This window comes from Callorhinchus milii, unplaced genomic scaffold (assembly GCF_018977255.1).
Source record: "Callorhinchus milii isolate IMCB2004 unplaced genomic scaffold, IMCB_Cmil_1.0 Scaffold4, whole genome shotgun sequence".
Lineage (NCBI taxonomy): Eukaryota > Metazoa > Chordata > Chondrichthyes > Chimaeriformes > Callorhinchidae > Callorhinchus > Callorhinchus milii.
Genome location: NW_024704745.1, coordinates 23,113,925 through 23,238,702, shown reverse-complemented (window position 1 = coordinate 23,238,702; position 124,778 = coordinate 23,113,925). Strand labels below are relative to the sequence as shown.

Genomic DNA, 124,778 nt, shown 5'->3' with positions numbered 1-124,778 from the left:
TGAATTTCTTAAATATTTTTGAATAGCTATTCTCCTGGATTAGAATTCCTGTTAATGTTAGGATTAAATAAAGTTAATATTAACAGATAGATCTGATATGGATACTGCTTAGGAGACTTTAGTCACTCAATAAAGTGATATCTCTAACTATAAAATTATCCTCCTACAAATTAAATAAGAAGTGGCAAAACAAATAAATATAGTTTACTGTTTTGCAATCTATAAGTGGATTGAATTCAAAATTCTCATTCTTACTTACAAGCCTTACCTGACCCTATCTCTGCAACCTCCTACAACCCTACTGACCCAATCACTTCATTCAGGGAACTCGAGTCCTCTTTGTGTCTCCTACCCCATCCACCCCACCATATAAAGGGTTTCAGACATTCTGCTCCAATTCTCTGGAACTGCATCCCAGAGTCCCTCCAATTTACCCCTACCCTTGCCCTGCTCAAAGCCTGCCTCAAAACTCATCTTTTTGACTGCATATTCGGTCATTTTCCCCTTCCCTACCCTCCAACTCCTACACCTCAGCTCAGGTCCCCAATATTAAGCATTTTCACTCACAACGTGAAACAAATGTAAATTGTACTGCATAACTTCATTTATCCAAGAAGCTCCCAGAAAAATAGAGTTCAGGCAATTGAAGATAAGTTATCAAGTCTTATCTTTTTTTCAACAATATAAGTTGGAATATCACCTGTACTTTGGTAAAGGAAATCAGTAATAGTGAGTGAAGGCACACAGCTATAGCATGTTGACATGGGCTGGGCAGATTTGCTCCTGTAATTGTTTATGCTATAAAAAACGGAAGCTGCCATTTCTTTTCTGGAGCTATTTATAATGAGAAATGTGGCCACTAGGCGGGGCTGACAGCTCTGGATCAGGTACCAATGGCTTGGCATCTGGTAGCTTTATAGCTTTCCTTGGAGGACATGTTGTTTTCCAATTAGTTTCTCAGTGAATTTCTTTTTAAAAAAACTGATTGAGAGAGTGCATTCATGCATCAAATGATTTATGTCATCGACCTCTAGTTGGATATAGGGGGTAATGTATCAAAGTTTGCAGTTGCCAGGAAGTATTGTGATTAGTGATGAGACTGGCAAGCGGATTCGAATAAATTAGCGCAATGGGCTGAACAGTAGCAGATGGGGTCAATTGTAGTATCCCATTGCCCCATTCTTTTGCCCCAGCTCTGATCAGCTAATTTAGCACAGCCGGGTTTGAATCTGCAACCTTGTAGGTGTGTATGGCTCAATTCCACAAAAAAATATTTGTTTTAAAATATGGTCATGTTTGATTTTGGTCCACAATTGTTCCGAAACATATATTTTTTTTAGATGTTAGATATTTCCGAATCACCTTTGTGCAGTCATGCAAAACAATCTATAAAACTTCAACTGAAAAAGATCCTGAAGACTGAAAATTCATATGTTCCAAATATTTACACAGCAAATATGGGAGATACAGCGCAACCTGGTGATGAATGTTTGAACTACATGTTTCCAATGCTTAGAATGTCACAAAGAACTCAGGGGTTGTTGTAGGCCTCATTGCCGACTGCCGTTCGTTTACTCTATACATTCCAACATCTTAGACTATTTTAAGACCAATGTTGATTTATATGTTGGTATATGTTAGTGCAAGCATGCATCAGACTGCTTTAGAAGGAATCCACCATGATAGATTGCACAGCAGGTATGCCGAGAACAAGTTCCTTCAAGTAAAGCATTCTTTATTGTCAGTGATTTCTGCTTTCACTCAAAAATATCTCAACCCGAAAAAATGTCAAACAAAAGATGCCGACATTGCTTTCTGACTTAAATTAACAGATTAACTGATCTAAAGACCAATATGGTGATAGTGATCGTTGGAAACTGACCATTTTAAAATTCCTAAAGTGTTTGTGCTCATTTTATTTATGTTTATAATGTTTATATATCTGTACTTTTATTTACCGAGTACCCACTGGGGTATGCTTCACACTGACACAGACATGTAGCTTTATTTACTCTTTAATAACAACAACAACTTGCAATTATATAGCACCTTTCATGCGGTGTAGTGTCCCAGAGCGCTTGACAGTGGCGGAGTCTGACACTGAGCCAGAGGGAGTGAGGAGGTGACCGTAAGCACAATAAAAAGGAAGATCTTTTGTCGGGATTTGAAAGTGGAGTGGAAGGGGCAACTATTTACTATCTGCAATAATCTGTCATTTAATGCCCTCCTTAAGAAGAGGCTTCCATGCATTATATTTATAATTATAATTCTTGGTGCCTTTCATATCAAGAGAGTGTCTCCATATATTTCACAGGATTTACAGTAAAGAGGGTGTATTTTGAAGGTGAACACAACAGCTAATTTGCATATGACAATGTCCCACAATGGGTACTATCTATCTGCTAATGATTAACTTTCTGTTTTTTCACTAATGGTGAAAACATTTTGTCTTTAAGATACTTTATCGCTACATGTAATAAAGGTTTATTGGCCCTATGAAATGTGTGTACATTTTTAAAAATATATTACTATTCAAGCTACTATGTGGGAGATTGACAGGACTGGTAGGGCTTTGTTGTTGCAAGATGTGACATTAAGGACACATTGTCAGAAAGAATGACTTCTGAGGCAACAGTGCATGCCTCAATTAAAAAAGCCACCTACCAAGTAGGGTGAATCATTCTGTGCTCTCGTCTAGGATTCCTACCCCCCCCCCCCCCCACCCCCCTTGTGTAATAACGACAAAGTGAATTGACTGTATATTTTGTGGACAACAGTGTCCCACAAGCAGATATGGATTGAATGACCAATTTATTGTTATACTTTTTTTTAAGGAATTATTACCCCCGGAAAAGCGATCCGCCAATCGACTAACAACTGAGTTCCTACTTACTGCTAGGTAAACAGGCATGTGGAGAAAGGAAACTTGCACAACATTTAATCCTGGCGGGAAGTAAACCCAAGTCTCTCACTTGCCAGACGAGTGCACTAACCACTGAGCTACAGGACTCCACAAGTAGTTTCTAGTGATGTAATCTTCTGGAGCTCCCTAGCTAGACTGTCATAGGATCCTTTGCCTGTCAAGTTTGATTGGATGTGCTACTTTCTAATTTCTTGACAGTTCCAAGGATGGTGCATATATATCTTGCCTGGAATATCTGAACAAAACTTTTACCTTTACAAAAAAACCTCGCAAACTCGCATTACTATTTCAACATTTGTTTAATGGAATTTCAACATCTCTATCTCCAGATGTTGTAGGAAGATGCTGTCATATGAACTTTCTCTGAAAATAAATAGCAACCCAAAAAAAAGTTTAAAAGAATATATTCAGGGAAAACAACTACTGTATTCTCAATATAACCCTCTACCTTTGTCTGTCCTCAGTGATGAGAAATACTGAATCTGAATTATGTTTTCCGGTCTCAGTACAGCATCAGATTCTTGATTCTGTTGTGTTTATATAGCAGTATATCCAGAGGCTGAAAACTAGTGTCCAAGATTGACAGTCCAAATATATCACTTCCTATATGCAGAGGTTGAGTTGAAATGGCTCCAAGTTTACAAGGTGCGGACTCCAGCAACAATTCAAAGAGAACACCCTGCAGTAAAACAATATTGTACTGTTAAGTTTTACACTGATTTTAATCAAGGATAAGTGAAGAAGATTTACAATCCCAAGTGATGTGATTGGCAGCAAACATAAATCCAACTAGCCTGGCAGTCATATTGCTCAATTGACAACTTCAATTGTCTGTGATGTGCATCAGAACCAACTTGGAAATCTTAATATACAATGTAGCTGTAAATCACACAACAGTCTCAGCAAGCAAAACATGTTTTGATAATTTATTCAAAATATATATCCTCTGCAATTGTAATACCTCTGTCTTGATATTTAGATACATTTTTAGATACTAAGTGCAGTTTGTTGAGAGTGACTGCTACAAATGTCACTCCAAAGTTGTTTTGAAAGTCAGATATGCTGATATTTGACATCAGTGTTGTTTCTGACGCTCATTGCACAGTCAGATCATGGACAAAGTTTTTTGCTTTCAAGCTGTTTCGGGAAAATAATCTGAATTTTATTTCATGTGATATTGTTTCTCCCAATATAATCCTCTTTGTATCCTCACGAAGTATGCAGACACCTGAGTTCGTGAGAATTCAACTGCCGAATGGTCAGTTGATATCTGAAAAAAGATGATCAAATGTGACCTTCAGTGCAATACTAGCTGATTTCTGCTCTTGTTCTTGGCTCAGCAGTTTGCTTTCACTTGGAGCTCTGCTGATGACTCAGTTAAGATTGGCAACTTGCCATCTAGGGGGTAAATGCCAGCTAACAAAAGTGGCATTGAAATTACCTAGACCATGGTTGCCACTGAATAAAGACGGGGGCTAAACTGAATAGTTGACCTATTAATATATTAGTCTTGATAAAATGTGATTAATGATAAAAGTACACCAGAAAAAGTTTCCTTCCTGTATGCTTATTTAGTGAACACAGTGACTGTTCTTTGGTGCACAGTTTCAGGGGTGCTGGCAGACCTCCAGAGAACTGAAGTTGTTCTTCATGAGTGAGCCCGGATAGTGTGTGTTGGCAGTCCAAGCGACTATGCAGAGCATAAGAGCTGAGCTCAATTCTGCTTTCACCTGTTGTACATTGTCATTAGTAGGACATTGCTGGCAAAGATTGGTTGCTGAGTTTGCCTACATTTCAATATTCTTTATTAAGTACAGGTTTATTGTACTTATTGATTGTTCATTTTATTATATATTTCCAGACCATCATTCATTTTTGTGTCATTTGATTAGGTTCTGCCTCCTCCCCTTGTGTCAAAGAAACAAGGAGTTTTTCTCGTAGATATCCTGACATATTCCCAATTCATCTAAACTTTATTTTCAAATTCAAATAATTTTGGCTACTCATTCTGGTTTATGGGACATTGCAGCCACAGATTCTCTGTTTCCTATGTAACAACACTCACTTCATTTGTAATCAATCTTATTTTGTGCATTGCTTCAAGACATTCATTTCATGTGAAAGGTTGTTTTTGCAAGTTGTTTTTGCCCTTGGGTTCCTTCTGTTAACCTGACTAACATCAGCTATCTCAGTACAGACCACAATTAAAACTACAGTGTTAACTTGTAAGGTATTTTTCAAATACAAATAAGATGTGTGGAGCTTTGGGCGATAAAGAGCACAGGCTGCAGAGTTGTGAATGAGATGAAGTTAAGTTTTGAACCTGAGCAATTCAGTAATGAAATCATGCAAGCTGGTATTTTTTAAGCATTTATTACTTGGAAGTACTTTGTATCAAAATACTCCCAGTGATATTCACCTTCATTCTAAAAACAGAAGTTTCTTTCACAAACATTAAACTAAAGTCTGTTAATATCAGTCTGTTCAGAGTATCTTTCTTGATAGCCACAAAAAAAAAATTCCCTATGTTTTGAAGGAGCTAAATAAAATAATAATTATTTTGATATGGCAAGTTCTTGTCAGCATGAATCATTTAAAGGTCCAAAACTTCATCCACTCTACTTACGATTTGAAGGACTACTGTGCTTTTGTCAAGAGGTTAGTGATTTGCCCTTCAATAATGAACATTATGTTTGTGGTTAAAGGACCAATTGTTATCTCACAAAAAGTACAGAACAGAACACAATTCAGAAAATCAAAATGTAACAATGGAACTTTTAAGACAAGAACTTCAATGTTGGAAAAAAGTTTAATACTTTATATGTGCTTGCTCTATTTTACAACCTATTTAAAATGAAATACTTTATTAATAGTCACACTGAATGTACAATTCAGATTTTCGTTATCCAAGTTAAACTCCAAGCCATTCGCCAACAGCTCAACCTCTTCCCAACCTATTTTAGTACCGTTGGATTATGTTCACAAGTTTTAATTTAAAAATAATACTCATGATTTTTATAAAATATTGATAATAATAATAATCCTTGCATTTGATATAGCACCTTATCACATCTTCGGGACGTCTCAAAGCACTTCACAGAATATACTGTGAAGTGAATTGACTGTATATTTTGTGGGCAAAGCGCGGCAGCCAATTGTGCATAATAATAATAATAATAATAGTACTGCATAGCAGTGTCCTACAAACAGTCGTGGATTGAGTGACCAAATTATTATTATTTGTTTTCTTTTTTTTTAAAAGGGATTATTACCCCCGGAAAAGCGATCTGCCAATCGACTAACAACCGGGTTCTCTTTACTGCTAGGTGAATAGAAGAGTGTGGAGTAAGGAAACTTGCCCAACGTTTCGCCCTGGCAGGAATCAAACCCAGGTCCTCTTGTTTGCGAGGTGAGTGCTCTAACCACTAAGCTACAGGACTGATGTGAGTTGTGTAAACCATGTGTAAACACTTCATTGATTTTTACTTACATTATATCTATTATAATTTTAAGGTGCCCATGTAATTCTTTTACATAGTATAACGATTTGTGTCACTTATTGCTAAGTGGCCTCTGTCACAATATTTCCCTGTCACAGCAGGCAATAACAACAATTTGCATCATACACTAGATTTTCTAGGCAACGGAATTTATTTCTAGATATGCTTGCTTGTATTGTATAGTGAGAGTGAAGTCAAGCAAAAACAACAGTGGGAAAATTATTAAGAACAAGTAGAACAACAAAAAGATTATAATAATAATAATAATAATCCTTGCATTTGATATAGCGCCTTTTACGTCGGGAGGACGTCCCAAGGCACTGGACAGTACAGCATTTCAGACGTGAGCTGGGGTCAGGGAGGAGAAAGGAGCGGAGGGGAAGAGGGGTGACCGATGGCATGGTCAAAGAGGAGGGTTTTGAAGGAGCTTTGAAGGAGCTATGAAGTTAACTGAGTGGGAAAGGAGCCTGAACTGATGTACAAGAGACATATAGGGAAGAGGACAGACTCGCTACAAACCTCTACAGTATATTAGTGAATAAAAACTAAAAATGTTTTTATTTATTGTGCATGTTGGAGCTTGAAAACCTAATACATCAGCTGGTTTGTAAATCCTAATGGAGTTATTGCCTTTTGGGGATGTCATTCACAAACATGGGGTACACTTCCACATGATTGCGGATGACACCCAACTCTATTTTTCCACCTCACTTTGCGACCCCCCCAGTCCTCTCATGTTCTGTCAGCCTGCCTGTCAGACATCAGGAGCTGGATGAGCGCAAATTATCTTCAGCTGAACATAAACAAGATGGAAGCCATACTCTTTGGCTCTCGTCAACGTCTAAAATCTCACGGTTCTCACCTCCTCCACCTACGCGACTTCCCCCTAAAACTCTCCGAACCCATAAGCAATCTAGGCGTCAGGTTCGACCCCCAATTATCCTTCCTCCCCCACATCCGGTCCCTCACCAGCACCGCATTCTTCCACCTCTGACGCATTGCCCGTCTCTGCCAATACCTCTCTCTGAAAGCCGCTGAAATCCTGGTCCATCCCTTTGTCACCTCTCAGCTGGACTACTCTAACGCCCTCCTCGCCGGCCTCCCCTCCACTACCATCCATAAAATCCAGATTATTCAAAACTGCCGTCCACATTCTCACCCGCACCAAACTCCGCTCCCCGATTACCCCATTCCTTGCCAGACTCACTCTTGTCTTCAAATCCCTCTACTCCTCTGCACCCCCTATCTCTCTGACCTCCTCTCTCCTCAAAACAGTGCTCGTTGCCTTCGCTCCTCCGGGTCTGGCCTCCTCCTCGTCCCCCGAGTCCTCAGCTCCACCCTCAGCAGCCGTGCCTTCAGCCACTATGCCTCGAAGCTCTGCAACTCCCTTCCTCACTCGCTTCACCTCGGCCCCTCTCTTCCTATTTTCAGGTCTCTGCTGAAGACCTTTCTTTTCGACTGCGCTTTGGTCACCTTCCTCCCCCTCCCCCTGGCTCGGCCCCGGGATCCGTTACTGCTCTGAGATACCATCCGCCGTGGAGGGCGCGATATAAATCCAAGTTGTTGTTGTTGTTTGGGCACCAAACACTTAATATAATCTCTTGTGCTTCTCATTTGGCTGATACTCCAGCGCAGTGCTGGGGGAGTGCCTCATCGTCAGAGATGTCACCTTTCAGATGAGACATTAAACCAAGATTCTGTCTGCATGTTCAGATGAATCTCAAATAACCCATGGCACCATGACACTATTCCTGGTGTTCTGGTCAACAATTCCCCAGATAAGATTGATCATTCATTTCATGGCTGTTGTGGGCCACTGATGTGTGTAAATTGGCTGTTGTATTTACCTACAAATGAACAGTCAGTCCACTTCACAGTAAAATCAACAAAAACAACTTGGATTTATATAGCGTCCTCCACGCCGGACGTCGTCTCAGAGTGCTTCACAGTAACGGATCCCGGAGCATTGTAGGTTAGAATATATATTATATTGCAGGGACAGACGTGCAGCTGTTTTTTTACACACACACACACAAATCCAGTGAAACACTTTGAGATGTTTTGATGATGTGATAAAGCATTATATCAAATGCAAGGATTATTCACCAAATGACTATTAAGTTCCCTCTTGCCATACAATTAGAACAGCTTGTTTATCCTTATATTCAAATGGCTTGCCAAAGTTTAATTAGCTTTGCAAATAAAATTTGGAATCGACTGGAATTCTTTATCGCACTGGATTCCGTTTGGGTCAGTATTTAAGTACTTTACTCCCTCATCAGTCTCTGCTTTCAGGAGCGGTGGATAAGTGAAGAAATTTGGAAGAAAGAAAAAATAATATCAAGCTATAAAACGCGTCACCTTGGGTTTATTATCCCACTGGAGGGCGCAAGTAATGCAGTTTCCAACCGTGAAGAGGAAGCGTCTGATTTTTTTAGGGGCGTTTAGAAAAAAAAACAGTCCATGCGTTAGATTGCATTTGTGTGAATTATTTCACTTTTCGTTAAAAAAAAACCCAAAGATATTTTGTGATCCGCAGAATCCACTCGTAACAGAGACGAAACAGGAGGTTCTGCAGGTTTTACTGTACAGGAAATCATCCATTTGTCCCAACGATGATGTCATGGTTTGGCTGCTTTTAACTATTGCAAATAAAATCGAAATATAGGATCGGATGGGACGTGTGCATTGTAGGTTAGAAGATATATTACATTGCAGCGACAGACGTGCAGCTGCTGGTTTTTTTGTTAGACACAGACACACACACACACACACTTGATGCAAAGTAACAAAGCCCTGGGATTGGGTCAGTTTTGCAGCCACTGTAACTGGTTTGTGCTGTGTGTGTATGTATGTGTGTGTGTGTGTGTGTGTGTTGGTGGTGGTGGTGGTGATCCTGGTAAGTGATGTCATCTGCCGGAAGATGAAGGCCAACAAGCAGTGCAGGTTGTGAGTTGTTACAGAGAAGCAATTTGGCATCGTGCCACACACACACACACACACAGAGAGAGAAGGAAAAACTAGACCTGCAGGATTACCAACCCCCCTCGTCATCGTTTTGCATGGGAAAAGGATCGACCGCAGCCACGACAGCCTCAACCCAAATGTGACACCCTCTCACTCACAGATCCAGGGGACTGATCCCCCGATGCTGGAACCAGTTTCTCCTCTGCTGGTTTGCATCGGCTAAATGTTGGGATCCCTGCAGCCATGACTTCAGCCGAACAGACCGTTACATGGCTCATAACTCTGGGTGTGTTGGAATCGCCTAAAAAGACCATCTCAGACCCTGAAGGATTTTTACAGTCTTCCCTCAAAGATGGGGTCGTTCTCTGCAAGCTCCTGGACCGCTTGCTTCCTGGTTCCATAGAGAAAGTGAGTCAGATTTCCTTCTCCCCACCCCCCCCCCCACACACACACACCTCTTTATTCTTCATGTCTCTCCCATCTGTAATGCTCAGCACCATAGAGAAACCACAGGTTTGAACAGGCGATCGGCTGTTGTGAGTGTGAGTGTGTGAGTGAGTGAGTGAGTGTGTGCATTCAAAAACAACAACCCACTGATACGGGAGCAGACCCCGTGTTTGGTTTTCAGGGGTTATGAGATCCCCGAGTGATCGCCATTACCCAGGGTTTGTGCTCAGTGTGATAGGCACAGGCTGCTCGCTGGGGCTTTGCTCATCACAGCAAACAGGGGAGGGAGGGGGAGTGTGGGCATCATCGTGCGTTGGCCATTTGCTTGGGAAGCAACACAGCCGGAGCAGCCCTTTCTATTTCCAGAACCCCCTCTGATCTTTTTACTGATCGCTTTTGTGCACAAGGGGTTTGAATTCATGACAACCAGTGCTGAGGGTCGCGCAGTGCCACTGTGTTGAAACGCTCTTCACAGAGAGAGACAGACAGAGACAGAGGCGATAGCTCTGTTGTGACCGTACCCAGTGCCCATGCCATGAAATCCCAGTGAAGCCCGTGTGCTGGAGCAGTCCAGGGCGCCAGGAATAGGAAAATAACAGCGCATATCAAGTGTCCAAGGAGGCGATCCTTTTTAAACAGGGATTATGTTTATTCCTGGTGGATAGTGAGGTTGTGGCAGAGAGCGCTGAGCAACATCCCTCCCGCTTTGTATTGATCAGCAGTGCTGGTGAATGTTGCTGTGTTAGATCATTATTTGGGGAGGACACGTTTTGGGGAGGGCTATGGGGAGAGAGCAGGGGGTGGGGGGGGGGGGGGGGGTGGGGAGTGGGGTTGAATTGCACAGCTCTTTACAAAGAGCAGGCACAGACATGATGGGACGAATGGCCTCCTTCTGTGCTGCATAATTCTATGATCAACAGCAATGCAAGATCTTAAATAGCCTTGAAGCAAACCCCCACTCACCAAGTGGCTTTCAGTCTCCACATGTTGAACCAATACCCTGATGTTTTGTGTTGCCAACTGATCAGCCATGAAGTATTATGCATGCGACGATTTTATATGTAATATTTTGCTGACAATTATTTTGCCAATCTTGTCCTGGGGATTCCATTTTATGTTTCCACGGTGGGTGAGGTTCCTCATCATACAGGTATCAGCTCAGCTCTTTTTGGGAGATGGACGCTACAAGGAACAAACACATCAGATAAACTTAAACAAATTAAGATGTTACAAATAATTAGGATTGAAGATCCTTTTGATGTCTTCTGCCCATTTCAGTAGTTTTTTTCTGAATAATTGTTTCTACTGCTATGATTCGCCCACAAAATGTACAGTCATTCCACTTTATAGTATATTCTGTGAAGCGCTTTGAGACGTATCGAAGATGTGATAAGGTGCTATATCAAATGCAAGGATTATTATTATTTAGAAGCTTTTGGTTTGTAAGGATAACTGAGCCAGACAGAATGGGTATACTAATTAATACTGTGCTGCTAAATCATCTTGTGATTCATGAATATTCCTCAACTGATAACTATTAGGGCCCCTTTGAATATTTACATTGATATAAATAATTATGATCCAACATCTATTTGTTCCATTTATTTCTGGGTTTTTTTAAGGATTTGTTTTGCAAACACGTGCTGCTGATTGCATATTTGGGAGTTGACCTTAGCAGCATTGCAGAGCTAAACAGGGCGAAGATAGATTTAGGAATTCTTTCAAGTCAGTGTGTCAGCTTGGTTCAGTGATAACACGCTCACCTCTGAGTCAGAAGATTGTGGGTTCAAACCCCACATTGGGACTTGTAATCTTGTAGTCTAAGATGACACTCCAATTGATCACTCACTCAATGACTGTGTGTAGGATTGCTGTGGGCAACCTAGCTGCCATATTTTGGTCACAAAATACATATTTTTATACTGAGCAATATGTGACATAAATCCTGTTGACATTGCTTCAAATCTCTACAGTGGTGTGCTGGTGGTGTCCATAGTACCCGTTGCTATGTTCCTCTATCGGTGTAATCATTCTCAATGTAATGTGGGCAGTTTGCTGGTCAAATGTATAACTTCCTTTTTTCTGTGTATGTTGTCTAAACAGGGCGAAACCTTGGGCAAGTTTCCTTACTCCACACGACTAATAATAATCCCTCCAAAACAAAAAACAATAATAAATTGGTCATTTTCAATCCATGACTGTTTGTGTGACACTGCTGTGCGCAATTGGCTGCTGTGTTTCGCCCACAAATATACGGTCAATTCACTTTACAGTATATTCTGTGAAGCACTTTGAGATGTCTAGAAGACCTGAAAAGCGCTATATCAAATGCAAGGATTATTATTATTATTAGTCACCCCATTTTACAGTATATCCTGTGAAGTGCATTGAGATGTCTCGATGACATGATAAAGTGCTGGATCAAATCCAAAGATTATCATTGTTATAACAATAACAACGACTTGCATTTATATAGCACCCTTCACATGGGGTAGTGTCCTGGAGCTCTTGAGCCCTATAAACAAAATATACTTAAAACATTGATAGAAATTTGCAAAGAGAAGTTTACGCTTATGTTTAATCTTTAACAGGAGTTCTGGTGGTGGTTTTGTTTACACAGAATGCATTATATTGAAATAAAAAATGTAATAATATTTGATAGTTATGACATTTAATTGGTTCATGTTTAATATGTTTTGTAAGAAATTGTATCTGAGTTTTAATTATTCCTTTTTTGCTTGAGCAATTGAATACAATCTGTCTCATTGAGGGCTACCAATAAAAGTATTAGCTTGTCTCTCAGAGCAGGTTTAATGTTGACTGAGTTAACAGCACATGAAAAGGAAGGCACAAAGGGAAATTACTTCTTGATTTCTCCCAATTTATACCATTTATCCACAATATAAGGTTAATGAAAATTTTCATTAATGGAACTGATAATAACATGTGCAACTACTGATGTTAAATCAACTTTCACCCTGATGGTTAACACTACTGCTAGTTGTTTGAATACTGTTCCAACATTTTACTAAATATGCAAAAGATAACATTTGAATGTTAAAATTCAAAGTGCTCAGCAATCTGATAATACTCTGTTCTCTTCCTTAGATTAGATTCTCTCTTTTTAAGACACACAGTATTCTCCACTCTCCTATTCTTGAGCCACCACGTTCCTTATTTGGCAACTCATGGGGTTTTTCTTAATACTGCTCAGAAGTTGGAAAGTATGTGAACTCCATTTAGCTATCCTGAAGTGGCAAAGCTGAGATGGACAACTTAATGTACAGAGCATTGTGATTGTTACAATGTGGCACAGCTCTGTGGCTACAATAACTTGACTCAGTTGGTCTAATTCTCGCTACTGAAGAAAGTTATCCGTTGAACACTACTACAGGATTTTGAGCTAATAGCAAAGGCTGACATTCCAGTGTAGTTCTGGAGATGTGATGCATTGTCAAAACTGCCGTCCTTCAGATATAATAATCCTTGCATTTGAGGTATTAAATTTGCAGATGAGGTATTAAATCAAGGTCTTATTTGCCTCTTCAGGTAAACCGACTGCAAGATTCCTTGACATTATTTGAAAAAAAGAAGGGAGGTTCTCTTGGTGCCCTGGCTAACAATTCCCCAGATAAAAAAAAGTCATTAATTTCATGACTGAGTATGGTTCATTGCTGTGTGCAAATCGGCTGTCACGATTGCCTACAAATATAGTCCCTACACTTTGCAGAAAATCTCTATGAAGCTCTTTGAGATGTTTTGATGCGATAAGGTGCTATATTAAATGCAAAGAGTATTATTTTTTTCAAACAAACATTGAGAAGGGTTTGTTATAGACATAAGATTTCATACAGTGCTATTTCCTAGCTGCAGCAATTAAAATATAAGAAAAACAAAGGTGTAGCTTCCTTAATAGAAAATAAAGTAAAAGCTTCAGGCCGAGATAGTAAAGGGAATTTAATATTTCATCCCATTAAGAGGGTTTTAAAGATTGCAGGCTTGATAGCACATCCAAATGTCTTATAATCTTTATTAAATTTAAGTAATAAAATAAAACATATTTATATATTAGCCTTAATACAATAACAACAACAATATTAAACTAAAGGAGGAGAGGTACTTATCAATGCCAGCCCAGCCCTGTGAAAGAGCTCTTGCCTCTGAGTCAGTTTGTGAATTTAAGCTCCATATCAAAACTTGGAATCACATTGTCTAAGCTCACACTCCAATGAAGTCCTGGAGGTGTGTTTCTTTGTCGGAGGTGCTATCCTTTGGATGAGACGTTAAACTGAAATTCTGTCTGCATGTTCAGCTGGACATTAAAGATCCTATGGCACTATTCCAAATAGAGGAGCCAACAAATCTGGCCAACAATTTCCCCAAATAAAATTGATCATTAACTCCACGGCTCTTTGCAGGACATTACTTTACATAAATTGCCTGTCTTACTTCAACAAAAAAATACAGTCAAGCCACAGTATATTCTGTGAAGGGCTTTGAGACATCTCAACAGAGTGATCAAGCGCTACCTAAAATGCAAGGATTATTACTGTTATTAGTATTATTATTATATCGTTACACCAGATATGTGGCACTTTCCTGTCTGCTTAACCACACGTGAGCTATGATCCTGAAAGCAAAGTCTGCAAAGTTTTGCACGGTTAATATTTAAAAGGGCTAGCTATTATTGTAGGGGAGATCTGGGAGAGTGAAAGGTTGAACTGCATGGTATTATAGTGACAGTGGAAGAAGTTTTTGGTCAACATCTTATTTCATGTGATTTGATACCTGCACTATTTTCTTACCCACAATTAAACTGATCCCAATTAGTGGACAAGTTCCAATTAGGATCTTTCTGTACTCCAGGTGGGTCAGCAAAAGATGATTCAATATATATCTGCAGATTACAATTTATTTGAGTATTAATTTGTCACATATGGAGATTTGTCACTTCTGGAAATAAAAATGACATCTTGTGCTTTTTTAGAACATAATCTACATGGCATTTTAGGGAATAGTAGACCAACAGTCCATCCATTGTACAATGGGTACAATGGTACCCATTGTACCAAAATGCATAACATGAAAGGATAAAATATAGTTTCAATATTTTCCATTCAGTGACAATAGCAAGTAATATTATCAAAGGAAACATGTAGATGAGAAAGAGAGGACCAAGGTTACAACTCTGAGGAATGCCAGAAGCAACTGTGGGGAGAAGCTGTATGGTGAGACATAGTGAACACATTGGGGCAGGTGGGAGTCAAATCAGGAAGGTGGAGTCACACAGAAAGTGGAAATGAGAGAAAATAAGTGAAGATACTTGGTGCAGATTAAAAGAATACAGCAGTTCTGGATTTCCTCTCCCATTTATTTCAATTTGGATCTCAATTCCAGAATGACCAGTTACACTTAATAGCAAGCATTCCTTCCATTTCAACAGACATATTCCGGTTGTCAAAACGTAGCATGATCTAATTGAGAACTCCAGATACTCTCCGCTGTGTTGTAGTTTTTAGAAGTTACAATGTCTTGCTCTGTAAGTCACATAGAAACCCACAGGTAGTAACAATTTCAGTTAGTAGACCATCTGTCGACCTAGTTTACCAGCCTGATTTTCCAAAAGATTCCTTAAATTCCTTATCCAAAAGATTCCTTATCACTAAATCCAATACCCTTTAATCGTGTTTTATTTGACAAGAACTTGTCCAGTTTTCAAACACTGTGTACTTTATTTCCACAACAGTGCAAATGGTGTAGGCAAATGTGGCAGACAATTTGTACACAGCAATGTCCCACAAATAGCTAGGTTATCTGAAGGAATATTTGCCAGGACACCTTCTCTAAAATGCAACATGGTCTTGCTCCACATGTATCCAATAAGAATAATGATACTAAGCTGACAGCATAGTTTTTGAGTGACATTAGTGGGCTCAGAGTGGGCATAACAAAGCATTATCGATTTTTATACTTGTTTTAGTTCAGGAGTTATAATGAACCAAATAATGAAAAGATGGCCACAGGGTGAAAGTTCTAATTATTAATATTCCATCTTTTGGTTCAATAAAAGACTTCACAATAATAATTTATTACTACTTTCAACTTTAGTTTTGAATGTAATTTTCATACTATGAAGATAAACTAATGACCCACAAATTACAAACATAATTGCAAGTATGTTGCTGATATTGGGCGTTATTGGGCAATACACTGCCTCATAGTCTGAAAACAGCAAACCAATATTTGTTTCTTACTTTGTTGGATATAAATATGATTTAAAAGTTAGATAATATTTCACCCATTTTAGGAAGATCCAGAAACGTCATCAAAGGGCAAATAGATAGATCGCTTTGAGAAGTCTTAGTTGAAAACAGTTGCAGTGAAACAGAAACATTGTTGCATCACAAACCCAGTTTATGCTGAAAATGGAGATGTTTGCTGAAACTTTAAGGCGTTCACCAAAAGACACCAAGTTAAACCGGTTATAGATTTTTCTAATTTTTGCTGTTATCTTGCTACCAGCAACTTTGATGCTGTGTGCTTCATATCAGGAATTTTCTATTATTAATTCACCTTGTCAAAGCCCCTATGGTTATTAGCAAGAGAATTTCTCTTCACAGTATCTCTTCAGTGAAACAGGTTACTTGATTGGAGAAACTGAATGCTCAGACTATCATTCAAGGGGCCATAGGTAAAGTGGAGAATTAGTATAATAAACATAATAGAAAATAAATGTTTTCAAATATGCTGTTGGTGGTTGTTGAGACAGAATCCATGTTGTTATCACTTCACTTCAACACTTGTGGTTTTACTGTACTTAAGTGCCTAACTATATGTATGTATGTATGTGTGTGTGTGTGCATGTGTGTATGTATGTATGTAACAAGAAGTAATGTAACAGTTTGGAGCACATTTACAGACATTGCTGACACGTTGGGGGGGGGGGGGGGGAGGCGGAGAGGATCATAAACATGGTTGAAGAGGTAGTTTTTTAGGCAACGTTTGCTGATGGATGAGGGGGTGAAATGGTTTATCTAAAACTTAAGCAGGCTCTCTTGTGGTTAGCAGCAAGAAGACATTGTAGGAGTGGTTAAGATAAGAAATGTCTTTGGAGTGGATGATTGGGGAGAAAATGAAAAAAAACAGTCCCAATTGCATTTATTTACACAAAAAACATTCCTTGACGACTAAAATTAATTAAGTGCATTTTATTTCCTCTGAATCTCTGTGACATATTTGGATATATACATCAAATAGTGTGTGTGTGTGTATTTTAATTCAAAAGTTGTGTAACTTAAGTCTGCTATCATCTTTCTACAGAGTAAAAACTGATATGTTAATAACTAGTCCACCTAGTGCAGTGACACTGGAAGGTATAGTGACCTACTTCAATGGAAAAATCAAGAGTAAAGCCAATACGTTTCTAATTGGCATTTTAGTGTGTGAGCTGACTTCAGGCTACTCAGTGTGACAGAGTTGGGAAGACAAACCCGTGGGCCAGTTAATTATCCGATAATTAATACTCACTCACGCTGACCATACTGACATGGCTGCTCCCTTCGTTCAATGGGCACCAACATGCCCCACCATTGGAGTTGGGCTTTCAGCCTATCTGCCTCCACTCTCTGGAACTCCATCCTGGAGTCCCTCCAACTTGTTTCCTCCCTCACCTTCTCCCTGATCCATTTCAAGACCTACCTCCTTGACTGTGTGTTGGCACCTTTCGCCTCCTCACCCCTTCGGCTGCTACCTCCAGCTTGCCTGTTAAGCGTTTTGGGATGTTAATAATAATAATCCTTGCATTTGATATAGCGCTTTTCACGTCTTCTCGACGTCTCAAAGCGCTTCACAGAATAGACTGTAAAGTGAGTTGACCGTATATTTGTGGGCGAAACGTGGCAGCCAAATGCGCACAGCAGTGTCCTCCGAACAGTCGTGGATTGAAAATGACCGATTTATTATTGTTTTGGAGGAATTATTCACGTTATCCTAACATGAAAAGCGCAATATAAATGGAAATGTGTGCTATATTGTACATGTGCATGTGTTTTTGTGCTGCCTGGTCTGAACTGAAGTGTGGTCATAATCTTGTTTTTATGTTCATTGCTCTCAATGTGCGTTTAAGTATAGGCATCCGCTCTGAGCCGAGTCATGTGTATGAAACCTTCGCTCCTACAATATGGGCAATCTGAGCATCTTGTTCCTTTTGAAATAATAATAATAAATGTACAGAATCACAGGATTTACAGCGTTGGAGCAGGCCATTCCGCCAGCGCACCAAGCCTCTGCTGGTGCTCACTCACCCACTCTAGCTAACTGCGCCTCTCCCGTCCTTGCAGATCCCCCCCCCCCCACCAATCTCCCTGCTGGCAACCCTCTCCCTCCTGGCACCCCCCACCGCCCTTTCCCTCCTGGCACCCCCCCGCCCTCTCCCTCCTGGCACCCCCACCGCCCTCTCCCTCACCCCCCTCCTGGCACCCCCCACCGCCCTCTCCCTCCTGGCACCCCCCACCGCCCTCTCCCTCCTGGCACCCCCACCGCCCTCTCCCTACTGGCACCCCCCACCGCCCTCTCCCTCCTGGCACCCCCCACCGCCCTCTCCTCCTGGCACCCCCCACCGCCCTCTCCCTCCTGGCACCCCCACCGCCCTCTCCCTCCTGGCACCCCCCACCGCCCTCTCCCTCCTGGCACCCCCACCGCCCTCTCCCTCCTGGCACCCCCCACCGCCCTCTCCCTCCTGGCACCCCCCACCGCCCTCTCCCTCCTGGCACCCCCCACCGCCCTCTCCCTCCTGGCACCCCCACCGCCCTCTCCCTACTGGCACCCCCCACCGCCCTCTCCCTCCTGGCACCCCCACCGCCCTCTCCCCCTGGCACCCCCCACCGCCCTCTCCCTCCTGGCAACCCCCTGCCCTCCCCCTCCTGGCACCCCCCACCGCCCTCTCCCTCCTGGCACCCCCCGCCCTCTCCCTCCTGGCACCCCCCACCGCCCTCTCCCTCCTGGCAACCCCCTGCCCTCCCCCTGGTTCCCCCCATCCTTGCTGGTTTCCCCCCTGCCCTCTCCCTGCTGGCCGCCCCCACCTCCCTGCTGGTTACCCTCTGGTTCCTCCCCCCTGCTGCCCCCCCCCTGCTGCCCCCCTCCCTGCTGCCCCTCCCCCTGCTGCCGCCCCCGCTGCCCCCCCCGCCGGTCTTTGCTGACTCCCTGGTCAGCCCTGGGTCAGGCTGATGTAATTTCCGGCGGCGGCTCCTCCCGGTGCGAGTCGCCTTTTACCCGATCCGCATCCCGGGACTGGACTCGCGGCTGTGCCGCCGCCGCCGCCGCTGTGGCTGCGTTTGCGGGACCGGCAGTAAAAGTTTGTGAATGTCGGTGTGTCTCTCCGCAGATCTACCAGGAGCCCAAGTGCGAGGCTGAGTGTCTGAGCAACATCAGGGAGTTTGTGAGGGGCTGCGGGAGCCTGAGGGTGGAGGTGAGTGGCTGCACTCCTTCACACACACACACACACACACACAGCGAAGTGACTGCGGGTCCCCCCCTCCCTCCCTCCCTCCCTCCGCTGTCGGGGTGCGATCTCTGTGCATTCACGCAAACCCGAGTGTGTTCACCAGCAACGAGGGAGAGGGAGAGGGAGGGTTGAGCTGCTGGAGGATACAGTGTAGCAGCTCAGGCCTGGAGAAGGACACCCCCCCACCCCCCCCCCACTCCCACCCTCCTCTCCCACCCTCACCCTCCTCTCCCACCCTCACCCTCCTCCCCCCCCCCCCACTCCCACCCTCCTCCACCTCTCTCCAGCGCCGCTCTCGAGCTGTGAAATGCTTCTTCCCACTACTCCTGAGATCCGACTGTCAGGAGGGCTCTGCGCCCCCGTGTTCGTGTTTAACAGCCGCGGGGAAGTCCACTGGTTTCCTTCGTGTTCGCTATGTGGTTGGCATCTCCAGCGTCCCATCTCTTGCACGTCTGTCAGGTCCTCTCCGAGATGCCGCTTCAAAAGACTTACTATGAATCCTAACTTGTCCAGTCCTTCTATTCATAGCTCACCCCTCTGCACACTGGGCATGAACCCCGTTGCTCCTCTCCTGTGCAGTGTTTCTCAGGTTGGGGTGGGTGCTGGTGCTGGTGCTTCTTCCTGACTTGGAAAGCTCGATGTAAATTTGTTTTGTGCAGTATTTTCAGGGGTAGCAGAACCAACGAATTGTGCAGTTTCGGCCTGACTTCTAGGGGTTCTGAACTTAACTGATTTGGTAATGTGTTCCGGCATCCTATTTGTATTTGTTTATTGCCGCCTCGCACTGTTTGGATACGGTGAATGTTGAATTAACAAACACGATTAGCTCTTAAGAGTGTCAGTATAGCTCAATTGGCGGGACTCTCGCCTCCCTGAGTTCAGAAGTCCCCATGAGGTTGAAGTCCCCATCTATGCTGACGCTCGAGTGTTGTGCTGGGGGCCTGATGCAGTCCAGGTGAATGTTTTAAAGATCCCAAAGCACTGTTGGAAAAGAGAAGGGAGTTTTCCCCGGTATCCTGGCCAGCAATCCCCCAAATAAAATTGGTTATTCACTCCTTGGCTGTCTGTGAGACATTACTGGAGTCCTGTAGCTCAGTGGTTAGAGCACTCGCTTTGCAAGCGAGAGACCTGAGTTCAATTCCAGGCAGAGGGCGAAACCTTGGGCAAGTTTCCTTACACCACACACCTAATAATAATCCCTCCAAAACCAAAAACAATAATAAATTGGTCATTTTCAATCTACGACTGTTTGTGGGACATTGCTGTGCGCAATTGGCTGCCGCGTTCGTCCACAAATATACAGTCAATTCACTTTACAGTGTGTTCTGTGAAGCGCTTTGGGACGTCCTCCCGACGTGAAAAGCGCTATATCAAATGCAAGGATTATTATTATTATTATTACTGTGTGCAAACTGGCAGCCACATTTGCCCTTAAAATGCGCTCAGTCACATGACTTTACAGTTTCGACAACATGATAAAGTGCTGTATCAAATGCAAGTATTATTACTATTTAAAATTGCAAGTTTTCCTTAGTCTAGACAATACAATATTGTATTTGTACAGTGCTTTTCATGTTGGGAGTACGTCCCAAGGTGCTGATACTAATCAAGGAATACACATACTTTCTATTATGCATCCTATTTTTACTTGCTACATTCAGTGTCTTGCGTTGAAATGTATTGAAGTTTATTTTCTCATGTTCAGCCTAGGTGCACACCCTATCTAGTTATCCTTATAAGAAACAAAAACAGAAGTCGCTGGGAACACTCAGCAAGTCAGGCAGAATCTATTGAGAAAGGAAAGTGAGTCAACGTTTTAATTCCACGTTAGAACAGGTCTTCCGATTTCCAGCATTTGCAGTATTTTGCGTTTTATCCTTGTAAGATCTTGGCTGCAAGCCCTGATTTTACAATTTCTGCAAGCTTGGTGTTCTTTGGAAATTTAATGACCTGATAATTCCAGGTAATTTATGCCTATTAGGAACAGGAGGAATCCCAGCATGAACCCCTCCTAGATCATCCGGAATTGGAGGTGTGACTAAATTTGATCTTGCCTATGAACTGCGAGCTTGATCTATTCTGGCCATTTGGTTGAATATTAACTACATTTCATCCTGAAACATGTAGTTTGTACTAAGATCAGCTCAGCATTCTTCACACTTAAGAAATGTATACTAGTGCCAGGGAGTCCTGTAGCTCAGTGGTTAGAGCACTTGCAAGTGAGAGACCTGGGTGCGATTCCCGGCAGTGCGAAACCTTGGGCAAGTTTCCTTACTCCACACCTGATAATAATCCCTCAAGAAAAATATATAAATAAAATTGGTCACTTTAATCAACGACTGTTTGTGAGACACTGCTGTGCGCAATTGGCTGCCGCGTTTCGCCCACAAATATACAGTCAATTCACTTTACAGAATATTCTGTAAAAGCACTTTGAGACGTCTAGAAGATATGAAAAGTGCTATATCAAGTGCAAGGATTATTATTATTATATTGGCCTGGGCAACAATGTAGCAACAATTTGTTTGTTGCTGTAATTCAATTTGTTGTGGTAGTTTTTGTTTGTTATTGTTGGTTTTGGTAGTTTATTGTTGTAGTAGCAGTTCTTTCTAGAAGATATTGTAAGGTGCGATACCAAATATAAGGATTGTTATTATTTACAAATGGAAGTTTTTCAGGTTGGGAAGAAATTACAAGCATGGGGCTAATGTTGGTCTTGATACTTTGAATAAATATAAATGACCTGAAGGGTAGAATAGAAAGGAGAATTCTCAAGTTTGCTGAAGGCAAAATAGATAAAATGCAGTCAGATTTACTTCTGAAAGACAGGTGATATATTAAGCAATGTGGAGTGTTGTACAATACCCCAATCAGGAAAAGTATGGTGGATAAATCAATGAAACAGTGAGTCCAATGTTTTCCAGGTTATAATTGATGTTACATAGGTATTGATCAGATTGAATACTGAAGTTTATCTTGGTATTTCTCATTGGAAATTCTACGAATCCTGTTGCAAGAGTTAGAACAAGGGTATCCAAGCATTTTCTCTTAGTGGGCCACTTAGTTGCTTTCTTAAAGGAGTCCCATGAGTCAATATATATACAATTGTAATACAAAACACTGAATGTGGATTCCAAGCTCATTCTTTGTCTGGCTCAAGTTTGAACCATTTGAATTATTTTACTGAGATACATCTGAAAAATAACATCACTTCAATGATTGAACCTAGCTGTGAGCCCTTTCATGTTTAAAATAACGCTGAATATCCAGCAGCAAAAGTGCGGCAATATCAATTTAGTAATTTAAAGTAACGGTTTATAAAATGAGATTCTATATTAACAAATCGATGCTTTTGAATTTATCAGATTTAATCCGCCTTAGTAAGCGCTTTTCAAAAAAGTGTTTATTTTGGGCAGGATTGTATTACACTTTCAAAATCTTATTTAAATAAAGTGCTCACTCTGTGTTCAATTCACTTGCCTTCCATTGTTTATAAGACATACAGTAACAATGATTAAAAAGATATCAGGTTCCATCAAAACTGAGCACAGCGTGAGTGAAAAAGAAAGCTCTTCCCATTGATGAATTATGCAAATGAAACGATTGAACATATATTTAATCCTTCGATCATTGGCAGATCCTGGGAAATTAAGGCTTCCCTTGGCTGGCCGTTTGGAAATGTCAATTTAAAAGATAATAAAATGCACCAATGTTATAGCATTAAAGTGATTGATATCAGGAGCAGCTTTATTGACTTTATGAAGTAAAGCAATTCTAAGTTTTTAACCTTATTTTTCTCAGTGTTCCCTCCCCTTCCCCCAATTTATTTTTTCCAGTAATAATTCTTGCTTTTGTTAATGTGCCTTGGTACATCAAAAGTTTCTTCAGAGTGTATTTTTTCTTTAAAGTTTAGTAACTTGCCCGCTAACAGTTCTGAAATGAATGACCAATTTTTCATCTGGAAATTGTTGGCCATGTCACTGGGAGAAACACCCTTCTCTTTTTGAATTGTGTGATGGGATCTTTAATGTCCAACAAATACACAGTCAATTCACTTTACAGTACATTCTGTGAAGCGCTTTGAGATGTCTGGAAGACGTGATAAGACGCTATATCAAATGCAAGGATTATTATTATTATCTAAAGAGGCAAACGGATCTCAGTTTAACATCTCACCTGAAGATGAGTTTTGAAAGCACCTTCACCATGCTTCCCCTGTGTTTAATTGGATTATTAGACAAGTCAATGATATCCAAGGCTATTTGGGGCTTGAGCCCACAACTTACTGGCTTGGAGGCAAGTGTATTACCAATGGAGCCAGGCTAATGCCAAAACTATTTTTTCTCTCTTTCTAATTTTATTACTACTTTACTTTTTCTCATAGAGGAAGTGATTATATTGAATTTCAGTGCCTCCAGATCCCGCTGAATTGCTGTTTTAAAAGAAAGTTTGCCAACTGGAATTGAATGGTTTGTTAATTCAGAATGGGTTTGGACCTGTATTTCTAGCAGCATTCCTATATACGTAAGGAGAACCATGAGGTTGAGGCCCAAGATATTGGCTGAGATTCAAGAATGCGTAGAATCAGGAGAATAAACATTTTCACCATCAAATTTATTCTCTTCACATATGCTCTATTCCATTTGTCATTTCTTGAAGGAACTTTTGAATAAAATCTCCTTGAAACCTGTGGATAGTGTATCTTTTGAATATTTAATAATTCCTACTGTACTTTGAACTTTAGCCTGCTGCCTTCCTCAGGTGACATTCCCTCACAGCCTCAGGAGTATTGGCACCATTATTTGCCAATTCTAGTCAGTACCTGTTCCTGAACTATGTTTATTGTCCAGATCAGAGCTGCTTCACTGTTTTCAACCAAGTTAAATACTTGCTAATCCAGTGATTGATTGATGAAAGAGAATTTATTTTGTCTTGGGCAAAATATCTTGAATATAACAATATAATCTTACATTTGAATAATTGAAGGTATTTGGAATATCTTGGGACACGTGCAAATTTCCATTGTTTTCTTTAAAAAAGCTGAAATGCACAAGCATGATGACGTGTGGCTACCTTGGTTGTAAGGGAGAATTGCAATAGGATGAGCCTTCACTTGTTTGTATGATAATTTTTTTAAAACCATTCACTATGCACTAACCATGTCATCAGAATGATATAGGCACTCTGGGAGTCTGTCTCATCACTAGACTTAATGTTTGCAACCTGCACCTCCTACTGTAGAAGCTAAATAGTACTCTTCATGTCAATTTGAGCTGTTCTCCAAAGTCCAACTGCAGTGAGAGCCTGTGATGGGAGGATTAAAAATAACTCACTTTGTAGTATATAGATGCAGACATCCCTGTTCGTTAAATGTGTCAACAATACCTGCTGCTAACATAAAGCAAGAAATTGTATGCCATTGTGAGGTCCTGTAGCTTCGTGCTTAGAGCACTCACCTCACAAGCGAAAGGACCTGGATTTGATTCCTGGGCAGGGTAAAACTTTGGGCAACTTTCCTTACTCCACACACCTCTGTTTACCAGCAGTAAGTAAGAACCTGGCTGATAGTCGATCGATTTTCTGGGGGTAACAATCCCTTTAAAAAAAATGTTAAAAAAATAATTTGGTCACTCAATCCACAACTGTTTGTGGACACTGACTGCTGTGCGTAATTGGCTGCTGAGTTTCGCCCACAAAATATAAAGTCATTTCACTTTAGAGTAATATTCTGTGAAGTGCTTTGATATCTTGAAGACGTGATAAGATGCTATTTTCAAATTCAAGGATTATTATTATTATTGATGTGCTATTAAATTATTTAATTATTCTAACCGCCAGATGTTATTCCCAGCATGAGCCTTGAATCAGCTGACAGTTTTACATATTACTCAAATGACTTGGCACCATGTCTTATCTAATCCAATTCTATCCCAGTTTGCATGTCTGTTTCATTTTAGAAACGTTCAGTAAATATCAACATTTTACATGTTATAAGTGACCCTTTTTTCTCAGTAGCTCACGTTTTGATAAAATTCCAAATCCCCGGTGATTTCCCCACAAAGCCTAAATAAAAGATCAAGCACAAATTTGAACATTGATACAAAAGGTTTGTCCATGTAATCATTTTGGAACCTGTTTTTTTTATTGGAAGAAGTAGTGAGTACCGGGAAAATATAGCGAGGTAACATGAAGTAGATATCGGTAAGAATGATTCTCACGATCACACTCTTTTATAAAAACTGAGATGAAATAACTCATTCGCTATCTCTGTTATACTTTCGTTTTCCATGAGTATATTTCCATTTTTGACTCACATTGTCCCTACCTTTTCTTTTAACTGTTTTTTTACATCTTTCAGTTTTTGTGTTCCAATTCTGTGAGTCTTCACTTTTCTCCCCTATTGCCCACTTAGGTGTCAGACTGGCTCAGTTGGTAACATTCCAGTCTCTATGAGTGAGATGATTGTGGGTTCAAGCTGTCACTCCAGTATAGTACTGGGGATCACTGCATTGCCAACCAGAGTGCTGCCTTAAAATGAGAGTTAAACTGAGGTCCCGTCTGACCGTTCAGGTAGATGTTAAACAACCACTGCTCAAAAAGGAGGTTTGTCCTGGTGTCCTGGCCAATAATCCCCCAAAATAAAATTCACTTCATAGCTGTTTGTGGGATATTGCTGTGCACAAGTTGGCTGCTCCATTCAACTACAAAATACACAATCACTGTATAATAAATCATCTGAAGTGCATTGTGATGTCCTCCTGACATGAAAGGTGCTATTATACATACAAGGATTATTATTGTACTTTAACTACATTTATAGATCCTCTTAAAATTGCCTTGCTTGTGTCTCTGTGAGGTGTCTACATTTGTATATGTTTATAAAAACTTTTAGCATTTTTCTTTGTTACCTGCCAGCCTTTTCTCATAATCCCTTTCATCCTTTCATCTTTCCAACTTGGCATCTTTCCTGTTTCTTTCCTTGCTGTAACTGACAATGCTCTCCATCCTGTATGGGTCCTGTGGATTCATGTCCTGTTCCTCTTCCTGCCTGTAGTCCTGCACATTATTTCCAGTCATGTTTCTTCCGTGAGCCAGGCATGTTGCAACTCTTGCAGAAATGGCAACTGAAAACTGATTACTTCCAGTCACCTGGAAAAACAAACTTACTGCTCTGAAATGTGTCTCTCCTCGCCGGACTTCCCGGCACCTCCCTCCACAAGCTGCAGGTCATTCAGAACTCTGCAGCTCGTGTACTGTCCCGCACCAGGCTCCGGGACCACATCACTCCCACCCTCGCTCGCCTCCACTGGCTCCCCATCCCCCAGAGGATCGAATTCAAGATCCTCACCCTCACCTACAAGGCCATTCATGGCCTTGCTCCCTCCTACCTCTCCGACCTACTATCCCCCTACTTACCTGCCCATACCCTCCATTCCTCTAGCTCTGGTCTGCTCCACATCCCCCGCCCCAATGGCCCTACCATCGGTGGCCGGTCCTTCAGCCTCTCGGCCCCTAGGCTCTGGAACTCCATCCCCCAGTGCCTTCGCCTTGCTTCCTCCCTTTCCTCCTTCAAGGCCGGTCTCAAGACCTTTCTCTTCAACTGTGCCTTCAGCTCCCCTCTCGACTCTCTACCCCCTCCTCGCTCCCTCCCTTCCCTCCCCTCACCCTGACCATTTCCCCTCAGCTCGGGTCCCGACCCAACTGTCCAGCGCCTTGGGACGTCCTCCCGACGTGAAAGGTGCTCTATAAATGAAATGTTGTTGGTGTTATCTCTTTTTTTTTCCCCATTTGTGGCACAGTTTACTTGGTCTTTATGTTTCTCCTGGGGTAATAATAATCCTTGCATTTAATATAGCACCTTATCACAACTTCAAGATGTCTCAAAGTGCTTACAGAATATACTGTAAAGTCAATTTACTGTATATTTTGTGGACGTAATGCTGCAGCTAATTGTGCACAGCAGTGTCCCACAAACAATCGTGAATTGAGTGACCAAATTATTATTGTCTTTTTTGAAGGAATTATTATCCCTGGAAAAGCGATCCGCTAATCAACTAACAATCTGGTTCCTATTTACTGCTAGGTGAACAGAGGCATGTGGAGTATGGAAACCTGCCCAACATTTCGCCATGACCGGGGATTGAACCCAGGTCCTTTCGCTTGCGAGGCGAGTGCTCTAACCACTAAGCTACAAGTCCATTATGCTGGCCGTGATCTTTGGGCCAATGCTTGTTTCCGATAGCGTGGTATAAAATTAATTTGTGTTCTCATAAAAAAATAAAAGTACATTTACTTTAAAAAAAAATCCCTCCTGCATTTGTTTAGCCCCTTTGTCTATTGTCGAAGCAAAAAAAAAAAAATCATTTTCATTTACCATCTCTTTTATGAACAGGAGAACAATTTCCATCTTGTTTGTCGTGGTCCAGTTTTATGGTGTTTTTCTATATTTGGGGAATATATTATTGAAACATTTTTAGTTAAAAAATTGTTTGGTTCTTCACCCTGCATTACTTTTTAGTTTCAAGGAATACAGCTTTGTCTGCATCCCAGCCTTAGGTATTTATTGTGTTTTTATTGGTTCATGTACATATACTTGCTTATTAAACAATGCTTAATGAATTCAACAACCAGAATATAAGGAAAGGACATTCATGTCCAGCTGTCTTGCATTACACATAGTTAAGATTGTACAGTATTTGATTTTAGAGTTCCAGTAGGTGTGGTTTTATTTTATAAAATATACAGGGTGACCGAAAAGTTATGATGTTATTTATATCAATAAAAAATACTAATAATTATCGTAATTTCTTTAAGGCTTATTGGACATTGTAATGCTATCACAACTTTCTCGTCACTGTATAATCAAAAGTATTAGATTTACACGTTTTCTGTGGAGCCCCACACTAAAGCCTGGATTGTTGAGTGTATTGTCAGTTTGAAATTGAGAAACTGCTCACAAATGAATGCTTGTGGAGGTTATAATGTGACTGCCTATGAAGTGGAGCAGTGGACATTGCTTCTTGTTTCCTCTTTTTAGAAAAGAGACGATTAGGACTGTGGAGAGATTTTCTCTCATCACTGCACTGTTATTTGAAGTACTAGATTATCCTTCATATCTTGGTCATTTTCTCAGTGAAATGGTGTTCCTGGAGTGTAAACTCAAGGTAAATTGGAGGGAGGAGAGAGAAGAAAATTTTCCATTTTTACAAAAAAATACTTTTGGTGCACAAATCTGTTGAGCTTTTGAGTGCTGGCTTTCAGGAATAAATGGCTGATCAATCTGGGAAGCACATTGCAGCTTTAAATAGCTCATTTTCTATCAATGGCATATACTGTTGATATATCCTGGCGTGTTAAGCTTTACTGCAAAATCCTGCTTATATATTTCTAGTTATAGGTTTTGTTTGTGCAGAATAATGTATCTATGTATTTCCATATTAGATCATTTATATTAATAATTAATATAAGTATTATTAATTAAAAGTGTTCAGGTTCCATGTCAAAATGAATAAATGATGCTTTCCAGCCTAAATCATGTCCATTGACAAAATACTGTTAAGTAAATCCTATAAAGTCTTTTGAGAGTTCTTGACAATTTACATTCATACAGTGCCTTTCACATTGGGAGGACGTCGGAAAACATAATTGGAAAGATCGGCCTTTAGGTGGATTTTAACAGTTTGTTAAATCACATAATATCAACTGTAGATTTTTAATGCCCCTAGGGTTATTTAAGTGTGCATCCTGTTGGCCAAGAGTGTGAATTATTGAGCTGTGCTGACTCACTATCTTTTCCATTGCACTTCAGATCGCACACCACTTTTATTCAATGCATGATTCACAAGTAACAGGTGCATATATCTCTCCTAAATATGTGGGTCTTTATTCAACGTAACCCTAGTTTCTAGTGTAACAAAGAAAATTGAGAAGCAGAAATTAATATTTCCCTGGAGCAGTGAAAGTTGACCCTGAAGTGAAAGTCACTGTGAGAGGTTAACAACTGAATGTTCCTGAAAAGTAACATATCTATACAGATCTAATCACTGTTTATAGCTTCCAAAGACTTAGGTAATATCTGGTGTCCTAACTAAATAAATTCCCTTGTGAGAAATCCAGTTGCATTGTCCTTTGTGAAATGCGACAGGGCAGATTTCCAGGGAGCAGCATTGTTTGTGAAATGACTATAGACTGCATTTTCTTGTTGAAGTAAGTTGACTATTTTTCAATAAAGTGACTTTGTCACCCTTCGATTTCTTTTTTTTTTTTTTTTGCTGCTCCGGTACTGTTTGGAAAAATCTGATTTGTCTGTTGGTGATCTCCAGGTAGCAATAATTTCAATCCTCAGCTTCTTCTGTAGGATTCACTTCAAGGCTGTTTGCAGGATATTGCTGTGTGTAAATTGGCTGCAGTCTTTGCCTACAAATTCAGTAAAATCCTGTGAAGCACTTGGAGACATCTCAACAACATGCATCAAATGTAAGGATTATCATTATATTGGTTGCATGTCGTTTTTTTGCAGTGGGTTTAAGCACTGGAGTGGTGGAGTTCTATAATAATAATAATAATAATCCTTGCATTTGATATAGCGCTTTTCACGTCAGGAGGACGTCCCAAAGCGCTTCACAGAACACACTGTAAAGTGAATTGACTGTATATTTGTGGGCGAACGCGGCAGCCAATTGCGCACAGCAATGTCCCACAAACAGTCATGGATTGAAAATGACCAATTTATTATTGTTTTTGGTTTTGGAGGGATTATTATTAGGCGTGTGGAGTAAGGAAACTTGCCCAAGGTTTCGCCCTGCCTGAAATTGAACTCAGGTCTCTAGCTTGCAAAGCGAGTGCTCAACCACTGAGCTACAGGACTCCACTTCTAATTAGCTCAATGTGATTTATTCTCACAACAATCTGTGTGATTAACTAGGCACTAATTCCATCAATAGATAGTTTCATTCCAATGAGCATGTGAATTTTTAATTTTACAATGTTCATTAAAAATACATCCTTAGGAAACATACAGTACCAGGATTGGGTGGGCCAGTTAATTGGAGCACTGAATTCAAATGAGCCGCAAAATTAATGATCTTAACTCGGGACCTGCGACTTAAAATACAATATGGAACTCATTTAGAATTAAATATTATCTGCCCAGCCTACTTTACTTGAGAGCTTCTCAATAGCAAAAAGGTTTCCTTGTATATAATAAACTCCCAGCTATCTGGACGCCTTGTATTCTGGATTAGCCGGACTGTGTCCGAGAAACAAATTCTGTGATTCCGTGCACTAAAAATAGATTCTGTCGACTAAACTCCTAGCACTTGACGCCCACACTTAACCCTGATTGGTTTAGCTGAGGGCAGCAATGGACCTGCTTTGCAACAGTGGTGAGCACAACTATTGTTAATTTTTTATATACTATTTTATGTATTTAAAATTAATTTTTATTCATTTTAAATGTTAGGGAGAACATTTATTTTTACTTATTTCGAATAGCCTCCCTTTGTTGTGAAACGTTTGAATTCTAATTGTAGTCAGAAACCGCACAGAGCTCCTGGGTATAAACTTAATTGCATTTGGATAGGATTGATACAAACGGTTCAAAAATACATGAAAAGGATACACTGGTTGATCTATTACGTTTTGGCTTAAGATGCTGGTAAAAAGATACTGGGGTTCTCTGCTTCCCATTGTTTGTCACAAAACTGCGTCACCTTCGGATTATTCTAATCCTTCTGTTGGTATCCAGTGCTAGAATAAAAAAGTGATCAAAGAAGGATCTCAGTTTTGTCTCTACCAAGAGAACCACATATTTTTAATTATAAAATGTATCCAGTGGTTATGCAGTTACACTGATACGAATGGATCGATGAATGCCTGTAGTGTACCCAGAGTCCTGGATTAGGTGACAGAGATTTTTAAGATTATGAAAGGTTTTAAAAGACAAAGTAGAAAATAATTACTTCCACTGGTTGACAGTAAGTAAAATGAGGTTACAGATTTAATATTAATTAGGAAAATAATTAAAAGGAAGGCTAGAAGAAAATTCTTGATCCAGGATAGTTGGAATGTGGCATTCTCTCAACATTGAAGCAGAGTGCATTCATTTATTTAAAACTAGCTGTACCCGTTGCAGCTTCGCTTGCAGCCAAAGGATCCAGTATGGAATCTAGATTGACACACAGACAGACATTTCATCTTTATCTATACTGTGGGAGGACTCCTGTGGGAGGACTCGACGCTTTAAAAATGTAATTATGTTGCTGTTGCCACATTTTAGCTTCGTCTGTATTCTTTATTTTGTTCCCGCTGCTTGGCTACGTGCATGCTCAGTGATGCAGGATGCCACAGTGCCAAAGTCAGCTGGCGCGGCCACCAGGTGTAACAGCAGTGCATGCGTACATACATAGGTGCTCTGTGACGCACAATGCCACTTTGACTTGGTGGCCACCGGGTGTAACTGCAGTAAAAAATGCAAAATTGAAAATAACCCATGAGCGAGAGGAGGTACCTGAAAACAAATATGCCCATGTCACTCCCATATGTAAGACCTTTCTGATGAGGTATAAATCATGTCTCTACATCAATTGGTTATTGAGATCCTTCTTGAAGCGCAGACAGACATTGTTGTTTTATTTGTATACATTAGATACTTCAAAAAGGTTAATATGAAAGGTTTTGAGGTATTAGCGGGAGAGTGGGGTTAATAGGGAGTGGATGTTGAATATGGATTAAAAACAGCAGGACTTGGTGAGTCAAATGGCATTTCTGTACTGTAAAGTTATATGACTGTAATGTAGAGACATTTAATTGCAGGTGTCTGGTGCATATTTTGTAATTTACATGTTCCTTGTACTTGACTCTTCAATTGGTGTTCACCTCTGAGCTATTACCTGATGTCTGAATACCAGGATCGCCTTTTACCTTTGGTAATGCAGCAGAATACTATATATGGCTCCCATGAAGTCAGCAGTCTTCTGAGCACTCTCCCAACAAATGTAATGATTCACAACCACTCCCCCACTCGCAATTTACTTGCCTATTCCCATAGCGCGCAATCTGTGAGGTAAAAGAGTACATTTGAAGAATCTAAAATTAATTGTTTTTCAACTTATTTTATAACTTGCTCCCTACATTTTAACGTATATTTTTCATCTGTAAAAAAAATCCTGTATTTTAATGACGTTTTTCTCCTTTTTTTGCACCTACTTAGTTTGGCATATAATTTAGAAACCAATTTAGATTTACTTGCTATTCACTCTAATTTGTATATTCATTTTTCTGCATGAGATTTGTAATGTTCTGACAGGATTTCATAATCGGGATAGTTTTATTTAACAAGTATGAACAAATGTATTATACTGTAAAAATTTATTCTGGACAAAGACTATGATAACAACTGAAAATTATTGAGTATGTTTTAGATACACATCTGTGTTCTATCAGTAAAGTAACTGTAAGCATTTCTGGTCAAACTTAATATACATTAATCCATGACACGCACGAGCAGTAATATTTAGCCAAATCCTTGTCCTCCTCGACCTCTCTGCTGCCTTTGACACTGTCGACCATTCTATTGTACTACACCGCCTCTCCGCTTAGCTTAATCTTCGTGGACCTGTCCTTGCCTGGTTCGAATCCTACCTCCACTTTGTCGCCACTAATGGCTTCTCCTCCAGCCCCCGTACCATCATGTGTGGCTTCCCTCAGGGCTCTGTCCTTGGCCCTCTCCTTTTTGAATATCTACATGCTCCCCCTTGGTGACATCATCCGCAGACATGAAGTCGTCTTCCACATGTATGCGGATGACGCCCAAGTCTGCCTCCACCCTCGATTACAGGACCACTGCTGTCCTCACAGATTGCCTGTTGGACCTCAAATCCCGAATGAGAGCTAACTTTGCACAGTTGAACGTCAGCAAGATTGAGGCCCTCCTGATTGACTTGCGCCAGCGCCTCCCCACATCAGATATTGGCAGCATCAACATCCACGGAGGCACACTCCACCTCACCAAGCCAGTCAGGAACCTAGGCATCTTGTTCAACCCTCAATTGTCCTCTCTCCCCCACTTCAATGCCATGACCTGCTCTACCTTCCCCCACCTCTGCAATATCGCCCGACTCCTCCACTGCCTCACCCATCAAGCCACCAAAACCCTCATAAATGCTTTCATTACATTCAGGCTCGAATATGCCAACACGCTGCTTGTCGGCCTCCTTCCATAGGCTACAGATCATCCAGAACTCTGCAACCCATGTCCTCTCCCGCACCAGGCACCGCGACCCTATCATCCCCATCCTCACCCGACTCCACTGGCTTCCCATCACACAGAGGATACAATTCAAGATCCTGGTCCTCACTTTCAAAGCCCTCCATGGCCTTGCTTCCCCCTACCACTGTGACCTCCTGATCTCCTACCAATCTGCCCGCTCCCTCCACTCAGCGGGCTCCAGCCTGCTTCTTGTCCCCCGCTTCGCCAGTCTCACTGTTGACTGGCGGGCACTCTGCCCCCACCCACAGGATCTCTATCCCCCAGTCCCTTCATCTCGCCCGCTCCCTTGCCTCCTTTAAGACCTGTCTCAAGGCCCTCCTTTTTGACCATGCCTTCTGCCACCCTCCTTCTCCCCCCCACTCCACCCTCCCCGATCCCCAACTCAGGTCTGAAACACTGATTGTTCAGCGCCTTGGGATGTCCTCCTGATGTGAAAGGCACTATACAAATGTAATTTTGTTGTCTCCTGGGAAAACCAAATTGTTTCCTTGTTCTTTCATTAAACAGGATTGAAAGGAATGTTCTTTAATTATAATAGCCCTTGTATTTGATATAGCGCCTTATCACGTCTTTGAGATGTCTAAGTGCTTCACAGAATATATTGTAAAGTGAATTGACTGTATTTTTTTATGGGCGACTAATCCAGCGCCTTGGCACGTCCTCCCAACATGAAAGGCGCTATACAAATGTAATTTGTTGTTGTTTGAAGGTGCCATCACAGACACAATAGGGCGAATGACCATAAATTTTTAAACTGTGCTATAAGTTTCTCTCAGACCGAAACGTAAGATGTTCTATCATTCCGTTCACTACAGTACATAAAATGCGCTTGGAATACTCAATTCACATTGGGTCTGTGAAAGTACAGTTCTATATTTAGGAAGGGTGCATAGCAATGCAAATAAGACACAGTAATCCTTAGGAAAAACATTGGGAAATTTGGGATATAAAATATATTCAGGAGTTGATTTACTGATGACTGTGTTCATCTGTTAAACTGATGCAGAGTTATTTACAATCTATTGAAGGGGCGGAGCCACAAATCCAAGTTCAACTATGATGAGTTATCTGTCAGATAACAACAAGTCCTTTAAAATTGACCAGATGGAATCGGGCGTGTGAAAGAACATTTCAATCAATTCCATCTGATTCTCATCCAATGAAGTGAATTTTATTATTTGGGGATTGTTACAGTTTCAAAGTAGAAATGTGGTGGTGGAGGGTAACTCTTCATAAAGAATTTCATTAGGCACAAGGGAGGTGGGTGTTTGGAAGACAAAGGTGTTTTAGCCTCTCATTTTCCCATTACATCATTGAGCTGTTCTTAAATGAGTCCAATGCTGTGGCCTCAGCCACTCGTCCTGGTAACCTGTCCCAAGCTATTAATTACTTGTCCGAATAACTATTTCCTATCGATGCTAACTTGCCTTTCACAATCCCGAACTTGTCCTGTCTTGTCCTGCTGCTTTGATATTGAAACTACTATTCCAGGTTTACTTTATGTACCCAGTTAAGCAACTTGCACAGCACGCTTAGGTAAAAGCATTGAATGTAGAGATTGTGGGATTTATAGATGGGAGCAAAGATTGTTCACTGTCCTTTAGTTTAGTCTTGCTCAACTCTTTTTGTAGCTTTTGCTTCTCAGAGTTGGGTTTCCTTCGCTGCTCTTAGTATCTAAATTCTTAACGTTTATCTTCACGTACTACGTATTTAATGCCATTGTTTCAGTTGCTCATCACAATCACTTGACTACAATCTAGAATTTATTTTTCTAATAATAATAAGCTCCTGCATTTGATATAGCACCTTATCACATCTTTGAGATATCTCAAAGTGTATTACAGAATATATTGTAAAGCAAACTGACTGTATATTTTGTGGGCGAAACAAATTATTGTTTGAAAACAAAATCGGATTGTTTTAGATGAAGTAGAAGAATTTGGAGAATGAATAAAAGTCATATTTGGATGGAAACTTCCATGCAACTATTCAATGTAATTTATTCTTTTGTGCTTCTAATTAATAGGAAACGTGCTTTGTGAAGGAAAATTTGTTCTTTTTACAAGACTGGACTGGAAATGAATCAAAACCTGCTTGGCTAAATTGCAGGCAGGCATGTGCAAACAAGTTACAGCAGTTTAAATACTAAGGTTTAAATTCCGAATTCTTGGTTTAGAAAACTGAACATTTGTTTTTACACAACAGAATGAAAATAGACTATTAGTAACACATTAAAATTAGGGTATGGGTTCTGTTTCAGTTTGGATACTAAAATTCAAATCTGGTGACAGAAGCTTTTTTTTGTTAAACTTTGTTCCCTATCTAGGACGCTATTTCAGAATATTCGGCACTTGATCTATTTTTAAATAGCATTTTGCAGATTATTTTGTATTTTTGATTGCTGGTTATCATGATCACCTCTGGTGTGTACTTATATTGGTGACCTGATGTGTGTAGAATACCATTATTACACTGGATAGAAATGAGCAGAATAATATTATTTAAATGGACATACAGATCTAATATTTTGAGGCAATTTTCAGAACTGTGGTGCATTATAAGGAGCAAATTCGCAATTGTGGTGTTGAAAAGCAGTCCATAGACTTTATTTTAAAATGACTGGCAATTGAAGTTACAAAAGATGCACCGTTTTTGTTAAAAACTTGCCACAATTTCAGATTTTATAAATCTTTGTGGCTGAAGGTGTCCCTTTCACTTTTTAAAGTTGGTAGATTTGACAATTGTTTTTATTTTCTCCATCCCTGCAAACCTGCCTGTTGTAACTGCTCAACATGATTTATATTGGTCTACAAGCCAACACTTATATTGTAAGTGGAACTGAGATTGTGAAAAGCTATTTTTGTAGTGATCTGCTTGTTTACTTATTAAACGTTTTTGTAAAGCAGTGCATCTTTGTTCCCCTAGTTTCCCGTCAGATGATTAAAGAGTGTGTGATTAAGAAAGAACTATTTCAGTTGATTGCATTTGTGTAATCAAAAAGATAATTTTGATTTTCTTTCACAATTTCTCACCCACATGTTAAATGAAATAAATAAGCAAGCTAGATGTTTTTTGGTCATTTAGGTGTCTGACACATCTGGAAACTTGTTCCCATGCCAAAGGGGGTATGGTATTCAAACCAGAGTTACATATCTGAAGGATAGCACCTACAAAATTATAGCACCCCTGTCTCAGACTGTCAACCTCGACTGTAAGTTCAGAGTCCTGGCCTGGGGTTTTGAACCCACAGCCTTCTGACTGGAAGAATGTCAGCATATAGGCCAGGCTGTCACAAAAGCAATGTCAATGTTACTATCAATGTTCATTTGGCTTAAAACTCCTTGTATTAATGGCAATCATTTTGTTCTTCAAACCCGATGTATGTGACTCTTATATTTCAACCTTAAGTAAGTTGCACTCCTCTCCTTCTAGATGTATAATGAGGTTGTGATTTTTGAACTCTTCCATCAGATCTACCATCATTTTTCAATATTGAGATGTTTTAGAATTAATGTGATGATCCCATGACAACAATTTAAAACTCCCAAAGCAAGCATTTCCTTAGTAATTTTTGAGATGGAAAGAAATTGTGGAAATGAACAGTAGATGATCAGCATCTGAAAGAGGAAGATAATGTTAGAAAGCACTAATGAGAAAAGACTATTCAGCCTGTCAAATCAGCTTCACGCACAGACCATGTGCAGTCTGCTATGCCCTACTTTATTTAATCCCTGAGGATTAGTTGTGACCTCTTCCAATCTCTCCCTCAAAGATATTCAAATAAAATAACTGCCAGTTGTCTTTTTACAGATAACATTATCGCAGAGCTCACAATGCAGGAACTTTTCTGTTCCACGGGACTTCAGAATTTGGGTTACTTCCATCGGTAGCTATTTCAGTGATCTTCAGTGCTATTTGTAACAAGATACTTATCCAGCTGTGTGTGTTTCCTCTGATGTTAATCTGCGGAATGTTGGAGGCAGCCTAAGAGCGTACACTTTGTATTGGACTGTCCTTATTACATCAAGCTATTCAAGTTCATCGCTGTGAATGTTGCCCACAATCTCTGATGAAAGGGGTGTTTGTGTAAGGGTGAGCCCCACACAAAATGTCTGCTGCCAGACTACCTGTAATCTTTTTGAACTATGGACATTTTAATGAAGAAACTGAGAGCTGTCAACATTGACGAGCATACATGTGGGTTTGTAGAAAAATGCAGATGATGTGTAGGTTAAACTACATTTAGTGTTGACAATGGGTAACATTATCTTTTTCTAGTATTTTATCCCTTTTTTATCTATTTACTTGTGTATCTGTTTTCTAACAATAGTTTTCCCCCAAATTGGAAACTTATCTTTTGTAAGTGAATGGGCAAGTGCTTACAGAATAGTTCCTTGGGTCATATCTTGTGAAAAATAACATAATGAGCTAGCACATGTTTAGCTGGATATTCCTGTCTGGAGAGCTGCCTTATTAATTTTTTATGTCTGTTTATTTCCACTTTGTTTTCAAGTTTTGCCTTTTTGTTGTAGCTCATGTCTCAGAGGACAAACCTAATGAATTAATCATTTTTGAAATACTTATCCTATGTACCTTAATGGCTGTATTAGTCTATCAACATGATTTCCGCCCTCTCTGAAGCAATGTGTCTGGAGTATGATTGGTGTTCAACCAGATTTGTAGTTGATTGATTAAAACAATTATTTTGACTTTGATTTGCATTTATATGTAATTGCATATTAGTACAGTTTTAAGGCTTCTACAGCTGATTGAAATTGTCTCGCTAAAGCCATTGAAAGCTAAAACAGATGATTCAAAATGTTTTTTTTCATAATAATTCTTGCATTTAATATAATTGCTTATCATGTTTTCTAGAAGTCTCAAAGAAGTCTCAAATCAAAGGTTATACTGTAAAGTGAATTGACTGTATATTTTGTGGGCGAAAAGTGGCAGCCAATTGCGTACAGCAGTGGCCCACAAATTATTATTTATTATTATTATATGAGATCTCTTGGAAATGTGCAGAAGATTACTTTACAATTGTGGGTTTTCATAGGAATATAGGAGTCAAAAACAACAGCAAATGACTTGCATGTATATAGTGCCCTTTTGCTGGTAGTGTCTTGGTGTGTTTAATGGTGCCGGAGTAAGCTGGGGAGTTTGGTGGGGATGGTGGGTGATCTTAGGCTGGGTCAAATAGAAAGATCTGCAGATGCAATCTGAAGACGGACATGGAGGGGGCAAAGTGGAGGGATTTCTAGAGCACAGAGTTCTAGATTTGGGGGTGAAGTGACTAGAAGCATAGCCGCTAATAGTGAAGCGACAGGGATGAGGGACATGTTGAAAGCTGGAGCCAGCTAAGTGAAGGGGATGCTCATTCTGCTCGTGTATTACATCATGGCAGATATTTTACTTTCGTATTTTCTGCTTTTTTCCACACCTCTTAATATCCTTACTTACCAATCTCTACCTTTTGAAGGTCTCAACTGATTTTACTTCAACAGCCTTCAAGAAATGTGCACCCCGCATTTCCACAACCTACTGTGTGAAGAAATTGTTTCCGATTTCACTTATAGCTGTCTTATCTCTAAGAGTAAGAGAACATTTTAAGAGTATGTCCACTTGTTTTGGGTCCTTCTGTCAAAGGAAAGAGGCATCCAATATCTAAAATGATAAATTTGTCTTTTGACAGTGGGATCTAATTTGCAGTTTTTTTTAAGAAATCAAAGTTGTGGAATGGAACTCATCAGTAACTGAGTCCCATCGATCCCCAGAATCTTTGCTCCAACCCAAGTTTCAATGGCCTTTAGAAGCACCATAAATTAAACCACAGTGTTCTGATCCTGTTTTGACTACCTAACAATCTTGTAAGAGAACAATTTAGTTCCTTTTTAATTTTGTTTCCTTATGTTGTTTCTCATCAGTTGAAATTTTAATTGGCACATTCTTATTGAGAGGAGTACCAAATTGATCTAATCCTGTTCTCACTTTGGGAATGTTTATGTGCATTTTCTCAGTGCAATATTTTAAAGTAATTCACATGATTAAATGTAGGTCTGAATTTATGAGGCATTAACTGCTCCCAGATGCAGAATAAATGCTAAGGTCACAAGGTCATTTCTACATTGGATCATTTTATTAAAAATGCTTTCTGAGATTGAGGCTCACGGTTTAGAGATTATTAATGAATTGCATTTGATTTTTGTATTTGGAATGAATTGCTGAGGCTTGATATTTGGTGTGATGCACAGTCATTTGCTGATTAATCTGTAATATCATGATGTACTTTGTATCAAAATGTGTTTAATTTTAAAATGTGATTTTCAGATTGCTTAATTCTGATTTTGTTTTCTGCTGCTTAACAACTGCACCTCGTGGTATAGAGAGTTTATTGCACCAACAGTGGTGCTTTATTGCTTTTATTTGATTACATTGTGGTTGTAATGTGGATCCCATTCATTGATCATGTACACAGCCAGCCTGCTTACTTCCTATGTGCCGGTTAACTCTCGCACTAAATTGATTGACTTCCAGATCTCGCTTTGCAAGCGAGAGGCCTGAGTTCAATTCCAGGCAGGGCGAAACCTTGGGCAAGTTCCCTTACTCCACACGCCTAATAATAATCCCTCCAAAAACCAAAAACAATAATAATAAATTGGTCATTTTCAATCCACGACTGTTTGTGGGACATTGCTGTGCGCAATTGGCTGCCGCGTTCGCCCACAAATATACAGTCAATTCGCTTTACAGTGTGTTCTGTGAAGCGCTTTGGGACGTCCTCCCGACGTGAAAAGCGCTATATCAAATGCAAGGATTATTATTATTATTATTATTATCATCATGTGGAGTCCTGTAGCTCAGTGGTTAGAGCACTCGCTTTGCAAGGAGAGACCTGAGTTCAATTCCAGGCAGGGCGAAACCTTGGGCAAGTTTCTGTACTCCACACGCCTAATAATAATCCCTCCAAAACAAAAAAAAACAATAATAAATTGGTCATTTTCAATCTACGACTGTTTGTGGGACATTGCTGTGCGCAATTGGCTGCCGTGTTCGCCCACAAATATACAGTCAATTCACTTTACAGTGTGTTCTGTGAAGCGCTTTGGGATGCCCTCCTGACGTGAAAAGCGCTATATCAAATGCAAGGATTATTATTATTATTATCAGGTTGATGCCGCGGTCACTTCTTGCTTTGTGCATATATACAGCACATAAGTGATGGCAGTGGCAACCTGACGACTCCAAAATAAGCCTTTTTTAAGCTGAAGAAATGGTTAGGAAGTGAGCTGTCTGTCTGCATACGTCGCAGTGAAACCAGTTGCAGTGGCCTTCTTATATCACGATTGGGATTTTATGGACCCTAATCACTGTATTTTAATGGGTTAGTTCCGCTGTATTATAGTAGTTTCCACTGTAGCATAGTAATTTCTTGTATTTCCAAGTCAATTTGTGTTCTTAAATGTTCAGTCTGATTTGAAAATTTTAAGCTTCAGCAGCTATGCTTTATGTTCTGTTTAGTGAAATGCTGTGGGAAACCATGCCTTGGGAAGTGAAAGACACCATACAAATGTAATCTTGTTGTTGTAGTGTTGATGGAGCAAGGCTATAAACCGGTACAAGTTTCCATATGAAAACTGTGAAACCTCAGCTCTTGTATCTAGTTTTTAGGATCCTGTTACAGATTAGACTAGTTTCATGTGCTGTGAGGGATTGTGTAACTGGGTTAATTAAATCTTTTGCAATAAAAAACAGGAAATCTATCTTTGATGATATCCTGGGTGTGCTTGTGTAAAATAGTGTGGAAGACCTCTGACTGGGAATGTAAGGCACAAGGAAACCTGATCTGCACAGATTTATATTCATGTTCATTCAATAATATATGTTTATAATCTTAAAACTGGTGAACTAAAAATTTAAGCATTTCTGGATTCCTCATTTTGCTTTGTAATAATGTACTTTACCATGTTATTGAAGTTATTTTTCTTTTCTGAAAACTCCTGTTTTTGAAGCATTTCTAGAAAAGTACATTAATAATAAGGACATTATGGGATGCTGTTTTCCTGATGAGTTTGTGCTTTCTTTTATTTACAGACATTTGATGCAAATGACCTCTTTCAAGGTCAAAACTTCAACAAGGTTCTAAGTTCTCTGGTGGCGCTAAACAAAGTAACTGCAGGTAAGGGAAATAGCTGTGTCAAAGTCGGGGTTCAGTATTGCAGTTGTACATTTTAAGAAAATGTATGTCTAAACATGATTGAAAGTTTATCTGTCAAGACAAAAAACTTTAAATAAGCACATACTTACTTCACAACACAATGGGTGCTGAATCCATTATCTTTTTGAACACACATTGTGTGATTCATAGGAGTTAGTATCCCAAATACTTGGCTTTGACGTTCAGATAATATTCGGAGCTTGTGCTGTTCAGCCACTCCCCAAAAGGTTTTCAATTTTACACACGGTAAGGTGTAATGAGGAGTAAGTATATCAGTTTCTGGGCTTTAATTCCATGAACTGTCTATTGGAGATGCACAAGAACAAAGAGAGTGACCTAACTCTTTATTCAATATTAGTTTTTGTTTTTCCTTCTGTTGTGAGAAGACCTGTTGAACTGTTTTGCAGCTTGTGTTTGTAATCTGAAAAGTTCTGGTGATCTTTTGGTAATTGCTCCTGGAACATGAGTTTATTCATGTGGAGTCCTGTAGCTCAGTAGTTAAGAGCACTCGTCTTACAAGCGAGAAACCTGGGTTTAATTCCCGATAGGGCGAAATGTTGGGCATGTTTCCTTACTCCACACGCCTCTGTTTACCTAGCAGTAAGTAGGAAACCAATTGTTAGTCGATTGGCAGATCGCCTATATAAAAAAAATTGGTCACACGATTCACGACTGTTTATGGGTCACTGTTGTGCACAATTGGCTGTTGTGTTTTGTCTACAAAATATACAGTCAATTCACTTTACAGCATATTCTGTGAAGGGCTTTGAGACATCTCGAAGACGTGATATGGCTCTATATCAAATGCAAGGATTATTATTGGTAGATATTAAAATACAATGACACATTGCGTATCACTTAAACATTTTGTGTCTCATAAGTGAGAGATAAAAATTGTAGCTAATTAAACCACCCAGTGATCCCAGAAGCCAGAACTATCTAAAATTGGGAGAGTAGCCTCCCCTAGCTAATCACAATAGGCTGCAAACAACAACAAGATTACAGTTGTATAGCGCCTTTCACGTCGGGAGGACGTCCCTAGATGCTGGACAATGTACAGCATTTCAGACCCGAGCTGGGGTCAGGGAGGGAGGAGGGAGGGGAGGGGAAGGGGGGTGACCGATGGAATGGTCGAAGAGGAGAGTTTTGAGGCGGGAATTGAAGGAGGCTAAGGAGGGGGCGAGGTGGAGTGATTGGGGGATGGAATTCCAGAGGCTGGGGCAGAGTGGCTGAAGGCTCTCCCGCCAATGGTGGGGCGGGTGGGTCGGGGAACGTGGAGCAGGCTGGAGCCGGCTGAGCGGAGGGAGTGGGCGGGTTGGTGGGGGCGTTAGGAGGTCGCAGAGGTAGGGTGGGGCGAGGCCATGGAGGGCTTTGTAGGTGAGGACCAGGATCTTGAACTGGATCCTCTGAAGGATAGGGAGCCAATGGAGTCGGGGGAGATGGGGTCACGGAGTTTGGTGCGGGAGAGGACATGGGCTGCAGAGTTCTGGATTATCTGCAGCCTGTGGAGGGAGGAATTGGGAAGGCCGACAAGCAGGGCATTTTCATAGTTGAGCCTGGAGGTGATAAAGGCATGAACAAGAGTTTCAGTGGCCTGAGCGGTGAGGTAGTGGCGGAGTCGGGCGATGTTACGGAGGTGAGGGAAGGCAGAGCGGGCCATGGCTTGGATGTGGGGAAGAAAAGACAGTTGAGGGTCGAACAAGACACCTAGGTTCCTGGTGAGCTGAAGTGTGCAACCATGGAGGTTGATGCTGCCAGAGCCTGAGGTGCTGAGGCGCTGGTGCGAGCCAATCAGGAGGGCCTCAGTCTTGTTCACATTCAACTGTAGGAAATTTGCCCTCATCCAGGACTTGATGTCCGACAGACATTCTGTCAGTGGTCCTGGAGTTGAGGTGGAGGCAGAAAGATAGAGTTGGGTGTTATCCGTATACATGTGGAAGTTGACCCCATGTCTGCATATGATGTCACCAAGGGGAGCATGTAGATATTAAAGAGGAGAGAGCCAAGGACAGAGCCTGGGGGATGCCAGACATGACAGTGCGGGGGCTGGAGGAGAAACCGTTAAGAGACAACAAGTGGAGATGGTGAGAGAGGTAGGATTCGATCCAGGAAAGGGCAGGTCCGTGAAGATTGAATAAAGTGGAGAGGCGGTGTATGAGGATGGAGTGGTCAACAGAATCGAAGTTGGCAGAGAGGTCGAGGAGGACAAGGAAGCCGAGGGAGCCCTGATCACAGATGTTCAGAATGTCATTGGTAGCCAACCTCATTTTATATAACAAACTTATTTTAAAAATGTATGTGCTACTAAAAGTGTGACAAAGGAATTGAAGGTTATGAGATGTGTGAACACATGATCTGATACAGCACCCAGGGTTTCATGTATTGTTTGGAAGATGTAATATGTGTTCAGGACTGAATGAAGTATCTATAGTTTATCTTTGGGAATAAAGGAGGTATTTCAGTCATTTGGTGATAAAGTTTCTAAAGTTATTCAGGTCTGCCCCAGGTAGGTTGCAGTTCATAATAATTAGATATCATTCCTGACTTTCATTTAGTGTTACTTTTCCTTTTCTCATCGACAACAGCATGTCAGAAATATTTACTTTGCTGATTTGAATAACAACAACAACGAAATTACATTTATAGTGCGCCTTTCACGTTGGGAGGACGTCCCAAAGCGCTGAACAGTCAGGTGTTGGGGCCCGAGCATGGGGGAGAGATGGTGTAGGGGTGAGGGAAGGCGGAGAGGTGGGAGGGAGACCAAAGGCACGGTCGAGGAGAAGGGTCTTGAGACCAGCCTTGAAGGAGGCAAGGGAGGAAGTGAGGCGAAGGGACAAGGGAAGGATTTCCAGAGTGTGGGGGCAGAGAGGTGAAAGTATGAATAAAGAGGTGAAAGTATTGATATTATGGGAGAAACATTCAGGCAGTTCAGCTTTTGTCTATGTATTAAAATTGGAACCACTTTACCATCACCTCAGACTGCGATAGTTCAACTTAATTAACCTATTTATGGTTGAAGACTTCCAAACAATTATTTAAAAGTTCTGCCTTTCTCACCTGCTGCTATCTGCAGTCTGTAACAGCCTGTTTTGTTTTTAAAGGGGCTCCTCCGATGGTCAGTGGGGAAAATGCACCATCCAGTATGGCATTGAGCCATATAGAACACCAAGGTGTCAGGTTTCATTCTTGGTCTTTACTGCTTTACCTGAGGTCAGCCTGGCAGTGAGGACACCTTAATTAGCCTTGGGAGGGACAAATCAAATTACCTTTGCTTCTGCTCTAATAGCTTTCCAATGACTCTTGCTGGAAAGTGCACATGTTGAGCATTAGGTGAGCTCAGGATCATTCTCTGCTGTGATATCCCTATGTTGTCTGCCAACACTAATTGTATGGGTTCACACAGAGAATGGCCAGTTGGACTGTTAGCTCTTATGAAGCCATACCTTTGCATGAGTCATTTCCTTCAGGGAAAGGGAGTGAATTTGAGACAACTGTAACATTTCTACAGTGCACCGAAAATCTAAACCACTCCAGTTTCAGGTTGCTGCCCTTCCTGGCAACCTAGGGTGATATGTAATGGATTCTTATATCAAGTACAAGTATCATTTGTACTTGATATAACGTTCCTAACGTTATAACTGAGCACCCAGGTTGGTGCTGATCAGAAGCGAGGTACAGTACTTGCCCACAGTAAAGGAGGGAAGATTGGTCAGAAGTCATCTGGTTCAAGTCTTGCTGATCAGAAAGGATTTGAAATTCAACAAGGATAAAGGACTTGAAATTTCAGAGGATGATGGGAAGATGCAGCAGCCCATAAACTCTCCATAAACATGCGGATGAAACTTGCATTGAATTATAAAAAGAAAGGAAGTGACAAGATAAGTTACTAGCTTCACATAACTTTCCACACTGTGGTTCATTATCTCTCTCAAGCTCATTCCTTATCAGTGTTATTGCCATCTAAAACTATTTTAAATAAAAATATTAAAACATTGATTATTGATGGCCCTTTTTCTCTATAATTACAACAACTTGTGCTGTTTGGGTTTCTGACATCAGTATTGATGAACCTAGAAAATGAGTAACTTGTGGCAAACTAAGGGGCTGGAACAGCTCCATACAACTGGCAATCAATATGTAATATGTTAGAAATGAGATTGATTTCTCCCCCATCTGTTGTATTTTTATTCTGTAATATCTTGGAGAGAATAAGAATCTAAAATATTTATTTATAGTCAACTGGGTAAAGTTTTTTTTCTCTAATTAGATGAACATTGCTTAGGCAGACATAATAAAAAAAGATTGAATATCCATTATTACATATTTAGTAAAAATTTAATTCAATAACTACATTTTAAAGCAATATTCAACAACAAAATGACATTTGTATAGCGCTTTTCACGTCGGGAGGACGTCCCAAGGCTCTGTGTTTCAATCAGTGTTTCGGATTGGGGGGCCGGATTGGGGAGGGTGCAGGGCAGGGTGGAAAGAAGGGTGATCTGAGGCACAGTCAAAGAGGAGGGTCTTGAGACGGGTCTTGAAGGAGGCAAGGAAGGGGGCGAGGTGGAGGTACTGCGGGACGGAGTTTCAGAGGATGGGGGCAGAGTGGCTGAAGCTCCGCCTGCCAATGGTGGGGTGGGCGAGGCGGCGGACATGAAGCAGGCTGGAGCCCGCTGAGTGGAGGGAATATAATTTGAACACACCATATTATGTAGTATATTTTTGACAATATACATAAATATTCATTTTTATTTGATTTGACGGTCATTTCTGATGTTTTGCACAAGATAGGTCTTTTCAATAGCGTTCATTTAAAGCATATATTCGGGTTGGATATCAATAACATTTGTCCTATAACAAATGAACTTTCTAACTAACTTTACTTGACTAACGTGGAGCATACCCTTGAGTATGTAATGCTAAGAAAATGAATTATATTTTTGTCAAAAAGTTTAATTGAGGGATACTAAAATACACTGTAGGATTTTCTAAAATGGTCACGTAATTTAGTTCAACAAACTGGCTTTTGGTACTTGTTTTAGTTCTGTTATTACATAGTAAACTGTTGTTGGAAGTGGCTTCTATCTGGTTTCTGAAACCATTTAATTGGATTGTGGCTTTTCAAAGGTGTAAAACACTCTGTTTGATCTAATGTTGGCAACATTGTCATCAATTATAATGCTTAGTCATCAATTATAATGGATCAATGGCTGACTGAACATCAGATACTCCACAGTGATAGCACACTTCACACGGTGTCAAAGTCCTTTGTTTAATCTAATGGGGCTTTGTAGCTCCAATTCAATCATTGATCAGCAGCAAAACAGTACATTCAGTTTTGTTTAATCCCTCCAGCTGCTCAATAGCAAAATTCTGATGACTTTTAAAGATAAACATACTAAATATTTGGATAGTTTAAAGTTGAAAAAATGGAAAAACACATGGTAAATGTGGCACAAATTGTGGCAAACAATCAAATCCAAATAATTGAAGTTCTTCTGCAGTTTGGTTTCCTCCAAACAAACAAGACTAGCACAGTTTTGAACTAAAAGGAAAGAAAGTATCTTTCCATAATGGATACTATAATGTATTTATCTAGTTTGCATATCTAAAAAGAGAATGCACTTCTCCATCTCACATCTGCTCCGGCATATTGCACTTAATAATTAACAAGCCTACATCAGTGAACAGGAAATCTAACAGCTGGGAGAACCATACTCTAAACACAATAACTATGAATTCAGAGCACTCCTGATATATTACACATAAGCAAGCATCAGTTGGGTGGCAGAACATGCATTTGAGAAACGCTGGTCTAGGCTGAAACAGCGCTGGGAGTGTGCTAAATTGTCAGACGTGCTTGCCCTTCTCATAAGAGGCCAAGGTGAGGTCCTGTCTGCCTGTTCAGTGGACATTAACATTTCTGTGGCACTATTTAAAAAGAGAAGGGTTTTTTTCCCCTGGTGTCCTGGCCAACAGTCCCCCAGATCAAATTGGTTACTCACTTCATAATTGTTTTGGAGCATGACTGTGAAAAGTTGGCTGTTGTCTTTGCCGATAAAATATATCACAACATCTTTCCATAAATCTTTCCATAAATCCTGTGAAGTGGGTTTTGACAACATGTAAGGCACTGTATTCAAATGCAAGATTTATTATTTAAGCTGCATAATGCAAAACATCATGTTTTGAGACAAAAACTGAAGTCGCTGGGAACACTCAACAGGTCAGGCAGCATCTATGAAGAAAGGAAAGTGAGTCAACGTTCCAGGTCCACGATCCTTCGTCAGAACTGGAGCATTTTGGGAGGGAGAGGCTTTTAAGGATTAACACAGCGGGGGAGAAGCAGGGCAAGGAAGACGAAAGAGAAAATAGAGTAAAGGACAGGGGATGATGGGTTAAAGAGGTGTTAATAATGTAAAATAAAGGGGAGGGGTTGAAATTGCAACAAAATAGGCAGACCAGAGAGAGAAAAGGTGTGTTTGGGACCCAGATATTTAGGTCCTATCTGTCTTGTGATCCATGTTGTTAAGAGGCCAACCACCACTTCAAATAAACATAATTTCCTCTGAGATAATTTGATTTATATTTATTCTTCATCCAAACTGATACCCCAAACATTTAAATTAGTTAGATACACTTGTGTGTAGGGTACCAATTGATTACCAAATTAACTGTACAGATTTACCTCATAACATTTGCTCCATTTCTAATCAACTTTGCTGTGTAAAATCTTAGGAGATGTTTCTTTTTGCGTGAAGGCTGATGCAAGAATGTTGGCTGTTGCCCTATTCATTTGTAGACCAGCACACCACTGTGTGACACCTCTGGGGAAAAGATATTATTTTGTTTTGTTAACTGAATGATTTTCATGTTGAAATGTCTAAATAGAAGGGAAATGGGATTAGAGTACTTATTGGAGAGTTTGTAAATTACAACTGGGATGGGCCAAATGTGTTCTTCTATGCAGAAATGTTCTGCTTTCTATGATTTCACGCTCATTTAATGTCAACGATGTTCAGTCAGTGAGCACTGAGAGGAATTGGAGCAATATCCTTTTCATTCATGCATGTTTGTAAAGAGGATGTTGATTCCATAATCCAGGTCTAGGCAAGCAATGAACACTATTCAAAGCAAGTAATTGACCTAGTAAGTTGTGATCTTTAAAAATTGCTGTACGACCATCTATAGTGTAGCATTTTGGAAAATGTATTGAGAATTGGATGTTGGACACATAGAAGAACATGCTCTGCTTTGAAATTAACTTCCATGGTAACGTGCTGTGGATCAGCCTGACTCGGGAACAAGATGACTGTGCTGAATCGCTGACTTAATTCCAACATTCCCTTACAAAACATGTTACCTTAGAGCCAGATTAGCTCCAGGAAGACCCTGCTTACCTCCTCTCTTCACTTTCCCTCCCCTCCTCCCCCCCCCCCCCGCCAGAGAATTGTCAAAACACTACAGCAAACATTGCATCTGAACGAGTTTTCTACACGTATTGAGATGTGGGTGGGAGGAGTTGATCGAGATAGATGTAGATAAATAGGGTTTGGGTAAGTAAACCAGCTATCCAGGGAGGCTTTCGTTTCTCTTATACTGACCTGTTTTGTTTTCTGACTTGCATTTGGTCAGCCAAAATACTCTGATATAGCAGAGCTAAGACAGTCATATCCAAGTTTATACGGAATTCAAACCAAAGATTTTAGATGACCTACAAAAATGCAGCAATTAATGAGTGTTAAAAAACAAGTATCTGAAGAACAGTACTTCACTGTGCAATTTTATTACTGGCGTGCATTATTAACATACACAAAATAAGATTGGAAAAATTCTAATTATTCAAATAAGACAAATTTGGTAGCTCTTTACAAGAGCTGGGAAGATTAAGGGTTGACCTAATTGAGGTATTGAAGTGCCTTAAGCATCATGATGAGGGTAAATAATAATAGATTATTTCCTCTGATCAGCAATAAGAAGGAATGAAGTTAGCATGGTCACAAAAAGAATTAATAGTGAGACGAGAAACAAATTCTTTATATAGAGGGTGGTAGGAATGTGGCATTCTCCGGCACAAATCACTATCACAAACCATTGTTGAGAAGGAATCTATAAATTCTTTGAAATGATAGATACTTGAAAGAGTGGAAAAATAATGGGTGTGGGGTTTGGAGAAGAATGGTGTTTAGCTTTAATTGATTCAGAAAGAAAAAACATCAGAGCAAACTTGATGGGCTAAAATGGCTTATTTCTGAGCTTTAACATTTGATGATTCTGTCGACAAATTGGGGTTGTATGCCGGGTTGTAATTTAACGGAAATGTTTTTCATATTTCAAGTGATATTGCCTTCATATGCAATTAATATGCTTGTTCTATTCTTTAGATATTGGTGTTGGAAGTGATTCTGTATGTGCACGTCACTCATCCCAACGTATAAAATCTGTTGATTCTCTCGCTGGATCGCATTTGTCACTTGGAAGAACATCAAAACATTTTCACGGAAAATATCGCAGTTTGGTGAGTTAAAAATGAAGTAATCATTCCGGACTTTTTCTTTTTTAAGTAAAATTTATTCCAGAGAAAGACAGGAAACTTGGGTAGAATTTCTTGCTTAGTTGGCAATTTTTCAGCTGAGCATTCACCCAGAATTCAAAGGTAAAATAAACATTCTTCAGACAGTTTCAGCAGAAAAAGCCAACACACCTGTTAACTTGTGTGCTAATCTAAATATGTTATTGTATGCTGTTTTGTTTGGAATCTGTGAAGACCTTCATCAATTTTTCCTTGAATGCTCAGGCTTTTTTGAAGGAGTGCAAATCCATTTTTATGAGGCAGTTTGTTGCTAAGATGCATGGATGGTGTTTGGTCTGCATCAGCTTTAAAGACTTGTCAATGTAACCTTGATTTATACCTCAATACAGTTGACCCTTGTTTGACTGCAGGATTTGAAGCCAAAGCAAATGATGTTCTGTTACAGTGGGGCTGATAACCAGTTTGAGCAGTGACAGGTCTGCTCTGCTAAAGAGCGGGTTGGGGGGGAGGGGAAGAGGGGTTAATGGAGGGAGTTAAGGAGGCAATCATGTTCTCAAGGAGTTTCCAGTCATCTCAGTTTCTCAAACTGCCTCCTCCAAAGACACAGATCTACTATTGTAAATTAGCAACATGGTTGCGGGGGTGGGTGGGGAGTGCAACCCATTTTGCAGATCGATGCTGTCAGTCCTGACATTTACAATGTCTACGTTTATGAATGAATGATGTGATGGAAACATTTTTATTACAATGTTGAATGTGTTGCTATTTGCGAAGTGAGTGTTGAACTTGCTGACATTTACAGTGAATGCACTTTGGGAACCATGTAAATAGTAAATTTTTCAAGATTAGGGTATAAACTGTAGATAAATGAGCACTGGAAGAAGTTCAATAACAAAGAGAGCCAATTCTGAATGCTATTAACAAATGCTGTATTCAAATTGAAAACCCATCCATATTGTGCCATGGAAGGTCTTTATTTTTCAAAAGTCCCCTCAAAAAAGGACTTTTCAAATCCTGGTGAATTGATAAGCATATTGTTTTTTTACCAGCTGATTGCACAGTCACATGATAATAGAGTTTTATTTGCAAGATTCACAAAAGGGTTTGTAATTGCAGATAGTGAAGGGACCCGGATGTGTCTCAGGCTGACCCTCTGGAACTTGGGCATGCAGCCCTTCAGCTCAGACACTGAGCCCCTGCCAGGCGCCAGGAGCTTCCTTTGGTTACAATCTGGCTTTCTGTATGTCAGTGTCTGAGTGGAGTTCCGGAGGGTTTGCCTGAAACATATCTGACGCGCTACTGAATTCAATATTTACAAATCCTTTGTAAACATCAATGTCAAAATTAGGGCCATACTTTCTTAAACCAAAATCCAAAGTTTTGAAATGCCCATCTATTAACAACTGGATCTTCCTCAGTGTGAACACATTTCTTCCTCCTCCTCCCAGGCACTCAACCCCCCCACCCCACTGGCAACCCTGTTGTCAATTTACAATAGTAGATCTGTGTCTTTGGAGCAGGCTGTTTCAGAAACTGAAATGACTGGAAACTCCTTGAGAACATGATTGCCTCCTTAACTTCCTCCATTTCTCCCTCTTACCCCATCCTCACCAACCCGCTCTTTAGCAGAGCAGACCTGTCACTTTGTTTCAGATGATTCACTGTGACACATGAGTTTTAAGTGCTTCCCTCTCCATGCTGGAAGTCGTGTGCAATGGGTTTCTGTCCATTTTATTTCTAGATATTTTTTCTTTAAATTTAGTCTACCGACAATACTTCCCCCTCCTGAAAAATCAGTCTTTCGGTCTTGTATGGACACTTTAACTGGCTCCCAAATGTTGGAAGATACAAGATAGCAATTTATTTTCCTTTTCCTTGGGGAAGAGACAGTTTAATTTACTGGTGTCTATCAGGCAATGCTTTCTTTCATCAGCTCTCGTTCCTCTTGCTGTTCATTAAACTGGGAGCTACACATGGGTCTTTTCAAAGCCATAAACACTATTGTTCCCTGAATACAGTCAGCGTTAGGCCATATGAACCGGAAAGTCAGCAATTCAAATCACGGGTTGTACAGATTTCACTGATTTCAGCTGGCCAGCAGTTGAAGAACTATAATGAGCATCAAAGGCCCTGGACTAAGGAGGAAAAAAACAGTCAGGATTCCTGTTCCTGATTGCTAACTAGAATCAGTTAGCAATCAGGAACAGTAGTGTGGATTTTGGGTGACGGCTGGGTTGTGTTTGGCTGTGATGTACATCAGTTAAATAACTTGCCAGCACTTACTGTCTCCCTCATAGATAAGAGACACTGAGCAAGGGTCATGGAACCGTCCCCAATAGGTGGAGAAAGGAGTCAAAACAGTGGTGGAGAGGTGGGAAAGGAGGAGAGGTGGAAGAAAAAATGAGCAGGGCTCTGCTGTTTGATTTACAGGCCCTTAGCTCAATACAAGGTTGTTTTTCTGCTTTATACCTGGGACTGAAATACTACCTCACATTGGTTGAATAGCTGTTGTCGTTTTCAGGCACTGGGAAAATATCAAGTTGTGGTGTTTTGCCTTTTTTCAGTATCATGGTCTCTTAATGTGTTCAACAAACAAATCTTTCTTGATGTAAATAGTGAATCTCTGGTATTACAAGAGACAACATAAACACTGCATTACTGGTTCTTACTCACTTGGCTCTGATGTTTCTTTGTGTGGATAATAAAGGCTCTTCTGGGTGTACAATCTATAATTTTTGCCAAAGAAAGCTTTCACCCAAATATTGATTTCAATACCATTATTATATTAATTTTAAAATAAGGTTTTCATTGGTTTTTAAAAAGTAAATGTTTTGTAGTCAGTGTGTTGACAACCATCCTAACAACTAGCAAAATAGGTTACTTATCAAATGTTTGAGAACCCTCAGTGAGCAACTTCTAATTATAAAATGTACTGCAGAGAGGACTGGGAAATAATTTTATGAAGTGCACTCAGGATGTGTTGGTCATGGACAAGTAACAGTGAAATAAATCAGATCTGATGAAGGCTCATACATTAAACTTTAGCCTATCATTCCCTTTTAGATGCTATTAACCTGCTGTATGTTTCCAGTATTTTCTGTTTTTATTTAAATAAGCACAATTTTCTTTTATTTACAGGACATGAGTGACAACAGCAACTATCAAATGGTGGTTAAAGCAAGATTCAATTTCCAACAGAACAACGAAGATGAATTATCCTTTGCAAAAGGAGATATTATTCACGTCTGCAGAGTCGAGGAAGGGGGCTGGTGGGAGGGGTTGCTGAATGGCAAAACTGGATGGTTCCCCAGCAATTATGTGAGAGAAATCAAATCAAATGGTAAGTTCTCAAGTTAAATTAAAGTAGAATGAGAAACAGGATGTGTACAAAAGTAATTGCGAAGTGCTCAGTTGTGTACAATAAACAAAAGGGCAAAACTCAGCATAGGGTGGTCTATAGGACGTATAGCAAATCTGATGTTTAACTGTTCTGAAATGAATGGGATTGTATGAAGCACAAGTTGAAAGTTAATTTTTTGGCATGATATGTTCAGGAAGGAAAAATTCTTCCACAAAATGTAATTCATGATGGCGGAAGGGGAAAGAACCCCAATTATGTAAAAGCATTGTGATATACAAATTAATATAGTGCTGATTTCAGTTAAGAAATTCTCCGATATGTGTGAGCATCAAGCCTCTGTTCTGTTCCGCCAGCTGAGCCTTCCTTATTGGTGAAGCAACTGCTGCAAAGCTTTGAACAGGGAAATGTTGATTGAAGGGTATGGGAAAGATGCCAGTTTGGTACAGAGAAAGAAAATAGGGGCAACAAAGATGGATACATCAATGAGAAAGAGAGAAGTCAAAGAAAAACAAACGTTGATGGTGAGGCTGGAAAAGAGTGAACAAAAGACTGCGTGAAAATGAGCTCATAGAATGTGCCCATCTGGAGGGTTGGGAAGGGTAATGAATCACTTAATGAAACAAATTACTATCTCCACAATCTGATCTAGTTTCATCAACCACATGTAATACTGGGAGAAACATGATGTGTTATGTGTCATGAACTACCTATTGTGGATGAATTGTAGGACATTTACAGCATGGTAGTATGTCTTTCTGCCCATCATACTAACTGGTGTTAGCTCCCCCAATGGAGCGAGCAACCATAATTCATTTCTCATCTTTCAATATTATTTTATCGCGAATATTTATTGAGTTCCATTTGAAAAGCTTTTATGTATCCAGCTTTAATAGTTATTTATGAAAAGCTGTTCCACATTCTAACAACTCTCTATGTATATGTGAAACAAAAACTTTGGATTTTTCTTCTGGAAATAATCTCAATTTAAAACTTCTTGTTCTAACCAAAACCATTCACATTTTGAATGCTTCTACTTGTATTAATTATCCCTTAATTGTGGAACTAGCTATTCAAGAGAACATGACCCTAAGTAAAAATATTGGGAGTAAACATGCAATTGTTGAGAAAACGGAAAGGGTTTCATCACTGGAAGACCCTTGGAAGTTTAAGTGGGACTCCTACAATAAATCCAGCATATTTTCCGTTGACATGCACATCCAAATTCATACTGCGGTTGATTGATTGGCGTTGGATACCTGAGGTTCCTTTGTAGGAATTTCACTGTAAATCCCAAGGCACATTCTGTTGGGTTGATTTATCATTTTGTTTTTCCAAAAAAATCTGTTGTGAACTGTTACTTTGAGCGCAGGAATGAAACGTAACTCAACATTTATTTCATTGTGTTGATATTGCTCCTAGAAATGGAATTTTATCTCTTTAGCAGACTATAACAGGATATGTCTGAAAGTTACTTCTCTGATCTTATTTTGTTCCATTTAGATGAACCCATTTAGATTTCTTTAAATGGTTTCTGTGATCAAGAGTAGTGTTAAAATGCCTGTTAACCATATGTTCATTCTCAAGCACCTCCCAAACCCACTTTCAATCTCACTCTAAGGCAACCTTTTAATTTCTCTTTGTCAATATTTTGTTCAATTGATTGCTGGCGGAACGTAACACAAAAAGTACATTTTAAGAGCTAAATAAAAAAGGTTTTTAGTGGATTGCCATCATTTATCCAAAATGACTCCCAGGAGAATTGTAGAATGGAATTCTATCTCTGTGTTCACATTAATCCATTTGAAATGGACACTCATTTAAAGTGGAATGAATTTTATCTATTTACAGTGATGTGTTTTGCATGGCTTTTAGTTAGAAAGAAACTTTGATTTATGTAATGCATGTTAGATAACACTAAGATGTTAAATAGAGGTAATGATAGCAAATGGGAAATGGAGAAAAGGCAGGGATTTTAAAAAATTTGGTCAACCAATGGCTGACATATGTGTAAACCAAAGGTAGTGGATTTTCATCCAAGGGTTAGTGGAAATCTGGAACTCTTTCCCCAAAAAGGCTGTGGATGCTGAATCCATTGACATTTTCAAAATGGAGGTAGATAAATATTTGTGAGGTCAGAGTATTAAGTGGTACGCGGCAAGGGTGGGTAACTGGACTTGAGGTATAGATAAGACATCTTATAAAATGTTGGAACAGGCTCGAGGGGCTAAATAGCCTACTCCTGTTTCTATGTCTATGTATCTATGTAAAGCCTTCACTATCCTTGGGAGCATTCAAATTAGACAGTCTTACATATGCATACCAACTATGAAATCCAAATGATCTGTTGTTGTGATCTAATAAAATGGTGGAATGAGGTTTCCATGTTCCTAAGCGTGACTCCAGCTTTTTTTTAGTGATTTAAATAAAAGTAGAAATGTGCTGTTTATGTGAGATGCTCTCCTGGTGTAATTCAGTTTTATGTATTTATAATAGTGTTAAGAAAAGCTGTTGTTCCTGATTATGATTGCTTTATATGAATCAGTGCACACACTTTGTTTGGAGCTCAACTATTAAAGAATGGAGTGCCACAGATATATGCAGTAAATTAACGATGGGATAGTATATTGCAGCTTTTATTGTATTGCACAACAGACACTTGTAGAAAGTGTAAAATTAGGGCACAGAAAATGAACAGTGGAGTTTCAGTCTGCCCGTTTCTGATCCTACTTCCAGAGTAGGGATGCAGTTTTTGTGTTGTGTAAATTTTCATGAAGTCTTGCCTCATTGATAATTCTTCCTTGCAATAATTATTTTTAACAGGTATGATTGGTCATTAATATGAAATTCTAATTTTATTGAGATCATGTTGCCTTCCAATGAAATATATCAGCCTCTTTCTCCTGTGTTTTCTCTCCTTTCACATAACCAAAATATTATTTTCTCACGAGGGCTCATTGACTTCTATTCCATTTTGGGGGATTTAATGCGCTTAGTGATATTTTTCCCCTTTTATTTAATCAGTTCTTTCTTGGCTTGTTATCAATGGTACCTGAGTCAGGAGGCACAAGTAAGATGTATAGAGTTACAAAATTTCTGAATGTTGTTGTCATTGATTTTGACTCGGTGAGCAACACCATACTTAAACTGGATGACTTAGTTGTCTTGTTTTTTAATGTATTGGCGGTGGCAAAACGGTATGATTAAACAAAACCAAAATATTGAGTTAAATATGTCTGTAAATTTACTAATTTTTGGATTGATGTTTCAACATATATGGACTACGATGATCTTTTCCAGACCTGTAGGTTTCTAAACTTGGTTTAAATTTCAGTAAAACAGACATGAACAAGTTTGATGATCTGTATTTCTGATAGCAAGACTTGATGAGGCAAGATTTGCACAATTTGCCCTTGAACCTCGGGGTACATTCATTGCTGCTAAGGTAAAGGAGGATCTGGTTACAGAAGCTGTAGCCACATGTGTGTCTCATATTGTGGCAAACAATGGGATTAATTCTCTTTCCGAACAACCTAACTTGCATTTGTCAAATGAAAATTAGTCACTAAAGTGTCATGTTTGCGTTCATTTTAGATGGTAAGGTATTAAATGGATGTGCAAATACAAAGGCTTATTGTCTCAGTTGACAGCAGTGCTGTATTGTTAGAGGTGCCATCTTTTGTGAAACGCATTGGTCAGATATGGTTGAGGTGGACATTGAACTATGAGAACAGGAAATTATCCAGTACTTTTAGCCAAATTTACCAACTCCACCCTCCTCATCTCCACACAGAATTAATTTGGTCAATAGTCTCATTGCTGTTTGTGGGAATTATTGGGACAGATATACATTTGCCTGCATAAAAGCAGACACATTTGAAACAAGCTTGTGGGATCTTTAAAATTCATCCAATAGAATAAGCACTCAGGACTTCGATTTGATGATTTGTACAGAAGCATTGTATCTTGACCATACAGCACTGTGAAGTGCTCTACTGGAGTTTCAGCCCAGAGTTTGAACTCCAGTATCAGTGAAGGGGTTAAATCCACAACCTTCTGAATGGGATAAGCCTGTGAATAACTGAACCAATCTATTAAAATTGTGTTTTTGCCTTTTGTGTTTGAAGTCTGTATTATACTTTTGAAGAACTGTAAATTAATCCTCAACAATTATTTTCCTCCACAGAGAAAGCAATATCACCTAAATCTAGTACGTTAAAAAGTCCTCCAAAAGGATTTGATACTCCTGCCATTAGCAAAAGTTACTACAATGTGGTGAGTAACACTTTCCATTTCAAGCAGATTTAATTATGAGCCTGGACATTTTAACAACATTTTCTTGTGTGCTTGGCAAGCTGCATATTTCTCTTTGATATAATATGGATTTATAATGTTGAAGATTTCACTGCTGTCCTTTGGCAGTCTGAAAAATTAGTTTTGAACTTTCTTAGTAAACTTCATTAAGTTTTGGTTTTAAAATGTCCTTGGGTATGATCTACGACTATAAAGGATAACTGCAAAAATAATTTGTGTTTGGCATTCAATATGTTGAAATAACTGAAGTAAGGTATGTCCTGATCTGAAAAAAAAATCCTTTTTCAGAAATAAAATAATCCATCATAGTTGAAGACTGGAGGAGATCATTCCCTTAACTTGCTTGAACATCATGTCGAGAACTCATTGCCTTATCCTCCAACAAACCATTTTTCTCTTCCTTTTATCTTGAGGCGCTGTTTCAATGAGAATATAAAATAACTACCAAATAACTGGCTGGTCAGGTATAATGACACCTTCTAAAGAGGATCTAATTATTACATGTAAATCTTGCTGATGCTGTCCTAATTTGTAGCCAGCATGAACAAAGGAATGAAGAAGGAGCCTGCCACTTAGTAATCTGGTACAAGGAAAATTAAATTGGCAATGCTCTGAATTTTGGGTTGATATGTTGGTTCTACCAGGTGGCGTTTCATCCAGTGCTGAAGTGCATGTGGAACATGACAGCTAACCAAGATCAGAAAAGGAGCAGTAAAATAAATAATTATGAAATCAAACCCAGTTTCACTTTATTCTACTTTAGCAATTTCTCCCCTGTTCCCCAAGTGTCATTATCTGGTGTCTCACTCTCCCCAGTGACCTAAAGTCTACTTCTCCAGGAATAGTAATCCTTGCATTTGATATGGTACCTATTAACATTGCAGTTTCTCTAAGTGCCTTACAGGCAAATCATTTCAAATGCAGTATCGTATTTTGTATATTAAATTCAGTCCCTGTAACCCCTATTTCCAACATTTCACACTGTGGCAATGATTCATGTGCTGTTAGTGTTGAGTAATTGACCTCTTACTAATGTCAGTTTTCTTGGGCAGTTCTTATGTATCATGCTCAGCCCTATTTTTAAAAAAAAGTCTCTCCAGCCTGATCATTCCAGTTCTTATGAGTCATACCTGAAAGTTTGATTACCATCTGCCTTTCTGCCCCCACTCACTGGAGCTCCATCCTGAAGTTCCTCTTCCTCACCCCCTTTCCTTGCTTCCTGCAAGGACCGTCTCAAGTTCTTTATCTTTGACCACACCTGTGGCCATCTTCCCCTCCCCACCCTCATCCCTCTTGGCCCCCATCCTTCCTGAATCCAACCACCAGCTAGGGTGCTCAACCGTCCAGTGCCTTGGAATCATCTTCCGACGTGAAAGACACTATATAAATGCAACTTGTTGTTTATTTCCCTTTCAGACTCCTATGCATTTCTAGCATATTTTTAATTTTCATTTGTTGTTTTTCTTTCCACTTTGTATTTAGGCTGTAATGGAGTCAAAAGTGCTTTATTAGTCATGAATTTCAACCATTGTTGGTGTTGACCCGACTGATCTATCTCAAACATTACTTTCCAGCAAATAAATTGCACTGGTATGGCCTCAAGTCATGGCTATTCCACCTGCAATGTAGCTGGAAACTGCAGGAAGTATAATGAATATTCTGCATTAGAATTAAGGGAGCTGATGGAACATTATTTTGTCTGCAATGTCTCTTGGGAGCGGGAGAGGGGTGAATAGCTAAGTATAGCTCTAGTCCGCATAGTGGTGCACTAATATCTTTAAATATAATATATATATATTTAAAATATATATAAATAAATTGGAACATTGATGTTTTAAAGTTTGTTGCATTTAGTTTGTGCTATACAGATGCAAAATAGTGCACAGTATTCAGAATAAGCAAAGTGGAGCAACAACAACAAGATTTCATTTATAGAGCGCCTTTCACGTCGGGAGGACGTCCCAAGGCTCTGGACAGTTGGGTCGGGACCCGAGCAGGGGGGAAATGGTCAGGGTGAGGGGAGGGAGCGAGGAGGGGGTAGAGAGTCGAGAGGGGAGCTGAAGGCACGGTTGAAGAGAAAGGTCTTGAGACTGGCCTTGAAGGAGGAAAGGTAGGAAGCAAGGCGAAACAAAACAATAGTTTCAGTAGCAGGTCAAATTTAAATTAAAGATTTGTCATTGAATTTGTTTTGGAAAAATAGTATGTGGCTAACTATTTTCAATGAGGGTTATATATTTGGAATGGCTATATTGATCTGAGTGGTGTCATGTTAGCTCCGCCTGTCTGCAAGCTAGTGAGGTTTGCTACTTATGTAGGTCATTCAATCCCTTTTTTTGGGTGGCAGTTTTGCCTTAGGCCTGCATTCTGGATTGTTTTTGTAATAGTGCTGTCTGATATAGTTTGAGGTTTCACATGCTATGAGGACCTTCATAGGATACCAGATGCAATGGGTTTTGTGAAATTTATTGGTGTCATGGATTATAAAGACTCTGTCAGTTACATGGATAACTGGAAAATATGTTGAAGCATGCGATTATTGTGGTGGAATTTTGATGGAGATTTATGATGTCTCATGGGTTCCTGCAGCAGTCTGAGTGTGAGGAAGATGGTGAAACAAAATGAGGTGATTACTATAGCACAAATATTTGAAAGATGTGAGTAAAGATAACAAAGGCTTCTGCAGCTTCCTGAATCAAGACAGAATTGCAAAATTATAAAGTAAATTTACTCAGTTTGACTTCAACAGGAAGCTTTTTGGGGGGAATTCTGTGAATAGTTTGTCACTTTTATTTAGGATGCCTTACATATATTGTGGAAATGAATACAAGATGGTAAAGAAATCAAATGTTCTGAGTTGTTGCCTTTACAAGTAGATGGTAAAAGATAATTTGGAATAAAGGTTGTACTTTTTTGATTAAAAGAAATGTGATAATTAAATATATATTTTAAAGGCCAAAAATATTAGGGAATGATAAATAAATTAATACGCTGTGCTACAAACTAGTGTCATCCTCTTGGATTCAATACTTTTTTGATGTTTTATTTTTTATATGCTAAATAAATATGGGTATTAGATTAAACAATAAATAAAATAGTCACTCTTTTGTATTATAAAATAGGAGGAATAGTCCATCCTACCCCTTTCTCAAATTGCTTTACATTTATTGTACTTATTTTTTGTCTGTAAGGTAGGTCATTTCAATATGCAGAAATCGCATCTAACTTTTTCAGTAGTGCTTGTAGTTAACCCCTTAGGAGGTGTATTTGATTAATACAGGAAGACTTCTGTCATGCATCTGAACAGAGGCCAAGTATTTTCCCGCTGGAAGGGAAACCTGGAATTTAAGAGCTGGGATAACCCAAGGCCATTTGGCCGCTGAAGTTTATCCCTCGAGAATATTAAATCTTTCCTTGTGGCATTGAATTTAATTTTAAACTCAACAATGTTTTTGCCTTTTTCTGATCAACCGGGTGTCAGATACATATACAAATCCACCACAGTGCTTGAAAGTATTCAAACGAGTCTAAGAGTTCCATTTATGTAGGGAAATTTCCTTTTAATAATAATCATAATAATCCTTGCACATGCTATAGTGGCTTCATGTTGAGAAGTGTCAACGCAATAACAAAACAAATTAAATTTATACAGTGCCTTTCACATCTGAGGACATCCCAATGCACTTTGCTTGATTTTCTGTAAAGTGTAGTGACTGAGTATTTTGTATGAAAAACTGGCAGCCAATTTACTCACAGCAAAATTCCACAAACGATTATTACGTGAATGACCAATTCCATTTGGGGGATTATATGCAATGACATTGAGAGAAGATTCCTTTCTCATTTCGAGAAATGCCATGAGAATTAGCATCCACCAAAGAGGCTGATGGACCTTGGTTTAACCTGTTATCTGAAAGATAGCACCTCCAACAATGCAGTGCTCCTCCAGCACTCAGAGCCTCGACTCTGATTTCAAAGTCCTGATGTTGGGCTAAACACCTTCTGACACAGAGGGGAGAATGCTACTAACCTAGTCAAGCTTACACCTTTGTCTGAAATGTGGTGTGCATTCTTTTCCTGGAGGGACACACCCTACTTGCCTAAAACTGGAAAGTATACTGCAGCCCGACTATTGCACACTTCACTATAAGATTCCGATATTGAAATATGATTGAAATATGGACCCTGAAATGTTCCAACTTGAGCATTGTAAATTGCGACGTCACACTGTCCAAATTGTCCTCATTGATGTGCTGAAAAGAGGGTGACCTATTCGGAAGTGATGATGTTCCACTCTGAATGGCTTGTTACTAATTTTAAAGTGGACTTCAAATCCTGCCGTCGCCTGCACATCGAGTAAACCTGCTGGCTTTCCTCATGGTGACATTACTGGACATGTGATCGATGATGTCAATACACAGTTTGGGATTTTATGGATCTCAAGTCCTGTCTACTCCGCAGGGCAGCCCTGTATTTGGCATTGGTTGGCAAGAGCCAAGGCTTGGAGATTCCTGAGTTTGCATTAGGGGTACTGCAGGAGTTAACCAGCTAAAAATGCAGCTTGCCATTGTGAGCATTTTCTGGAAAGCTTCCTGCTGCTTATCCAACAAGGACCACCCTACTCATGAGGCTTTGACTTGCATGGTTAATGGGCGCTGAGTGGGAAGATTCCCAGTATATTTTGCCAAGTCCTGCTGAGAAGCACAAAATATAAGGTACAAAATGAGAAAATGCAAAGGAGGATAGAAAAGGGAGTAATAAAGAAAATGTATGGGAACAAGAGTACTGTATATAAATTTCCGCAATATGGCTTTTTGTGATGAAAGAACAATAAGAGAATAGTTACTGTAAAACTAATGGATGTATTATTAAATTGGGATTATCTTTTGGATAAGAATAAAGAAGAGTTTGATTACTATTGTTGGGTGGGGAGGGGGCAATGCTTCACAGTCAAGTGCTCTGGTTCACTCTGCATCAGAATCTTCACTCTGCCTCCGTGCTGCATTAAAGGTTGTCCCAAGGCCAAACCTTCTGGTTCCCTTTAATGAATCTGAATCCTCTTTCTATCACAATCAGTGTCAATGCTGAATGGTGGAAACTTATTTATAACAATAATCAAAACGTTAAAGGAGAAACTGTTCCATTACATTTTATTTTAGATCCGTTGTTCATATCAGAAAACACATTTATAAAGATCTCAGGGGGAGGATAAATTACATGTCATTTTAAATCAATATGATTTTACACCAAAAGCTTCAAAGAGTTGTTAAATTTGTATTCCTGCTTAAAACACCTGAGCCTACATCTGTAATCTGCTTTGCCTCTGGCTACAAAATGGCCATGATGTGTTAGAATCATAATAAACAGGAGCTGTCTTGTTCGTTACTAATTGTGTATCATTCCGTAGATCATAGTTCTAGACTACAGACGTTCCATGGAGATAAATTTTCAGATAAAGATATTTTTAAAATTTAATATTAATTTAGGCCAGTATTGTTTTTCCAGAAATGGGTCTGATCACATTGTAAAGATTACAATATTTGCTACATGTTTATTGTATTGGATCATATAAAAGTTTCAATGTTCCAACAACTACATTGAATATTTAAGGATAGTTACTTATTTTTACAATTTCCAAAGTATCTTAGTATTCTAAAGAAGGCCCTTTTATGCGCAGGTATTTAAGATTTGATACCACTAAATATTTAGCAGATGTAGCATTAAATGTAAAAAAAAATCCATTCCTTCCACTCCAATCCAATACCTTTCCAGAATCTACATCAATTACGTTGTGAAAAAAGTCCTGGATTCCCAAAAGTAATTTAGCAGAAGTAGAATGTCCCACATCTCTATTCTCAAAAAAAACTCCATCCCCTATTCCTAATGCACTATATATTCAGTTCCTTTCTGAACAAGATTACAGGATTGCTTTGGAAAAAGAGAAACCTTCAGCCTATCTTGTCACATCCCCAGAAAACGCATCCCACTATCAAAGCATCAAGCTGCTGTTTACCTAAGTCCATCTTTGTTGTCTGTAACTTCCCTTCCTGGCAACCTGTTCCAATCATTAATTGCACTCTGAATAAAGAAATCTCAGCAAAGCATTGAAGCACTTCCTTTTGGTAGGACTCTGTTTCACCCATTGTTCCATGAGAGCACTAGGTGTTTATTGTAATCTCTGGTCTTGCTTAAGGTTTGTTAATTTTAAAACAAGTTCTGTGCTAAATATCCAAGTCAAATTGTCTGCCTACACCTTTGATTCATCTATGACTCTCAGCATTTTAAAATCTTGGATTGTGTCACTTCTTGGATCTCTTCTCAAATAAAAGTATGTTCTGCTCTCCTAGCACATTTTCAACATAACGTAAGAGACCCAAATCTCATTGAACCTTGCTTCCCTTCCAAATTCAATTCATATATTAACGTGTTCCTGAAGGTAAGATGCCTATTATTGTATATTGTTTTCTTGTGCTTTAATGCACATCAGTACTTTCGCTCCTCAGATTTTATTTGATCCAGAAAATTTCAAACACTTTTCACCTTATTTACAATTGAGTTTATCTGCTTGATTGGAAAGTTTGTTTGCTGGGGTAGTTTTATAAATGATTTTTTAAAAATCTTTTGCTGCATGTTGTGATTGTTAATTTGTATTTTTATACATACTGCATTCCAGTGATTTCAGACAGAAAGCTGATTATTGTGAGTCTTGGGCAAAGAGCGAAGTCTTCTATGAAATGCCTGACTTCCCAATATCTTACAATGTGAAGTCAAGGATCATTTTTACAATCTATATTTTTTATGGAACAAAATATATATTGTTTTAAATAAAAAATGGTAAAAGGAGGGTTTTGTGTTGAACAAAAGGCAAACTACTGCAGATGCTGGAAATCTGATATAAACACAGAAGTCGCTGGAAACATGCAGCAGGTCAAACAGCATCCATGAAGAGAGGAAAATTAGTTAACGGTTCAGGTCTATGACCTTTCATCAGAACCTGACGAAAGGTTATAGACCTGAAATGTTAACTAATTTTCCTCTCTCCATGGATGCTGCCTGATCTGGTCTTGATAAGCTATATAGAACATTAAACCTTATTGAATCAAAACTTTTTCTGTAACTTGTGTGATTTTTGACTTAACAGTGGTAATGTTAGTGCTAATTGTTGTTTTACCAGTCCTTTTTTAAATGTGTTTTGGTTCAGCATTCTTGACTGACAGAAACCCTCTTGGTTAGGAACCTCCTCAGAAATGTAGCTTCAGGGTTGTATGCACAAGTATGGAATGGATTTAGATAGAGACTAAGACAGTTGATTGTTTGGGTGAATACAGATTCTGCTTCTTTATGAATAGGAGAGTACTTTCAGTTAATTTGCTCGCCAAAAATGTTACGATTTACAAAATGAGCTCTGTTGTAAACTGCCAAAGATTCCTTTATTATATCTTGGTATTGGTTTTCTTTCAGTATTTTAGACGTACAAAATGAAGACATTTTTTAAACATAAGGGTTCAAATAGAATTTGAACAGTGAATGAACTGAATAAAAATGGTCTGTTAATTTTTCAAGTGAATACAGCTATTCATTAGCTGAAATAATGTGTAGTGTGTCTGTGGTAAAGGAAGCTTGATTTTTTTTTATTTTGAGTAATCCAGAGTCTATTTCAACTGCCTTTAGTTGTGAAAGGCTGTTTGTATTGGTATGACTGGGTTGATCTTTTAAAGTGAACTGCACCAAATAAGTAAATGTGTGTAGTCACCTGTGCCACATAACACTGGTGCAACATTCCTGCAATTGCCTTTTTAAGAAAACCAAAAGATGCATGTGCAGCCCGAGGTCATATAGATTAGGGTAGGTTTTGTCGTGAACATATAGTTGGTCCATATTTTGAATGAAATAATCCCACTTCTTGTCCAAGCCCCTCTCTCCCCAAACTAGAGGAAGGGGAATAAAGTTGGATCCCAATAACCAGTTCAGGATTGCTGTCTGCTTCCATTTGAATAGGAAATAGTGCCTCGGGACGTCCTCCTGATATGAAAGGTGCAATATAAATGCAAATTGTTTTTTGTGGCAGTAAAGGTAAACCTTAAGCAAATTTGTTTTCTCTCCATGAATGTAACACCTTAAAGAAATAAAGAAGTTTTATCAATTTTATACCATTACCAGTTATCAAGCTGATGTTTTTAATAAGTATAATGTGTTAAGAGTGATTCTCGAGTGTTGTGAGTGCGATTTCAGTAAAGCATGATGGAAGAGGTGTGAAGAGCTGCACTGCAGGGATTTATTTTGTGCAGTGTTCAGTAAAGCTTCACAGTGAACACTGTAACATGTTCATACCTCAGTATGTAATCTTGAGGTCTGGAAATGCCCAGTATCTGCCTGTTGAGATGGAGGTTAAAGATCCCATAGCACTATTTGAAACAAGAAGGGAGTTTCTCCTGGTGGCCTGGCCAACAATCTTCCAAATACAAAATTGGTCATTCATTTCATGACTATTTTTGGGACATTATATTACTGTGTACAGAATGACTATTGTGTATGTTTCAAAATACAGTCACTATACTTTAAACTAAATCCTATGAATTGCTTTGAGATCTCCTCCTGACAGGAGCTACATCAAATATTATTATGAATGCAAGTAGTTATTTATATCAATGTTGTTTGTTCTACAGGTGCTACAGAATATTTTAGAAACAGAGTCTGAATATGCTAAGGAACTTCAGATACTTCTGTCAACCTATCTGCGTCCTCTGCAAGCTAGTGAAAAGTAAGGAATGCTTAATCACATTAAGCCTGCATTACATTTTAAGTTTTGGTTGTACTGAATTTAAACTATTTGGGATAGGGTGGAGGGTTGCTCTTTTAAATGTGAGAATATATGTGATAACTAGGAGTCAGATGAAGAAAGATAAATGAACATTTAAAGAGGTTGGAATAGGAGATTCACCTCGCTTGAGTGTCAAGCCAGGACTGTTGAGTGCCTTAGGACGCCCTCCTGACATGAAAGACCGATATAAATGTAAATTTGTATTGTATTTTTATTGAGATAAAAAACAACTAAAGCTAAAGTAAAACTGAAAATAGAAGGAGAAAATCAACAACTAGGCGAGCACAGTTGAAATTTTAAAATGTAGGTTTTTATTTCAATTTAGGGTTAATATTACAGGAGTATAGCTATCCTGATATTTGAGAAACTATTACTGTAATTAGTGGGAGGGTTTTCAGTGTGATGTGAAAACCTACAGAACAGGTTAGCCCATTGGGAGAGGAGGTTTTGTAGACCTGTCATGAATCTCACGGTCAACAATGCACCTTTTAGGGAGGATCCTTTAGGTTGAACCAGCTCGAGATTAATAGCGAGGCAGTTCATTAGTGAGCAGCACATCCTCTGAGTTGCTGTACTTGTCAGTTTCTGTTCAGATTATTCTGTTTTACTCAAATTGAAATTTGAATTTTAACCTTCTGTGTATTTGTATTAGACTGCTTATGTTCATTAGTTTTTCCTGAGTCTTTGTAGAATTATTTTTCAAAGTAAATTATAGGATCTAAATCATGGATTGTAAATTATATAAAATGGGTACATTTGTGCAGTTGGACCCTGTTATAAACTGTTATAAACTGACCCAGGGTATAACAGGGTTCAACCTATATAATTGGACAGTTTATAATGTGGTTGTATGGTGACTAGAAGTACGGTTCACTTCTGGTGTATAGCAGATATGTGCAGGCCTCTTGCCATCTGAGAAACCAATGGAAACTCTTGCGAGAATGGTTGCCAGCTTCCTGGGTGCTGAACACAGCAACTTCAGTAGCAATGTCATCGGCTACCTGGTGATGCAGAAGTGCGTATCGGTGGCAGCTCCAACACTGGGTCTGATTTTATGGACTCAAACCCCTCAAACCCCTGTATTATAACTGGGTCCAACTGCAAATACAGAAATCATTAAGTAATATCTTATGTTTTATTGTTTTCAGGTTAGGTTCCACTGATATGGCATATCTGATGGGAAATCTGGAGGATATCTGTTCTTTCCAGCAGATCCTTGTTCAGTCTCTAGAAGAATGTGCCAAGTGAGTATTGGAAAGGGAATTTGGGGAGAAAACGATCGAGGTATTTATTTCTGTGGAACTTTACCAATTTTTTAAATTCTTTTAGAGAGGGTGTTTTAAAAAAAATTAGAGACAGCATGTCAATTGGTAATAAAACAACAACTAATAAATGAATAATATTTCAACAACAAGATTACATTTGTATAGCGCCTTTCATGTTGGGAGGACGTCCCAAGGCGCTGGATAGTGTACAGCATTTCATAAATGAACAATTTTACACTGAGCGTATGCTCACACCATTGATGCTGTACAGACATCCATCACAAAAGACATTTGTAGCCAGAGAGGTTTTCATCTCAATAAATTGAGATGGATTGGAAACAGAATCCTTAAGAGAAAAGTCTGTCTCTATATCATGCACAATTGTTCAATGTAATAGCAGTTGTTAAAATGAGAATTATAGGCCAATTCAAGCAAACTGTGTCAGATTGATGTGGATGCATATTGGTCTCAGCACTAGTCAGTGAATCTCTTAGTTTGCGGTGTTTTGCAGTTCATTTGTCATACCTAGTCATGCTTATTGAATCAGCAATACACTTTTCCCTTGTGCTTATTTTATTACCTACCATAAAGTATGCCCACTGAATGCTGGAAACTTAAAATCACATATTCTCCAATAGCTGTCAAGATACACCAGACGCCTCTTATAAAATACCTTGATGCTGGTGATCAGTATGGTTCCAGCATATAATGAGAAGCTTTTCAATTATGATCCCTCCAAAAATGATTACAAAATGAAACCAGCTATTAAAAGAACTCAAACTAGTATCTCTAAGAATGTTTCTGAATTCTGTTTATTTACCTGCCTCATGTTGAAGTGTTTTTATTTTGGGTTAATTCTTTGTACTGCGGTTGACAGAAAATGCTTACTTACTCACTGCTGCGGGTTCTTAGTATTCCAGAATAAGCAGAGCTCCACCTTGAGGCGAACAGCAAGATCTTGGGGATTAGTACTGAAGCTAATGTTTTATTGTTAAACTTTATAAACCTGTCTTAATTCCTATCACCAACGTTGGAAAAGTAGGTTCCTAATCTAATCAGATCAGCCTACGGTTTTCTGGTGCATTCCCTCCCATCCACTCCAAGATGGTCTGCTGTGGCTTTTAAAGCCTTTCTGAGCATTCCGTTTTGTTTTGATCTGATGTGGCATTAAAATTGCAAACCTACTAGAAAATTTTATTTTAAAATTATTTTTCATTTTTATTTTCTAGCTACAAGTTTTAGAATGTTTTTTCTCAGTAAATTATTAACTTATTTGCTTTCATTGATTGCTGTAAAGCATGCACATCTCTCAATTGTAGAATGGAGGAGGAGTGCCAATGGTCCAATTTACTCTGAAACTTTGAGTGAAAATTGGCATATTTTACCAGTAATTTGTAATAAGTTTAATATAACTTCATTTGCATAGCACCTCTCACATAAATGAAATTTATTGAAGGACATTACAGAATGAGATTAACTAGAAATTAAATTAATAGTATGAAGTTAAACACAGAAGTTAATTTATACAATAAAGCATTACATTTGTAATACGTCTTTCACATCGGGAGGATGTCCCAAGGCGCTGGACAGTCGATTTTTTTTTAGTAACAAATTATTGATTAGTCGCATCACCAAGCAGCAACCTGCTTAAAAAAAGTTACAATGCCAGTTAACACAAAAGTATGTTTTTTTTAAACAAATAATAATAATAATAATCCTTGCATTTGATATAGCGCTTTTCACGTCGGGAGGACGTCCCAAAGCGCTTCACAGAACACACTGTAAAGTGAATTGACTGTATATTTGTGGGCGAACGCGGAAGCCAATTGCGCACAGCAATGTCCCACAAACAGTCGTAGATTGAAAATGACCAATTTATTATTGTTTTTGGTTTTGGAGGGATTATTATTAGACGTGTGGAGTAAGGAAACTTGCCCAAGGTTTTGCCCTGCCTGGAGTTGAACTCAGGTCTCTCGCTTGCAAAGCGAGTGCTCTAACCACTGAGCTACAGGACTCTACAACACTTTAGATTCACAATAATTTGATGTGATTTCTTTGGAATGTTAAATTCAAAAGAAACTTGCATATAGTTTGAAGGTGTAGATCCATTAAGTGTCAATTGATTATGTAAGAGTTCAGTAAGTCCATCAAAACCATTGCACAGAAGACTAATGCATCCCATTTATGGTGTATCTTTGTTTCTTTACTTGAACAGATTACCCGAGACACAGCAGAAAGTTGGTGGATGTTTTGTCAATTTAATGTTACAAATGAAAAGCCTGTATGTTACATACTGTCTTAATCATCCCTTGGGTGTGAATCTTCTTACAGAACATAGGTACGTAATTCTTGACTGTTAAGAAATATATGCACTGTTGGTTCTGTTTGGAACAAACCACAATGTAAAATAAGCTATGAATAGTTGTGTGGTCTGACTTTATTTTGTTGAGTGGTTGTGTTCCCAGAATATTTAAGTGCCATTTATGGTTAATATAACACAATGTGTTTTTGTGACTGCTATCAGTCCGGTCAAGGACTGGATAAAAGGTTTAAAGCAGTGTTGAGGGTTGACCGAAACTCTCCACGCAGGCTTCATGAGTTAGGAGTAAACGGGAAGGTTGATAGGATCAGCACCTGAAATGAGGAGATGCCGACGGAAATCAAGCAAAATTGATTATTGCGGGACTATTGCAAATTGCAATATTAAACTGATACCTTGCTGGTTTTGGAAAAAAAGGGAATTTTTTTTTTGGGGGGTGGGGTGTGGAAAACGTTACTTTTTATGAGGCTGTGTTGCCTGAATATTTTAAGCATCTGTTTTGGTCAATCCAGTATTTGTTTGTGATCTGGGTTATTTACTTCTGAGACGTTTAATCAGAGTGAATTACGTACAAATTTGACTCTGTTTACAATCACATCTCTTTTGACAAAAAAGTTCCTCCAATTTGTTTTTAAGTAGATTTAACTGCATGTTCAGGCACTGCGAGCTAAATGAAATTCGACTGTGGTTTCAGTGATTCCTCATATTATTCAAAATAAAATGACTTCATTTTATAGCCTTGTGCTAAATTTGTTAAAATTGCTTTGGTTTGAAGATTGTTGAAGATTGGTTGTTGATGAGGAACAAATGTTTAAATATTACAACTGGTCCATTGGAAACAATGTTTGTGTAAATAATGTCTCCAGTTGTGGCAGGAAAACTGAGCTATTGGTAAAGCAATTTTGTACTTATCTGTTTTATAATTTATGAACCTAGAAGATGATATCCTGAAACACCAGGAACTATAAAATGAAATCCCCTAAAAAGTAACCACAAACAGGGTCAAGATTTGGGGAAGGCATTTGGAAATCAATGAGTTTTTTTAAAAAAAAATGTCTTGTTGATCTTTGGTATTCATGGCAAAGACTGCTCATATGATGCAACACAGCAGACTTCTGTGGTATTTAATGGATGTAAATAGTTGTAACCCCCTCACTGGTAAAAACTGAAAGAACCTTTTATTTTGTGTCTGAATTTTGTTTTTCTCTCATTTTAATGCAATATTATTCGGTTACCCATCAGTCAAGTATTAAAAGCTGCTGGGTTGTCCTTTGCTGACAAACTGGATACAGTTATTTAATTTTCTGTTTCAAATAAATTGGTTGCCCTACTGAGCATGAAGATGGTTAATTATGGCATTCAATATGGTTGTTCACATTCTGTTCTTTAAAAGGTTAGCACTGCTGACAACTAAATGATGTATGCAAGTGTATTTATTTTGTTTTATTAATTTTTCTCAATTGAAATCTTGGGTGAAGTTCATGGTCCATAGTGCAGTACACCACCAAAGTTGAAGAGAGTATCAGGGAGAGAAAATATAGTTATGTAGTATCTGCATTGCTTTAAACAATTGTTGATTTGTGTGAGAAAAGGCAGAGGAAATTAAGGAGTTCCACAGTGTATGGTGTTAGCCTGTGAAAGCAAGGAGTTCCACAGTGTATAGTGTTCGTCTGTGAAAGTAAAGAGTTCCACGCCAGTGGTTCTTTTCCCTCCTCCCTCTCTCCCCTGCTACTGACCCTGCAATTGTAAAGTGTTCCAATGTAAAAATGTTATTGGTTTGTTATCTTGAAGCCCTGGAAACAAACAAAGCAAAGTCGGATTTTGGCTGGTTCGTTTGCGAAGTGAGGCAGTAGGCACGAGAAACAAGAGAGGAAAATCTGAATGTCTGATAAGTATGGTACTCATAAAATGCAAAAGGTACCACCAACAGAAAAAGGATGCAGACCAGAAGTGGATCACCAATTGGATGACAAACCTGTTCTTGAATTCTGTTCAGACGTTCAAAACATGGCAAATTTTCAATATACATAAATGTAAGATGCTACAGAATGAAAATAAAATACTGTATAGATTTGATAGAACTCGCCAAGAGTGAACTTGAAAGTGATCTTGGATTTTGGGTGACTCATCACTCCACTGCTGACATAGTGGTAAAAATAAAATAAATAGTATTAGGGGTAAATAGTACTAAAGCAATGAGAATGGAGAAAGAGCAGAAAAATGGGAAAGAGTAGATAGGTCCATGAGGGAGCAAGCACAATAAGTAATATAGTAATTCTTGCATTCGATATAGCATCTTATCACATCTTCTAGACGTCTCAAAGTTCTTCACAGAATATACTGTAAGGTGAATCAACTGTATATTTTGTAGGTGAAATGTGGCAACCAATTGCACACAGCAGTGTCCCACAAACAATCGTGGATTGAAGTGACCAATTTTATTAGTATCATTTTTTTGAGGGAAGTACAAACTGAATGGCCTTCTGTGCTGACATTCCCATTGTATTTTTTTTTAAAAATGCTTAAAAGATGTAGTCTGGAGCTAGCATGTTCCTTAAAATGTCTGTGATGTTTAATGCGTAATGGTATTAAAAACCCTTTAATTGTGATTCAAGTCCAGCTTCTGTCTTGGCACTGACGGGTTTGAGCTGCTCAGTATTTGAAAACTTGTATCAATGCACTTTTTGTTGCACTGATTTTAATGGGCAATCTCATTTCTTTGCTTGTCAAAGACCTCCCCAGTGCCACCCTTAGTGCTGCAGCCAATGCCTGGTGATGTCATGTTGCATTCAATAATGTTAAGCTGAGGCGAACTTTAGTCAAAGTATTATGTAAACAAGTGGCAGCAAGAAGCTTAAAGCTGTGCTGGTCAGCTCCATAGTGATCACTGTTATCAAGATGAGGTGTCTTTGTAAATTCTTGAGACCCATCAGTAGTGAGAGTTCATGTTCCATCTACTACAAACAGACGCAAACGCTAGATGTGTAAGTCTTTGGAGTGTAATTCTGGTGTTGATTTAATTGTACAAAGTCTGACTTCAGGGCACTGAAAATGTATCTTAAACTTTGCGCTAAAAGAATTTGAGAATTACCAATTATTTAAATATGTAATGTACGTGTCGTGCTTCTTATCAAGATATCCTGTGAGACTGAAAATTTCAGTGTTTCTACTTGTTTTAGTTAAATTGGTGATGATTTGGTCTATAAATTACTGCTCATTTTTAAGATCTTTTATTCATAAAACTGAGAACTCTTTTGTGTGAGTTTCCACAAAACATTTTATGGCAGTAATGATGAAATAGTTCAGTCAGTTAGTTGGAGGTTCTTGATGCGGGCATGTAAAACTGAAAGTTCCCCATCGACAGCTTTGTTTTTGCCTTTCTTTTGTGTCGACGGCTTCTTTGTCAGATGGTTTCTCTTCATTAGGAGCTGTAGTTACAGTGCTCCCATGTTTGAGGGCCATTGTCTAATAATGACAGCTGCAGCCTGATAGCTACAAAATCTCTGCAGTTATCATTTAAGTGAGTGTTTTCATTAGTTACAAGGCTTCAGATTCAAAGGGACTTCGTACTATAAACTGTGTGTGTGTGTGTGTATATATATATATATATTGAAATCTGGAACGATTTGAATACAAATAATGTATGCATTCAATTTTGTGCAGTGATTGTGTGTGGTAATTAACAATTCTCCCTCATTGGTTAACTTCCATACAAATGAATGAGTCATCCAAGGTCAGGGGGGGGGGAATAGAGGAGAAGAACAGAAGCCACGGTTCCTGTAAGGTTGGCTAGATGAAATATTCTCCAGTTCATTTGTTGTTAGCAGCCAGTTTCTTACAAATTTCTTACAAAGTTTCTTACAGCCTTACAAATATACTGTTTGCAAAGGTGGCTGATGTCCCTGTCAGCATGTGGCCTTTCAACTTTAAATCTGCTGGTACCCACCTAACCCCAGCAACGTAACTCGTGCTCAGTGCTGGACCTGAAGACCTCGCTGATTGGACACTCCTTCACTAACTGTCACCTCCAAATGACTCTGCTACTCCCTGGGCCCTAATTCCACCATTGCTGCTTTTTCAGCAGCGTGATCAGCTCGACCAATAATGCTCCAGGCCAGGAGCAGAAAGCAAGCCCTGCTAAAAACAAGCAGCTCCAACCACGTTCTGGATGAAGAGCCAAGAAGGGTCTTCTCTTTATTTATCTTTCTTTTATGAGAGGTGCCAGATCCGGCGTTTTCACACCATTTTAACATAGAATTACATAGAACGTAGAGTACGGAAACAGACCATTCGGTCCAACTGGTCTATACTGACGTTTATGCTCCACTTGAGCCTCCTCCTGCCCTTCCTCAACTAAGCCTATCAGCATAACCTTCTATTCCTTTCTCCCTCATGTACTTATCTAGCTTCCCCTTAAATGCATCTATGCTATTCGCCTTAACTACTCCTCGTGCTAGCAAGTTCCACATTCCCACTACTCTCTGGGTAAAGAAGTTTCTTCTGACTTCCCTATTTGATTTATTGGTGACTATTTTGTATTTATAGCCCCTGGTTTTGGTCTCCCCATAAGTGGAATCATCTTCTCTTTATTTAGATAACCAATAAGCAGTAACCAAGGACTTATTTAGATAACCAATAAGCAGTAACCAAGGAAGTAAAGCACACACAATAATCAAAAAACACTTCCACACACTGCTTTTCATCTTACCCATTTTATCAACCAACACACAAAAAGGTTTAAGTACACATGCATATGGCATGCGAATATGAGAATTGAGCTCACATACCCAACAATGCAATTTAGCCACATCTAGATTCCCAATTAGACACATGTGGCTAGGGGCTAATGTATTGGACAAACCTGCTTTACTGAAATGAATCTGCACCAAATTGATGAGATCTGGGCATACAATACAATCATAATGCAGTGTGTTTAAAAGTAAAGAGGGACTTATTCAAATCTTTCAGATGAGTATGTAAAACATATTTGACATTCAAATTTGAAAAACTCTTATTTCACAAGTTCTTTATCTCGGTTTCCTATTATTCATTATCTGTTGGTGGCTGTGTTTCACTTGCACTTCAGAAATGGTAAGAAAGACGCTAGGTTTATTACATTATAGTAAACAAAGCACTGTTGTACATGAATGGAGAGCAAGAGGTTCATATCAGGACTGTCTGAGAGCTCAGAAAAACTGACAAATAGATAAATACTGGAGGAATTGGAAATGAAAATGCCAAACAAGATGAGATTGGAAAAAAATGTTCTCTGAAAGTGGTGAATATGTAAAATAGATTTAGTTTAAGCAGTTAATTTGGTGTTGAACAGCACCTTTAAAATAAGCCGAACAAATATCTGGTTTGGAATGCCTTTGAAGTTTATACTGATAAGATTAGGAGAAGATGATTGAATGCTGTGTAGGACAAGGTAGTTACTGTAATACTGGGATCATAGTCCTGACATGCAAAAGAAGGATGAATAATGTAGGATGGAAGGCCAGATAGTTTTGTTTCATCTTTGATATCATAAGTGTTGCAGAAACTTTCTCTGTGAGATTAAATGGATTTGCTAGATTTCAATTACAAAATAGAGTGTATATGTGGCAGGAAGATGTTTCATAAGCTGCATGTCATTTTATTTTTCCATGTTTTCCCATGTTCTTATGAACGCAAACAACAAAAGGAAAATAAACGTTGGAGAGAATAATTGGTAGATAAGAGTGAAAGATTTGAAGAGAGACAGAGAGGATTAATTGTATGGAGTAACATGCTTCGAATTATTTTATTTTAGGAGGAATAATCATCTGTACCCGTTCAGTTTAACTAAACCATGCTTCAGAAGGTAGTTGCCTTCTTCAAAGTTAATTCCAATTATCTACAATAGGAAACCAAATTAATGGTGCACTAATAGCCAATTCCCATTATCTTCCATCTTGGTATGAATATAGTTTTAAATAGTTTTTTTTTCTATCACTATTATTTCCTCCCAGAATCGAACATGGTTGCTATAATGTGAAACTGGCAGTCAATGAAAGAGGTGTATGTTTCAGATTATCTATTCTCTTGGTGCTCAGAGGATGCATGTGATGAATAATATCACCATGAATGAAAATGCCAATTTATTTATATTTGTGTTGTTAAAACTAAGTGGTAAACAATTGATAAAGCCACCACTAATCTCTCGTAATAATGCATAATTTATATGCATCTAACAGTGCATTGCTATAGTTGCTTTTCTAAGATCATATTATAAATATGAGAAGAGTGAACAAGCTGCTGTGTTTCCATTTACATACAGCCTGACCCTTCCTCCACCTTCATTTCCCAAATGGTACGTGCTCCCTTGAAAGGCTCACTGTTACATCTGTCACACCAGCTGACCTGGAGACTGGGCAGAAATGCATCACTGGCTGCTTTAGAGATTGGTTCTCTGTTGTGCAGAAAATGTATGAGAATTAGCGCACATTACATCTAAAGTGGTAAATGTTTAATGTTCCAAGTACAGATTATTTAATGTATGTATGTTGAATTCTGTGAGTAAATGCCGGTGGCAGAAAAACCTAGTTAAGAATTATTTATTTAGGATGTTTGGAATTGGTTATTAATGCACCAATAATTTGGAGTCTCACTATGACAGATAGTTGGAATTCATTTTGACAATTTTAAATTTTCTGAGCAAGCATTACAGACTGAATATTATTTTATTCAGTGCAATCTGTCCTCTACCCTGCATTCATCACAATCTGTGTGTGGCTGCCTGCAGTGGGGAGCGAGTAAAAGAGAGCAAGAGAGAAGAAAGGAGTTTAGTGATGTAAAAAGATGCATAAGGAATGTATCAGTGATGTTTTACTTACAGAATGACCTGATAACCTGGAAGAGGGACTGACAATCTTCTATCCATGGAGCATTTATAATGCAGTGCTTAATTATTGGATCCAAGATACCACATTTTAATGAGATTGCTCTTTAATCCTAACATTTGTATTATCACGTCAAGAAGTCAGAAAACAACATGGTTGGCACTGGCTTTAGAGACAGTTAGGTGGTCAGTAAATTAAATAAATATTGTATTTGAACATTAATGATGCACTGCCAGTGGAAGAGGTCAGAATACAATAGATAGCATTGTATTCCATGATTATCTGCTGTCAAACTGCTTCACATGTGCCACGTGTCCTTTCATCTGCTCATTGATTCGTTAGGTGCACTATGCACAGTGAGAATTTTTCCGTTAACTTTAGGTTCAAGACTGTATCCAGATCCTTGTAATTTTATTTTCTTGTTCTGCTCAATACTATTGTTGTTGCTACAGAAAGCCTATTCTGGTTCTGGGAGTGAGATCTAGGCCTCACTAACTGGAGAGTTTGAGAGAGGCCCCCATGATTTCCCTTGTAGTTCAATGATCAGCCTCCCTCAGAACCTGATCTTGCATATACATAATCCTAAGCAATCTCAGAAACTGCGATCCTGGGGAAGCGTGCCCAGAGGAAAATGCCTCTGCAAATAATCTGGTCATGTCCATCTATAGGCCTGCTGGGAAGAGGTCATTTGCTTATCAGAACAGGGGCCAGACAGCCTGTGACTGGAGCAAATACTTCCTACAGGTTCACTCCATTGCTCTTCTCTTTCCCCACCGCGCCCCCTCTCCCCACCCCCAGATCTGTAAGGAATTTGGAATCAGCTTAACACTCTCAAGCCCACCCCACCCCAACATTGGGGCCACAAACAGGCCAAGTTGCTTGCCTCCTTCTGATTCAGTTCAACTCTGTGCCATAGAATGCTATGTGATGTTGAGTAACAGCATTCAACAACATGCAGAACTTTGTAAGATTCCTAATTTGTATACACCAGTAACTCCTGTATGTTGTATTTTACAAAGATCTGAGAAAGTGGATAAGCTTCCCGTTTGAAACAAAAAAAACGTGCATTGAGAATATAGGCCATATCAGTTGAACAAAAAAATACTTGTACCTTCAGCTTTTAATTTTTTCCTTAACTATATATTCTCTCCTGTGGGTCTTAACTCCTCAGTCTCCCCAGGTTCTCCTTCAGACTCACCAAACCCGTGCGTAACTTAGGCATCAGGTTCAAGCCCCAGCTTTCATTTCTACTACACATCTGTTCCCTGACCAGAAAAGTTTTTTCCACCTCCATCATATTGCCTGTCTCCATCTGTACTTCACAACCAATGCACTGGAAACCATCATCCACCCCTTGATCATTTCCCAGCCAGACTATTCCAATGCCCTCCTTGCTGGTCTCCCCAGCTCCACCATACACACAACAAAATTAATTAAAAATGCCCGGATACTCACTTGCATGAAACTCTGTACCTGGTATCACACTAGTCCTTGCGAGGCTCCAATGGCTCCCAATTGCCGAATGAATCGATTACAAGATCCTCTCATTTTCAAATCCCTTTATGCCCTCGCACCTCCCTACCTATCTGACCTGCTTACCCCCCACTCCATCACTCACTGCCTCCACTTGGCTGGCTCTGGCCTCCTGTTTGTCCCTGGTCCACTCTGCTCCACCATCGGTGGCTGTGCCTTCAGCCACTATGCCCTGAAACTCTGGAATGTTCTCCCTCAATCCCTCCAGCTTGCCCCTTCCCTTCTCCCTTTCAAATCCCGCCTAAAAACCTTCCTTTTTGATCATGCTTAAGGTCGCCACCCCTCTCTCCCTGGCTCATTGTTAGACTCCGTCACTTCAATTGCTCCGGGACGCTACCCCATGTGAAGTACACTATATAAATGCAAGTTGTTATTGTAAAGTTGTTGTTATTCTTTCTATTTAGTGAGGAACTCGGGGAATTTATGGAAATGAAAGGAGCCAGTAGTCCTGGGATACTCGTGCTTACCACAAGCCTCAGCAAACCATTTATGAGACTGGAAAAATACCCAACACTACTTAAAGAACTTGAACGACACATGGAGGTAAAATATGTTGTATTTGCTGGCGAGGTATTGATGAAACAAGTAAGACGGTTTATATTTGGATGGTTTTGTTCTATGGGAATGAATGATTAGCAAACGTGAAGTTTAGTACACGCCATGTGTAAACACAAGTGTACTGGGTGCCATGCATTAATGGATGTTATTTAACAACAGTATGTAGGAATTATAGGAAGCTGTTCAGCTCATTGAAGCTGTTCCACCAGTTTATCAAATATTGACAGATCCTCTTATCCCAATCCGCCATATGCATTTAATAAAGATACTAAATCATAAAGATATATATGGAGTCCTGCAGCTCAGTGGTTAGAGCACTCGCCTCGCACGCGAGAGACCTGGGTTCTATTCCCAGTTGTGCGATATGTTGGGAAAGTTTCCTTACTCCACATTACTGTTTACCTAGCAGTAAGTAGGAACCAGATTGTTAGTTGATTGGCGGATCGCTTTTCTGGGAATAATAATCTCTCAAGAAAATAAAAACAATAATAATTTTGTCACTCAATCCACGACTTTGTGGGACACTGCTGCTTGCAATTGGTTGCTGCGTTTTGCCCACAACTATACAGTCAATTCACTTTACATATATTCTGTGCAACACTTTGAGACGTGAAAAACACCATAATCAAATGCAAGGATTATTATTATACTTCCAAAGTATATGGTTATCTCTCTTGTAAAGATCCCTATTAATTCTGTTTTGGGGCAGAGCATTTAACATCTTCACAACTCTCAGTGTGAAGAAGTGCTTTCTAACCTCAGTTCTAATTGTCTTAGTTCTGATTTTAAAGCTTTGCCCCCCCTTGCAATGGATCCTGCTATTAGAGGGAAGAGTTGGCCACAGTCTAACTTGCCAAAGATTTTTATACTTTGAATGCTTCAATCAAATTATCTCTAAACCTCCTCTCGTCTAAAGAATGTAATCTGAGTTCACCCAGCCTCTCATAGCTCAGCCTCTTAGCGAAGGTAAAGTAGAAATGATTGGTGCCCTTAAGTGGCGTCCTCTAGCTCAGTGTTCAGAGCACTCGCCTTGCTGTTTACCTGTAAACCACTGTTTACCTAAAAGAAAGTAGCAACCTGGTTGTTAGTCGATTGGCAGATCGCTTTTCTGGGGATAATAAATTGGTCGCTGAATCCACAACTGTTTGTGGGAGACTGCTGTGCGCAATTGGCTGTTGTATTTCACCCACAAAATATACAGTTAATTCACTTTACAGTATATTCTGTGAAGCGCTTTGAGATGTATCGAAGAGGTGAAAGGTGCTGTATCAAATGCAAGGATTATTATTAATTATGTCATTAACAATATATAAAACATATTTAAGGGCACCTGTAATTCCTTCTGTACAAATGGTTTACTCATAGTGCATAATACAGATGTGTTTACACATGGCTTCATGTATGGATGTGTGCAGCTGTGATTCCCAGACTGTCGCTGCCCTGTCCCTCTGTCTGGGAGCAGGCAGCTCCCTATGGCTCAGGCTTTCGGGAGAGCTTAGGGTCCATCTTTTGTTACAGTTTGAAGTGCAAAAGAATTACACAGTATATCTTTAAGGGTGTTAGATACATATTTATCATATCTACATTTTTGTGAAGAAACAAAGCTAAAACTGCTAAGGAAAGTTAAAATAAAGCTGTATTGCATCAAGTGTATTATTTTGTTCAGCAACATTGCTTCTAAAATCCTACTATTATAATTATTTTAACAAAAATGTTGGGTATTGAAAGGTGATGGTGTACTAGCATTTTTTCTTTGCATGATGCAATATTAACCTCTCAAAACAGCTATTTTATTTAGTCCATTGAGCATTCTGTTCGTATAATTACCATGTGACCCAGATTGTCAAAGTGGAATTGGTTCAAAATATTCTCACACTGTGTAAAAATAGTTCCCATTGGATTTCTTCTCTAGTTACAGTGCATTTTTTTAAGTGTTCTCTGGTATTCCTGGTTCATTTCTCGCCAGTAATATAAGAGCAAATGCATTCAAAACTCTAGGGTACCTGCCGATGCAATCAGAAGAGTATAATAAATGTGACCTATATAACTGAGTGAGAAGGATAGCTGCTGGCACAACTCCCTCTGGGTCTGAGTACATCAAGACCTTTATATTTAGTTTTGTCAATTTCAACTCTGTTTAATATAATAATTGCTTACAATCAGGTTACATTCAGGGTAATATCTTAACCTTTTTGAAAAAAGTGCATTTAAGAATCATTTTTAAAAAAATGAAATAATTGGAATTATTTAGCAGAAAACCATACTATCAGAGTTATTAAATTGTAAGAGAAGAATAAACCTTACTATCTTGTGACCACATGAATACTTAGATATGCAAGTCCTTACTAATGATCCTTGCATTTGATAACCAGGATTCTGAAGATTAAACCCAATATGTTAATTGTCCTCCCCCCCCAAAAAAAGAAGCATGTAAACTAAAGCTATTTACCACACTTTTGTAACTCAACTTTATACTTTTAGCAAGAAGTAAATATGGGAGCATGTCTGTTTGAAGGGATTGCAGCCATTGTATTTATTTGTGCACGATGGATTCATTACATTTTCAAACCGAAAGATTTGCCAATTTCAGTTTATAGTATGTACTAGATTGCCAATAGAGTCTGGTTATTTCCTTCATTCCCCATCTAAACTGATCTGTGTAGTTCTGTCAGGTTCATTGGTCTGTGATACAGCTATGAATTATATATTCTGTGTGTGCAATTCATTTGTACAAAGGCATAGATCTGGAGAGGTGATTCTGTTACAGACTACGGCAGTAATATTATTGATCTAAAGATTTCCTTAGATAGTCACTGGATGTTGGTGACAGTAAATTGCTATAAAAGTGATTGTCCTTGTCTTTAGGATTATCATCCAGACCGACCTGACATTCAAAAATCCATGACATCCTTCAAAAATCTCTCGGTAAGTTATTGTGTATGCAATCCTGTTTATTATTGTTTTTGTACTCGTTCATATTAAAATTGCTTTGTAAAAAAATAACAACTGCANTTTTTTGCTTCTTAATTTTTTAATGTAAATATTTACACCAGACTATTTACTCTGGTACTTTGCTTTGTTATTTCAGAGTACAATGGATCAGAAATGGTATTGTTTAGAATCCTCATGGTTTTAATTTGTCTATTTTCAATAAATAATTTTTAATGAGCTTACATTTTTTTGACTGAATCATCAGAATGTGTGTGTGAAGCATTCCAGCTGTCAGCTCAGACAGTCTAGCCACTTTGCTGACTGTTGAATTGTAAAGCCTAAAACCCAGTCTGGCACCATTGAAATATCTGCAATTTCTGCAGCCGTTTTTGGTTTGCATTTTGTTACCACTATCAGCTTGAACACGAAAATACTTTGGGCTGTTGGTCATTCAGGTCAAGAAGAAGCTTCTGCCTTAAATAAATTGGAGGAGTAAAAGATTGAATATAATTGCAAGATACCACAATTATTTTAAAATCTGTAGACAAGCAACTTAAAAGGATAAAATGTATTTCTGTTCTATGGGTCTCAGGAGTATTGTTCACAGAAGCAGTGTCTCTTCACACAATGTACAAATGGATTACATCAAGCTTAATATTTCCTAAACTGCAAATTAAATGATTTGATTCAATCTATTGTCAGAAGTTGAAAGACATCAAGGGGATAGAAGGGTTGGAGAAGAGATTTACTAGGATGATACCAGATGAGTGGTTTGAGAGAAGAATTGAGGAACTGGGACTTTTTTTGCTGGAACAAAGGAGGTTTAAGAGTGATCTGATAGAGGTCTTTAAAATTATAATGGGTTTTCATAGAGTTAATAGGAAGAAATTATTTTCACTGGCTGGGCAGTCAGTAACTAGAGGGCATCCATTTAAATGAGCTAATGAGGAGGTCAGGAGAAATTTGTTCACTCACCAATTATTTGGTTATGGAATGCTCTGCCTGGAGCAGTGGTTGAAGCAGATTCCATAATAGCCTTCGAGGTATTTCTAGATAAATACCTTAAAAAGAGTCAACTAAAGAGGAAAGAATGGGTAAATGGACTGAAAGGATTGTTCTTGAAGGAGCCGGCACAGATACAGTCAGCCGAATGGCTTTCTTCTGTGTCGTAAATTTCTATGGTTCTACGTTCATGCGGATGGCAATGAATCTCGGGGTCAGCTTTTTGACTCCATACTTTCTCACCTGTTAAGTGATAAAGTCTGACATCCCTTGACTTGTAGCTCTGTTGCCACCCTAATGTGCAGAGGGTAGAATATTTAATGTAACTGATTCATTCAATTAAAGTTTCTTGTTAAAGTGCTCACTTCTTTTGTAGCAAAGGCAAATTGTTTCTATCAGTGGTTTTGGACAAGTGAAGATGAAACTCGTCTTTACATGGAATAGCTTTCCAATGTACAATTAATGCCCAGAATAAAATGAGCAATAGGTTCTGAGGAATGGGTTCCATTGGCTCAGCAAGTTTTATTCAGAGTCGCTGTATTGCCCATGAAGCTCGCAGTCTGTGCTGAATTAATTGATCTAATTTGGGCCGGAACCAGGAACATTACAGTTGGGGCTCAGTACCTTGTATTCGGGTTTGAAAATCGGCCCGAGTTTCTGATCTGATTATTATCCATTGACCCCTGCTGGATGTTTGCTTGGGTGGACATTGACTGAGACAGGTACTTGGAGGAGGGGAGAGAATCGTCAAGAATGGATACAGCCCCACACTACTGTTTTGAGGGATATTAGAAAGGGAGATAACTTTTTTTATTGGCAACATTCAGACCAGGCAAAAAGAATTTTTTAAGTATACATTGTTTTAAACCAAGCAATATTCTAGGCTGTAATTTGAAAGTGTATATATGCACAGACTAGGTAGTGGAATAAAATCTGTCATTTCCATATTGAATAAGTGCTTCCGAGATGCTACCCAGATGCAAGTTGTTGTTGTTTTTGTTGTTGGAATGAAATCTGTGATTTTCGTATTGAATTTAAAATTGTGAGGATATAATCTGTAAATGCGTGTTGCGAAAGACTTGACGGCAGAGCAGATTCAGTGGGCTGCCTGGGCTGATCCACCTTCTTTGCTCTCAATGTTGTTGAATTTTATTACTCATAGGCACAGTGTCAGGAAGTACGGAAACGGAAGGAACTTGAGCTGCAGATACTGACAGAAACAGTACGTGGATGGGAGGGCGAAGACATCAAGTTATTGGGAAATGTCATCTATATGTCACAGGTCATGGTTCAGTGTGGAAATGAGGTAATTATTCTTTAGCATTTCTGCAATCTCTTTATTGGTGCTGTAAAGTAAGTATTAAAAGGAGTTTACTCTACTTGTGGAATAAATATCCTTTAACCTATTATGAAAAGTTTTTGATTCTAATTTAGATTTTTTCTTTCACTGAAATGTATCAGTTTGTAAATGAAGTTTGCTATGGGATGTTAATTACTAGATCAATTTGGGGCTCATTTCCCTCTGATTCAGTGTTAAATTTATCCACGTCCTTTCTGCACTTGCACATGTACAATTAGAAAAGCTTCACCTCGTGATAGTGTTTTTTTTGTAGAAAGCTGTAGAGAAGTCAAAAACTATTGAGTACTATAATTTTCAATGGATCTCTCCCTGGGTGTGAAAAATGAGTCAGTGGGCAGGAAAGCTTTGCAATAACCCATGAGCAAATGTATCCTTTTCTGTCACAGTAAGCCTGTCAGCTTTGCAGGTGCAAGCAATTGGATTTTGGATTTAATTGCTTTAATAATGTGTATTTTTAGGAGAAGAGTGAGAGATACTTCCTGCTGTTCCCACATGTGTTGCTAATGTTGTCTGCAAGCCCCAGGATGAGTGGTTTCATTTATCAGGTAAGTGAAGAACATTTATTTCAACTTGTGATCATTTGGCACATAGGAATATTGTTAGTGACATGTGAAACCACTTTGATGATATTTTGTGCACCTGGTTGTCAAAAAATTACTTTTTTAAAAAAAGCACACACACACCAGGCTGGTCTTTGAGATCGTTCACCCTGTGGTTTCTCAAGCACTCTTTATTGCAGCCAGTCACAATCATTAGAAATAACCAGGACAATCCCCAACAAAATAACCAGGTCAATCCCCAACATGCAGAAAAAGGGGATTGTGAACTTATAAAGTTATTGGTGACCTTGGAAGAGCCAGGGAAATAATTCTCCATGAGTTAAAGCAGTTCTCATAGTCATTTCAGGTTTCTAATGCATTTGTTGATTTGAACTATGTTGAAAATTGATAAGTTCTTATATTTGAATTTCACAAGGGCATTATTTAATTTTGTTTTTAAATATGTTACAAGGGAAAGTTGCCGTTAACCGGACTGACGATCACCAAATTAGAAGACATTGATAGTGAGAAAAATGCTTTTGAAATTACTGGTAAGTTGAACTAAAGTTTTTTTTGTTGTCGTTCAGGCTCTCCATTGCTTCCACCACCCCATCACTTCTGTCATGAACTTGTAAAAATAGTCAGAATCAATCTGTACTACACAATCTCTTTTTCCCCTCACTAATTTTCACACCTCCTCTTCTGAAGGTATTGTGACTGCTTTTTCCTTCCACTAGACAGCATGTAAACATTATTTATATAACTGCAGTACTTTACTTGGATGTTTTTACACAAGACCTCAGGAGCTATGTGTTCTTCATAACTTCTTCAAGTACTTGTACTGATTTGTAATAAAACATATCAGATAAAAAAAATGGAAAGCACTTTATATTCAAAGCGGTGAAGATATATTTGTAGTTTTGGGACAGTTTCAAATTTCAGTTGAAAATGTAATTACTTTCCAAATTCAGCTTTAATACTAGGATGTACTTATTACATTCAACAATTGTGATTTTTAAATTAAATTTTGAGCATTGCACCATTTTTTACATTGTATATAATATGCTGTATTTAATATGACAGGAGAATTGCTTTTTTTTTTTATAACTCCTCACTAATTTTCTAATTTTGATAGCACCAGTTAAAGAGGAGCACCTTCTGTTCAGGGTGCTTGCCTTACTAACCACTCTCATCTCCATCACAGAGGAGGACGGTGTCTGATTGCAAGCGAAAGGAAAGATCAAATAGATTAACCCCATCTGATGACTGTTCCCAATTTCCTAGCAGATAACAACAACATTGGTCTGTGGTCTCCTTGATCACAGCACAAACATGAAAACAAATTGGTTGTACATTTCTGGTGCTTCAGAAACAGCACGATGCATTAATAAAATTAATCCAGATTATAGAAGAAACGAGGTAATGCTCTTGACCTGCAATACTCTTATTTTTGCAGTATGGTAGAGGCCAAAAATATGATTTACACCAAATGTTTTACTATTAATGCATTTAGTTTTATTGCCATCAAAGGAAGTGTGATTTATATTTCTGAAGTGTTAACATCATTTGTATATTTTTATCTTAATGCAGGAAATATGATAGAAAGAATATCAGTATCTTGCTACAACCCCCAGGATTTGCAGGACTGGGTTGATCAACTTCAGAAGCAGACCAAAGTTCCAAGTGGAGGAGGAACACCTATCAAGCAGCAATCTGTGCCATCCCACACAGTAAGACCCTGCAATGCTTAAATGATTAATTCTAACAACAAAAAAGGATTTGGAGCCTTAGGTTAACTTTCTTATATGTCCTTGCTCACCTTTCATGGATTGTACCATTCTGTTGCTCTCTTTCTAATTTTTCTTCATAACCCTTTATTTATAGCGTTCAGTGCAGTATTTCATTTCCATTAGTAGCAACGTGTTTGGCAGATGAGACGGGTTCTCATACTGATTTATGTTTCTTCTCCTCAGAGAGTAGTGTGCTCTCTGCTCAAAAAACAGTACAACCAGACTCTTTTAAAGTAAATCTTGTACCTGAATATATTTTAGAAATGCTGATAAAAACTAAGGTGATGATGATCTGCATGTTTATATATTATGGCTATTATAATGAGTTGTATTTTTTGTTTCAGCTTCCATCCCATCCCATGACCCCAATAAACAAGCATTCTGATGGTAAACCAATTTCTGTAGCTCCTTCTTATCATACACTTCCTCATCCTTCTTTCCATGGAACATCACATAGCAGTCTGACTTGGGGACCCCTGGAGCCTCCCAAAACACCAAAGCCTTGGAGTTTGAGTTGTCTGCGACCAGCACCCCCACTGAGGCCTTCAGCTGCCCTATGTTATAAAGAGGTAGGACAACAACAAATTAACATCTGTATAGCACCTTTCATGTTGGCACAACGTTCCAAGGCGCTGGATGGACAGTCCATTATTATAAAAAGAAAAATTGCACCTTATATTTGTACAGTATTTGCAGGTTTTCCTTTCATGGTATTGTAGTTTTCAGAACATTATAAGTGAATTAATCCTCTTGCATTTTATTTGATTTGTTTCCCATTTCCATCTAGTGGAGACGTGGAAACCCTCAAAATACTCAGTTGTATTAATATCGCTATTGGTAATTACAATGCCTATATCATACAGTGTTGGAATGCCTTAAGCCTATTTGTAAAGAAAACAAGCGATCTTGAGACTCGTCAAAATGCAATGAGGATTGCCTTATCTGTATCAAACTTCATTCTCTGTAGACAAAGAGAGATGGGGTCAGGATGCCCAACATCTTTAAGATTATTGCTGAAGTGAATTTCTAGCACTTAGGCCAGTCCTCCAGATTTATGACAAGAATTGTGCCCAAGATATATAATTCATAACAATTCAAGTTCTCAGATGCTACATGGAGTTATGATTTTAACAGGAAGCAGCTTCCTGTATATTCAGATCCTGAAACCTTTCTTAACAACAACAAGATTATATTTGTATATGGACGACATCCCAAGGCACTGGACAGTGTACAGCATTTCAGACTCGAGCTGGGGTCAGCGGGGGAGAAGGAAGGGGAGGAGAAGGGGGGTGGCCGATAGCATGGTCGAAGAGGAGGGTCTTGAGGCGGGACTTGAAGGAGGCTAAGGAGGGGGTGAGGCAGAGTGATTGGGGGATGGAATTCCAGAGGTTGGGGGCAGAGTGGCTGAAGGCTTTCCCGCCACTGGTGGGGCAGGTGGATCGGGGGACGTGAGCAGGTCGAAGCCGGCTGAGCGAAGGGAACGGGCAGGTTGGTAGGAGGGTAGGAGATCGCAGAAGTATGGTGGGGCGAGGCCATGGAGAGCTTTGTAGGTGAGGACCACGATCTTGAACTGGATCCTCTGAAGGATAGGGAGCCAATGGAGTTGGGCGAGAATGAGGGAGGTGGAGTTTGGTGCGGGATAAGACATGGGCTGCAGAGTTCTGGATTATCTGCAGCCTGTGGAGGGAGGAGTTGGGAAGGTCAACAAGCAGGGTGTTTGCATAGTCGAGCCTGGAGGTGATGAAGGCATGAACAAGAGTTTCAGCGGCCTGAGTGGTGAGGTAGTGGCGGAGTCGGACGATGTTACGGAGGTGAGGGAAGGCAGAGTGGGTGTGGGGAACAAAAGACAGTTGAGGGTTGAACAAGAACCCTAGGTTCCTGACTGGCTTGGTGAGTTTTAGTGTGCAACCATGGAGGTTGATGCTGCCAGAACCTGAGGTGCAGAGGCGCTGGCGCGAGCCAATCAGGAGGGTCTTGGTCTTGTTCATATTCAACTGTAGGAAATTTGCCCTCATCCAGGACTTAATGTCCGACCGGCAGTAGTCGGACATTAAGTCAGCAGTGGTCCTGGAGTTGAGGGTGGAGGCAGAAAGATAGAGTTGGGTGTCATCCGCATACATATGGAAGTTGACCCCATATCTGCATGTAGATATTAAAGAAAGGGCCAAGGACAGAGCCCTGGGGGACTCCAGACATGACAGTGCGGGGGCTGGAGGAGAAACCGTTAGAGGCAACAAAGTGGAGACGGTGAGAGAGATACGAATCGAACCAGGCAAGGGCAGGTCCGCGAAGACTGAGTAAAGTGGAGAGGCAGTGTATGAGGATGGAGTGGTCGACAGTGTCGAAGTTGGCAGAGAGGTCGAAGAGGACAAGGAGGCAGAGGGAGCCCTGATCACAGATATTCAGAATGTCATTAGTGACTTTGACCAGGGCTGTTTATGTGCTGTGGGCAGCGCGGAAGCTGGATTGGAGAGGTTCAAAGAGGGAATGGCGATAAAGAAAGGAGCGGATCTGGGACGTGACTGGGATCGAAGGAGTATGGGGGGGTGGATCATGAGGGAGAGGTGATGTCACTTCACTCAGAGGGTAGTGAATTTATGGAATTCACTACCCCAGAAGGCGGTAGATGCTCATCAGTCCTTGAACATCTTCAAGGCTGAGACTGATAGATTTTAAAAAAATAGAGGGATTAGGGGATATGGGGATAGGGCAGGTAATTAGAGTTAGGTCTGAAGATCAGTCACGATCTTATCGAATGGCGGGGCAGGCTCGAGGGGCCGAATGGCCTACTCCTGCTCCTACTTCTTATGTTCTTATGTGGGGGTGGCTGTGGACGGGGCGGGGGTAGTTGAACGTATCCCCTCGATTTTGAATTCATTAAGTGACCTCATTTGCTCTGTATCTTAGAAGCTCTGGACTCGATAGTTCTCCATCCTAATATTTTCACGCATTTAATTCAGCCAAATTTGTTGTTGCAATGGTTTTCGGAGCCAACGTCCCACTCTAAGGATATTTGAGACTAGTTTACAAAAAAAATGTTTAGGATAATTTAGATTCATTTTTATGTAATTTTGGAGGAAAATGAATGGTTAGATTCCAGCACAAATGTGATCATAGTTCTATTGATTGTTGGAGGAACTAAGTCGATCGATTATAAATACAAAGTACAGTTTCATTTATATATACATCTACCAGTCCCGTTCAACATTTTCAGAAACTTTAGAATTCAGGTTACATGTGCACAAAATTTTAAACAAAATAAATTTTTCTTGGACAGGATCTCAGCAAAAGCCCCAAAACAATGAAAAAACTGCTTCCCAAACGCAAACCTGAAAGAAAACCATCCGATGAAGAATTTGCAGTGAGGAAAAGTATGTTTTACATTTAGTCAACTTACTTCTCTGAAGGCGATTTTCTCACTCATAAAATAAAGGATTTTTTTCCCTTTCAGTTTTAACAGGGATTTGTACATGCACAAAAATTCTTCATTGATATTGTATTAAATTGTATGACTCTGCCAACAAAATACAATCGCACCAATTTACAGTATATCCTGTGAAGCGCTTTGAGACGTCTTGGCGACATAAGGCACTATATCAAATGCAAGGATTATTATTATGACTTTTTTCCTGTCACTATCATTAGACAGACTGCCTTTTTTCCCTCCTCAATACACAATTTAAATAAGTTTTGAGTGAATTAAATACATTTGGACGGCCATTTAGCTTTGCCGATCTCCATGGATATTGGTTGGGTTTGTAAGCGCAAACAATACTTTTTCCTGCTCCTGTCATTTCAGTGCTATAGAGAGTCTAAGGGAAAGTAAAAGATTCTACCATTTTGAACTGCGCTGGTCCAATTCTTCATATAGCAAATTAATTTAAGTTACAGTCATCTGGTTGAGTGCTTCATATGGCTTTGGGTTTTTATTTCAGGTACTGCAGCTCTTGAAGAAGATGCACAGATCTTAAAAGTTATAGAGGCTTACTGCACTAGTGCCAAAACCCGTCAGACGCTTAACTCAAGTAAGTTGTGAACTTTATTCTGTAGAATAATCAATTTGAATATTATTTAGAATAGTTTTCACGTGTGAAAACTTGGTTTAAATGTCCAACATTATACCATTTTGGAGCTCCAGAATAGCCTCATTATAATATTGTATTTGAGGTCCATGAAATCCCAACCAGTGCTGTAACAGGGTGCGTTTGCTCTATGCAGCAGTTTTCTGAAACGGTTTGCACTGTTTGAATCAGATTGCACAGTATTCTGAGCTTTTTTTGTTAGAAACTGCATACTAATATTTATCACTGAATCCCTGACTATTCCCTCACTTTGTTTTCAAATGAAACATTTCTGGATCTCACAGAAGAAAGTGAGAACATGGCAAGAAAACCATTTAATAATGGAAGCATATCTTCCAAAGAATAAAATATTTCTCATGAATTATTTTAAATATATTTATCTTGTTATTTGGTTTAAAGAACATTCATTTGTTTTAGTAGCTGTGGCACCGATAAAGTCTATATTTGTTTATGAAGTTTTACATTGAAAGTTAGTACCTTTATATTTCAGAATTAATTTGCCAGATTTTTTAAATTAGAATCTACTTTTGATTAAATCAGGGGAATTTGTCTTAATTTGATTAAAATTGAAATATTAGACCAAAATGGTTTTACATACTTAACTTCAGAAAACTGGCTTCAAAATGAAGATTGTGCAGAGTTTGGAAATATTTTTAAATCAATCTTTTAAGACAATATTCTGAAGGCTAGGATCATGAGCCTTCTTAATTATTTTATTCATAGAAATATTCATCATGTTCAAAACCAGTGTGATCGAATGCCTCTTTAGAATGAAATTCCTGCCCTTCATTAATCCACAGCAGTACAAGTTGGAACTTAGCTGCAAGATCAGACTTACCTAGTCAGTTAGCATTTAGGAATCTTCCCCAAAAGGTTGTGTTTGGTGGTAAATTACAAACATCTACCTGATATGCTTTGTAATTGGCATCATTTTTTGGTTGATTGACCCATGATAGGTTGTTGGTTTGGTCACACGAGGGGCAAAATTGGCGAGGTTTTGTTACTTGTCACTTTGATGCTTGTTTCAAATCGGTCTTGTGTCCTGTTTCACTGTTGTGCATCTCTGATGATGTTTACAGCAATGGAAGTGGACACCAGCCTGCTTCTTCTTGCTCATTCCTCTGCTGCATCAGAATTGCTGACAAAGGAGAAATTCATGTGAATGTTAACAACAACAACAACAAAATTACATTTGTATAGCGCCTTTTACGTCGGCAGGACGTCCCAAGTGCACTGGACAGACAGGGCTAAGGACCCGAGCTGTGGGGGAGGGTGGAGGGCGCAGGGGAACCAGGGAGATCAAAAGTACAATCGAAGAGGAGGGTCTTGAGGTGGGTCTTGAAGGTGGTAAGGGAGGAGGCGAGGCGGAGGGCCTGTGGGATGGAGTTCCAGAGGGTGGGGGCAGAGTGGTGGAAGGCCTGCCCACTAATAGTGGGGTGAGCGAGGTGGGGGACGTGAAGCAGGTTGGAGCCCGCTGAGCGGAGGGAGCGAACAGGGTGATAGGGGTTTAGGAGGTCGGAGAGTTAGGGGGGAGCCAGACCGCAGAGGGCTTTGAAGGTGAGGACCAGGATCTTGAACTGTATCCTCTGTGTGATGGGAAGCTAGTGGACTTGGGCAAGGATGGGGGTGATAGGGTCGAGGAGCCTAGTGCAGGAGAGGAGAGGACATGGACTGCAGAGTTCTGGATGATCTGCAGCCTGGGGAGGAGTAGGGGAGGTTGACAAGCAATGAGTTTGCATAGTCGAGCCTCAATGTAATGAAGGCTTGTATGAGGGTTTTCGGCAGCCTGCGGTGTGAGACAGTGTCGGAGCCGGGTGACGTTGTGGAGGTGGGGGAGGTGGAGGAAGCCAGAGCGGGTCATGGCGCAGATGTGGGGTAGAAAGGATAGTTGAGGGTCAAACAAGACCCCAAGGTTCCGGACTGGCTTAGCCTCACTCACCTTCCCAAGCTTCACTGAGGCTTTCCTTGCAGTAGTTGGGAGTCAAAAGCTGAAAAATGCTGATATCAACTAATGCTGCCAAATTTGACAATCAGCTTACCACTGGCTTTTAGTTTGGATTTTCTAGAATAAAGTTGGCATTATTACTACTAAATATATTCAGCACACTTTGAATAGTGGGCTGAATATATTTGTGAATATATAGTGTGCTAAAACACAATAGTGTTTTACACCTCTTTTGTATTTAGTGATCTGGAAATGTGGAGGCAGTGCCACATTTTGGAACTCCTGGACCTTTACTATCTTCTCAAGTCCTTTTTCTGAAGGCCTCGGGATAACGCCAACCAGTTGTTCGCCTCTGGAATGACAATTTTCACAATTTCAGCAGTTTCTTCGGCGGCAACAGCTGATCGAGCTCTGGGTCAGGTCTTGACATTTCTGCAATTGCAGAAAACTGGCTGTTGTACATAACTAGATGCATTAGAAGCCTGGTTTGCTTCAGCCACACACTAGTAACGCACAAGTGGTATTTGTGTGCGTAGGCAGAATCTCTCAAAGGAATGAAAATTTGCAGTTTTATTATGTTAATTTAATTAACATCTAAGGCACTACACGTGCATTAAATTTAGAAACCGTATGACACCCTAAAGCATGTCCAGATTCTTCGTATTGACCATGCAAAGAGGCTGGACACGCTTTAGACTTTTGCTTAGCAGAATACTAGCTTTATTCTTTTATATGGATGTAAATATTGGTTTTATAACTTGCTTAAAAGGCTAACAGAACCAAACCAACAATCATCAACTACTACTTGTTTTTTTATATGCCTTGGAGTGCTCATGAAACAGTGGTGGGTGTGGAGCAAAGCAACGTGCTCTAGGAGTATAGGAGTTGAATTCTTGTATATAGAGACCCAGGCGCACATTTCCACAAGTCAATAAATTTACTAGGTAATATACTATACAACAATGATGGAATTTCTCTTAACTTTGCATGTGAGTTCAGTTTTCTTCAAGTGTCCAGCTCAGTAGCTCCTCCAAGTCACAATGTCATCAGCGCTCTTATTTAAATCAAACATAAATTAACAAGATGTTTCCAGTAATGATTTATTTTCTGAAAAAGCAGAACTGTGAACATCAGAGGGTCCTTAAAATCAACTTTGTTTTCTACAAATACATTTTTTTTATCACCTTAAAGTTAATGAACAATCTTGAGCTTTGATTGTGACTTTGACGTTTTATTATGTTAATTTAATCAACATCTATGGCGCTACATGTGCACTAAATGCACTAGATGTTCTTTCGGCTTGTCTGGCAGACATCAGGGCCCCGATAAGTACAAATTTCTTACAACAAGTGTCGAGATGAAAGCCATACTCATTGGCTCCCATTAACGTCTTCTATCCTGCGGCTTTGACTTCCTCAACCTCCCAGGCCTATCCTTCAGACTCACCAAACCAGTGCGCAACCTAGGTGTCAGGTTCGATCACAGCTGTGCTTCCTGCCCTATATCTGACTAGAACTGCCTTCCTCCACCTCCGCTACATTGCTGCCTCTGACCGTACCTTACCCCAAATGCAGCAAAAACACTTGTCCATGTGTTCGTCATCTCCTGACTTGACTTTTCAAATACCCTCTTTGCCGGTCTTCCTAGCTCCACCATACACAGGATCCAGCTGATCCAAAAATCTGTTTTTAAATCCCTTCATGCCCTGGCACCTCCCTACCTCTCTGACCTGCTTACCCCCCAACCCACTGCCTCCGCTCGACTGGCTCTGACCTTCTGATAACCCTCATGCCCTCCATTCCACCATTGATAGTCGCGCTTTTAGCCACCACACCCTGAAACTCTGGAACATTCTTCTTCTATCCTTCTATCTTGCCCCTTCCTTCTCCATCTTCAGGTCGTGCCTGAAGAACTTCCACTTCGACTCTGCGTACGTCACCTCCGCCCCCTACCCCCCCCCCCCCCCGGTTCGGCGTTAGGCTCCGACGCTGTCGAGCGCTCTGGGACGCTACCCTGTATTAGGGGCACTCTATAAATGCAAGTTGTTGTTGTTGACGTTCCAGTTAATAAAAATCTGAGCTTCACTTGTCACTTCTCTAACACACACAAATCCTATTTCATCTCTTTCAGTATTTTCTCTAACAAGAATGTTTGTGTCCACACTTACTGAAAGTGCCAACTCCTCACTTGATGTGGGAAGAATTGGCAATCTTACTGTTCAAAGCACATTTCCTGCACCTCCTCTGCTTTGCTACAGTTTCCTAGTAGCCACGTACTTTGAAATTATAAGGTGCCCAAAATAATGTAAGAAACAAGCCGACTTTATGCTGAAAAATAACTGGTGTATATATAGTGCTTTTTAACTGACTTAATCTTTCAATCATTTCACGTCAACCTATTACAAGCTTTACAAACTAACCTTGCTTAAAGTATTTGGATAATTGAGCTTTGACACTTGTCTAACAANTTTTTTCTCTCCTTCCTCTCTTCACTCCACCTTTGCTTTTATTTTATATTGGGTTTGTTGCTTTCTTTCTCCATCATCATAATCCCTCTCCTACCCTGGCATCTCCTTGTCACTCTGTTACCACTCACACAACCTTAGCATGGCAAGGCACTGATTTGATGCATAATCACGTTTTGACTGACGACGATCAATCAAGTCAAGATTCCTCAGGTCGCCGCAGTAGTCTTTCCCGCTTCGAGGCTGCTGACTTGTCCGAAGACTCTGATTATGACAGTATATGGCTGGCTCACAGTTACAGAATGGGCTCAACAACTCGCAAGAGTTGTTGCTCGTATATCTCTCACCAGAACTAAAAAAAACTAAAATTTTTAATATTGCTTGTAATTAATTCACTGTTTGTGATATTTTCTCTGCTATACTGTGGCTCTTTCTTTGAAATAATAACAAAGTAAGGCAATCAAATATTTAATGCTTGTATTTGAGGATCAGAGGCTTAGTAAACCGGAATCATTGTGTTCAGTATTTGAGCTTTTGGTTCATTCCAATATTAAGACACCTGCTAAATTATTACAGAATCTAAATCTTACTCTTAGCTCTTTCTTGTTAAAAAAAATTTTTTTGCGATTGTCTTTGAATACAGTATATTCTCTTCTGTTCTTGTCTGTTGGGGTTAATGTTTTTAAAGTTTCTCATTGAAAACATTTTTAATTGCAAATTAGGACAGTGGGCAAGTTTTACCGTTTCATCATATTATAACAGGAGGAATACAAGCTCGGTGGAAGTGATATTGAATGCGTAGAGCCGTAGAGGTGTTAGAAATTGTATTTCCTCCCACGTAAGTATGTTTGAAATGTTAGATGTTGAAGTGGATTAAAAGCTCTGGTGGTGCTAGAAGCTTGAGGCATGTCAAGTTTGTGAATGAATGCTATAGAAATGTTGGAAATGATAATTTGGTTGCAAGAACTTTCATTTTCATGTCGTACAGAAAGATGAATGAATCTTGTACTTGTGATTTCTGCCTCCAAACAATTTTCTGTCTGACATGGAACTATAGAAGCCCACTGATAGTTTGAGTTATGCTGAAAACAATGCAGTATTTTTTAATGTTCCAAACATGCCATAAGCTATGCCATAGAAGTTTTAAATATTATTTGCAAAGTGGTTCCAAATTTAAAGGCGCACTGGAGGCTACAGCATCTCAAGGCCAAAAAATATATATTTGAACCTTATTTAAAAAATGATTTCTTACAAAAGTCTTGTAGCATTGTGTATTCACAATTTAAATGATGGAGCACCATGTCCAACTAAATTCCATTTTTTTATGCAATTAGATAATATGATACAAATTTACATTTGGTTTGCGCCTTTCATGTATGGAGGACATCCCATTATGCTTAACACTCCTGGCTTGGCACCTGAACTGAGGGTGGTAAGGTTGGAGAAGGGAAAGATGACTGAATGAAGGCGTGGTCAAACAATTAGGTCTTAAAACAGACGTTGAAAGCGTTGAGGGGAGGGAACAAGCTGGAGAGATTCCCCGATGGAGTTCCTGAGAGTGGGGGCAGATAGACTGAATGTCTGACTGCTTTAGAATGTGTGTGTGTGTCTGTGTGTGCATATACACAAACACAAAATATCCCAGATAACTAAATCACTGGAAAAAATCATTTTCCAACCTGTCATTGAAATGCTTTACAAACACATTAAAGTAAAAAAAGGGTTCCCCAGGAGCAATTTTGTTGCTTGCTAAGGTAAACCTAGGTCACCAATACATCTTCCAAATACAAAGAACACTCTTAGAATGAATGGCAATAAGTAACTATGTAATCTGCCACCTTTGGAATTTATGAAAAGGCTGTACCACAATCCTACAATTCGCACGCCATTTATGAGCTGCAATTGTTACTCATATTGGTGAAACAGTCACTTAATCATTGGAACATAAAGCATGGAACAAGAAAAGGCCAGAACCACACACAAAAAAAGCTATTCATTGACTTTGCCCAATTCTATCTCCTTGGGATCAATCTGTGGGTCAGACTGGCTCACTGCATGTTGGGACTTTTAACACATAGCCCAGTCTGACAATCCATTGCAGTGCTCAAGAAGAGCAATTTTTTTCCTTATAAAATATTTAAAAGAAAACTATAGAATATTCATTGGAATGACTTAAATTCATGGTAAATAATTGCGGAATAAAATTGAAATTTCTTTAAACTCTGACCAAATATTAACTGTATAACATTGATATACTGTAGCCTCCAAATCTAAGGTTTCTTCCATTAATTTATTACATTGCATAAACTACTTTATCTTTAGTATACTTGAAGAATCTGATCAAAGCACTTTTAGAATAAAATTGAAATTACACTTTACATTTTTATAAACTCATTAACTTTTATATTGCTCTGACCATGTTTAATGAGACAAAACACCATTAAATTTAGGAACAGTGTTTGTGAAAGAAAAAAGGAGTTTGATTATAAAACATAAAAATAAGTTAATTTTTTTAGTTCTTAGGAAATTTGAATATACCAGTAAATTGGACATCTGTGGTTTTGAGGTGTTAACTACAGTTTTGTTCTTACTCCCCTTCCCCAAAATTATGTACTGCAGTTTGTGTTTAATACCTATGTCTTTCTAGTACTTGCACAGAGGCAGCCAAACAAAGCAACTTAATAGTCATCAGAATTAAATAAATGTTTTTTTAGAAAATAGTACTTTGGTGATTTCATTTGTGCAGAGTGCTTGTTGAAAGGTCACTTATTTATTCAACTTACAGATGTTATGTGATGTATTTGTTAATCAGTACAAAGCATTGCAAAACTATTGTTCAAATGATCTAACTTTGTGTTTTATAATGAATGTACATGGGTTTTAAGAGGATAAGAAAAAACTGTTAGATCAAACATTGACCAACAGCTTAATGTTTGCGGCATATTGTTAGATATTCAACCGTCACTATATTGTGTAAATTTTATGCACCTCTTTTTCAATTCAAACATATACAGAAACGATGGCTATTGAGTACCAGTGATATTTTATTCCGTAGGAGAACAGCTTTATAGATAATCTGATACTTTAACTGATTCTGTAATGTTTACATACCATATCATTCTGTACTTCTGTGATTTAAAACCTCGCACTGTGGAAAGTTCATGTTGCCACCTCAAATGTGTTTATTTGGATTCTTTTGACGTTCAGTCTTTCAGAGAACTAGAACTTGAGCTTATTACTGTTCAATGCAATAGGTCAACACTTGGTACTAAGACAGGTACTGTAATCCTTATGAAAGTGTTGAAAAAATAAATCAGATCCTACAGTACTAGCTTCAGTTGAGGTTTTAATAAAAACCATAATGTTGAAAACGTTAAATTATGTAGCTTAAGTTTCACTGCCAAATATGAAAATGGTCTCATTGAAGTATTCCAGTAGAAGCTGCCAGTTGCTCCACAAATCTACTCAACTTTAGCAATTACACTTTGGAAATTCAACAGCAAAGTTCATCAAACGGTTGGAGTCTGTATTTGCTGTAATCATACTACATTTGTATGCTTTATCTTGAAACAGATAGGACCGTCTACTCCCTGTGGGTTCACTCTTCAATCAGTTACAAAATGAAGCTTAGGAAATTATTTTATTTAGAAACTTCATTGGGTATGAACTTTTGTTGAGAAATTGAGGATTTACTTTGGGATTTTACCATTCATAATTTTTATGTTGGTGGAGAGCTTAAAACCTAGCATTGCCATTAAATTGGCCTTTGGCATTTTTCTAAAGTGAGCAATTAAAATGTCCATCATAGAAATGTTTTAAAGTTTAAGTGGCAACATTGTTTCATAGTTACCGTTGAGAGACTGTTTGTGAATCTGTATTCTTTCGTAGTTCAGCCAGCAGTACACACAGTATATATATTTTTGGCTAAGAATTGGGTATTCCTCAGTTATTACTAGTTAAAATTGATAAGCTGTTATTAGGTACGTCAATTCACCAATGGTTGTAAGGCTTTTACGTGATCCTTACCATAAAGTAAGATGTAGGTAACTCGAGTGTTTTTGTATAAGATTTCCTCCTACTGAAATACAATATGGTGTGCACTGATGTTAACTCAATATCCTGAACAGTGTGCAGTTTTATCTGTTGCTGATAACTGTTGGTGAAAACCAGATTTAAAGGGATAAAAGCCTTTAAATATACAATTTATGTATATCTGAGTGTTGCATATGTACAGTATGTGTATTGTTGTCTTCCTGTGGTTTGCATACATTGCACCGAAGTATTTGTTTTATAAATAATTTCACTTCTATTGTAAAATACAGTTCAGAAATAAAATATGCCTTTATTAGATTGTTTTGGGTTTTATTGGACATTAAGTTTCATTATTGTGCAATTAGAGGATGTAGTGTAGCAAAAACCTTTGATACATGCATACATGATATCCTATTAAAAAGATAAGGTTTTGTTCTCCAGGTGATGAATAATGATCAGAAGGTGTAATCACATAATTTAAGATTTTCTCTTCTGACTACTGCAATAAATATGCCATAACGAAAATCTTTATTTTGGTAATATTACAGCTGTGTATAAATTCATGTGACAAATGTCATCTCCTTCCGCACAGTCTTTGTCATATAAACCATCAAATTCATCACCAATCTTTTTCACTTGTTAACAACGCTTAAGCTGTGACTGTAATAGCTTTATAGTTATTCAATTAATCTTCAAATTCTACATTTTCATTCATTCATTTAAAAACTACTTCTAAAGTAGTAGTAGTCATTCTAAAGTATTACCTCAAATACTACTTTGTATTATCTAAATTGTGTACGTGGTGGCTGTGGAATGGTTCTGTTAACTTTGTTTATTCATTATGAAGTCAACAGACAAACTGTAGTTCTCCAGTTTCAATCACAGTCTCTGCTGCGTTATCTTATCTCAACCAGGGCAGATATTTGATAATGATAATTGGCAAAGACCATTAAAAGATAGTTTTAATCTACAAGATAAAAGCCCAAACATTTTTGCCTTTTTGGGGGAGGGAGGTGGGGGTAACCATTTTTGCATCAAATAACCAAAAACAAATGACCCAAATAGCTGAATTCAATGAAAATCAGGATTTATTTTGTTACACTGAAAAAACTCAAAGCAACTACAAGCTCCAAACCATCCAGAATACACCCCACATCCTCTCCTACACAAGGCACACAAGCCCATCACCCCCATCCCCACCTGGCTCCATTGGCATCCAATTAGCCCAGCAAATCAAGTTAAAGATCACCTTCCCCACCTTCAAATGACCTTACACTCTTGCCCTATGTTATCTCTGCAATCTCCTGTATTCCTACTCCCATCCCCAGCTGTTCCCTCCAATCTGCCAACTTTGACCTATGTCATTCTCCGACCGGCTCCATCCCACCATTGGCTCCCACCCTTTGTACTCTCTTTTGAAGTCTCTTTGATGCTCGAACCATCCCTTTCCATTTGCCAAACTATCTAAAGACCTAACTTTTTGTCAGTACTTTTGACCTATCCCCCCCATTATCCCCTCCCAGCGTAGTCTCCCACTTGTCTTTGTAAAGCACCCTGACATGTTCTCCCTGTGTGAAAGGCACTACATAACTAAGTTGTTGTTGACTGCGATATGTTTATGTGCACATTCCCAGACTGCTACATTGCACACACATTCCCATAAACTGAGCCTGCAATAAGAAAGGTCAATTAGACATTTTCAAACAGAAATTCAGCAGAAAATATTTACTGATTGTCTCTTACCCAAAAAATGGTCCTAAACAATTGGCCTGCCCCAGTGCTCAGGTTATGGAGGGGAAAATCAGCCGAAACGCCTGCTAGAAGGTCAAATCAGTGCGTAAGTCAGGTGAGGTTTGGAATTGTTTCAATCTGTAGTCGAATAGTCCAATGACACACACATGAATACATGGTAAATAGTGAGATACCGGGAGCAATCTACACCTATACAGCTCTACTCAACTAGAAGAAAAATAGGAGCCGTATTCCTAATTGCCCTTTACAATGGCTTGCAAAATAAATGTTTTGTATATTTAACTGCCTAGCTTTTTACAAGTTACACTCTTCACTGGATGCTTTAGAAGTTCCCAGTTTAGCAATTTTCTGCTCTAAATATATTTTTCATTGAATTTGATTCTTTTGATGACAGGAACTTTGTGTAAGCTTTAATGGGATAAGTTCCAGAATTATGAGTATGTTTCTTTCAAGTAATATGCAGTCTTCTTGCACTTCAAAGATGTATCATTTAATTTCCCACATTTATTTTCTTCCCTTATATGGGTGAGGTTTTTCCAGCTCTGTTGATATGTTGCTACAGCTGATTTGCAAGAGATATACACAAATAGTCCATCATCTGACTTTCTTTTCCGCTGACTCAAAAATAAATAGTTTGTCATCACTCAATTGTGATTCCTATTAACCCAAAACAGGAAATTGCTGTGAAATTTTTTTTGTGTTCACAATCCTACCCAATGCACTGACAAAAGCACCTGCTTATTTTATTTCTCGAGGCCTATTATTCAGCAGTTTCTAACCAGATTCTTTGCTTAGAAATTGAAGTGGGGACTCCTAATAATTGGATTATTGTCACAAGGACAATCTCCACTTGTGCCATCCAGTTGCAGCACTGTTTAATAATAATCCTTGCATTTGATATAGGGCATATTATCATGTCTTCGAGATGTCTCAAAGCGCTTCACAGAGTATACTGTAAAGTGAATTGAGTGTATAATTTGTGGGGAAATGCGGCAGCCAATTGCGCACAGCAGTGTCCTACAAACAGTCGTGGATTGAGTTTCCAAATTATTATTTTTTAAAATTGTTTTTGTTTTTAAGAGATTATTACCCCTGGGAAAGCAATCCGCCAATCGACTAACAGCAGGGTTCTTACTAAACAGAGGCGTGTGGAGTAAGGAAACTTGTCCAATGCTTTGCCCTGCCTAGGAATCAAACCTAGTTCCTCTCAAGTGCTCTAACCATGAAGCTACAGGACTCCACTACCAAATGAAGTATTACCAGTTAGTTGCAGAGTGAAGATGGCGTTTCCTTAATCCATAAATATTCATTTAACCTTCAGCTTCAGCAGAACACCTTTTGATAAACCAGTGACTGTTTTGAATCACAGCCATTCCTGTGACATCCCTGAGTGATTGATCCATTTAGTGCAAACTATGCACTTTTCCAAGGCAGGTGTTTTTACACACAATTGTGCAGCTTTCTCCAACTTCCATTCTTGGGTCCTTGGTTATACCACTGAAGCTGGGTGATGTACATGAGGGTTGATTTCCTGCTAATTCTTCTTTCCTCTTGTGAAAATGCTTGCCTCTGATGGCCTGACTGAGATTGGAAAATCACCTTGAGGGAATTTGTGAAGAAAAGAGCAAATCTTGCCACTCAGTATCCTTGTATTAATGCTCTGTTCCTGCTCAGGAGGTAATTTAATTTAAATAGTTATTCAGGATAAATAGTTATTCTGGTGCGATAAATATGACCAATTCACTATCAAGGCCACTTTTCCATCTTTTACTTAATTTGAAACTGATAGTGACAAATGTCACTGTTCAAATACATTGGGTTTCTTAATGAAATTCCATGATAAAGGAATCTTTGAGGAATCAAAGTAATTAAATGGGATTTCTTTTTATTAACTGGAAGTATGTCAATGTCAAGATACATGAACTTGGCTCCAATGTGATCTGCTTTCCGTTGCTGGGAGTTAATTCCTTATTAAGATGTACTGCAGATTTGATCCAACTATTGTTCTGTAGAATGACACTTTCAATTGTAACTTTGTTTTTGTTACAGCCTATCGCAAAGAGTGTGCTCCTCAGGTATTATTGCCCGAAGAGGAAAAAATTATTGTAGAAGAAACCAAAAGCAATGGCCAGACAGTCATAGAGGAAAAGTAAGAGAATGTTGCAAGTCATCTATTTTAGATAAATTATGATGGTAGAATGCTACCTATTTTCATGCCAAAACTGACAGCAATTCTGCTTATCTTTAACGGGCTCCAATGTGGAAGTGAAGTTAGGCTGGAATGTTTTTTAAATGTGCACATTTGCACCAGGTGATTAGTTTTGTGGTTTTATACACACTGCGCATTTATACATGCGTACATACCACAATACATGCACACTCTGGTGTCTGAACTGTTTACATATCCAAATTGAGCCTGATTTCAATTAGTGCTGTTTTCACAGTCTATTGTAATTAATTGGAACACATGTTGACTGTTTTTCAAGAGTTACCAAGCACAGCAAATGATAACTTTTGTAAAGTGTTGACAGGATAAAAGGAGGTAATTTGATACATTGGGTCTTTGTTGATGGAAACCAATGCACCAGATGGTTCTGGTATCTGATAGATGCACTTGTTAAAGTGATGTATAACATTTTTACTCTGTTTTTAATGAATTGACCAAGGAATGGTTCATGTTGATGCTGGATATAAAGTTCTATTTTCCATATCAACACAGCTAAATTAATTTTTTTTCATGAAGAGCATATATTGCATCAACTAATTGTTTAATGTCTTCTTTTACCTTTGGGCTGAAAACTCTAATATAATAATAATCCTTGCATTTGATATATCACCTTTTCATGTCTTCGAAACGTCTCAAAGCACTTCACAGAATATACCGAACTGAGTGTACATTTTGTGGGCGAAATGCGACAGCCAATTGCGCACAGCAGTGTCTCACAAACAGTTATAGATTGAAGTGATCAATTTATTGTTTTTTTTAAAGAATTATTACCCCCAGAAAAGTGATCCGCCAGTCGACAAACAACAGGGTTCCTACTTACTGCTAGGTAAACAGAGCCGTGTAGAGTCAGCAAACTTGCCTCTCGCTTGCGAGGCGAGCGCTCTAACCATTGAGCTACAGGACTCCACTAAATTGATGTGTTAATATGTTGATCGGGGGGGAAAGCAACTAGTCCATGTGTTAATTATTGACTGACCACAGCTATGCTAAAGCGGAACCCCTCCTTCTCCCAACACCATTCACAGTGGTTGCATGTAGAAACCAGCTGTGTAGATTTGTGGATAGCGGTGTATCATTTGGCAGGATACCAGCTTAACTGCGATTTTTTTTTTGTTTGGCTTTTTTTGTGTGCTAACTAGAAATCTAATTCTGCAATCTGTGCGAACACATCAAATGTTGCAGTGGAAAATTTAGATTGGAGAAACGTGTGCTAGCAATTCACATATTTATTTTTCTTTTTGTTGGATTCTTCTATGCAAATAATAATAATAATAATAATCCTTGCATTTGATATAGCGCTTTTCACGTCAGGAGGACGTCCCAAAGCGCTTCACAGAACACACTGTAAAGTGAATTGACTGTATATTTGTGGGCGAACGCGGCAGCCAATTGCGCACAGCAATGTCCCACAAACAGTCGTAGATTGAAAATTCCATTTTCAATAATAAATAATAAATAAATAAGAAAAAGAAAAAGAAAAGGCTGTAGTCTATCGGTTCCGACAGAAGATAATTATGTTGGTACTTGTGATGAATTTCACCCATTTCATTGTGTGTTTGAAAAACAAAATCAATATCTATTAAATTGCCAAGCATTTAGTATGCACTTGTACATCTTTAAATTGCTCAAAGTAGCATCTACATCTTATGAAATCTGATGTATACCAACAAATCTTATTTCTAATAATATAATCCTTGCATTTGATATAGCGCTTTTCACGTCTTCTAGACGTCTCAAAGTGCTTTACAGAATAGACTGTAAGGTGATTTGACTGTATATTTGTGGCCATATTTAGATACGGTGCTACATGTTGGTTCCTATGATTTAGTCTTATTGCCAGTCTATTCCTACCCTACATCCGGTCCCTGGCCAAGACCGTTTTCCTCCACCTCGCCACATTGCCCGTCTTCGACAATTCCTCAATACACAAGCTGCCAAAACATTTGACCACGCCTTCGTCACCTCTCGACTGGACTACTCAAATGGCCTCCTCGCCAGTCTCCCCTCCTCCATTATCACAAAATTTAACTCACCCGCACCAAACTCCGCACCCTGATTACCCCATTCCTTGCCAAACTCCACTGGCTCCCTGTCACAGAGCGGATTGACTTCAAGATCCTCACTCTAGTGTTTAAATCTTCACTCCATGCTTTGGCACCCGCCTATCTCTCCAAACTCCTCTCTCCTCATAGTAGTACCCTCTGCCTCTGCTCTACTGGGTTCAGCCTCCTCCTTGTCCACCATCGGCCTGCGTGCCTTCAGCCACTACGCCCCGAAGCTGTGGAAGTCCCTCCCTCAATCACTTTGCCATGCTCCCTCCTTCCCCATTTTCAGGTTGTACCTGAAGATCTTCCTCTTCAACCGCACCTATGGTCACCTTCCCCATCCCCCTGGCTCGGCATCAGGCTCTGCCATTGTTAAGCGCACTGGGACACCGCCTGGCATGGAGGGCACTATATAAATGCAATCTGTTGTTGTTAGACTGTGTCATTCCTCCATTCTATCCATATTGAAGGAAAATAATGTCTGATTTTAATAATAATAATGCTTTCCATCTAAAGTTAACAGGCAGTGAAGAAATAGAATTTAGAGATGATATACAAATCTATTGAGGAGATTTTGTGAATGAGTTTCTATCAATCTACAATCATTATGTACATATTTTGTTCAATGTAAAGAAAATACAGTAATGCTCACATAAGTTTTATTAGTCAGGACCATAACATTTAACATCACTTGTGCGAAGTCTGAGTTGCAGGCATACTGCGAGTCATTTAAAATCCAATTTAATCAATAATCTACATTATACATGTGTAATTCAATGCAGCTGGTAAGTGCACATGCAGTAGTTTGTCACTGAAGCTGATAAGTGCGCAACAGTCACGGATTAAGATTACATTTCCCACGATTCAATGAGTCTTGCCCTTTTGCCTCCGAATGCACACTTACTGGCAAGCGTTGGAACCTCTTTGAATTGCGGGAAATGAAGTTCTTCTGCACATGCATCAACGGATCAACACTGTTTCCCGCGATTCAGTGTAGCCGGCTAGTAACTGCCCATGTGTCGATGGGTCATGACATTGTTTCCCGTGATTCAATTCAATGTGTGATGGAGGATAGTGGAGTGGCATTACGAGTTTGGAGGTAATACGAGTAGGGCAAAGAAATCTAAGTGGTTTTGATAGGAAACTGAAAGGGACTCAGGTGAATGTATAACTTAAGCGATTACACTATTTATAAAGATAAAACTTGTGCGAGTTTTACTGTATTGGGCAAGAATGTTTGACCACAGACAGCAAAATAATCTAAAAAAATTAACTACACAAGAAAATGACATGTCTGATAATTTCAATATGAATGTTTTTGATAGTTATGTTTTTTCTTTTCAAATAGAAGTCTTGTAGATACAGTTTATGCATTGAAGGATGAAGTACAAGAGTTAAAGCAGGTAAGCACCTCATTTGCACTGTGAATTCTCTGCTCTAATTTGGAGTATTTTCCACTGTGGACCTGTGATGGATTGTGGTAAACGATTGTGAGTCCAAATTGTGGGGGTGGATCTCATCGTCAAATGGCATCTTAATAAATCTTTGTTATCCAATCCTTAAATTAATTTGAGGTTTGAATTTTCTATTTTAGGAAAACAAGAAGATGAGGCGCTCTCTAGAGGAGGAGCAGAGAGCTCGCAAGGAGTTAGAGAAGTTGGTTAGGAAAGTTTTAAAGAATATGAATGATTCTTCTTGGGATGAAACCAACTTATAGTGAGATTGGGCTTCCTGCAACAGCATACCGAGTTCTAATGCGTAAACTTACGCCACCACAGTAACTGTATCTGCAATTCAATCAGTGAGATTTAATCGATTGTGGAACTGGCAAACCGTTCAATTAATATCTGTGTTGTTCTATTCACATCCTGAATGACACAAGAGCAGTACTTAACTGGGCACTTGGAAATACGCACTTCTTACAGAGGACTGAAAACCTAGACTGAAGCTAGAGACCTTCAACAGCTGCATATTTTTTACTTGCATTCTCTTTAATTACCTCAGTTCAGCAACTGTGCAGCCATTGATTAAATATTCTGTACCTTTCACTTGTGATGCTGTAGGTGTAAGATATGATTTTATTGTGAAAGGTGTAGAGATAATGAATTTTGCATTCAAGTGATTTCTCCTCTTTCATAGAATGCCTTTTGGTCACAAGCAAACCTTTGTAATGTGTGAACATTTATGATAACAAATCACCTTAGACTTCAAGAATCTGACAAATCAGAAAATAGCATTCCTCTCTAGTGTGTAACTTAAAAGTAATTTATGATATGATTATAAAGTTATAGTAAGGATGATGAAAAACATTCTTGGAACACAAGTGGGCTGGCACCATCCTGTGTGCTTGTGACCATGGTGCCTATTGTTTTGCACATGTGTATAAGAGCTTTCTTACTAAAATGTAACTTTCTGCTCATTAATTAAAGCTATGGTGGCCCACAAATATATTTTATTTCCATAGGAGCCTTCCAATTGAAAACATTTGATTTGCCATAATCATATGAAATTCAGTCTAATTTTACTTTTTAGGTAGCGGAGTTCAAGATTGGAAATGATGCATTTCTTTACATTTAGAACTCACCTCTCATCTGATCTGCAATTCCAAAGTTAGAGCAACCAGTCTACTCAAAGCTATTACTTTCCACGCTCAATCTTCACTCAGAAGATAGTGTTGGAAAAATTCAATTTAAAATCTGATATTCGGTTATTGACTTTATTTATTATGGGACCTCTGGAAAGAAATACTTAATTGTGAGGCACTGAATCTTTAACCTTATACATTGGTGTTTGTTTTTAGTGATTATACTGGCAGCTACCAAACTGAACTTGGCCAAATACTTTCTTGCAGTTTGCAGGGACTGTTGCATTTAAAAAACGAGCTTACATCCTCCTAATTTTACTGCCAACATTTTGTCACAATATCTTTACAATTGGTCCTTACAGGAAATATTGCAGCTTTGTCAAAGTTTGAAGTCATGCAGCAAGCGAGACACAGAGCAGTTCATTTTTTGGCTTAAGTTGCTTAATTGAAGATTTTATTAAAACGTTGATTTAAAAAAAACCTTCGGTATTTTCATTTGACACCTGAATTGAAGCTCTCCCTGTCTTTCTACCTCCCCTTGTAATCCATCATGAAAACCGAAGTCTCTCCCTCTGATCTGCACTTTATAGAAGCGGACTCAGTGAGAGAATAAATATTTTTTGTCATGCTCAAACATGTCAGAAGTTGGCAGCTATTCTGTATGAATAATTGGTGATTTAGAGATGGATGCAGGGGTAAAAATATTAGTTTGCAGGATTTGTTCACAAACACTACTGATGTTGATAATCTTGGCCAATTGGGTCCTTTTCAAAGGGTTCTTGTGTGGGCTAATAATTAAGTAAAACTGCTTGAAAATGTCTTGTAACTGAACTGGGTTTGCAAATGTTTTCCTTCTCTCCATTTGGAGTATTCTGTCTATTCTTTATCTCCATTCCCTCCCCAATAACTCCGTTTTATCTTTTCACTGATTAAGAGAGCATGGAAGTGGCATTGGTTGCTGCCAATATAAGCACCACAACAAAAGTCTTTAAACCATTTCAGTGACTGGCTTTCTGACAAATCCTTTTTTTAACCTGAGAATGAGAAACACGTTTTCCCCAGAATAAACCCTGAGAGGTAAGGAACCAAGAGGTCTCCTGCTCTTCCATTTTGTTCTGTTTAAATGGAGTTTCATGTTCTTTAAATTGTAGCTTCTTGTGTGCAATATTTTCAATCTTGTTTCCTCAGTACAGTATTACAGTCTGATTGTGCCAGCACTTGTTTTAGGGCAGTTACACCGTAACCATAGCTTGTTCTGGGCTTGATTTAAAACCAGGTCCTGAGGTGAAAGTATATTGTTCTTTCCTATTTCCTGCAATGTAACATTGCACATGTCATTATCTTAAGATTAGCCCTACTGAAAACAATGTTTTTGAAAATATGAAAATTACTGGAAAGTACACTGGGTAACCATTATAACCTTTTACTTCCTGAGACTTGCATTCAAATCTAGCCCAGACAGGTGGGATAATAGTTTGAATTCGCTGGAACTGTATGAAAATGAACAGTGCTGTCAAAACCCAATTTCTCATGGGCATAGATTAAAACAACTCAGATTTGGGCACAAATTGACACTGAAATGATAATCTCACACAGAGGAAATCATGAAAATAGCTGTTACAGGAAATCCAGTTGGGGCTGTTTTTCAACGGACTGAGTTAAGGAGCGGGACTGATGAGGAATTAAGGGAGGTGACACTTAGTGTCAAAGTTTGTGAATTTGCTGAGCACAAAGTATCAGAAAAATAAACGTTTTAAGAATGAAACATAACTTGGTTGAGATAATTAACTTTTGTTTTCGGGAAAAATGTTGACATTTAAAATCTTATACAGTAACAAAGTGGGTAAAACAAATTAAATGAAATTTGGCATCTCTTAAGAAGGCGAATGGGAATGTGAGATGTTTTAAGTATCTCTTCTGTACACTAACAGGAGATAAAGCAGTAATATCTCTGGATTCAAAACGTGTTAAGCAAATATGGTTCACGGACATATGGCAACAATTAAAGGAGATGTCAATTTGAACACTTTGTACTGTTTGAATTGTGGTGCATCCTAACTCGTTCTGCTGTGAAACTTACCTTGGAGAGTAGAATTTTATGGGACTGTGAAATCAAGCCATGTATTTGGCAGCTTATACTCTTGGGTATATGTAAGTTCACATCATGCCAGATTTAAGTCTGGCACAAATGAATAAGCAAATTTTAAAAAAAAGTGCCAGACAAGAACTGTACAGTTTCTAAACATATTTATATGACAGTATTAAAAAAAAACTGTTACAAACAAAAATAAATGGATGGTGTGTGTGCCTGGCCCCCATTTGGAGCAGGCAATGAACATTTACCCAAGTACTTTCCCCATTGTTTTAAATCAAAATATGATTTACTTGAGTATACTACTTTTCCAAGCAATTATTTTGCCCGGTATTTAAAGGGACATGTATTTTTGAAATCTATTTGACAAACTTTATGGAGAAAGAGGAATTGTATGTCATCATTTTCAGTGTTTTGATATTTGTGTCATGAGGTTGTATGTTTGTAAGTAAATTAAAAATATTTGTTAAATATGCCAGTCTGAAGACAGTGCCTTGAAATAAGCAGGGCCGGTTTAAAAACAATTGGGTAAATTCAGATGTTTAATAAAAGGTAATCACTGTATATCTCAATTGCCTGCTCTGATTATGTTAAAGACAACATGTACGTAACATTTCCTCATTCCTCAAAGATGTAGATATTTAAAGACTAGACTTGATTGAATACTGCTACGTGTGAAGGTGAGAATTCTTACAGGCCACATTGGTCAATGACTGATTTGTACTGAAGGGTGGCTATGTAAATAGATGTAATAAAACTATTGAAGAAAAAAGCAGGAATTTAGCCTCTTTGAACTGTGTGTTGTATGTTGCATATTTCCACTAATAAATCTGCCTGTGAGTGCTCGGGAACAGAAAGAGTGTATCGATGTAATCACAACACAAACGTCTTCAAACACAAAAACTGTAAGTTATTTATTCCTTCATAGTTTCCGTGTTTCATTTGAATGAAAGTTGGATGAAAGTACAGATGTGTTGTCCTGTATTTGTTTATTGTGAATAGTAAAAAAAACTATGATTATGAATACCTACTAAATTAAACTGAGGTGCAATTAAAATGACTGTTGCTAAATAATTTCCATTTAGAGTATAATACTGTATTCAATTTTGGTTGTCAAGTCAACCTGTCATGAATACTACCATTCATACATGCAAAATTATAATATTAATTTGTACATCTTTAGCAATTCATATTAAAAAAAATTTAAAAATAGAATGATGAGGGGAGAGAATAAATTGGATGAGCGTCATTTTTTTCAGTCAGAGCTGAAAGTGGTAGTAATGATGATAATAATAATCCTTGAATTTCACATAGTGCCATATCACATCTTCCAAACATCTCAAATCGCTTTGTAAAATATTACTGTAAAGTCTATATTTTGTGGGCAAAATGCGGCAGACAATTGCGCACAGCAATGTCCCACAACAGTATATATTGCTAACATTAACATTATATAAGTGTTAGATTGGAACATCATTCACCTGATGCTAAAATTTTGATTGATGTGCTTAGCCGAACAACCTGCCTACTTCCTCCTCTCAGCAAAACTGGCCTGCTTCATGTTCCCTGCCCTGCTTGCAGCACCACTGGCAGTCGGGCTTTACACGTTTCTGCCCCCATGCAGTGGAACACCTTCCTGGAGTCCCTTTATTCGCCCCTTCCCTTGCCTGCTTCAAGGTCGAGACCTTCCTCTTTGATTTGGTCAAATTGCCCCCCCCCCCACTATCCCACCCAGCTTCGATACAAACCCTCGTCCTCCCAGTGTGAAAGGTGCTTTTTGAATACAATTTGTTGGATGATACCAGGATGATATCTTATGCGTGCAATAAAAGATTTAATTAAAAGTTGAAGTTGAAACTGTTCTTGGGTCTTGTGCAGTTATGGACTGGGCAAAAGGTAGTCATTTTATTCTAGACCAAAGAAAGGGGACAAATGGTAAAGAGGATTTATGCACTAGACCAAGTTGTAGTAGTACCAGATTTTGCCACATGATGGCACCTGGAACAAACTGTTCTGGAACATGATGTTCTTAATTACAAGCAAAAAATAAGAACATGCAATTCTTTTTAAAAATTATATTTGGGTTTGAAAATCAAATTAAAGCCAAAATAAAGGGTACAAGCACGGACTGTTAGAACCGAATGGCCTGTTTCTGTGCTGACTTAAAAAGTCAGCATCCTTGCATTTGGTATACAAAAATACAAAATTACACTTGTAAAGTGTCTTTCACATCGGGAGGACGTCCCAAGGTGCTGGACAATCAGTGTTTCGACCCAAGCTGGGGATTGGGGAGGGTGGAGGGCAGGCGGGAGAAAGGAGGTTGATGAAAGGCACGGTCGAAGAGGAGGGTCTTGAAGTATGCAAGGGAAGGGGGCGAGGCGGAGGGACTGCGGGATGGAGTTCCAGATGGTGGGGGCAGAGTGGCTGAAAGCCCGCCCGCCAGTGGTGGGGACGTGGAACAGGCTGGAGCCCGCTGAGTGTTGGGAATGGGCAGGATGGTAGGGTATTAGGAAGTTGCAGAGGTAGGGGAGAGTGAGGCCAGTGAGGACCAGAATCTTGAATTGTATCCTCTGTGTGATGTGAAGCCAGTGGAGTCGGGCGAGTATGGGGGTGGAGCCTGGTGCGGGAGAGGACACAGGCTGCAGAGTTCTGGATGATCTGCAGCCTATGGAGGGAGGAGTTGGGGAGGCCGACAAACAGGGAGTTTGCATAGTCAAGCCTGGATGTGAGACAGTGGCGGAGCGAGTGATATTGTGAAGGTGAGGAAAGGTGGAGCGGGTCATGGCATGGATGTAGGGTATGAAGGATAGGTGAGGGTCGAACAGAACAGCGAGGTTCCGTATTGGTTCCGTGAGACATAGAATGCATCCATGGGTGGGAGATGCTGTCAGTGCCTGAGGTGCCAAGCAGAAGGGTCTTGTTGACCTTCAACTGCAGGAAGTTTACTCTCATTCAGGACTTGATGTCCGACAGGCAATCTATGAGGACAGCAGTGGTCCTGGAATCAAGAGTGGAGGCAAACTTGGGTGTCATCCTCATACATGTGGAAGTTGACCTCATGTCTGCGGATAATGTTGCCAATGGGAAGCATATATATATTGAAAAAGGGAGGGTCAAGGACAGAGCCCTGAGGGACGCCACACATGACGGTGCGGGGGCTGGAGAGGAAGCTATTAGTGCGGCAAAGTGGAGGTGGTGGAAGAGGTAGGATTCGAACCACCAACAGCAGGTCCGGGAAGGTTGATCTAAGAGGAGAGGCGGTGTAGGAGGATAGAATGCTCGACAGTGTCGAAGGCAGCAGAGAGGTCGAGGAGGACAAGGAGGCAGATAGATCCTAGTCACAGATGTTTAGAATGTTGTTAGTGACCTCGACCAGGGTTATACCAATTGGTAGAGCGTCTTTTCACGTTGTTGAGATCTCAAAACACTTTGCAGGATTTTACTGTGAAATGTGGTGACTGTATTTGTAGGCGAATGAGGCAGCCAAAGTGTGCACAACAATGTCCTGTATTTGATTAATATAAATGTATCATAAATTCAGGTCACATCATAATTTTAAAGAATCAAAATTCACAAAAAAGTGACTAAAGCAATAAATTCTACAATTTACATATACAAATATTTGCCAGAAACCTCAGCAAGAAATGTCCATTAACTTTTTTTTACCTTTTCTGTACAACACAAAAGAAGTTTGAAAAATAAATCTGGTAAATTTCAGAGGAGGTCATGCACAGTTTCACCAAAAACAGATAAACGTCTGCAGTATATTTGTATGACAGATGGTATCTAAATCTTGGCCTTAGTTAAAATAAGAATTTAATTTGGGGGTCTTTAAATTTAGTTCATGTAACAACCGCAGGAAGCAGTTTCCTCTGGAAACTTTCCAATTTGGATCCGTCCAGCTTGCTTGGAAGAAATGCACTAAATGCACTATCTAAGTGGATTATATAGCGTTTTGCCCACAAAATTAAAAGGGAGAGAAAAAAATGGGGAACTATAGATCAATTAGCCTGACATTGGTGATAGGGAAAATTCTAGAGTCTATAATTAGGGATGTTGTCGTGGGGCACTTAGAAAGTCATAATGTGATTAGGCAGAGTTTTATGAAAGGGAAATCGTGTTTAACAAATCTTTTAGAGTTTTTTGAGGATGTAACTAGCAGGTTAGATAGGGAAAACCAGTGGATAGTGTACTTGGATTTTCAGAAGGTATTCGACAAGGTGCCACATAAAAGGTTGTTACATAAAATTAGGGCTCGTGGAATTAAGGGTAATATATTAGCATGGATCGAAGAATGGTTAACAGGCAGACAGCAGAGTAGGGATAAACGGGTCCTTCTCAGATTGGCAGGTTGTGACTAGTGGATTGCCGCAAGGATCAGTGCTTGGGCTTCAACTGTTTACAGTCTACATCAATGACTTAGATGAGGAAATAGAGCTTAATGTATCTAAATTCACGGACGATACAAAACTTGGTGGGAAAGTTAGCTGTGAGGAGGAAACAAGGAGGATGCAAAGGGATATAGACAGATTAAGTGAGTGGGCAAGAAGGTGCCAGATGGAGTATAATGTGGCGAAGTGTGAAGTTATTCACCTGGGTAGAAAAAATAGAAAAGCAGATTATTTTCTAGAAAGGGAGAGACTAGATAATGTTAGTATTCAGAGGGATTTAGGTGTCCTTGTACACCAATCACAGAAAGTTATGCAGGTACAGCAAGCAACTAGGAAAGCTAATAGCATGTTAGCGTTTATTGCAAAGGATTAGAATACAAGAGTAGGGAAGTCTTACTGCAATTGTTTAGGGGTTTGGTGAGACGGCATCTGGAATATTGTGTGCAGTTTTGGTCTCCTTAGCTAAGAAAGGATATACTCGCCTTAGAGGGGGTGCAACATAGGTTTACTAGGTTGGTTCCTGGGATGAGGGAGTTGACCTATGAGGAGAGGTTGAGTAGACTAGAATATAGAAGAATTAGAGGTGATCTTACAGAAACCTATAAGATTCTTAAGGGTCTTGACAGAGTATATAGTGTGAGATTGTTTCCCCTGGTTGGAGAATCTAAAATTAGGGCTCATAGTCTCAGGATTAAAGATCAGCCTTTTAGAACTGATCTGAGAAAACATTTCTTCACTCAGAGGGTAGTGAATTTATGGAATTCTCTACCCCAGAAGGCTGTGGATGCTCAGTCCTTGAACATGTTCAAGAATGACATCGATAGATTTTTAAATTTTTGAAAAGGGATTAAGGGGATATGGGGACAGGGCAGGTAAATGGAATTAAGTTAGAAGATCAGCCGTGATCTTATTAGATGGCGGAGCAGGCTCGTGAGGCAGAATGGCCTACTCCTGCTCGTATTTTTTATGTTCTTAAACAGTTAATTCACTTTACAATATATTCTGTGAAGCGTTTTTTTGCTTACTCAACAATTCTGCATATGGAGAGTCAATCTAGACCCAGGTGGAATTTTCCCCCATATTTCACTACTGAATCATAAGCCTGCTTAAAGCATATATAAAAAAAACCTGCCATCTTTACTGTATTCTCATCACTTTTCTCAGGGTTAATATGATCATTTTAATTTCTAAGGCAAAATATGTAATGGAAAATAGTTTCATATATTTGCATGAAAAAATGCAGAACAGTTATGGACTACTAAATAAATGGCTGTTTCAAATAAAAGAATCAACAGAATCCTTGTGTAATATAAGCCCTATTTACTAGGTTCTTACATTTTCTTTATGAAGGACGTACTGAGATTTGGGTTCACTGTTAATTGTATTCTTGAATATTTTTTTTTCATTTTTTTAAAGAAAATTGTTCAAACTAAATACAAAATATTCAGTTCCTATCAGATTATTGCTCATTTTTACACCAACTGGCACACCGACTTTAATTAGCTAATTAGTTTAATTAACAACAAATGCAGTAACTTGGAGGGAGAGTTAGCAATCAAAGTTCAACGGAAAGAAAACCACATGTTCACTGTGGACAAAAATACAGTAATACTCTTTGTAAGTGGCATTCTATCACTTGCAGTGCAGCACACACAGGAAGCAATTAAATATTAACCACAGGATAATATCCACAGGAATATCATATAAAATGAATTACTCCCTGCACCACATTACTAATAATCAAGTTCAAGCTCAGCCTGAGCTGGAGGTTCTGGAAACTTGAGTTTTGAAGAGAAATACAATGTTTACATTGTGATTTATAACTGAATATTGTCACCATAAATCTTAGCATTGCTTTTTATTTATTATCTGATATAATAGCAACATTTGTTTATCATCATCTTTCAACTCTTATCTGGTCATTTGTTTACTTTTTGCTTAATTCTTTGAAATTATAGGCTTTACTATTTCAGAATTAGTGTTATTTTTCAGTGGTATCCAGAGCTACATATTCTCAATTCTGAGCTGCTGCTTAACCAGTAGCTATTGAGAGAGCCAGTCTGGATTCACCATGTCCAATTTTACTATAGATTGCTCAATCATTATGTTAAAAGTTTGGATTCATGAGCACAAAAGGAATGTTAGCTTTCCTGAGAGCTTTCCTTTGGGGAGGCACTCAGTTCCTGGAACAGTCATATAGACCAAGTAAGGAACTGTCCAAAAGAAATGCATTGTGGTTTTTTTATTGTGTTCTTGCTTTTGACAAGAAAGACTTGGGCTCACTTTTGCCAATATCCAAATGTGTCACATCTAACAACAATTTGAGATTTGGTAATGCTTAACTGGTCTTTAAATCTACTATTGTTTTAATGGAGAATGCTTTGATGTACAGTGCTTTCTCAAGAGCAGTAATAATCCATACATTTGGTATAGCACCTTTCACGTCAAGAGAACGTCTCAAAGTGCTTCAGAGTCTTTCTTTGCTTGTGGAAAGAAGTGTTTTCAATTTAACCATTATAATAACAATAATAATGCTTGCATTTGGTATAGCACCTTATCATATCTTTGAGATGTCTCAAAGCACTTCACAGAATATACTGTAAAGTGAATTGACTATATATTATAATTAATGTTAAGTTGGTACCTGTTAGAAAAATGAAATCATTGTTCTCAGACAGGATGAAAGGCTTAGTGATCCTCACTCACTTTTAAAATGCAGCTGACTCTATGGTAGCATGAACAAACTCAGGGCCCTATGCAATAAACCAGAAAATAATATTTACACTACTTTTTCAACTTTACAATTAGTTTTACATCAGCTCCAGTCGAATTGGACTGCAAATTCTGTTTTGTGCGTCAATTTGATTCTGGAGATGGTGTAATTGTTCTTTCCAAAAGTAGTATTCTATCATTGCTCACTTTCAGACCTAAATTGCGTTTTGCAAATCAGCCTCCACCTTATCAAAATGAGAGTTAACAATTTGAATTTCTCTTGTGACTTGGATTTACTTCCATAGCAAATCATTTCGTAGGGATAGATATAGCAGCTTGTTTATTGTGTCCGTATTCCTGTTCCTGAAGAGAGGTGCACTGAGCTTATAGTTAACATTTTAGTTGAATGGAAAACATTTCAAGAAATGCTCGTCAGCAGTAGAAAGATAATTATTTTGATTTTTTTTAATAAATTGAAGGCCGTGCTGCTGTTTTAAAGGAATTTCAATTAATCTCTAAAGCAATTGTTTACAGCCAGCGATATCAGAAACAAAAATTTTGAGTAAAAAATGAACTATTTTTGTTGGCCAAATGACCACGTTGACACCTTGTGCAGTGAGCCAAATGAGAAGATATAAACCGAGAAGCGCAACACTTTTCATCTTCTCGTCAAGTCAAATAACATAGGAAAAAGGATATTAATAAGGATCTATTATGAATCACAAGAAGTACAAAGATATCTGAAGTACTGTACATTCTTCAGTGCTTTAACATTTATGACAATAAAAAGGAAGAAAGCAATGCATCAGAGGGAAGACAATTATTGTGTTCAGAGCAAAGCCTAAGCTATTGTACCACTGATTGTTATTGGCACACTCCATGGAAAGCTGCTAGTGTTTCAACTTAAAGCATTGTAAACTGATTACAGTACCAAAAATGATAAAAACACAACCAAAACCAACAAGCATTTATAATAATAATAATAATAATAATCCTTGCATTTGATATAGCGCTTTTCACGTCAGGAGGACGTCCCAAAGCGCTTCACAGAACACACTGTAAAGTGAATTGACTGTATATTTGTGGGCGAACGCGGCAGCCAATTGCGCACAGCAATGTCCCACAAACAGTCGTAGATTGAAAATGACCAATTTAATTATTGTTTTTGGTTTTTTGGAGGGATTATTATTAGGCTCTGTGTGGAGTAAGGAAACTTGCCCAAGGTGATAGTGACATCCGAGACACTGAGGCCCCGGGTGATCACCAAGTCGAGCGGGTGGCCGTGACTGTGAGTGGGGGAGTTGACGTGGAGGGAGAGGTTGAGCGAGGAGAGCAGGGAGGAGCAGTCCGAGGAGATGGAGCAGGAGGGGGTGAAGTGCAGGTTGAAGTCGCCCAGGATGATGAGGCGATCAGAGCAGAGGCAGAGAGATGTAAGAAGTGTCGAAATATCCGAGATGAAGGTTTGGCATCGAGAAGCACTGACTTTTACAACCATGCTCATAAAGATGAAATAGCAATAAAATGCCTGAAATGAGATATTGAGAAAACACATTAAATAATGGAAGCATGATATATGATTCAGAAGTCTCCAAAATAGAAACAACAACTTTCGTTTATATAGCATGCTTCATGCATGGCAGTATTTCCAGCGCTTTGGGATGTCCTCCTCATGTGAAAGGCGCTATACAAATGTAATTTGTTGTTGTTGTGGTGCACTAAACAGTGTCAAACGCCTTTGTTACCTGTTAACCCCTTATCAACCTGCCTGGCCCTCCGCTCAGTAGGCTGTGGCCTGCTCCACGTCCGCTGTCTGACCCGACCCACTATCAGTGGCCGGGCCTTCAGCCTCTCAGCCCCCACCCTTTGGAACTCCACCCCACATTCCCTTCACTTTGCTCACTCCCTTGACTCCTTCAAGGCATGTCTCAAGACCCTCCTCTTTGACCGTGTGTTCGGCCACCCTTCCTGCCTTCCACCCTCGCTTACCCCAACACCCCAACGAACATTATTTCAAACAAAGGAAATGCGGTAAAGAGGTAGAATTTGTGCATCTAAGAACAATTTCTAAATGAGAGATGGCAATCAAGAAACAAGAAAAATATTTTTTGTTTTAAATGAAACTGAGCAAAAATGAACTGGCTTACATTTGCAAATCTGCCCATTGTACAGCATTCAATAATAAATGGAAACAACTTGTGGATGCTGAGATTCTGTATGGGAGAATGCCACAGGTACAGAAAAGGGATATTTTTAAACTACGGGAATAGCTAAATAGCAACAATTTAGCAGAAATGACAACATAGCTCCCAAGTTTGCCCAAAACAGTCACTGCACTTCAAAGTAACACGTTCTGCAAAGAGCTTTCAGATAGTGTGACTTGATATGGCACTATGTCAAATGCAAGTATTAAGTATTTATAACTTGGCCAACTCAGTGAACTACCTACATATAGAACAATGCCGCCACATATATTATTTGAACATCTTATCCTCTTATTCTAACAAAATAAGAATAATCAACTATTTTACGAGATAAGATCAATAAATATAAAAATTAGCAATATGCTAACTTGTTTACTGACAACATGCATGAAGTGGTCACTTCAATCAAAGCACTGGAGCATACAATCAGTGACATAGAACTGCCTGCTATAAATGTTCTCTAAACATGGCTGAAGTACCAAACACTGTCATGAATGTTAAACAACTTGTGCAGAAGTATCTAATCAAAAACTCTGTTTGAGAATTCCAAAGAAGAAATGTTGAATTAAAAGTGTTTTCATGTAAAACACTAATCAATAGACACCAGGTAACAAGTTGCTTAACTCAAGTCCAAGAAACCACTGTTCCGTTGGGCTTGAACTATTTTTTTCACGCAGCTTCCACTAAACCTGCATGGTGTTGGGTTTCTTGCATGTCGCAGACACCTGACTGACCAAAGCAAATTGTTTGCATTAAAAACATAATATAATTTTATATTTATGTCACTTGCTTCTTGCAGCCATCAATGCAGCAAACAGCAAGAAATGGGGGACATGGAAATGAAGAATCAGAAATTTTCCTCACAGAAGATGGGGTCATTTTTTCCATCATGGCTGTATTTATTCCAAGATAACTTTTTCAGTGATGCATATACCAAATGTTTGATCCCATTCGTCCATAAGAAAATACATTTTATATGTACGATATATCTGTGTTATCCTGATCATTGATGCAAAGCATATTTTAAATGAAATAAAAACCTCCCGTCCAGATGCCGGCTGAACAAAGGCTGCTATTTTCAATATGATTGAAGGCCTTTGAATATTAAATTGTTTAAGTGCACATCAAAATAGACATTATTTTTCCAATGAGTAATACAACATAATTAGTCTTGTTCAGCATTAGATACATGCCATTTCAATCATAAAGCAGTATTTCACTGAATAATGCTTCAGCAAAAAGGTATTGTTAATACTTAATAATAATATAAAATTTTGATTTTATGCCTAAACAGTATCTTTTATCTTGATTATACTACAAAATACATGTCTCTACCAGATGGATTAACATCTAGGATGATATTAGGGAGATGAGATTGTTGATTTTCTCTGCATTCCATAGGAACAATAAGCTAATATGAAATTGGCGAATTAGGCACATAGACACATCAATGGTTAAATTGGATTATTCTTGATTGCTTTATTAGCAGTGTTAATATTGTTGAGATCCATGCGGTTTTTTTATTACATATTTGCTTGCATACATACAACCTACAAATAAAAAAATGGTCAATCTCTTCATGGGTGTTTGTGAGACATTAACAGTGAACAATTAGCTGCTGCATTCACCCGCAAAACACAGTTACTATACTTTACAGCATATTTTATGAAGTTCTTTGGGACGTCCTACTAACATGGAAGGTGCTATACCAAATGTATGGTTTAATATTATATTTATCGTTGAATCATTTCCCATGTAACATTAATACAAATTAGGGTTGAGTTGGTGCAAAGAGGAGATGATTTCATTCATTTTTTCATTTCATTCATTTTTTCATTTCATTCCTTAAAGCTCTCAGGTGTTTTGCAGGCACTATTTTCCCAATGATGTTGAAAAGCCAATTATGCAATCAGCTTGTTGATACACTCAATTTTCTGGTTCTTCACATGTCCTAACATCAAAATCAGCTGTTTTTATTGGCTGGCATAAAAAGCCATGTGGAGTGAAATGTAAAATCAGGCTTCCCTTTCAACATTTGCTGGAAGCAAAGTTGTTGCTCACTGGTAATTGAGGTTTCCCACATTTATCTTACATTGGAATCCTTACAGTCAGCAGGAAGAGGAAACGTACCATTCCAAAAGTTGAATTGAAATCCAGGTCCTGGAGGTTGAAGGTCAGTCTGTTACTACTGCAACACATTATCTCTCGTGCTATGGTTCTTAAAATAATTAATTTTTCTTTACTGTCATAATGAATGGAGGGAGAGAAATGAGGTGGATGTTTTTCAGTGGGATATCTGGATGGCCACCGAATGCATAAAATCAGAGTAATACGCCTGCCTTGTTGTTGAACAATTCAACCCCATTCTTTCAGGAAATTAAAAAAAAGTGCACTGTTATCTTACTGTTAGAACTGTACTTATCTACAGAGTATTAATGAATGTTGTAGTACAATGGAACACAAGATTTCCACATGATCAATCATTTCACTGGTTTGCACGTAAAGAATTGTCTACTCTGACGACAATAACTCTGATTTTAACTTGTGCCAATGATTTCTTGTTATCAATACAGCACCGAAAGGCATAATAAAATGTAACCGTTTCACTCTGATTTTTACAACCAGAATAAATTGTGAATAGATTGTGTATATTCTTATTGTTCTGAGTGCCTTTCCTAGTATTTAATGTGATGAAGGAAGTAAGTGCTACTTTGGGGGAAAGAATTACAGTGAAGTCTGCTTAATATCATCTTTTTGAAACACAATCGTGTTGACAGAAAAATTGGTTTATTCGTAGATATGCATGCTAATGTACAGTTGTATCATAATGCTATTGTTTATCAAAATTTGGCAAGATTAAAACTTCTCAAATAACTCCAGTTTATCAGTATTCATTTGCAAACGCGTCTCAATATTTTCATATTATGAATCCGTGTCTGATTACATTATCATATGAATACCATGCTGAATACCCTTGATTATAACAAACTGAGTTCACATGTCCACATATAGATAAATTAACTTTGACCTATTAGGTAATTCTCTTAATTCTATAATTATGCTGTAAGATTCTTTCCCTCTCATTTCGCCCCGTTAAATTATACAACAGTTTGATGCAAGTAACCTAAAAATAAATGTGTGTTAAACTTGGATCTTTATATGACTGCAAATGCAGTCTATTTAAATTTATTTTGGAATCACGTTTCAGATGATCTCTGATTGTCACTGCTTACTTAATATTAACAATTATAGATTTCTTTTTAGAAAACCGAGTACTTTAATTAGAATAAGAGGTTTTCACTCCAATAGGCTGGCCTTCAATCCTTCCACCTTTCTTTTTTTTATTTGAATTACACTCATGTGCACATTATATGTTATCAATTACAGTTTGGAAAAAATTGATGCCAAACCAGAGATTGGATACTAAGGTAACTTTGAATCTGTTGTACAAAGTGGGGGCCTTCTCCATCATCGTTGTTAGGGAATCAGAAAAGATGAATTAATTCTAACTTGTTGATATTTAATTTCTTGGCTTCTATCCAACCCAGACTTATAGGATTTATGTTGCATAGAAATGATTGTGGGCGATCTGAATTGTGGGCAATTGTCAAACTGACCAGTTTGACAGTACACTAACAATTTCATTTAGACTGCTACAAAGAAAGCTGAGACGGGAAGTAATAAGGGACACTGAAGCTTGGGTGAAGGAACAATGTAACAAATAGGCAGATTGGTTGTAGTTTTTTTTAATAAAAACAGAAGACAATTACTTCTTTGGGTACAATGCTAATGGTATGAGATCCTGTCTGCCTCTTCAGGTGGATGTTAAAGATTTAAGAAAAGTTTTTCCCAATGTCCTGGCCAACAATACTGCAGTAAATTGATCATTTAGTTTGTGGCTGTTTGTGGGATGTTGCTGTATACATAATGGCTGCTGCATTTTCCCTCAATACAGACATTTCACTTGACAATAATTACCTGTGAAGCACTTTGTGAGATGTTTTAATGGTGTAGGTGCTGTATCAAATGAAAGGATTATACATAAAATGATGATAATATTTAACTCTTTGCTGATGACACCAAGTTACACGGTCAAGTGATGAACCTGGGAGAGATTGACATTAAAAGATTTAGCAGTCATTATTGACTGTTCATTGAAAGTATCAGTCAGTCTGAAGCTTTTATCAACAATGATTAATCAGGAACATGAATGCATCTGAAGAACACATAATCATAAGTCGAAATTTTTATTTAACCTTGTAACAGATCTTGCAAATGTGAGGATACATTTGGAATCCTGGATGAAGTTGTGACCACTAAAAAGACATTAGAATATTCAAGTTCAGGAAGTAGAATATATGATATAATTGGATGCATTGTGGCTTGCAGCCAGCAGCAATAAATATCTCTCACTCATAAGATTGACCTGTTATATAGTAATCACTGATTGTCATGACATATCCAATATTAAATTAATTTTCTTATCTATTTTCAGTATTGATCATTCACTTCATGGATTTTGTGGGACATTGCTGTGGAGAAAATTGGGTATTGTGTTTTGCTGCAAGATACAAAGTCATTGCACTCTACACTCTAAATTCTGCAAAGTGCTTTCAGATGTTTTGATGATGTGACAAGGTGCTAAATCAAATTAAGCATTATTATTTAAAACCATATCAAACAAGTTAGATATAAAAAGAAATCACAAATTATAATCCTTGCATTTGGTTTACCACATTTCACATGGGGTGGTTGTCCCAAAGCACTTCATAGGATTTTACTGTAAAGTGGAGTGACTTTGTATTTGTATGTGAACACAGCAGCCCAATTGCACAAAGCAATGTCTCACAAACAGCAATGAAACAAATTGGGGAATTGTTGGCCAGGACACCGGAAGAAACTCCCTTCTCTTTTCAAATAGTGCAATGGGATCTTTAATGTCTACCTGAACAGGTAGACTGGACCTTGGTTCAACTTATCACCTATGACAATGCAATACCTCTGCATCTTAGACCATGTGAGTTCAACTCCCGATGTGGGGCTTGAATCCACAATCTTCTTGCTCAGGGGCCAGAGTGCTCCCACTGAGCCAAGCTGATACATTGGCTAAAAGACTCGACGTCTTTTACAATTCATCAGGTTGTACTCTTTCAAATTATTTTGATTTGGAATCTGATTATTTATCATTCTTCACATATTTCAAACAAAACTACCTGTTAATGGGTTGGAGTCATGACCCACGTTAAT

The 124,778-nt window shown here is 38.9% G+C and overlaps 1 protein-coding gene across 3 annotated transcripts; it reads left to right on the top strand.

Moving 5' to 3' along the window:
• The first annotated feature begins 9,315 nt into the window (after positions 1–9,315).
• Positions 9,316–111,002, top strand: LOC103177547 (rho guanine nucleotide exchange factor 7). Of its 3 annotated transcripts, XM_042334142.1 has the most exons (22): positions 9,316–9,798; positions 19,220–19,303; positions 41,700–41,784; positions 50,208–50,341; positions 53,495–53,696; positions 57,901–57,989; positions 66,692–66,786; positions 67,995–68,090; positions 70,327–70,449; positions 79,229–79,367; positions 82,248–82,307; positions 84,478–84,621; positions 85,134–85,220; positions 85,687–85,765; positions 86,805–86,944; positions 87,349–87,573; positions 90,282–90,375; positions 90,940–91,029; positions 95,637–95,819; positions 103,329–103,428; positions 106,900–106,954; positions 107,146–111,002. In XM_042334142.1, exons 1-22 carry the CDS (start codon positions 9,634–9,636, stop codon positions 107,266–107,268), a joined length of 2,592 nt encoding a protein of 863 aa, XP_042190076.1. In that variant the 5' UTR covers positions 9,316–9,633; the 3' UTR covers positions 107,269–111,002. The 3 variants fall into 3 exon arrangements, with proteins under 3 accessions (XP_042190076.1, XP_007889956.1, XP_042190075.1); XM_007891765.2 differs by lacking the exon at positions 95,637–95,819; XM_042334141.1 differs by lacking the exons at positions 95,637–95,819; positions 103,329–103,428; positions 106,900–106,954; positions 107,146–111,002 and adding an exon at positions 96,218–96,450.
• The last annotated feature ends 13,776 nt before the right edge of the window (positions 111,003–124,778 follow it).

Coding starts and splice junctions, on each gene's coding strand:
- LOC103177547 (XM_042334142.1), top strand. CDS start 9,634: ATGACTTCAGCCGAACAGACCGTTACATGGCTCATAACTCTGGGTGTG. Junction 9,799..19,219: donor TTCCTGGTTCCATAGAGAAA/GTGAGTCAGATT, acceptor GTCTCTCCGCAG/ATCTACCAGGAGCCCAAGTG. Junction 86,945..87,348: donor AATCTGTGCCATCCCACACA/GTAAGACCCTGC, acceptor TTTTTGTTTCAG/CTTCCATCCCATCCCATGAC.